This window comes from Coregonus clupeaformis, chromosome 35, assembly GCF_020615455.1.
Source record: "Coregonus clupeaformis isolate EN_2021a chromosome 35, ASM2061545v1, whole genome shotgun sequence".
NCBI classification, from domain to species: Eukaryota; Metazoa; Chordata; class Actinopteri; order Salmoniformes; family Salmonidae; genus Coregonus; species Coregonus clupeaformis.
This window is the reverse complement of record NC_059226.1, coordinates 2,110,504-2,254,386: the sequence shown is the minus strand read 5'-3', so window position 1 is coordinate 2,254,386 and position 143,883 is coordinate 2,110,504. Positions and strand designations below refer to the sequence as shown.

The 143,883-nt window shown below is 44.3% G+C and overlaps 4 protein-coding genes and 1 long non-coding RNA gene across 8 annotated transcripts; 3 read left to right on the top strand and 2 right to left on the bottom strand.

Annotated features, from left to right (window-relative positions):
- Window positions 1-30,579: 30,579 nt before the first annotated feature.
- Window positions 30,580-33,268, top strand: LOC121550505 (heme-binding protein 2-like). The gene is made up of 7 exons (XM_041862787.2): window positions 30,580-30,686; window positions 30,940-30,999; window positions 31,153-31,234; window positions 31,541-31,661; window positions 31,781-31,920; window positions 32,469-32,632; window positions 32,748-33,268. Coding segments are annotated over exons 1-7 (648 nt in total). The 5' UTR covers window positions 30,580-30,684; the 3' UTR covers window positions 32,827-33,268.
- A 16,649-nt stretch (window positions 33,269-49,917) lies between these two features.
- On the top strand, window positions 49,918-61,061 carry nr5a5 (nuclear receptor subfamily 5, group A, member 5). The gene is made up of 7 exons (XM_041862622.2): window positions 49,918-50,151; window positions 51,436-51,551; window positions 51,939-52,080; window positions 53,621-54,378; window positions 54,505-54,624; window positions 59,115-59,262; window positions 59,613-61,061. Exons 1-7 carry the CDS (start codon window positions 50,055-50,057, stop codon window positions 59,858-59,860), a joined length of 1,629 nt encoding a protein of 542 aa, XP_041718556.1. The 5' UTR covers window positions 49,918-50,054; the 3' UTR covers window positions 59,861-61,061.
- A 2,568-nt stretch (window positions 61,062-63,629) lies between these two features.
- LOC121550394 (calmodulin-regulated spectrin-associated protein 3-like) lies at window positions 63,630-112,472 on the bottom strand. Of its 3 annotated transcripts, none has more exons than XM_041862623.2 (18): window positions 111,933-112,472; window positions 94,275-94,537; window positions 80,733-80,888; window positions 80,484-80,570; window positions 76,276-76,308; window positions 74,588-74,726; window positions 73,988-74,127; window positions 73,138-73,222; window positions 72,690-72,732; window positions 72,371-72,432; window positions 71,843-71,915; window positions 69,399-71,661; window positions 69,166-69,299; window positions 68,691-68,983; window positions 68,181-68,283; window positions 67,787-67,905; window positions 67,063-67,181; window positions 63,630-66,512 (listed from the first exon to the last, which is right to left on the bottom strand). In XM_041862623.2, the coding sequence occupies exons 1-18, from the start codon at window positions 112,063-112,065 to the stop codon at window positions 66,210-66,212; spliced, it is 4,548 nt and encodes a 1,515-aa protein (XP_041718557.2). In that variant the 5' UTR covers window positions 112,066-112,472; the 3' UTR covers window positions 63,630-66,209. The 3 variants fall into 3 exon arrangements, with proteins under 3 accessions (XP_041718557.2, XP_045066679.1, XP_045066678.1); XM_045210744.1 differs by having other exon boundaries at window positions 71,843-71,879; XM_045210743.1 differs by lacking the exon at window positions 76,276-76,308.
- Window positions 112,473-114,204: 1,732 nt separating this feature from the next.
- LOC121550486 (pre-mRNA-splicing factor SYF1-like) lies at window positions 114,205-135,080 on the bottom strand. Of its 2 annotated transcripts, none has more exons than XM_041862754.2 (19): window positions 134,939-135,080; window positions 134,448-134,596; window positions 133,250-133,373; window positions 132,820-133,017; window positions 130,978-131,112; window positions 130,447-130,611; window positions 129,962-130,106; window positions 129,447-129,598; window positions 128,778-128,897; window positions 127,868-127,999; window positions 127,317-127,448; window positions 126,732-126,845; window positions 126,265-126,427; window positions 125,590-125,780; window positions 120,894-121,016; window positions 120,047-120,212; window positions 119,629-119,755; window positions 119,225-119,337; window positions 114,205-114,471 (listed from the first exon to the last, which is right to left on the bottom strand). In XM_041862754.2, exons 1-19 carry the CDS (start codon window positions 134,972-134,974, stop codon window positions 114,404-114,406), a joined length of 2,553 nt encoding a protein of 850 aa, XP_041718688.1. In that variant the 5' UTR covers window positions 134,975-135,080; the 3' UTR covers window positions 114,205-114,403. The 2 variants fall into 2 exon arrangements, with proteins under 2 accessions (XP_041718688.1, XP_041718687.1); XM_041862753.2 differs by having other exon boundaries at window positions 120,041-120,212; window positions 134,939-135,079.
- A 292-nt stretch (window positions 135,081-135,372) lies between these two features.
- Window positions 135,373-137,447, top strand: LOC121550809. Its single transcript, XR_005996986.2, has 2 exons — window positions 135,373-135,618; window positions 135,822-137,447. It is a non-coding gene; the product is annotated as an uncharacterized LOC121550809 (long non-coding RNA).
- The last annotated feature ends 6,436 nt before the right edge of the window (window positions 137,448-143,883 follow it).

Here is a 143,883-nt window from a genome sequence, read left to right as displayed (position 1 = left end):
CCTCCTAAGATGAGGCATGACAAAGAATTACCTTGGTGTACATTTATGCATTATATTACCTCAGTTGAGAGGGGATTAAACATGAGCTAACGTTACATGTCAGTTACAATACTAGCTCAGCACTGGGAATAAACACTTTTTTCTGTTAAGTTAAAAAACAGTTTCCTTGCCAGCTACACTTAATATGTTGTGAAATCTGTTATGAATGTATTGTAATGTTTTTAAAATGTATAACTGCCTTAATTTTGCTGGACCCCGGAAACTGCCTTGGCAGCAGCTAATGGGGATCCATAATAAATACAAATATATCAGTCAACTAAAGAGTAGCCAGTTTTTGCTCTGCTTGCTTTTACAACTCGGAGAAAGAGTGCAACACATACATACTGAACTATGCTCAACTCTCCTGTGCTGGTCCAGCCAACCTTCTAGAAGCTTTGCCTTCAAACAGCCTGTCAGCCCGCTCTGTGGTGTCCGCACGGTTCTAAATCCAGCCAGCTGAACAGTCTAAAGAGCCTACCCGACCGCATGGTCCAAAAGCACACCGTTGCCGCATTTTGTATCACATTGCAATGTAAAAAATAGAAATAAAATAAACAATCTGAATGCGTCGGGGACATGACCCCCCCCAGTGAAAGTTGCACCCCTGATAATGAGTGAATAAGTGATGATGATGATGAGTAGGACTATTAGATGTAGGCAACATATTGATTAGGGTTTGAGCGCCCTTCGAAGCGTGGTGCTGAAAGGACAGCAGTGGTCACGTATCGTTCTGCGCAAGGGGGTCCGTGGAGTTTTATGACCATCATGGCAGACACGCGGTAAATTTGGATCCTAGATTCCGTTGGTGTGATGATATGATTCATGCGGGGGATCAGTAGAGGTGGTATGTTTATGTAAGCTATGCACTCGGACAGTAGGGCGAGTTCAAGTGCGTCGTACAATAATGTTTTGAGGACAGCCATTTTAGCATCCCCTGGTAGAGTTTTCTGTCTGTGGCTGTTCTTGTTACATAGGATTTGGCCCACTCAAATTTGTCACGCCTCCGACCGACGGGCCTCTGCACACACGCCCACAGTTCATAATTCGTGCCACCGCCATAGAGAAAGAATACAGGGATCCGTTCTGGATTACTGACCTCTGCCTGCCCTTGACCTGTCGTTTGCCTGCCCCCTTGTTTTTGTAATAAACTTTTGTTACTACATTTACGTCATTTAGCAGACGCTCTTATCCAGAGCGACTTACAAATTGGTGCATTCACCCTATAGCCAGTGGGACAACCACTTTATATATTTTTTATTTTATTTTGATTTTTTGGGGGGGGGGTAGAAGGATTACTTTATTCCTTAAAGAGGTGGGGTTTCAAATGTCTCCGGAAGGTGGTGAGTGACTCCGCTGTCCTGGCGTCGTGAGGGAGCTTGTTCCACCATTGGGGTGCCAGAGCAGCGAACAGTTTTGACTGGGCTGAGCGGGAACTATGCTTCCGCAGAGGAAGGGGAGCCAGCAGGCCAGAGGTGGATGAACGCAATGCCCTCGTTTGGGTGTAGGGACTGATCAGAGCCTGAAGGTACGGAGGTGCCGTTCCCCTCACTGCTCCATAGGCAAGCACCATGGTCTTGTAACGGATGCGAGCTTCAACTGGAAGCCAGTGGAGTGTGCGGAGGAGGGGGGTGACGTGAGAGAACTTGGGAAGGTTGAACACCAGACGGGCTGCGGCATTCTGGATGAGTTGTAGGGGTTTAATGGCACAGGCAGGGAGCCCAGCCAACAGCGAGTTGCAGTAATCCAGACGGGAGATGACAAGTGCCTGGATTAGGACCTGTGCCGCTTCCTGTGTAAGGCAGGGTCGTACTCTCCGAATGTTGTAGAGCATGAACCTGCAGGATCGGGTCACCGCCTTGATGTTAGCGGAGAACGAAAGGGTGTTGTCACGCCAAGGCTCTTCGCACTCTGGGAGGAGGACACAACGGAGTTGTCAACCGTGATGGCGAGATCATGGAACGGGCAGTCCTTCCCCGGGAGAAAGAGCAGCTCCGTCTTGCCAGGGTTCAGCTTGAGGTGGTGATCCGTCATCCATACTGATATGTCTGCCAGACATGCAGAGATGCGATTCGCCACCTGGTTATCAGAAGGGGGAAAGGAGAAGATTAGTTGTGTATCGTCAGCGTAGCAATGATAGGAGAGGCCATGTGAGGATATGACAGAGCCAAGTGACTTGGTGTATAGGGAGAAAAGGAGAGGGCCTAGAACTGAGCCCTGGGGGACACCAGTGGTGAGAGCACGTGGTGCGGAGACAGCTTCTCGCCACGCCACTTGGTAGGAGCGACCGGTCAGGTAGGACGCAATCCAGGAGTGAGCCGCGCCGGAGATGCCCAGCTCGGAGAGGGTGGAGAGGAGGATCTGATGGTTCACAGTATCAAAGGCAGCAGACAGGTCTAGAAGGACAAGAGCAGAGGAGAGAGAGTTAGCTTTAGCAGTGCGGAGAGCCTCCGTGACACAGAGAAGAGCAGTCTCAGTTGAATGACCAGTCCTGAAACCTGACTGGTTTGGATCAAGAAGGTCAAAAACTGTCTGCATCTGGGTCTTCTCCTGAGCCGTGATACCATTTAGGCTACCTACCTATAGGCTACTATAGCCTACATATTTATTTAGGTTGTCATTCTATCCTTTTCATGGCATTTTTGAGGTAATTAGGCCTAAATATTATTTATTTAGAATTTATACGAATGAATTGTTCAGAAATAATTTTACCATGCAGCCCGGTGTATTCTCAATTTGAAAACAGGCTATTAAACAACATACTAACTCTAAATCAGTCAGGAGCAAGCTAGGTAGCCTAAGTAGGAACGAAAATGAATGATTTATGCTATATTATTATTATTATTTTAAGGCTATATAAGGCTATATAAGAAATCAATTGTGAGGCATTGGTGACACTACAGGCTGGCAGGAGCGCTCAGCATTTCAACAACACATCAACAACAGCACTTCAACAACAACATGTACTTTGTAACAACAATATTGTTATGTTATTATGTTGGAAGATAAGTAACGAGATTACAGTTAACAAAAATGTATGCTTAATTCAGTATAAATGAATGTACAGAATTTATTATATTGTACATGAGACAAAATTCACAAATTGTACAGCACACTTCAAACATTACTTTTCAGTCATGTCTGAAGTGTAAAACTACTAATGACTCAATAATTAATTCCTTCTGTGTTATTAAAGTCCTAAAGTTATGGGTGGAGTTGAAAGTATTACAATGTAAATGTAATTTTAATTTGTCATATTTCAAGACATGGCATATGAGGGTGTATTGAGATACCCGATGAGTTGGACAATACTTTTCTCGTCAATCGAAAAGTATACTTCAAAACTAGAAATCAACCAATCCTCCTTTGTTCACACAATGGAAAGGTCAAATGCTTTACAATCTAAAAATGTAAAAAGTGTGTGGGCAACGGAGAGAAACGAAATCGTGCAGTTTGAGGCCATGTGGCGGAAAGTGATACGCACGCTGGAGATAGGGGTGGGGGCTAGTGGGTCTGGGCAGGAGTAATGTAGTTGATGTTCGTCATTGTATTGTTGATAAAATATCAAATAAAATATCAAATAAAATCCATGCAGAAATATTGATATTTGCATACTTGTAACATGATTGAGTTGACTATGGCAATTGATATCTGCTCTGTTCGATCATTAATTACATGATTTTCCGTGAAAACCTACCTTGATGTTTAATTCCATGCTGAAATGTGTCAGATTTTCAAACTAGTAAAATTATTGAGTGACATTTTTATATTGATAGTTTGACTGTTGTAATACTTACCTCATCCTCCTTGATATTTCATTATTAGTAAAAAATTAAACATCACACTTCGTGTAAATCTTATGTACATAGTCACCATCAAATGTACTTGAAATGATATCTTGAAATACATTTTCATTAATTGTGAATTTATTCCAATGTCTCGAGTACCGTTTACCTTTTTGTGAAATTGAGCACCCTGATAGATATTAAGTAAACTTTGAATAAGACCGTGATTGAAACTGTACAGCCTACCTGTGCTTGACTCCCAGTTTTGGGTGTTGGTAATGGGTAATGGGTAGTGGTGTGAGCTTCTTGAGAGTTCTGTGAGATGGTGAAGTCACCCGCAGGGGACTTCTTAACACAGGCTTCCTTATGTATTGTTACAGATATAGATTTGTCCAATGCAGGTCCGTGGACAACTCTACTCGGAGGGCTTCAGAGATGTGTCTGTGGATTTCACCCCCAGGAGGTAAAATTAGTAAAGCTTACAGACTAAAACATGTATTATCTTTTCTGATTTACTGATATTAGATACCATATTCTAGTCTTGTCTCTGTATTCCCCTGAGAAATAAAAATACTTAATTTACATTAAAAACTGCAGACTTACAAAGTTAACACACATGGCTGGTGGCTCAAACGAATGGCTCTCCCACACATACCTTTTCAAGAAAACACAGGCCCTGATTACACACTGTAGGCACCTGCGCCGATTAGCCACTCCCACCAATTAAGCAATCCAACAAGCAATGCAATTCAACAGGAAATGTTTGGAGATGATAGAAAGCTTATGGATAACGATGAATCGTCACAGAACATAATTAACATTGTATCACAATAATCTAGTAAAAAAATTTCAATAAATACTTTGAATCCATATATTAAAAGAGTAATTTGGTCCATAGTGAAGCGCTCATCTTCGCACCCTTTGACAGGTGACTTGGTTTCCTCCTCTGTTCATAGTGACTCAAAGGTGTTTCGCACTCTTTTGCAGTTCAATAAGCAAAGGTTTGGGAGCTCTCATGTATCTGCAGCAAGACCAAACCTTAACTTGGCAAGGAAGCCTGCTCAGGTTAATAAAATACAGGCTAACCTGTCAAAAGATTGGTTTGTATTGATATGTTTTTATAACAGTATAACCTTCAATAATCTTAATGCAACTACACTGCTCAAAAAAATAAAGGGAACACTTAAACAACACAATGTAACTCCAAGTCAATCACACTTCTGTGAAATCAAACTGTCCACTTAGGAAGCAACACTGATTGACAATAAATTTCACATGCTGTTGTGCAAATGGAATAGACAACAGGTGGAAATTATAGGCAATTAGCAAGACACCCCCAATAAAGGACTGGTTTTGCAGGTGGTGACCACAGACCACTTCTCAGTTCCTATGCTTCCTGGCTGATGTTTTGGTCACTTTTGAATGCTGGCGGTGCTTTCACTCTAGTGGTAGCATGAGACGGAGTCTATAACCCACACAAGTGGCTCAGGTAGTGCAGCTCATCCAGGATGGCACATCAATGCGAGCTGTGGCAAGAAGGTTTGCTGTGTCTGTCAGCGTAGTGTCCAGAGCAGGGAGGCGCTACCAGGAGACAGGCCGGTACATCAGGAGACGTGAAGGAGGCCGTAGGAGGGCAACAACCCAGCAGCAGGACCGCTACCTCCGCCTTTGTGCAAGGAGGAGCAGGAGGAGCACTGCCAGAGCCCTGCAAAATGACCTCCAGCAGGCCACAAATGTGCATGTGTCTGCTCAAACGGTCAGAAACAGACTCCATGAGGGTGGTATGAGGGCCCGACGTCCACAGGTGGGGGTTGTGCTTACAGCCCAACACCGTGCAGGACGTTTGGCATTTGCCAGAGAACACCAAGATTGGCAAATTCGCCACTGGCGCCCTGTGCTCTTCACAGATGAAAGCAGGTGTCCGTAGCCCAGTCAAGTTCTCTATAGCCTCTGTGAGTGCCCCCACTCATGCTATGGCCTCTGGCCTCTGTGAGTGCCCCCACCCATGCACCAGCCTCTGTGACTGCCTCAACCATTCCTCTGTCCTTTGTGAGTGCCCCCACCCCTATACGGCGTCTGCAAGTGCCCCAATCCCGGCACCGCTGTCAGCGAGTGGCGTTTTACCCACTAATTCATGCACTGTTGTCATTTTATAACTAATACTTACATCCATCAAAACATGATGTTCAGTAATGGCGCCGGAGGGGGTGGCTGCCATTTCATGGGCTCTTAACCAACCGTGCTATTTTATTTGTTTTTTCGCGTTGTTTGTAACTTATTTTGTACATAATGTTGCTGCTACCATATCTTATGACCGAAAAGAGCTTCTGGACATCAGAACAGCAATTACTCACCTTGAACTGGACAAATAATTTGTCTTTAATTAGTCAGATGAGAGGGATTTTCTCCAGACACCCGACAGGGCCCTCATCCCCTACATTCGCAGGAGAAAGAGACGGAGATATCGCGGAAGGAGATCGGGGTGCCTGATAAGGAGCCGGCGACAAGTGGCTGATCTGCCTTTGCCATCGGTTCTATAGGCCAACGTACATTCGCTGGATAATAAAGTGGACGAACTAAAAGCACGAATATCCTACCAACGGGACGTTAAAAACTGTAATATTTTATGTTTCACCGAGTCGTGGCTGAATGACGACATGAATAACATACATCTGGCTGGTTATACACTGTATCAGCAGGATAGAACAGCAGCCTCTGGTAAGACAAGGGGTGGCGGTCTATGTATATTTGTAAACAACAGCTAGTGCATGATATCTAAGGAAGTCTCAAGGTTTTGCTCACCTGAGGAAGAGTATCTCATGATAAGTTGTAAACCACACTATCTACCAAGAGAGTTTTCATCTATATTCTTTGTAGCTGTCTATTTACCACCACAAACTGATGCTGGCACTAAGACCGCACTCAATGAGCTGTATTCGGCGATAAGCAAACAGGAAAACGCTCATCTAGAGGCCGGGGACTTTAATGCAGGGAAACTTAAATCAGTTTTACCTCATTTCTACCAGCATGTTAAATGTCCAACCAGAGGGGAACAAAACTCTAGACCACCTTTACTCCACACACAGAGACGTGCACAAAGCTCTCCGTCGCCCTCCATTTGGCAAATCTGACCATAATTCTATCCTCCTGATTCCTGCTTACAAGCAAAAACTAAAGCAGGAAGCACCAGTGACTCGGTCAATAAAAAAGTGGTCAGATGAAGCAGATGCTAAGCTAAAGGACTGTTTTGCTAGCACAGACCGGAATATGTTCTGGGATTCTTCCGATGGCATTGAGGAGTACACTACATCAGCCACAGGCTTCATCAATAAGTGCATCAATGACGTCGTCCTCACAGTGACTGTGTGTGCATACCCCAAATAGAAGCCATGGATTACAGGCAACATCCGCACTGAGCTAAAGGGTAGAGCTGCCGCTTTCAAGGAGCGAGACTCAAACCCGGAAGTTTATAAGAAATCCCGCTCTGCCCTCAGACGAACCATCAAACAGGCAAAGCGTCAATACAGAACTAAGATTGAATCGTACTACACCGGCTCCGACGCTCGTCGGATGTGGCAGGGCTTGCAAACTATTACAGACTGCAAAGGGAAGCACAGCCGCGAGCTGCCCAGTGACACAAGCCTACCAGACGAGCTAAATTACTTCTATGCTCGCTTCGAGGCAAGTAACACTGAAACATGCATGAGAGCATCAGCTGTTCTGGATGACTGTGTGATCACGCTCTCCATAGCCGATGTGAGTAAGACCTTTAAACAGGTCAACATTCACAGATGGATTACCAGGACGTGTACTCCGAGCATGCCCTGACCAATTGGCAAGTGTCTTCACTGACATTTTCAACCTCTCCCTGTCTGAGTCTGTAATACCAACATGTTTCAAGCAGACCACCATAGTCCCTGTGCCCAAGAACACTAAGGTAACCTGCCTAAATGCTTTTTTCAAGAAGGTCCTAGAGATTCGAGAGGTAATGGAGACGCTTAAAAAGGTGGTCTCTGACCTTGAGAACAAACAGAAGACAGTGTTGGGTGTGGCACTGCCAGAGGACGGTCAGTAGATCAACACTAACACACTGACATTATTTGCTAATATGCTGAATGTAAATATATGGCATGGTGGTAATGTATATAGGAGTTATTATATGATATGCATAGAATATGGGCAATTCCAAAAGCTCTGTTAAATATAAAATACAGGTTAAATAATCAAAATAAAATATCTACTCCGAATTAAGATTCAAAGATGTCTGCAGAAAGAATGGGGTGTCGGCTATGATATGACATCTTGAGTTTGAAAAAAACATTTTGGTTATTGAACTACAGTGAGTGATGGTAACTGAATGACATCATGGGTCCCTGATCTGTACTATACAGAAATGCAGAATTATTCATGTCATTCTCTTCCATGGTGATGTATCCTGAATAGGTACACAAAGGTAGAAAAATGCAATATCCTCCTTTGCATGTTTGGGTATTATTCTATACATTCACTATTATTCTAATGAGCCCCCCCCCCCCCCAAACATGACCAAATTTGGTTGGTCCAGACCGCACCAAATCTGTAAGAATCATAGATGTCTGTTTCACAAGTTTGGACATTACAGTAGAGTACAGCAAAGCACAGTAGAGTATAGTTCAGAATACTACAATACAGTAAATTGCTGTACTGTACTCTGGTGTGCTCTACTGTACTATACTCTACTCTATTGTAGAGTACTATATTGTACTGACAAACTCTACTTAACTGTACTGTGCTGTCCAAACATGTGAAACAGCAGACGTCTATGATTGGTTCAGATTTGGACTGACCAAATTTGAACTACTTTTCAACGTCCGTGGACGTCCGGTGTCGGTTGGTGCTCAGTGGGTGAGAGGGCTGGTTACAGTAAATGGAAAGATGGTAGATGGTAGGTGTCAGTAAGAGCCAGGAGAGGTGACATTAACTGGAGAGAGAGAGAAGTGAGACAGGGAGAGGGAGGGGTTGTCCAGACTGTTTTTACACTCTTGCGTTGACCACCATGCAACAAAGAAAACAGTTATGAGCTGAATATAACAGTATGTCAGTGGAAGGGAGGACAGTAGCAGGTGACACAATTGTGGTTTGTGACTACTGGGTCATTCCACCCAGGGGCGGTGTGTTCAATAGGGCGATATGGGCGACGCACTGCCAAACGGGAAAAGGAAGGGATTTTTTTTCTAATCAATTATATCACGGCAACAGTAGTTATCAGTGTTCTAATCTGATCTGACTGCCACTAAATGTCAAATCAGGCTAAAGTCGTGCTTCAAATGGCCCCGCCCGTTTTTGGGGCGATTTCAGTCATGTTGAAAATCGCCCAGAAGTCTGTCATAGACTCCCATGTAAAATCTATTTTTTTCAAATTTCAAAGCTTTCAATACAATCTCTATGGGTGTCTGTGGGCTTGCACTTACGCGCTTTCGTCATACGTGACGTAACCATGAACGTAACTAAGAAAATAGCGGCTAGCAGCGTCTCTGTTGCGACCTGCAGTGTGGCGTTATCTTATGTTTTTAATTTGTACACTTAGTGGCGTTATTTTATGTTTTTAATTTGTACACTTAGTTTACAAACATTCTGCCAACCATGGATTTCCAGTGGTGGGTTTTGGACTGATCTTGTTGATCGTGTACATACCCGCTACGAACGGACTAAATAATGAAAACGCTGCTGGCAGCGGAATCCAATACAGCTGGGAGACTTGGCTGGATGACAGAGTCCCGGACAGAGAAGTGGAGCCGGCCGGCTTCACCCTGGTCAGAGCGGACCGCGATCTGACACAGTCACAGGGAAAATCGATCCTGGTAAGAGAGCGACTCTGTACCCCCGACATTGAACTGCTTTCTGTGTCACTGCGACCTTACTATCTGCCCCGTGAGTTCCCCCAATTGTTTGTTACCGTTGTGTACTGTTGATAATCACAAGTTTACTGGAGAACTGAGACCAAGTAGAGACTTTGGACAGGGTGGATATGGTATAATAAAGGCAGTTTATTCAGAGGTAAAGATATCTGGAATCGCGTGCACGGACTCGTTCGTCAAACTCTTAGGGAGCTATCTGAAGAGAGCCCCGAAAACATTGTGTGCAGACATTTTATACAATAAATGATGTAGGTTGAATCTAGTAGTTCTGATCTTCTGATTGGTCCTGATGAGTTGGGCGAGGTCCCCTCCACTGTTGCATTGGCTCTGAGTCGGGTTCTCTGTCTTCAAATGTTCAGCCTAAAGAGAGGGGATTTTTGTGTGTGTGTGTGTGTGTGTTTAACAGTGATGATGTGTGTGTGTGTGTGTGTGTTATCAGTGATGATGTGTGTGTGTGTGTGTGTGTGTGTGTGTGTGTGTGTGTGTGGTGTCCTCAGAGCAAGAACTCGTGAGTTGGAAGAACTGAGAGACCTATGGCGTGGGTGTTGTCCTTGGCCACCTGCTGACAAGGCTGACAAGATAGGACTCTTTTGTCCATTGTTATAGGATAGGAACAGCATTGATTGAAAACAAACGCCCAACACAAAATGGGTCATGCACAAGATTTTAGTCAGACCAAGCTATAACATTATATATTTACTACGACAGTACATTCAACCAAAAGCTAATATAACAAAGGCATCAGAGATTATTTATAATCTGTCACAGAAACTGGAATCCATCTCCCCAGATCAGTCAATAAATGCTTCTGGTATTGACTTATATGCTGCCCCTGTCTTCATGTTGTTGCTGGACATATCTTTTTTTAAATGTGTGTAGGTCACCTAAATCATCAGAAAAATTGCCCCTCCTGAGAATTTTTTCAGGAGCCGCCACTGATTCCACCTCAAAAAGCACAAAAAAGAAGATTGACACCCACCATCTCAGATTGTTCTGCAGTAGTTTCTGTTTTTAGAAACATAAGATTAGCATTCCTGCAACATTTTGTTGAAATATAATTTGATCTCTGAGAAATTAAGCTAATTGATAGCACCCAAATTGGCCATTTTTAATTTATAGGATTTATGTAATATTCAATAAATATAGTACCTAACACCCGATTTGGACCAAACTTTGTTTTGAACAATGATTTAGACTTGAGAAATCTAAAGATATGGTCAAACGCCACCCAGGGACACCCCATGCCAATACCACCCCAACAACAAGTATATAGTATCAGTTCTCTATGTCTGACAAGTAGTATGGAGCTGCGGCTCGGAGTATTGTTTGTTCGTCCTATGTAGGCTTAATGTGTAGCAGTAGTATTTGAAGTTGTTTAGGTTTATGTCTCATCCTGATATTATCCGGTTTTGACCACTAGATGGTGCTGCTTTAGCTGATTTTATTGATAATGATTTTTTTAAAGGGATAGTTCACCCAAATTACAAAATGACATTGGTTTACCTTATCCTGTAAGCAATGGACAAGGTCAGACAGCAGCAGTCCAATGCTTTAGTTTTGTTGTCTACTGTTTCAAATGCTAACCTTTTAGCATTTCTGTCACAAATTAAATGCAAGTAGGGCCTCTTGTAGCTCAGTTGGTAGAGCATGGTGCTTGCAACGCCAGGGTTGTGGGTTCGATTCCCACGGGGGGCCAGTATGAAAAATGTATGCACTCACTAACTGTAAGTCGCTCTGGATAAGAGCGTCTGCTAAATGACTAAAATGTAAATGTAAATGTAAATGACTACCGACCCATAGCACTCACGTCTGTAGCCATGAAGTGCTTTGAAAGGCTGGTCATGGCTCACATCAACACCATTATCCCATTATCCCAGAAACCCTAGACCCACTCCAATTTGCATACCGCCCCAACAGATCCACAGATGATGCAATCTCTATTGCACTCCACACTGCCCTTTCACACCTGGACAAAAGGAACACCTATGTGAGAATGCCATTCATTGACTACAGCTCAGCGTTCAACACCATAGCGCCCTCAAAGCTCATCACCAAGCTAAGGACCCTGGGACTAAACACCTCCTATTTGCATGCCCCAAAAATCCACATCACCTGAATTGATGCGATAACGATAAATAGAAGTTTATAACATTCATTTAATGGTTGTAGCCATCAATTGTCCAATTAACAATCACCCATACTAGCAAATTTATTTCATTTCAAATGTAACATTTCTCTAGTATAGGCTACAGAAGTATAGTATAGGCTTTTCGTAGTGAATGATATCAGCAAAATGCCTGCGATAAGTGATTGGTATGGTCGGTGTCGATCATTTTCGGTTTATCGTCCCAGCTCTAGCTTGACCTGTCAAGAGCTTGTTTGATCAGCGATACGCCATTCCATCTGGTTTGCGCTTAGTGGAACTATCATTTGTTTTTCAACAGGACAATGATTTCTAAAAACCTGTTTTTACTTTGTCATGATGGGGTATTGTGTGCAGATTGATGAGGGAAAAAAACATTTTAATATATTTTAGAATAAGGCTGTAACGTAACAAAATGTGGAAAAAGTCAAGAGGTCTGAATACTTTCCGAATGCACTGTACGTTTCTCGTAGCATTTCTTTAGAATTTCTTGAGCAGTTCTTGAGTACTTTCAGGCCTACATTCATGACACATTAAAACACTCAAACACTCAAATATAATAATATAATACCTAATTATGGCCTATTACATTGAGTGTACAAAACATTAGGAACACCTGCTCTTTCTATGAAAGACTGACCAGGTGAATACAGGTTAAAGTTATGATCCCTTATTGATGTCACTTGTTAAATCCACTTCAATCAGTGTAGATGAAGGGGAGGACTATTAGGAAGGTGTTCATAATGTTTTATACACTCAGTGTATATGGCTAATTAGACATAATAACTGCCTTACTAACTACATATTTATATACTTATGGACTACAAATTAGTGGCTAATATGTGTATCTTAAGTACGTAATGAAGTGTTACCTGAATATTAATAAGGGAAAATTGATTACAAATACATAAGTGTTTTATAACTTTGTGAGAGGAGGACGTTACAGCATGTCAAGGTGTGTGACTGTGAGAGTCTGGTGGGAATGACCTTTTTTTCTATTGTCCTGTAAGAAAGAAAGAAAAAGCTAATCCTTTAAACTACTCACCAACTCTGCTCATATTACTGTCTCCACAGTTCATGTTTGTTCAAGATAAATACACTGGAATGTACTTTTTTCCACAAAATACACTGGCTTTTTCTTTGTTTTTGTCAGATATGTGCTGATGTGGATGCGGTGGTTGAGTCAATCGCAGGACACAGAGGATAAGTCAAGACGACTTTACTAATACTTGTAAATAGACACAAAATAAACGGCCTCAAACACTGGAGGCGAACAAAACACGCGCAGTGCGTAATGCAACAACGAGAGTCGAAATACGCGTAGTGCGTAAAATACTATACAAAGCCCAGGCACCGAACCTATCAACACATGACATGTGGAACAATAACACACAACTACAAAACATAACACAGGGAAACTTATAGGTGACATAATCATGACAGAATACGAAACAGGTGCACTAAACTAGACATGACAAAACAAACATCGAAAACATCAAACGGTGGCAGCTAGTACTCCGGGGACGACGAACGCCGAAGCCTGCCCGAACAAGGAGGAGGAGCAGCCTCGGCGGTATTCGTGACAGTTTTTATTAAATATAATGGCCTTTACTTTGTGCCTTTATTTAACCCAACATTTGAATTAAGACATTTTAATTAATGTTACTTTCTTTTAATTGTTAAGAATTAAAGCCTCGACTAAATCCGTAGCACTGAAGAGCTGCGCTACAGTACCAGTCAAAAGTTTGGACACACCTACTCATTCAAGGGTTTTTCTTTATTTTTACTATTTTCTACAGTGTAGAGTAATAGTGAAGATCAAAATTATGAAATAACACATACGGAATCATGTAGTAAGCAAAAAAGTGTTAAACAAATAAAAATATATTCTATATTTGAGATTCTTCAAATAGCCACCTTTGCCTTGATGACAGTTTTGCACACTCTTGGCAATCTCTCAACCAGCTTCACTTGGAATGCTTTCCAACAGTCTTGAAGGAGTTCCCACATATGCTGAGCACTTGTTGGCTGCTTTTCCTTCACTCTGCCGTCCGACTCATCCCAAACCATCTTAATTGGGTTGAGGTCAGGGGATTGTGGAGGCCAGGTCATCTGATGCAGCACTCCATCACTCTCCTTCTTGGTAAAATAGCCCTTAATAATATGCCATTTAGCAGACGCTTTTATCCACAGCGACTTACAGTCATGCGTGCATACATTTTTGTGTATGGGTGGTCCCGGGGATTGAACCCACTACCCTGGCGTTACAAGCGCCGTGCTCTACCAGCTGAGCTACAGAGGACCACCGCCTGGAGGTGTGTTGGGTCATTGTCCTGTTGAAAAACAAATGATAGTCCCACTAAGCCCAAACCAGATGGGATAGCGTGTCACTGCAGAATGCTGTGGTAGCCATGCTGGTTAAGTGTGCCTTGAATTCTAAATAAATCACAGACAGTGTCACCAGCAAAGCACCCCCAACACCATCACACCTCCTCCTCCATGCTTTACGGTGGGAAATACACATGCGGAGATCATCCGTTCACCCACACCGCGTCTCACAAAGACACGGCGGTTGGAACCAAAAATCTCCAATTTGGACTCCAGAACAAAGGACATATTTCCACCGGTCTAATGTCCATTACTCGTGTTTCTTGGCCCAAACAGGTCTCTTCTTCTTATTGGTGTCCTTTAGTAGTGGTTTCTTTGCAGCAATTCGACCATGAAGGCCTGATTCACACAGTCCCCTCTGAACAGTTGATGTTGAGATGTGTCTGTGACTTGAACTCTGTGAAGCATTTATTTGGGCTGCAATTTCTGAGGCTGGTAACTCTAATGAACTTATCCTCTGCAGCAGAGGTAACTCTGGGTCTTCCATTCTTGTGGCGGTCCTCATGAGAGCCAGTTTCGTCATAGCGCTTGATGGTTTCTCGACTGCACTTGAAGAAACTTTCAAAGTTCTTGAAATGTTCCGTATTGACTGACCTTCATGTCTTAAAGTAATGATGGACTGTCATTTCTCTTTGCTTATTTGAGCTGTTCTTGCCATAATATGGACTTGGTCTTTTACCAAATAGGGCTATCTTCTGTATACCCCCCTACCTTGTCACAACACAGCTGATTGGCTCAAACGCATTAAGAATGAAAGAAATTCCACAAATTAACTTTTAAGAAGGCACACATGTTAATTGAAATGCATTCCAGGTGACTACCTCATGAAGCTGGTTGAGATAATGCCAAGAGTGTGCAAAGCTGTCATCAAGGCAAAGGGTGGCTATTCGAAGAATCTCAAATATAAAATATAACCCTCACAAATATAAAACACTTTTTTGGTTACTACATGATTCCATATGTGTTATTACATAGTTTTGATCTCTTCACTAATATTCTACAATGTAAAAAAAATTACAAATTAAGAAAAACCCTTGAATGAGTAGGTGAGTCCAAACTTTTGACTGGTAGTGTACATTTGCTCCCGTTTGGTGGGTTTGGCAAGGTGTGGCCTGATCAGTATGGGTGTGACCATTTGAAATTGCAAAACTTAGTTGGATTAAACGTTGCACACCGTTCTGTCATATTGAACGCAGCCTGGGTATAGTACTAGGTGGGCGTGTAGACACTGCTCCATTGTCCCTCTGTAGAATGGAATTTCTCACAGGGATCTGAACTTGGTGTGATTCTGGAACAACAACAACAAAGGGACAATGGCACCCAACATTCCCTCCCAGAATGGTTAGAGCAGGTATCTTGTGACCTGTGATAAGACATGGAAACAAAGCAGCAACACAAGGAGGATGTGTGAACCACCTCCATACACTCCTTCTATAGTATACTAGAAAGATTTAACGTTTCCTTTGGTGCGATGCCTTTGTCCCTGCTAGACTATGGAGAGTCCTTAAGCCCAAGGTAGTTATTCAAGACCAGTTAGGCCTGTACACTGGTACACTCTTACATAAAAAGGTGCTAAGTAAAACCATATAGGGTTCTTCGGTTTGTCCCAATATTTTATGCTATATTTATAATTCTATAAAATATATGTAAATAATTTTCCACACACAGGTTTCTGTGCCAATGCACCACAACTAATAAGCAAAGCATACTGACTTCGGGCGCTTCAACATCATCTGCACAGTTTGGATGCTGGAATTATATTTTGGACGAACGTGAGCAGATAGCCTACAAAATACTTTTGAAGTAGCCTAATCAGATTAAAACATTGTGACTGGTTGTGTTTATCCCACACATAAAAGGTAATACATAACTAAAATTAAATGACAAATATGTAGGCTATAGGCGATGGATCGGAGAGGAGGCAGAGCTCGCTTTAAACTTCACTGAATACATTATTATAGGATGACTTGGGAGAATGACGATCCGCAACAGGCAGCACATCTCAGTATCAGAACTTAAAATACAGCAAAACTGGGATGCTACTGTGCCTTTCTATACCTTAGAAACTGTCGAGAGTAGACCCACAACTGATCCAAATGGAATGAATGGAATAAAATATTCAAATCACAGGGCTTTTGTTTGCACTGTTATTCAAATGACATTTTTACTGCAGCCTAGTTGACAGCCTAGAGTAGAATGTTGTACAATAACGCAATTATTCATTGCAATGAGGTCTAGGTAGGATCATTGTATTGTCCCTAAACAAATCAATAGGGTTTCACTGAGTTTGTGTTATATGTAGTTCCTTCACCAGTTGGCTGTCATCTGACAATGGCCCATCTGACAATGCCCATCGAAACTACACCTAAACTATATCAAAACTAATTTTACACATAGGCCTATACACAACAAATGGGCCAATGTTGATTTTTCACTGTAACATTTCTAGTGTTGATTCAGGAGTTAAATTCACTCTGTAGGTGTGAAATTAACACTCAGTGGTGTAAAAGAACACCCAGTGTTGGTTCTAATCCAAGAAATTATATTTATTGCACCCGTTACTGAAATGGTTGTTCCAGTTTAAATACACTGAACAAAAATATAAACTCAACATGCAACAATTTCATAGATTTTTACTGAGTTATGATGAAATTAGTCAATTGAAATAAATAAATTAGGCCCTAATTTATGGCTTATGCATGACTGGGAATATAGGTATGCATCTGTTAGTCACATATACCTTGGGCCTCACAATGGGCCTCAGGATCTCGTCACGGTACCATTCCATAACCCCACCGCCACCATGGGGCACTCTGTTCACAACGTTGACATCAGCAAACTGCTCACCCACACAACGCCATACACGTGGTTTGCGGTTGTGAGGCCGGTTGGACGTACTGCCAAATTCTCTAAAAAGACGGAGGCGGCTTATGGTAGAGAAATTAACATTACATTCTAGGGCAACAGCTCTGGTGGACATTCCTGCAGTCAGCATGCCAATTGCACGTTCCCTCAAAACTTGTGACATCTGTGGGCATTGTGTTGTGTGACAAAACTGCACATTTTAGAGTGGCATTTTATTGTCCCCAGCACAAGGTGCACCTGTGTAATGATCATGCTGTTTAATCAGCTTCTTGATATGCCACACCTGTCAGGTGGATGGATTATCTTGGCAAAGAAGAAATGCTCACTAACAGGGATGTAAACAAATTTGTGCACAAAATCTAAGATAAATAATGTTTTTGTGTGTATGGAACATTTCTGGGATCTTTTATTTAAAACATGGGACCAATACTTTAAATGTTGCGTTTATATTTTGGTTCAGTATAGTTTATCAATTTCCATTATCCTGACAGTCGTCCTGAATGCGGGTTGCGGGTGAATAAAAATTCCAACTGTTGGATATCCTAACTCTGGATTCCAATAGGAATTACACATCACTTTGCAAACCAGAATAATGTGACTGATGTGGCCTGTACACCAGGAGTTTTCGAACACCACTGAGTTAGGGTTAAACTAGGCCATCAAAATAAGGCCTTATGATATATGTAATGTATCATTTTAATGATAACATTCATCTAGGAACTCGCTTGGTGAAAGCCACAGGCCTTTTAAAGGAAAGAATTCAACAACCATGTCTGTGTCACTAACAAATACAGTCGTGGGTGGTAACTCTACAATTCACCCAAAAAGAAAATGCACCCCAGGAAACATGAACATTTGACTTTACACCATACACCATTTCATTACATTTCACTCCACTGTAGAGTGGGTAAAAAGAAGAAACCTGCACACTGCTCTTGCTAGTATCACTGCTCTTTATTAAGCTTGACGTATCGGCCTCAAGGCCTTCGTCAGAGGTTTTGAGCAGTGTGCGGGTTTCTTATTTCTTATTCAACTGTTACCATGGCACCTGCAACAAAGATATCCCCAATGTGCGAGTGCCTTTTGAATTTTACTCCACTGTAGAGTGAAATGCCTATTAGTTCACTCCAGTGTATTGTGAATTTCACACAGCCAGTGTTTTTTTCCCTGATTTGTATGGGTTACAGAAACACTGTCTAAATGTTAACATCACAGTGTTTTTTTTTTCACAATCACCTTGCATATTATTGAGTCCCCCGATTTTCCTGTTGTGTTTGGCCTTCCCTGGCTAGCACTACATGACCCCACCTTTTCATGGCCGCAGAGGGTTTACATGGGGTGGTCGCGAGAGTGTCAGAGTAGGTGTCTAGTTGTTTACGTTGGTGCAACCACCTGTGGCATGTCCAGACACCACCTCCACAGTGCGCATTCCCCCCAAATACCTAGACTTGGCGCACGCGTTTTCCAAAACGCAGGCGACCAAATTACCACCCCATCGGACAGGGGATTGCGCGATAAACCTCTTGTTAGACGCGGTGCCTCCCAGGAGTCGTGTATCCCTTGTCGCTTGCTGAAACAGAGGCTACGGAGACATACGTCTCTGAGTCCCTGCATCAGGTGTTCATACGTCCCTCCACTTCACCCGCCTTCTCGAGTTTATTATTTGTGAAGAAGAAAGACGGGGGTCTGCGCCCTTGCATTGATTACCGTGAACTTAATCAAACTACCATTCGCTATAGTTACCCTCTACCCCTCATCTCCTCTGTTATCGAATCAATGCATGGGGCCCGCTTCTTCACAAAATTAGATCTCAGGAGTGCGTACAACCTGGTGCGTGTCCGGGAAGGGGACGAGTGGAAACAGCATTTAGCACAACCACGGGGCATTATGAATACCTGGTGTTGCCGTACGGGTTGATGAATGCTCCATCAGTCTTCCAGTCCTTTGTGAATGAGGTGTTTCGGAACATGCTTGGTCGCGGTGTGGTGGTCTACATCGATGACATCCTGGTGTATTCCGCTACGCGCACCGAGCATGTGTCCCTGGTTCTCAGACTGCTGGGCCGACTGTTGGAGCATGACCTGTATGCCAAGGCAGAAAAGTGTCTGTTCTTCCAACAATCCGTCTCCTTCCTCAGATACCACATCACCACCTCAGGTGTGGAGATGGAGGGAGACCACATTTCAGCCGTGCGTAATTGGCCGACTCCAACCACGGTAAAGGAGGTGCAGCGCTTCATTGGCTTTGCCAATTACTATTGGAGGTTTATCCGGGGCTTTGGCAAGGTCGCAGCTCCCATCACCTCTCTGTTGAAGAGTGGGCCGTCCCGGCTCCGCTGGTCTGCTGAGGCTGACAGGGCTTTCAGTAACCTGAGGGCTCTGTTCACCTCCGCCCGGTACTGGCCCATTCCGATCCATCATTGCCATTCGTAGTGGAGGTGGATGCATCCGAGTTAGGGGTAGACGCTGTCCTACCCCAACGCTCGGGCACGCCACCCAAGCTCCGCCCCAGTGCCTTCTTCTCTAAGAAGCTCAATCACTCCTGCTTAAACACACAGATCACTCTCAACAACATTCTGCTTTTCCTCCTATTGCAAGGTTTAAAACAAAAAAATATAAACATGATAACTTTCTCCATATTGGAAGGCATTGTTTTCATTTTAGTATACCTTCAAAAAGTTACTGTATATTTTGATTACCAATCTCTGTTGGATATTCACTTTCTGCTTCAATATTTATTAAATGTCTATTATTTAAATATTCATGTGTAATGCTTTGGAGGGATCAATACGTATTACGTATCAATACGTATTGGTTTAGAACATCATCATTTGGGATATCAACGAAAACTCCATCGGGAGTACAATAAATTGTACCCTTAAGATTAGTTAACAGAAAATCATGTTCAACATTCATTGGTTCTATTTATAGTTTTATTGGTTAGGGGTAAGTCAAGTCCCGTACAATGCTTTAACGTTATCATGCCTCAAATGATCCATAAAGGGACCACTCTGAACATTTCTCAGAATACTTTTTACACCACTTACAGTGGGGAGAACAAGTATTTGATACACTGCCGATTTTGCAGGTTTTCCTACTTACAAAGCATGTAGAGGTCTGTAATTTTTTATCATAGGTACACTTCAACTGTGAGAGACGGAATCTAAAACAAAAATCCAGAAAATCACATTGTATGATTTTTAAGTAATTAATTTGCATTTTATTGCCCACTCCTCCATACAGACCTTCTCCAGATCCTTCAGGTTTCAGGACTGTCGCTGGGCAATACGGACTTTCAGCTCCCTCCAAAGATGTTCTATTGGGTTCAGGTCTGGAGACTGGCTAGGCCACTCCAGGACCTTGAGATGCTTCTTACGGAGCCACTCCTTAGTTGCCCTGGCCGTGTGTTTTCGGGTCGTTGTCATGCTGGAAGACCCAGCCACGACCCCACTTCAATGCTCTTACTGAGGGAAGGAGGTTGTTGGCCAAGATCTTGCGATACATGGCCCCATCCATCCTCCCCTCAATACGGTGCAGTCATCCTGTCCCATTTGCAGAAAAGCATCCCCAAAGAATGATGTTTCCACCTCCATGCTTCACGGTTGGGATGGTGTTCTTGGGGTTGTACTCATCCTTCTTCTTCCTCCAAACACGGCGAGTGGAGTTTAGACCAAAAAGCTCTATTTTTGTCTCATCAGACCACATGACCTTCTCCCATTCCTCCTCTGGATCATCCAGATGGTCATTGGCAAACTTCAGAGGGGCCTGGACATGCGCTGGCTTGAGCAGGGGGACCTTGCGTGCGCTGCAGGATTTTAATCCATGACGGCGTAGTGTGTTACTAGTGGTTTTCTTTGAGACTGTGGTCCCAGCTCTCTTCAGGTCATTGACCAGGTCCTGCCGTGTAGTTCTGGGCTGATCCCTCACCTTCCTCATGATCATTGATGCCCCACGAGGTGAGATCTTGCATGGAGCCCCAGACCGAGGTTGATTGACCGTCATCTTGAACTTCTTCCATTTTCTAATAATTGCGCCAACAGTTGTTGCCTTCTCACCAAGCTGCTTACCTATTGTCCTGTAGCCCATCCCCCAGCCTTGTGCAGGTCTACAATTTTATCCCTGATGTCCTTACACAGCTCTCTGGTCTTGTCCATTGTGGAGAGGATGGAGTCTGTTTGATTGAGTGTGTGGACAGGTGTCTTTTATACAGATAACGAGTTCAAACAGGTGCAGTTAATACAGGTAATGAGTGGAGAACAAGAGGGCTTCTTAAAGAAAAACTAACAGGTCTGTGAGAGCCGGAATTCTTACTGTTTGGTAGGTGATCAAATACTTATGTCATGCAATAAAATGCAAATTAATTACTTAAAAATCTTACAATGTGATTTTCTGGACTTTTGTTTTAGATTCCGTCTCTCACAGTTGAAGTGTACCTATGATAAAAATTACAGACCTCTACATGCTTTGTAAGTAGGAAAACCTGCAAAATCGGCAGTGTATCAAATACTTGTTCTCCCCACTGTACGTACATCTACGTGTGGGTGTGCAAGTTGTATATTATGATTATTTTTCTATTGTTACTTCATCATCATAATAACCCATTATACTCAATATGATGTTACTTTAGCTCTAGTAACCCATTATACATTTGTGTTACATCACAAATTCCTCCTTTAGACTAGTGTTCTATTCATACAGGGGTTTATATATTTACACTAGTTATTCTATTTAACAACATATTTGGGAATTATCCTCTCTTCTTTCATATCTCCACATACAGTACCAGTCAAAAGTTTGGACACACCTACTCATTCAAGGGTTTTTCTTTATTTTTACTAGTGTGCAAAGCTGTCATCAAGGCAAAGAGTGGCTATTTGAAGAATCTCAAATATAAAATATATTTTGATTTGTTTAACACTTTTTTGGTTACTACATGATTTCATATGTGTGATTTCACAGTTTTGATGTCTTCACTATTATTCTACAATGTAATTTTAAAATAAATAAATAAAGAAAACCCCTTGAATGAGTAGGTGTGTCCATAATAACTGGTAGTGTACATAATAACGTTACACATCAAACTCCACTGATGAGACATGTTATCCTAAGAGATATGTTATCCTCGTTACTGACGAGACATCCTCTTAGACATGTTGTCTCGAATGAGATTTCTGAGATATGTTATCCTCTACCTGTAGATAACGTAGATAACATTATAGATCAGCACACAGAACTGGAAAACTCAGCTCACACAGAACTGGAAAACTCAGCTCACACAGAACTGGAAAACTCAGCACACACAGAACTGGAAAACTCAGCTCACACAGAACTGGAAAACTCAGCTCACACAGAACTGGAAAACTCAGCTCACACAGAACTGGAAAACTCAGCTCACACAGAACTGGAAAACTCAGCTCACACAGAACTGGAAAACTCAGCACACACAGAACTGGAAAACTCAGCTCACCCAGAATTGGAAAACTCAGCTCACACAGAACTGGAAAACTCAGCTCACACAGAACTGGAAAACTCAGCTCACACAGAACTGGAAAACTCAGCTCACACAGAACTGGAAAACTCAGCTCACATTCAATCCATATTCACACTTGAGCTAATCCCCTGACAGCTCTCAATCACTCAGTAATTTATAGCTAATTTTCAATCTTATTATTCAATTTTCAATCCACTTTTTATCCATATTTCAATGTTGTTATCCATATTTCAATCAGTTTAATATCCACATTTCAATCTTATTATCCAAATTCCAATCTTAATAGTAATAATTTCAGTCCATTTATTATCCAAATTTCAATCAGCCAAATTTCAATCAGCTTAATATCTCATATAACAATCACACAACTTTCACATCCACATTCACTTAGTACTATTCCAAAACACACTCAGTAATCTCCCTTATCACCTCCTGTGCATCTTCAACAATTCTCTTGGAGTTACAGTTGAAGTCGGAAGTTTACATACACCTTAGCCAAAAACATTTAAACTCAGTTTTTCACAATTCCTGCCATTTAATCCTAGTAAAAATTCCCTGACTTGGGTCAGTTAGGATCACCACTTTATTTTAAGAATGTGAATAATAGTAGAGAGAATGATTTATTTCAGCTTTTATTTCTTTCATCACATTCCCAGTGGGTCAGAAGTTTACATACACTCAATTAGTATTTGGTAGCATTGCCTTTACATTGTTTAACTTGCGTCAAACGTTTCGGGTAGCCTTCCACAAGCTTCCCACAATAAGTTGGGTGAATTTTGGCCCATTCCTCCTGACAGAGCTGGTGTAACTGAGTCAGGTTTGTAGGCCACCTTGCTTGCACACGCTTTTTCAGTTCTGCCCACACATTTTCTATAGGATTGAGGTCAGGGCTTTGTGATGGCCACTCCAATACCTTGACTTTGCTGTCCTTAAGCCATTTTGCCACAACTTTGGAAGTATGCTTGGGCTCTTTGTTCATTTGGAAGACCCATTTGTGACCAAGCTTTAACTTACTGACTGATGTCTTGAGATGTTGCTTCAATATATCCACATAATTTTCCTTCCTCATGATGCCATCTATTTTGTGAAGTGCACCAGTCCCTACTGCAGCAAAGCACCCCCACAGCATGATGCTGCCACCCCCATGCTTCACGGTTGGGATGGTGTTCTTCGGCTTGCAAGCAACCCCCTTTTTCCTCCAAACATAACGATGGTCATTATGGCCAAACAGTTCTATTTTTGTTTCATCAGACCAGAGGACATTTCTCCAAAAAGTACGATCTTTGTCCCCATGTGCAGTTGCAAACCATAGTCTGGCTTTTTTATGGTGGTTTTGGAGCAGTGGCTTCTTCCTTGCTGAGCGGCCTTTCAGGTTATGTCGCTATAGAACTCGTTTTACTGTGGATATAGATACTTTTGTACCTGTTTCCACCAGCATCTTCACAAGGTCCTTTGCTGTTGTTCTGGGGTTGATTTGCACTTTTCGCATCAAAGTACGTTAATCTCTAGGAGATTAGTCTCCTTGCTGAGCGGTATGACGGCTGCATGGTCCCATGGTGTTTATACTTGCGTACTATTGTTTGTACAGATGAACGTGGTACCTTCAGGCGTTTGGAAATTGCTCCAAAGGATGAACCAGACTTGTGGAGGTCTACAATTTTTTTATTGAGGTCTTGGCTGATTTCCTTTGATTTTCCCATGATGTCAAGCAAAGAGACACTGAGTTTGAAGGTAGGCCTTGAAATACATCCACAGGTACACCTCCAATTGACTCAAATGATGTCAATTAGCCTATCAGAAGCTCCTAAAGCCATGACATCATTTTCTGGAATTTTCCAAGCTGTTTAAAGGCACAGTCAACTTAGTGTATGTTAACTTCTGACCCAGTGAAATTGTGATACAGTGAATTATAAGTGAAATAATCTGTCTGTAAACAATTGTTGGAAAAATTTAAACTGAGATATCCCTTTCTCTAAACAAGGTTCAGGGCGTACTGCCAAATTGCAGACACTGATTGTGAGGATTCGTTCAATCAGTCACTTGCATGAACACAGAAATTGGTTTATAGAAAAGCACAAACATAGAACATAGAAATTGGTAAATAGAAAAGCACCAACATAACATTTTCCATCACAATACCATCCTAGTGTAATATATTGTATTTTCTCCCACGCCCAACCATTTTATTGTGTACATTGGTGTGAACATGGAGCCTTTAGGCAGTGCAGGCAATGCTCTGGTTTCAAAGGGAAATGTGTATGATACTTCTGGGTTTGGGAGAGGGTGGTTGTTCAGAGATGAAATGCCCACTCCTAGCATAGATCAGATAATTCCCCCAATTTCTGTTCTACCAGAGTACAAGGTGTGCCTCCTAGAGACACACACACCCCACCAACACCTAGTAATGTCAACCTAGGTAGTCTCATAACACAGTTGGCAAATCAGATTGGTCAGCCAATAACAGCCCAGCTGTGTGACATGGGTAAATGTGTTGGGGACAGTGATACAGCAGAGAGTGTGTCAACAGAGAGCAGAGCAGAGCAGGGACCTACAGAGTTAAATCTCACAGGGATCAAGCTAGTAACGCAGTCTGACGTCAAATAGCCTCCATGCTTTAGGGGAGATGGTTCAGACAGATGTTCAGTATGTGAGTGGGAGAAGATGATGGGGCTATATCTGCTGAAGAGGGTGATACCAACACATGAGATCTCTCCAAAGATCTTGGCCAAGCTATTGGGACAGGCTTGTGATGTTATAAAAATCACACAGCGTAACAACCCCTCTCTTGAACATACTCAGACCCTCCACGTCGTCTTTGACATCCTGAAACAGCACTTCAGTGAACTGAGCTGTTCAAGTATGCCCCTAGCATGCCACTTCTACCAAACCAAACCAATGCCAAGAGAAACGGCAATGGCATATCGGAATAGGTTGAATAAAGCTGTGGATGTTGCAGATGAGTGCCTACGGAGACAGGGCCGCAGCGTTGAGGACAAGGGCTGTGAGGTGACCATGATGTTCATCAAGTACTGTCCAGATCCTAGGCTTGCATGTGTGTTCCTCTTCAAACCACCAGCGCAATGGACAACCACAGAGGTCCAGGAGCGGTTAGATGGGCACCAGAAAGAGCACAAACACAGGTCAGATTTACAGACCCAGTGAAGTACGCAATCAGCCAAGCCCAGGCTGCCATGTCAGAGGAAGTGGACACAGCAAACACACCACAGGTGGGTCACACTCAGTCTATACAGGCAACAGCTCCTTCAAAGCCAGCTGATGTTCACTGTATGCAGACTCTAATCAGCCTGCTGGACCGTGTGCTGGAGCAGAAGACACAAGAGAGAACACCTGCCTTTCATGTTTTACTCCAGGCCATTGGAAGAGAGACTGTCAGGGATGCAGACCCAGACAGGTGAGACAGGCTGACACAGTCCAGGGGGCACCATCAGGAAACGAGAACACCCACACTTTGAGAGGGGCAGTGTGGAAGTAGGGCCACAATCCCTCAAGGAAGAAGACTTGGAGCTTCTATACACAAACACATGTTCAGTAATGTCAGCAGACTGTTGAGTATTAGTTCACTGGTCAGCAGAGGTGCAAGCTTTTAGTGAGTTGTTTTATGCACAGGTTTTAGTTAGTGACCAAGTTGAACTGAAGGGCGTGCTCCATTCAGGCTCTATGGCTTGCACTCTTAGTGAGACAGCAGAACAAACGTTGACCCCTACCAGAATAAAAGCAGACCACAGAGCAGATAGTTGTAGTTGACTGTGGGGGGAAGCAGACCTGTCCAAAATGCACGTACGAGCTGAAGCTACAGCTGTATGGAGTTAGGTGTGTTGTCCCTACTCTAGTAGTAGCAGGCCAGCTTGACCAACTCATCTTAGGTTCCAATGCCCTAAAACATTGAATGCACCAAATGAAGGAAAATGACAACTTCTGGAGACTCATATCCAAGGAGGATAATCATCCATCCCCTGAACATGAGCAGTTTCTGAACAATTAATGAACCAACAGCATCGCCTAGGGCTATATGTTCTCTCCCAGACTCATGGATATACATTTTGGATCGTAGCATAAGGTCCATCCAGTTTGCATAATAATACAGTCCACACTCAAAGGTGATTACTCAAATGTGTTTAATTTTGGAATATAGGCTAGACCAATTATGTACCAAAGACATCTTAAATCAGTTTGGGAAAAAAACATCTGCCATTTGTAATTTGCTGTGTACCACACAATACACTGCTAGTTCACTCATACTCCCTTATATTCTCCTACTCTCTGCTCATTGTTAAAATCACAGAAAATAATGGCAAAGATATCAACTACTGTACAGTGAGGGAAAAAAGTATTTGATTCCCTGCTGATTTTGTACGTTTGCCCACTGACAAAGAAATTATCAGTCTATAATTTTAATGGTAGGTTTATTTGAACAGTGAGAGACAGAATAACAACAAAAAAATCCAGAAAAACGCATTTTATAAATTGATTTGCATTTTAATGAGGGAAATAAGTATTTGACCCCCTCTCAATCAGAAAGACTTCTGGCTCCCAGGTGTATTTTATACAGGTAACGAGCTGAGATTAGGAGCACACTCTTAGAGGGAGTGCTCCTAATCTCAGCTTGTTACCTGTATAAAAGACACCTGTCCACAGAAGCAATCAATCAATCAGATTCCAAACTCTCCACCATGGCCAAGACCAAAGAACTCTCCAAGGATGTCAGGGACAAGATTGTAGACCTACACAAGGCTGGAATGGGCTACAAGACCATCGCCAAGCAGCTTGGTGAGAAGGTGACAACAGTTGGTGCGATTATTCGCAAATGGAAGAAACACAAAAGACCTGTCAATCTCCCTCGGCCTGGGGCTCCATGCAAGATCTCACCTCGTGGAGTTGCAATGATCATGAGAACGGTGAGGAATCAGCTCAGAACTACACGGGAGGATCTTGTCAATGATCTCAAGGCAGCTGGGACCATAGTCACCAAGAAAACAATTGGTAACACACTACGCCGTGAAGAACTGAAATCCTGCAGCGCCCGCAAGGTCCCCCTGCTCAAGAAAGCACATATATATGCCCGTCTGAAGTTTGCCAATGAACATCTGAATGATTCAGAGGAGAACTGGGTGAAAGTGTTGTGGTCAGATGAGACCAAAATGGAGCTCTTTGGCATCAACTCAACTCGCCGTGTTTGGAGGAGGAGGAATGCTGCCTATGACCCCAAGAACACCATCCCTACCATCAAACATGGAGGTGGAAACATTATGCTTTGGGGGTGTTTTTCTGCTAAGGGGACAGGACAACTTCACCGCATCAAACGGATGATGGACGGGGCCATGTACCGTCAAATCTTGGGTGAGAACCTCCTTCCCTCAGCCAGGGCATTGAAAATGGGTCGTGGATGGGTATTCCAGCATGACAATGACCCAAAACACACGGCCAAGGCAACAAAGGAGTGGCTCAAGCAGAAGCCCATTAAGGTCCTGGAGTGGCCTAGCCAGTCTCCAGACCGTAATCCCATAGAAAATCTGTGGAGGGAGCTGAAGGTTCGAGTTGCCAAACGTCAGCCTCGAAACCTTAATGACTTGGAGAAAATCTGCAAAGAGGAGTGGGACAACATCCCTCCTGAGATGTGTGCAAACCTGGTTGCCAACTACAAGAAACGTCTGACCTCTGTGATTGCCAACAAGGGTTTTTCCACCAAGTACTAAGACATGTTTTGCAGAGGGGTCAAATACTTATTTCCCTCATTAAAATGCAAATCAATTTATAACATTTTTGACATTCGTTCTTCTGGATTTTTTGTTGTTATTCTGTCTCTCACTGTTCAAATAAACCTACCATTAAAATTATAGACTGATCATTTCTTTGTCAGTGGGCAAACGTACAAAATCAGCAGGGGATCAAATACTTTTTTCCCTCACTGTATGTCAGTATATGTAAAATAATTAAGGGAATATCAAATACATGCACAAATATTCCCATATACTGTAGGTACATTTTAAAATATTCTCACACATATCTTTTTTAATTTAGCAGATTACTCAAACTCCTGATGTTAAAGTTTAAACACTGAGGTAAACACTAATGCTCAGGCAAAAGCATATTCAGATTAAGAAGGGTTCTTTGTAGAACCCTTCTTGCCTTCCAAAGTATCCTTCTGGCCTTCCAAACAATCATCAAAAAACCCTTTCTTCCGAAAACGTTTTTTAGGATGAAAAAGGTTCTAGGTAGAACTCTTTGCCTTTTCCAAGAACCTTTGTCTTGCAAAAAGGGTTCTTCAGATGAAAACAGTTCTTGGCAGAACCCTATCCCTCCGCAAAGAACCCTTTTGGAACCTTTTTTTCTGAGTGTAAACTGAACTGCACTCTAGTGCTATGTGTTGGAACAGGGCGTCTCATGCTCAGAGAGAAACAAACACACCTCTGATGTTTTGTTCAATCACTCTCACAAGCTCGTTTTATCTACAAATGTAACGTTTTTGAACAGCAACAACAACAACAATAACAACAACAACAACTACAACAACAATTGGCTCTGCAGCCAGTGTGACAACACCCGTTTCCCCTGACTTGATGCCATGGAAATGTCCACAACATACAGTTTCATGGTCCTGGTTGAATCAGGCTATGGTAACGTGTTGGCTAAGAATTTGACATGAAGCACATGCTTACGCCACATAGAACGGACATAAGACAGGGGATCATGTGAGTTATTTGGAGTTTTTCTTCTTCTGAGGCTGAAGTCACCAAGTGAAGGCCGTCGCCCGTTGAGCCCCTGAGGTGGTGACCAGCTGACATCACAGGGGACGTTGGAGGTTTGCTAAAGATCATTTAAACTGAACTGACTTTGATTGCGCATGCCAGGGAGGCTATTTGCTAAATCCAGGACAGGGTTCATTCCATGACTGCATCCAACTTGACATTCAGTGGCTTCCTTTTCTTGTTTTCGTGTCTCCTTTCCTACACTGATGTGAAAGAACAGAGACAGTTGAAATCAGATTCAAAGTGAGGAGCGTCGTTTTGTATTCACCACTTATCCTTTATATCTTCAGGTCAGCCCATGTGAATGGAGACGAGGTGAGGTAGCCTAGTGGTAGGGAGCGTTGGGCAAGTAATTGAAAGGTTGCCGGTTCAAATCCCCGAGCTGACTAGGTGGATAAATCTGCCGATGTGCCCTTGATCAAGGCACTTAACCGTAATTGCACCTGCAAGTCCTTCTGGATAAAAGTGTCTGCTAAATGACTAAAACAAATGTTTTAAATGAAGCCATTTCAGACTATTGAGATACACCCCAGAGTTCTGTTTTCTAGGCTACTCTTCTCTTTGTCGGGGTCAAAGCTGAGCTCTTTGGGTCGTCCAAGTGCTGTCCTATCTGCTTTTATAGGTGGGGAATATGGTTTGATATGAATTGGAAAATGTTTGCCAAATGTGCATTTAATTTCACTCTGCATTCTAACAACTTAATATCATAATAAATGTGGATTACCTCCGGAGGTGGTCAGGAAGATCTGATCACAATGTGTCTTTAAATCGTCTACACCTGTCCAAAAATGTGGGCACAATCAGAATGTGGACAATATCAGGACAAAAAGTCCATGTTAGCATCAGTTATAAACAGGGCTTCTCCATTGCCCACTAGTGATTGGGAATGTTGACCCAGCAGTGCTCAGTGAACAAACTACATGCAAGTGCTATTTATTTAGTCTAGACGTGACAGCCAGGCTGTTATTGCGAAACAGCAAAGGTTGTAATTACGAAACAGAAATATATAATAGTCTACCACACGTGACGGATCTAGTCACAGCCTCTTTCTCAATAAGCCTATACTTGTTTTTCAAAGACGCATCAAGATCGATCGTCTCACGTTATCTAACTTGGCACACACTTATTTATAAACCACCATTTCTTCTCTTCAGCACGTGAAGTCCATTGCACATTCTGTGGTGAAGTGGGTGTGTTTTGGGGAGTGACACAAATAACCCTCAGTTGGTATAAATAGTTTATCTGCAAGCATTTCCCTCAGGCCAGTGGATGCATCTGAACTGAGCTGATCTAAAAGACACACACTCAGCACAATGTAAGTAGAAATTATAGGTTATCATTGCATTGATTAGGTTTGTTTGATTTGTGATGGTGTTAAGTAATTAAAGGAAGAGTGATTTTATAGTAATATAAATGTGTAATAACATAGTTTACTGTCTTTTAAAGTATTTCAATATTGCAATCTTAATGAGTTATGTCTGTATAATAGATTTTTCATATGATGATGTCACTGACTGTGTGTACTTTAGGTTTTTAATGTGATAACACTGACTGTTTGTGTACTTCAGGGTTTATTTTGCAGGGTTGGTTGGCTTGCTTCTCATCTTGACTGCTGAAGCCAGAATTGGGTAAGGAAGTTATAATACACTTCTGTTATTTTTCCACACATCATAACCACACATTTCAGAATTAATGCTATTTTTGTATATTGAATTAACGGTATCTGTGCTAAATCGTATGCTATTCTCCATTATTGATTTGTTTTCAACTGATCCCTATAGGAACTCCTCTGAGTCTCGCTTCTGCACAGAGTCAAAGGAATGTCTGCTGTATGATCTGGTGTGCAAGAATGACGATTATGAGGTGAGTCTATTGTAGAGCACAAATGAAAGGCTACAACCTAGTCAGGAGTTATTTTTGATGCTTAGTTGTTGGTCAGGGTAGCAGATACAAAACAATAGCATTTACATTAGAATATATCAAATCAACATCATTATTATCCCCATGGTTATCGTATTGGGTATCTGTATTCGGAAACATGTTGTAGATCAGTTATGCAGGGTTGTTGCACTTTTTGCACAGTCTCATCCTAATCCCATCCCCAACATCTGTAACTCAATACACTCTCCAACACAGGACTCTGAGTGAAGGTTTGTGTCTGTGTTACAGGTGCGCCACTATGACTCGGTGAAATGGGTGTCGACAGATGAAGAATCATACTTCATGGACAAGGCCACCTACACTGCCTTCAGGAGACTCTTCAAATATATCACCGGATCAAACAATGCTGGTGTGTGTGTGTGTGTGTGTATCAATATATTTGTGTGCGTGTGGATGCACTTGCATGAGTCTCGGTTTCCATGCGTGTGTCTACCTGGTAACAAGTGCTTACACAAATTTTTCCTATAGGCGTCAACATTGACATGACAGCTCCGGTGACAGTCAAAATTGAAGAGAAGAAGAAGATGTGGGCGTCGTCTGTCTTCACCCTCAGCTTCCTCCTGCCGTCTACCCATCAGATGACTCCTCCCCAACCCACTGATGACAAGGTAAAGCCCAATCCCAAATAGACCCTATGCCCTATGCACTTGTGGAGATCTGAGAGGATTTGATTGGTATAAGCAATATGGTGAAACCTCCACTTAGCCTATTAGAGGTCACTATATTGCTGACGCCTGTCAAAAACCTGTCAACCTGACACAATGACATCCACATCGTTGCCAGGGGTATGTAGTATTTGTGTGTTATATTGTGTGTGTTTTTTCAAATACTGCCTGGCTCAATGGTACCAATGGAATAGTCCCAAAAGTGCAAACCCCGCCCTCCTGGCACTCTAGAAAAGCTGAATCTAAGTTGAACCTAATATGATTGTATATCAGACCTGGGTTCAAAAACGTAGATTTAGCTTTTATAGAGCGCCAGGTGGGCGGGGTTTGCACCTTTGGGACTATTCCATTGGCGCCATTGAGCCAGGCAAGCTCAATCAATTAAGTATTTGAAAAAACACAAATACCATTTGAACCCATGTCCGGTATGTCATGTTTTTTTAAAGACTGCTGGTTAACAATGTGGATGTCATTGTGATTTCCCGGTGCAGGTGTACTTTACAGAGATGCCAGACATGAAAGTGTACGTGAGGAGCTACGGCGGATGGATGATGTCTTTGACATCCAGTGTAAACTCCATGCTGCTGAAAAGGCAGCTAGACAAAGTCCAGGCCACCTACAACAAAGACTACCACTATGCTGTGGGATATGACAGGTGAGAGCACGGATACAAATCCTTCAATATATCCAACATCCAATCCAATTCCACCAGAATACTTCTATCAAACATACTTTAATATTGTGTGTGTGTGTGTGTGTGTGTCCTACAGCCCAATGAAGATTCTGAACAGGCACAATGAGGTGTGGTACATGGTTGAGGGAGAGCCTGTCTGCCCTACCTCCTCCTAAACATCCTCCTCCACTACTGCTGAGTCTGGTGTTAACGCTTTGAGGAGGACCAATGGGAGGTGCATGGTAGACTGAGAACATCTGAGAAAATGTGGTTTGGGGACAACAAGGATGTTAACTAAGAGATGTGTCCCTGATCTGGTGGCACTATAATCCAAAATCAATATGCCACATATTATGTGTATACATACTGTATGTCTTACAAGTTTTTCATACTTATTCAGGGTTCAATTTGTTAGGGAGGTGCCTAGCTCACCCTAGTCCTGTAATTCGAACTCTGTACATATTGACATGTTCTAACAATGTGGGGTGAATGTAGACAGGGATATTTTTGTACTAAATAACTGAGTCCGTTTGTCAAAAGGGAAGTTACTTTTCATAAACTACAATATTCAATGTTGAACATGATTTAGATGATTTTCTTAATAAAATATGAATAGTTTCTGTGTTGAGTTTGTTGCCTCAACAATATGCCGAACAAATCCTCTCTAGCTCTTTGATCATACTCGACTGGTGGTGAATACAGTACGATTATAATGAACATAAAATCTTGGATAATTGCATCAGATTCCATATGTTACATAGTCTGTCCATGAGAGATTATAATGAACATTACAAATGAAATGTTACATTTTACATTTTAATAATTTAGCAGACCCTCTTATCCAGAGTGACTTACAGTTAGTACGTTAACCTCTAGGTACAACAATCACATATCACTGTAAGTCAAACTTTCCTCAATAAAGCAGCTATCAGCAAAATCAGTGCTTGGAAGAAAAGACAAGTGCAAGTGTTAATGCAAGAAAGCCAAGTGCAATGGTAAGGTGTTAGGCTTTCTTGTGTGTTTTGTTTCAGTCATTCCTTTCACAAATACAGTGAAGTCGTATTTGAAAGTCATAAAAATCGAATTTGTTTGTTACTATTCAGTAGTGCCCAACACAAGAACACCATACACCGTTCACCATTCAGTGCCGCCGTTAACAACAAGGGCATGTTCTAAGAAGAAAACATCTCAAATACTTCAGATAAGTAAGAAAACAGATCACAAGTAAGTACATTCTTAGAAAAAAGGGTTCCAAAATGATTATTTTTGGAGGGATAAGGTTCTACCAAGAACCGTTTTGATCAGAAGAACCCTTTTTGGAAGACAACGGTTCTTGTCTTAAAGATCTGCTTTAATATTGCAGATAGATTGTAACTTCCATCAATGTAATTGTCTGCATCACTTTCAATCCCCCATATATATTTTTTGCAAATATATATATATATATACATACATAACTCCACCAGTCCTACCTATGATATCATTTACGAAGATTATACCTTTTTTTAAAAGTTTTTTCAAAAAATAATGGTTTTTTATCAGTTAGTATATTTGAGTTTAACCACAATATTTGTTGCATTATTTGTTCTGTCGTTTCTAGAGGATTAAATTGAAATTGCAACCAACTTTCTATGGCTTGTTTTAGAAATAGTGATATTTGGGAGATGATTTCCTTTTCAAATAACTGAAAGTGAGAGGTTATATTCTGAAGAAACAAGGGTTCTTTGTAAGTCAAAGGGTTTTACCTAGAACCTTTATCATCCTAAGAACCATTTTTGGAAGAAAGGGTTCTTTGATGATTCTTTGGAAGGCAATACGGGTTCTACATAGAACCATATATAATAGTTCCCAGCATGAGCTATTGGAGATTTTCAGAAATTGTTGTTTACTGTAATATCTGTGTTTTTGCATTGATTTTATTTTATTTATTTTATTTCACCTTTATTTAACCAGGTAAGCCAGCTGAGAACAAGTTCTCATTTACAACTGCGACCTGGCCAAGATAAAGCAAAGCAGTGCGATAAAAACAACAACAACACAGAGATTGGTTGATTCATTTTATGCTACACGAAGATAAAGAACATACAGTTTTCTAAACTAATCCAATCTGTTCGTTATTTGATTTATTGCACCCATTGCAGAGATGGTTGTTCCAATTTAGATGATTGAGGTAGTCTCAGTATTCAATCTACCCTACCCTGGCAGTCATTCTGAATGCAGGTTGTGGGTGATTAAGGTTACCCTCAGAAAAGCCTCAATTTGTCGGGGCATGGACTCTACAAGGTGTCGAAAGCATTCCCATTCCCATTTTGACTCCAATGCTTCCCACAGTTGAGTCAAGTTGGCTGGATGTCCTTTGGGTGGTGAACCATTCTTGATACACACGGGAAACGGTTGAGCGTGAAAAACCCAGTTGCAGTGCAGTTGTTGACACAAACCGGTGCGCCTGGCACCTACTACCATACCCCGTTCAAATACACTTAAATATTTTGTCTTGCCCATTCACCCTCTGAATGCCACACATACAATTGTCTCAATTGTCTCAAGGCTTAAAAATCATTCTTTAACCTGTCTCCTCCCCTTCATCTACACTGATTGAAGTGGATTTAACAAGTGACATCAATAAGAGATCATAACTTTCACCTGGATTGACCTGGTCAGTCTATATCATGGAAAGAGCAGGTGTTCTTAATGTTTTTTATGCTCAGTGTATGTAATGTATTGTCATAAATAATTACATTTTAAAGGCTAATAAGGCTGGTGGGCTCTACCCGTTCATAGAGGATTCTAGAAAGAACCCTCCAAAGATAAAAGGGTTCTCGATAGAACCCTTCATAGGTTGATATTTTAACTGTCATATTTATTAAGGGAGAATCCAATTATCCCATGTTGTGATATAGTTTAATAATATAACATGATTTGATTGTTAGGAACTTTCCCTGATTTTTGAATGTTAAAGATGTAATAGTGTCTTAGTTTTGTAGTTTAATTGGTTTTGTTCAACTAGTGTAAAATAGTTTAGTTCAACTAGTACCAAACAATAGTTTAGTTAAACTACTACCAAACAATTATGAACCACCATCCCCTATTTCCTGAACAGAAGCATAACCAAGATAACTTATCGTTGCCCTGACATATAAGGCTTCAATCGAAACATAACTTGGATATGATAGGCCTTCAATCCCAGGGACAAATAGGTAGTGTCCCAAATGACACCCTATTCTCTATAAAGTGCACAAGTGCACTATATTAGAAATAGGGTGCCATTTAGGAACCCTACAATGTGTCCATGAATGTCATAATTAATAAAGTTAGATAAGCGATCACCCTTGGACTGCTGTCTTATCTCTGACGTCAGTCAGCACATCATTAAGATGACCTAGTTGTACTCCAGCCCTACCTACCTACAAACCTATCTACCTGCCTACCTATCTACAGTGGGGAGAACAAGTATTTGATACACTGCCGATTTTGCAGGTTTTCCTACTTACAAAGCATGTAGAGGTCTGTAATTTTTATCATAGGTACACTTCAACTGTGAGAGATGGAATCTAAAACATAAATACAGAAAATCACATTGTATTATTTTTAAGTAATTAATTTGCATTTTATTGCATGGCATAAGTATTTGATACATCAGAAAAGCAGAACTTAATATTTGGTACAGAAACCTTTGTTTGCAATTACAGAGATCATACGTTTCCTGTAGGTCTTGACCAGGTTTGCACACACTGCAGCAGGGATTTTGGCCCACTCCTCCATACAGACCTTCTCCAGATCCTTCAGGTTTCGGGGCTGTCGCTGGGCAATACGGACTTTCAGCTCCCCTCCAAATATTTTCTATTGGGTTCAGGTCTGGAGACTGGCTAGGCCACTCCAGGACCTTGAGATGCTTCTTACGGAGCCACTCCTTAGTTGCCCTGGCTGTGTGTTTCAGGTCGTTGTCATGCTGGAAGACCCAGCCACGACCCATCTTCAATGCTCTTACTGAGGGAAGGAGGTTGTTGGCCAAGATCTCGCGATACATGGCCCCATCCATCCTCCCCTCAATACGGTGCAGTCGTCCTGTCCCCTTTGCAGAAAAGCATCCCCAAAGAATGATGTTTACACCTCCATGCTTCACGGTTGGGATGATGTTCTTGGGGTTGTACTCATCCTTCTTCTTCCTGCAAACACGGCAAGTGGAGTTGAGACCAAAAAGATCTATTTTTGTCTCATCAGACCTCATGTACTTCTCCCATTCCTCCTCTGGATCATCCAGATGGTCATTGGCAAACTTCAGACGGGCCTGGACATGCGCTGGCTTGAGCAGGGGGACCTTGCGTGCGCTGCAGGATTTTAATCCATGACGGCGTAGTGTGTTACTAATGGTTTTCTTTGAGACTGTGGTCCCAGCTCTCTTCAGGTTATTGACCAGGTCCTGCCGTGTAGTTTTGGGCTGATCCCTCACCTTCCTCATGATCATTGATGCCCCACGAGGTGAGATCTTGCATGGAGCCCCAGACCGAGGGTGATTGACCGTCATCTTGAACTTCTTCCATTTTCTAATAAATGTGCCAACAGTTGTTGCCTTCTCAACAAGCTGCTTGCCTATTGTCCTGTAGCCCATCCCAGCCTTATGCAGGTCTACAATTTTATCCCTGATGTCCTTACACAGCTCTCTGGTCTTGGACATTGTGGAGAGGTTGGAGTCTGTTTGATTGAGTGTGTGGACAGGTGTCTTTTATACAGGTAACGAGTTCAAACAGGTGCAGTTAATACAGGTAATGAGTGGAGAACAGGAGGGCTTCTTAAAGAAAAACTAACAGGTCTGTGAGAGCCGGAATTCGTACTGGTTGGTAGGTGATCAAATACTTATGTCATGCAATAAAAAGCAAATTAATTACTTAAAAATCATACAATGTGATTTTCTGGATTTTTGTTTTAGATTCCGTCTCTCACAGTTGAAGTGTACCTATGATAAAAATTGCAGACCTCTACATGCTTTGTAAGTAGGAAAACCTGCAAAATCGGCAGTGTATCAAATACTTGTTCTCCCCACTGTATCTACACTGTAAAAAAAAAAAAAAAAGTCCTGTAATTCTTACAGTAAAGTAATGGCAGCATAGACCTTTACTGAAACACAAATTTACAGCATTTACAGTGCATTACTGGAAGTACAGTGGTTAGTAATTGTTGCAGAGTTACCGTGCAGGCAGCTAGTGTCAACGATGGGCAGTATTTCTGTTACGTGTATTTGATATAGGTATTTTAATAGTGTCAATACCTATTTTGTAATTTGTAGTTCAACTTACAGTCAGTGCATTAAAGGAACCCCTCCCCAGAGGAAGTTGCCGCCACTATTTCAACGTAATTTCCTGTCCTAGAGATGAAATGCACATTTAAGTTCCACCTCTGAAGAATGATGAAGGACACTTACAGTGGGGAAAAAAAGTATTTAGTCAGCCACCAATTGTGCAAGTTCTCCCACTTAAAAAGATGAGAGAGGCCTGTAATTTTCATCATAGGTACACGTCAACTATGACAGACAAAATGAGGGAAAAAAATCCAGAAAATCACATTGTAGGATCTTTAATGAATTTATTTGCAAATTATGGTGGAAAATAAGTATTTGGTCAATAACAAAAGTTTCTCAATACTTTGTTATATACCCTTTGTTGGCAATGACACAGGTCAAACGTTTTCTGTAAGTCTTCACAAGGTTTTCACACACTGTTGCTGGTATTTTGGCCCATTCCTCCATGCAGATCTCCTCTAGAGCAGTGATGTTTTGGGGCTGTCGCTGGGCAACATGGACTTTCAACTCCCTCCAAAGATTTTCTATGGGGTTGAGATCTGGAGACTGGCTAGGCCACTCCAGGACCTTGAAATGCTTCTTACGAAGCCACTCCTTCGTTGCCCGGGCAGTGTGTTTGGGATCATTGTCATGCTGAAAGACCCAGCCACGTTTCATCTTCAATGCCCTTGCTGATGGAAGGAGGTTTTCACTCAAAATCTCACGATCAATGGCCCCATTCATTCTTTCCTTTACACGGATCAGTCGTCCTGGTCCCTTTGCAGAAAAACAGCCCCAAAGCATGATGTTTCCACCCCCATGCTTCACAGTAGGTATGGTGTTCTTTGGATGCAACTCATCATTCTTTGTCCTCCAAACACGACGAGTTGAGTTTTTACCAAAAAGTTATATTTTGGTTTCATCTGACCATATGACATTCTCCCAATCCTCTTCTGGATCATCCAAATGCACTCTAGCAAACTTCAGACGGGCCTGGACATGTACTGGCTTAAGCAGGGGGACACGTCTGTCACTGCAGGATTTGAGTCCCTGGCGGCGTAGTGTGTTACTGATGGTAGGCTTTGTTACTTTGGTCCCAGCTCTCTGCAGGTCATTCACTAGGTCCCCCCGTGTGGTTCTGGGATTTTAGTTCACCGTTCTTGTGATCATTTTGACCCCACGGGGTGAGATCTTGCGTGGAGCCCCAGATCGAGGGAGATTATCAGTGGTCTTGTATGTCTTCCATTTCCTAATAATTGCTCCCACAGTTGATTTCTTCAAACCAAGCTGCTTACCTATTGCAGATTCAGTCTTCCCAGCCTGGTGCAGGTCTACAATTTTGTTTCTGGTGTCCTTTGACAGCTCTTTGGTCTTGGCCATAGTGGAGTTTGGAGTGTGACTGTTTGAGGTTGTGGACAGGTGTCTTTTATACTGATAACAAGTTCAAACAGGTGCCATTAATACAGGTAACGAGTGGAGGACAGAGGAGCATCTTAAAGAAGAAGTTAAAGGTCTGTGAGAGCCAGAAATCTTGCTTGTTTGTAGGTGACCAAATACTTATTTTCCACCATAATTTGCAAATAAATTCATTAAAAATCCTACAATGTGATTTTCTGGAATTCTTTTCCTCAATTTGTCTGTCATAGTTGACGTGTACCTATGATGAAAATTACAGGCCTCTCTCATCTTTTTAAGTGGGAGAACTTGCACAATTGGTGGCTGACTAAATACTTTTTTTCCCCACTGTATACATATTCCCAAAAAAATCGGTTGCTAGCTAGCAGGAGCAGGTAGCTTTATCACTAGCTAGCATGTCATTCTGGGGCAAGGAGCGTTTCAGCTATCAGTTTATTCCAAGTAATAATTTAAGACTACAAAAATCTATGGGACAAGTAGTGTAAATCTAATACAGTCATCAAGGCAGGACCCACTAATTTCATTCATACTGACAAATAAGAAATGCCACATTATCCCTGTCAATAGTTAGAGCAGGATGATTACAGCACCCTGCCTCAGAATGTCAGGATGTTCATTTTCTAGCTCACAAACTACACTCCTTTGCTGTGATGATTTATTTTATTCATTATTTTCTCACTTACGTCTCACATTTTTCTCCTGTGTCCTGTGTCCTGCTCCAAGAGATCAACAAAGTGCTATTCATCAAGTATGGGCTGATTCACTTACCTATGAGGAGAACCATCCTACCGCAGTTTGAACTAGCCCTGCTGTCACTATTTAGACATTGAGACCACATATGCATTTGCCTGTTATATTTTCTTTGTGTGTTTTGTCTTACACAGTCTAGTGCATTTTAGAGTTGAAGAACACCAACTACAGATACACTGTTTGAGATTTGTGAAGACTAAATTCAATGTAGAATCAGTTTGAAAGGTGATTCTTTTACTATTGGTAGCATGCAGTGGTGAGAATTATATTGTCCTTGTCAAGAGCCGAGGCTTTTGCAATAGATGGTAGAGTTCTCGTCTCTGGACCACACAAGCTTTATATTGCATTCTGCTTAGTCACTTTGCAAGTGTTAAAATCTCAGTGTTAAAGTAAGAAGTGTTGTGAGTGTTGATTCTATTGGGATTAACATCAGTGGGATTGAAATTGACACCACATGCAGTGAATAAATTAAATGTTATTTGAATCACAATGTAATCAACACTGCATGGTGTTGTTACTCAACTGTGTTGAGTTCATTTCCGTGAACTCTTTCAGAGTGAAAAATATGTGGGAGGGGCCTCATTATCATTCTTCCCAATATGCTTTGTTGCAGGTAGATTTTTTTGAATAGTTTGTTTTAATGTCTATGTTTTTGCATGCACATTGATGGATTCATTGATTTGATACTATACAAACATAAATAACATATTTTTTTAAACTAATCCAATCTGTAAGGGGTTGGATTTATTGCATTGTTTCAGTTTAGATGGTTTAGGTAATCTTGTTTGTCAAGTCTTGCACCAAAGCAGTTATTCTGAATGCAGGTTGTGGGTGATAAAATATTCAAATTGTTGGATATCCACCCTCTGGCACATTTACTTTGGGAGCTAATTTACCTTAACACACTGACAGCAGATCACGATTTCATGGTAGGCTGTGTTTACATCTTAGATAGAAGCAGACCATTGGCTGCCTTCATCACGAGGGGTATGTATGGGAGTTCTGATTGGTTCCAAGTTTAGCAGTTCGCAAATTTGCCAAAGCAGACAGATTGTTGAAAGATACCTTTTCAGAGAAAATGTGCAAGAATTGAAGGTGCCAACAAATGTTACAGTAATTTTTTTTTTTTTATCAGCTCCTCCCTAGACATAGAACGATCAACTTCACTGTTTTCGGCGTCGGCCCACCACCTAACAGGACAGCTGTCAGTGTAGCTAGCTAGCATGCTAACCTTAGCTAGTTCTGAAGCTGGATTTGTCATAAGCATTGATTTAGGGAAAACTATGCCACAGATGGAAACCACTGGTCTGTCTTTGACTTCATGTACAAAAGCTGAAGACCATACGCACATCCATGTACTTTCCGCAGTTGCTGGAGTTGTAGGAAAACTCATGGAAAAGCCAAGTACCAGTCCTTCCTAATAATGTCCTTAAATGCCTTTCCAAATGGTGAGTATTGGGTGAAGCATGAGGGGACATTTTCTGCTTTTTCTTTAACTTTTGGTTGAAGGCTTTCCAACTGTCTTAGCCCTTCAAAATGATCATTAGCATGTTTTACCCAATTGTCTTTGTACCCCCTTTCCTTAAACCTTTGTGTGAGGTCCGTGGTCTGTTTCTGGTAAGAAGCATCAGAGCTGCATATTCTTCTGATGCGACTGAATTGACTTACAGGGAGACTTTTAATAAGTGGACGTGGATGGAAGCTGTCACCTCTAAGGAGGGTTGGGTAAAACATGCCAATGATCGTTTTGAAGGGCTAACACGTTTGGAAAGCCTTCAACCAAAAGTTAAAGAAAAAGCATGTCAATGGCTGATGTGGATGTGGTGTGGAGTCAGGCGCAGGACACAGAAGCTTAGTCCAACAGACTTTACTGGACAGAAACACAACAATACAAAAACGGGCCTCAACAAAACGGAGGCGAGCGATTACGCAAACTGTGCGTAAATAAACAAAATAGATAAGAGCAAAATACACAGCACCAACGGACAGGCGGACAATAACACACAATCTCACATACACAAAGCAGGAAACTTATAGGTCACATAATTAGACACAAACGGACACAGGTGCAACAGACAGACCAAACCAAACAAACATCGAAACATCCAACGGTGGTAGCTAGTACTCCGGGGACGACGAACGCCGAAGCCTGCCCGAGCAAGGAGGAGGAGCAGTCTCGGCCGAATTCGTGACAGTACCCCCCCCCTTGACGCGCGGCTCCAGCCGTGCGCCGACCCCGGCCTCGGGGACGACCAGGAGGTCGCGGAGCAGGGCGCGTGGGATGACCACGGTGGAACTCAGTCAGGAGGGATGGATCTAGGATATCCCTCCTAGGCACCCAGCACCGTTCCTCCGGGCCGTACCCCTCCCACTCCACGAGATACTGGAGACCCCCCATCCGACGTCTCGAATCCAAGATGGTCCGGACCGTGTACGCCGGAGCTCCCTCGATGTCCAGTGTGGGCGGAGGGGTCTCTCCTATCTCACCTTCCTGGAGTGGACCAGCTACCACCGGCCTGAGAAGAGACACATGGAACGAGGGGTTAATATTCTTATAATCAATAGGCAGTTGTAACCTGTAACACACCTCGTTCAATCTCCTCAGGACTTTAAAAGGCCCCACAAACCGCCGACCCAGCTTCCGGCAGGGCAGGCGGAGGGGCAGGTTTCGAGTCGAGAGCCAGACTCGATCTCCCGGTGCGTACACCGGACCCTCACTGCGGTGGAGATCGGCGCTCGCCTTCTGTCGACGGATGGCCCGCTGCAGATGGACGTGTGCAGCGTTCCACGTCTCCTCCGAGCGCCGAACCCCCTCATCCACCGCAGGAGCCTCGATCTGGCTCTGGTGCCATGGTGCCAGAACCGGCTGATACCCTAACACACACTGGAAAGGGGTTAGATTGGTGGAGGAGTGGCAGAGAGTTCTGTGCCATCTCTGCCCAGGGGATATACCTTGACCACTCCTCCGGCCGGCCCTGGCAATAGGACCTCAGAAACCTACCCACATCATGGTTAACTCGTTCTACCTGCCCATTGCTCTCTGGGTGGTAACCCGAGGTAAGGCTCACCGAGACCCCCAAGCGTTCCATGAACGCCCCCCAGACTCTGGAGGTGAACTGGGGACCTCGGTCAGACACTATATCCTCGGGAACCCCGTAGTGCCAGAAGACGTGGGTAAATAGTGCCTCAGCGGTCTGTAGGGCAGTAGGGAGACCCGGCATTGGGAGGAGACGACAGGCCTTAGAAAACCGATCCACAACGACCAAAATGGTGGTATTCCCATGGGAGGGGGGAAGGTCGGTCACAAAGTCCACCGAGAGGTGAGACCATGGTCGTTGTGGAACGGGCAGGGGATGTAACTTCCCCCTGGGCAGGTGTCTAGGCGCCTTACACTGGGCGCACACCGAGCAGGAGGAGACATAAACCCTCACATCCCTAGCTAACGTTGGCCACCAGTATTTCACGCTAAGGCAGTGCACTGTCCGGCCAATACCTGGATGTCCAGAGGAGGGTGACGTATGAGCCCAATAAATAAGCCGATCACGAACCTCGAGCGGAACGTACGTCCGCCCCACAGGACACTCTGGGGGAGTAGGGTCGTGCATGCAACGCCCGCTCGATCTCCGCATCGACCTCCCACACCACCGGAGCCACCAGACAAGACTCCGGCAGTATGGGAGTGGGCTCAATGGACCTCTCCTCTGTGTCATACCGCCGGGACAGGGCATCTGCCTTACCGTTCTGGGACCCTGGGATGTACGTTATTTTAAAAATGAACCGGGTTAGAAACATATTCCACCTAGCCTGACGAGGGTTTAATCTCCTAGCTGCCCGGATGTACTCCAGGTTACAGTGGTCAGTCAGAATGAGGAAAGGGTGTTGAGCCCCCTCAAGCCAATGCCTCCACACCTTTAGGGCCTGAACCACGGCTAACAGCTCCCTGTCCCCTACGTCGTAATTTCGCTCCGCCGGGCTGAGCTTCTTAGAATAGAACGCACAGGGGCGGAGTTTAGGTGGCGTGCCGGACCGTTGCGACAGTACTGCCCCAATACCAGCCTCTGACGCGTCCACCTCTACTTGGAATGGTAAAACGGGGTCCGGATGCGCCAGCACCGGAGCCGAAGTGAACAGGTTCTTCAGTTTAACAAATGCCCTGTCCGCTTCAGCTGACCACTGCAAACGCACCGGGCCCCCCTTCAGCAGGGACGTAATGGGAGCTGCCACCTGTCCAAAGCCCCGGATAAACCTCCGGTAGTAATTAGCAAAACCCAAAAACTGCTGCACCTCTTTAACAATGGTTGGAGTTTGCCAATTACGCACGGCTGACACACGGTCAACCTCAATCTTCACACCTGACGCGGACAACCGATAACCCAAAAAGGAGATGGACTCCTGGAAAAACAAGCATTTCTCTGCCTTGACATACAAGTCATGCTCCAACAGCCTCCCCAACACTCGGCGCACCAGGGCTACATGCTCGGCTCGTGTAGAAGAGTACACTAGGATGTCGTCGATGTACACCACCACACCCTGCCCATGCATGTCCCGGATGATCTCGTCCACAAAGGATTGGAAGACTGAAGGAGCATTCATTAACCCGTATGGCATGACGAGATGCTCGTAATGACCCGAGGTGTTGCTGAATGCTGTTTTCCATTCATCTCCCTCCCTAATGCGCACCAGGTTGTACGCGCTCCTGAGATCCAACTTTGTGAAGAACCGCGCTCCGCGTAATGATTCAGTCATACTCGCAATCAGAGGAAGAGGATAACTGTATTTAACCGTGATCTGATTGAGACTACGGTAATCAATACACGAGCGCAAACCCCCGTCCTTCTTCTTCACAAAGAAGAAACTCGAGGAAACCGGGGAAGTGGAGGTCCGTATGTATCCCTGTCTCAAGGACTCGGCTATGTAAGTCTCCATAGCCGCTGTCTCCTCTTGAGACAGGGGATACACATGGCTCCGCGGGAGTGCTGCTCCTGTTTGGAGGTCTATCGCACAATCCCCCTGTCTAGGAGGTGGCAACCGTGTCGCCCTTGTCTTGCTGAACACGAGTGCTAAATCCTCATATTCAGGGGGAATGCGCATTGCGGGCACTTGGTTCGGACTCTCCACCGAGGTCGCCCCTACGGAAACACCTAGACACTGGGCCGACCACTCCATAAGAGCCCTCTGTTGCCACGAAATGGTAGGATCATGGGCGATTAACCAGGGAAGCCCCAGCACCACGGGATACGCAGGAGAGTCGATCAGATATAACTGAATGGTCTCCTCATGACCCCCCTGCGTAGTCATCTCAAGTGGTGCTGTGACTTCTCTTATCAACCCCGACCCCAGCGGCCGGCTGTCTAGGGCATGGACAGGGAAGGGGGCTTCCACCGGCCGGAGGGGAATTCCTAACCTTGAACAAAATTTACGATCAACAAAATTCCCAGCTGCGCCTGAATCTACTAGCGCCTTATGCTGGGAATGAGGTGCCACCTGTGGAAATCTCACAGGTATACACAGGTGAACAACAGAGAGCTCTGGGTAAGTGGGGCGCCTACTCACCTGAAATGACTCCCCAGTGCGTGACCTGTTGTCCCCTCTCCCAGGAGACCCTCCCCAGCACCTAGCCGCAGTGTGCCCTCCACGGCCACAGTTGGTGCAGGGGACGGCCCCCCTCAGGTTCTCTCTCCTCCTCTCTCTAGCGCCAGCACCCCCGAGCTCCATAGGGATCGGCTCGGAGACGCTGGAGGATGGAATGGACGGCCCCCATTCGGGACGTCCACGGGTAGCCAGCAGGGTGTCGAGACGGATGGACATGTCCACCAACTGGTCAAAAGATAGGTTGGTGTCCCTGCAGGCCAGCTCACGACGAACGTCCTCACGTAGGCTGCATCGATAGTGGTCGATGAGGGCCCTCTCATTCCACCCCGCATCCGCCGCTAGAGTCCGGAACTCCAGGGCGAACTCCTGTGCACTCCTCTTCCCCTGTCGGAGGTGGAACAGATGCTCCCCCGCCGCCTTCCCCTCAGGTGGATGGTCGAATACTGCCCTGAAGCGGCGGGAGAACTCCGCGTAGGTGATGGTGGCGGCGTCTATTCCCCTCCATTCGGCGTTGGCCCACTCCAACGCCTTGCCGGAGAGACAGGAGATGAGGGCGGAGACGCTCTCGTATCCCGAGGGCGCCGGGTGTATGGTGGCCAGGTAGAGTTCCACCTGCAGGAGGATCCCTGACACCCGGCTGCGGTACCATCATATGCCCTCGGGAGCGAGAGCCGAATACCACTGGGTTCCGGTGCTGGGATAGGAGGACTGGCCGATGGTGATGGTAAGGTGTGCGGAGGTGTGGGCACCTCTCCAGTGACCAATCGGCGCAGAGTGTTTGACACCTCGTTCATGGCGGCCCCAAGTTGCCGGATCATGGTGTCCTGATCGCTGATCCGTTCCTCCAGCGACTTGGGTGCCGCCGCTGCTCCTGCTGACTCCATGGTGGTGTGTTATTCTGTCAATGGCTGATGTGGAGTGGAGTCAGGCGCAGGACACAGAAGCTTAGTCCAACAGACTTTACTGGACAGAAACACGACAATACAAAAACGGGCCTCAACAAAACGGAGGCGAGCGATTACGCAAACTGTGCGTAAATAAACAAAATAGATAAGAGCAAAATACACAGCACCAACGGACAGGCGGACAATAACACACAATCTCACATACACAAAGCAGGAAACTTATAGGTCACATAATTAGACACAAACGGACACAGGTGCAACAGACAGACCAAACCAAACAAACATCGAAACATCCAACGGTGGTAGCTAGTACTCCGGGGACGACGAACGCCGAAGCCTGCCCGAGCAAGGAGGAGGAGCAGTCTCGGCCGAATTCGTGATAAAGCAGAACATGTCCCCTCATGCTTCATCCAATACTCACCATTGGGGAAGGTATTTAAAGACATTATTAGGAAGCATTGGTATATTATTGATACTGACCCACAATTGAAACCCATCTTTAAATATCCCCACGTATGGTCTTTAAAAGACCCCCAAACATGAGAGACATTGTGGTCAAATCTGATTATCCACCAGAGAAAAGGGAAACTTCCTTGGACAAGGTTCCGGAGGGTAATTACAAATGTGGCCAATGTGCTCAATGCAGTTTCACATACAAATGTGACTGATTTACCCACCCCCGCACAGAACAAAGATTTAAGATCAAGGGCCTGATTACCTGCATTTCCACCAATGTTGTTTACGTATTGAAATGACCTTGTGGTCTGTCTTACATAGGGAAAACCCCTAGAAGCCTTAAGACCCGGATCAGTGAACACCGCAACATATGGATAGGTGAGACAAAAAAGGTTGCTGTTCATTTTGTACAAGCTGGACATCCTATTAGTTCTCTGAGATACATTGGAATAGAAATGGTCTAGATGTCACGTAGGGGAGGGGACATTGAGAGGAAACTTCTTCAAAGGGAATCTTTCTGGATCCATAGGCTCAATACACTTTCTCCTCTTGGCCTTAACAAGGAGTTCGACTTGAAACCGTTTTTATAGTTTCAAAATATCAAAATTATTGTGTTTTTTTATCCTAATTGAATATTGTATGTATATATATATATGACTGTAAATATTGATCAAACTACCACTATGCGGCTGTTTCTGATTAATAAACAATGCCATGCTGGTGGGTGGTAACGTTCAAATAAAAGCCAGCCCTGAAACGAAACGTAGGCTGAAAGTAATGTGTCATATCATAGGAAAATACAGTATTCACACAGATTTCCACAAAATGGGCAGTTCGGATTTGTCACTTCAAGCCCAAATATATAATACTTTGACTAAAACGATGACCTATTGACTTAAATCGTTGTGCAACATCATGGGTAAGCTCTGGCCATCATCTTTCAGCTCGAAAAAGTGGATTTCTACTGGTGTGGGCTTTTAAAATAAGGTTGATAAGAAAAAACATTTCACAGTCAGGAAGTAATCGTTTTTGGAACCGTTACTGAGAATGTTGTTGTAGTTAAGGATACATTGGTCTTCAAGGTATTTTGAATATTCAACAAGATACCTTTTGATGTATTTTTGCCCATCTCTGGCTAGTGCCAAGTATGTTACTGTAATATTCACAGTAACTTGCCATCAGCTTCCAGTAAGTTACTGTAATATCAGAGCAACGAGACAGTACAATAATGTAAGATTAGCCTACTATACTGTAAGAAAGTAAATGCTATTGTAATCATAATATTGGTATTTTACTGTAATTACATGGGATTGACCCAAGTGGGTTGGCTGCTAAGTATTTGTATATTACAGCATATTTATGAATATTCCACTTCTAGAAGACTAAACAAAGGCTTCCAAAATGGCCGTGATTACAGGGCAAAACAGACCAAAAGGACTTGGCAAAACACTCAACCAGTAAAGGTTTAAGACTTGCTGCCACTCTGACCTGCCCTATACACATTAAATTGTTAGGGCACTACTACCACATATCAGTTCAATTGGTACGGCATTCTCACTAACGGGTGCAAAAAATATTGCCTCTTACAAGGCACGCCTCAACATATGTTAATGAGCCAGAAACAACAATACCATGCACCCACTAGTGTTCAAAATAATTTTGGCGCTCCAAAAATATGGTATGGTACTGTATTCTGTAGGGTTTTACTTAATTACACAAAATTACTGGCAGTGCAGTAGCCACTAAATTACTGTCAATTAACAGGAAAAGGTTTTTAGATTTTAAAAAACACAGTACAGTGCTGTAGTCTGCGGCAGGGAGCTTAGTGGTTAAAGAGCGTTGGGCCAGTAACCGAAAGGTCGCTGGTTCTAATTCCCGAGCCGACCAGGGGCAAAATATGTTGATGTGCCCTTGAGCAAGGCACTTAACCCTAATTGCTCCTGTACGTCACTCTGGATAAGAGTGTCTGCTAAACATTTTTACTCAGGCCCCCCTTTCAGCATTGGGGAACATCTTGCGCGCGCCACATCTATTTCTATGGGCACAAGCACTGTTCAGGACACAAACTGTTCGCACCCCTCTTGTTGGTGGAGAGAATATTTTGCAGGTTTGAAGCTTATTTCCTGCAATTCTACCCATTTTGTCATGTGGGGCAGAGAACATTTTGCAGTTTTAAAGCTAATTTTGTTGCAATTCTATACATTTGGTGGTTTCTAGATTTCCAAAATACGGTATGGTACTGTATTTTGTGGGTACAGCATTCTCACTAACGGGTGCAACAAAGGCACGGCTCAAAATATGTTAAATAGCCAGACATTCTTTCCCCACCCACAACATTTTCCCACAACGCACCATAATTCACCGTTTGCTGCTGTAAATATACAGCAAAACAGGTAATACTTTACTGTAAAATATATTATTAATTGTATTGTATTAATTGCAATTGCTGTAATTTTACAGCAGTATAGCGGAATGCCATTGAGTCCCCATAATGCATTGTTCTTTACAGTACTGTACTGTAATATATAATTATATAGCTAACTGTATATTTTTTGTTGTAAATGTACAGCAATTTGTTACAGTGTACCTTTCTACCTTCCAACCTACCTGCTTACCTACCTACTTACCTGCCTACCTATCTGTCTACCTACTTGGCTGCCTACCTATCTGTCTACCTATCTGTCTACCTACCTGCCTACATGCCTGCCTACCTACAGCACCTACTTACTGCACAGGAATTCCTCCGAGAAGGTCTTCACTCCACTGGCTGTGGTAGGAGTGCCAGTACGTCAGGACAGGGTTTTATTGCACCGCCACTATGGAGCAAAATCCAAAGTCCACTATGGAGCACAGTCCAATAGTGGGTCCTTAGACAGACAGCAGAGGTCCTGCTGTGGCCGCCTGCCTCTCTGTCTCTGTCTGTCCGTCTGTCTGTCTGGGCTCCTGCTTCCTCCGGCTATGAGGAACTAGTTAGGGTGAGTAGGCTATCCCCTCTTCCTCTTCTTCCAAAATGAACGTACCCCAGGGCCACTACCATGCGGACCAAGGCCAGGACCTACGCCAGGCCCAGCCTCTGGATCTGTTGTCTTCGGAGGGATCGTCAACATGTAAGTACTGCTGCTGACCTGGACTGGTAATCTTGCTGGTACTGTTATTACGGTTGCTGTTACTGACCTGGACTATAACTGTTACTGTTACTGTTCTAGCTGCCTTGGCTAGCATTAGGTTTAAGATATAGCCTCTCAGAATGTTTTGTTTGTGACACAAAAGGTGTGATCATATAACCTGATGGTCCAGTCCAGCGTTTTCCAAACTCGGTCCTGGGGACCCGAACGGGTGCACTTTTAATGTTTTGCCCTAGCACTACACAGATGATTATAATAATCAAAACTTAAAAATGTGCACCCCTTGGGGTCCCCAGGACCGGGTTTGGGAAATGCTGGTCCAGCCTGTTTGCGCTTTGGCCAACTCCTCTCTCTGTTCGATGGCATTACAAGGAAAGAAGAGTTGGATACAACTATACAGTGTAGAACCAGGCTAGTGATCACAGTACTTTGATACATCAGTTGAATGAAGGGTGTGAAGACAGCTTCAGGGAGAGGGAACTTTCTTTAAATCGCCCACTATTGATCAAATATTGACATTGATGAATTTCCTCGTAATATCATCATTTCCATTGCCAAACGTACTTTCTTATTGTCCAAATCTGTGGGAATAGATGTGTATGCTGAAGATATCATTCTAAACCATAATAATAACTAACTCCTCTGGGTTAATTCACAAAAAAACATGATCAATATGAATTACGTAAGTGTCATGATAAGACAGTTTATAGTTTTAGCCTATCGGTCTGAGTGATAAGAACACTGTATATGTAACACGATGGCTGTTCAGAGGTCACCACCTCTCATCTACTGAACAATAAACCAGGGCTCGTGTTCATAAAGCGTCTCATTGTAGGAGTGCTGATCTAGGATCCGTTTGGTTTTGCAGTTGGTAGAGCAAGTATAAGTACAAGAACTTGACTTGACTACTAACTTAGGCCTAGATTCAATCCGGACCGCAGAAGATCCGCGTTATAGCGTGATTGACATTTAAAGGTAATTTCCGATTGAGCCAACCGACTTATGCAGTGTTTACTGTGATGAGGTCTCCACGAACACGGAAACATTACCTTTAAAATCGGATTGAATCTAGCCCTTAGTCAGACCTTGGTCAGCCACCTAATAACAAGCAGACAGATAGAGAGAGGTCTCTTTAATCCCTGCCATTAATCCCTGCCAATGCATGACACCCCAACACCTTGTGGACCCCAGGAAGAGTAGCTGCTGCATGCGAAACAGCTAATGGGGATCCTAAACAGCTAAACCTTCCCATCTCCCACTCCCCAGCTCAGGAGCTGAAGACAGAGCCAGAGACCAGGCCAGATCAGGCTGAGGGCTGTCCAGTCTGTGGAGACAAAGTGTCTGGCTACCACTATGGACTGCTCACCTGCGAGAGCTGCAAGGTACTGTAGGCCCAGCGTGATCGATGACACACTTGTTTTCGATGACACACTTGTTTTCGATGACATACTTGTTTCAAATAGTATTGGGATGATTTTGTTGACTGTTACATTGAGCCTGCCTGGAGTGGCAGATGGGATGGTTTTTTTCCCTCACTTTTGGGACTATTTAATTGATTCTATTACACCAGGCCAGCTCAGTCAAGAGCAGCTACATGAAACCAAGACTATTTGGTCTGCTCTATTGTAGATCTAAGTGATTTCATTGTTTCCTTAGAGACATACCAAGGCACACAAACAGCACAGCATCCTAGCATCAGTTTGATTGAGCTCTCTCTGTCTCGCTCTCCCCCACCCCCTCTCTCTCTGTCTCTCTGTCTCTATCTGCAGGGTTTCTTCAAGCGTTCGGTGCAGAACAACAAGCGTTACACCTGTGCAGAGAGACAGAGCTGTCCCATGAACCTCTCCCAGAGGAAACGCTGCCCCTACTGCCGCTTTCAGAAGTGCCTGGCCGTGGGCATGAAGAGAGAGGGTACGGCACACACACACACACACACACACACACACACACACACACACACACACTTAAACCAAATGCATTAACACACACTCAAACACATGCATACACACACCCGTGTGCATACACACACAAAACAATCAACGTGGGTCCTCAAAACAATACTTGAGACCCAGCACAAGGACAGACCTGTGGGACTCAGAACCATATAAAGCAGGGATGGGCAACTGGTGGGCCCCTTTTGAAGGTCCTCTGATCAATTTCCCCAAAAAAGGGAGGGGGGTATGGATGTGGATATGCAGACCCGTGAGCAACTGTGGCCCCTCATGATGAGTTCAGATTTCTGTGGCCCCCACCCCCATCAAAGTTGCCCATCCCTGATATACAGTAAACAGGTAACAGCCAAAATAAAGGACACCAATATAAAGTGTCTTAATAGGCCGTTGGGCCACCACGATCCAGAAAAGCTTCAATGCACCTTGGCATAGATTAGATTAGATTGGAGGGATGCGACAAACGCGAAATTCCATCATTTGGTGTTTTGTTGATGGTGGTGGAAAACGCTGTCTCAGGCGCCGCTCCAGAATCTCCCATAAGTGTTCAATTGGGTTGAGATCTGGTGACTGAGAAGGCCATGGCATATGGTTTACAATATTTCATGCTCATCAAACCATTCAGTGACCACTCATGGCCTGTGGATGGGGGCATTGTCATCCTATGGGGGCATAGCCATTGTAGCCAAAGTAATGTCCAAAATAATGGCCTGCCCAGCATTATTATATATGACCGGAAGCATGATGGGATGTTAATTGCTTAATTAATTAATTCAGGAACCACAGCTGTGTGAAAGCACCTGCTTTCAATATACTTTGTCTCATGTACTGAAGTGTTTCCATTATTTAGGAATTACCTGTATGTAGTATATGGCTCTGGGTTACCTGTGGAAATCTCCTCTGTGCTCGCTTGCACAATGCCTTACCTCTCATTCCATTGACACCCTTCCATGTTGTTCCCCTCATATGACTTATCTGTGGACTCATAAACCAGAACTGACCCAGATACTGTACACTAAAACATGCTGACATCAGACCTGGGTTCAAGTAGTATTGGTTTGTCTTTTCAAATAATTTTGCTGAGTTTGATTGAGCTTACCTGGCAGTGCTGGCACAATGGGTGTAGGAACCATTAGAATAGTCCCCGAACAAATGCAAACCCTGGCAGGATTGTTACTCCTGTTACTCTCTCTTCATTTGTTATAGTGTCAATACACTCATATGTAATAATAAATAATAATATGCCATTTAGCAGACGCTTTTATCCAAAGCGACGTACAGTCATGCGTGCATACATTTTTTTTGTGTATGGGTGGTCCCGGGGATCGAACCCACTACCTTGGCGTTACAAGCGCCGTGCTCTACCAGCTGAGCTACAGAGGACCACATGTAACTTTGTCTTCTTTGTTTAAATATAGTTTCAATGTACTCATGTTACTCTCTCTTCATTAAAGTGTCAGTATACTCACACCTGTACTGTATGTTACTCTCTGGTCCTACAGCGGTAAGGGCAGACCGAATGAGAGGTGGCCGGAACAAGTTTGGCCCTCTGTATCGACGAGACAGGCAGATGAAACAGCAGAGAGGGGTCTACCACCACCAGCAGCAGCACAACACCACCCCCTACAGGATCAAACTGGAAAGTGCACAAACACACCAGCCTTCCGTTTCAAACGACATTCACCTGATGTCCAGTCACACATCGGCACCCTTGCCCTCTGGCAATTTCCACCAATCACAGGCCTACCCCTCCAATATGGGCCATTCGGAGCTCCCCCCCATGCTTCTGGACTGCACCATGAACCGGGACAGGGGGGCTCTAGCTCCTCCCCCATCCCTGGCTTACCCTGGACTGTACCACCGTTCCTTCCATGTAGGGGGATCAGGATACCCCCAGGAGAAAAGTGAGATGATGCCTTACAGCTACGGCCCGGCACCTCCAACCCCGCCAATACCTAACGGGTTACTCACCCCACTCACCACGCCCACAACCACCCCGAGCTCCACTCCAAGCTCCACCCCGACCCCAACCTCCATATTGACTGCTCCCACACCTAGCTTCCTGGCCCAGCTTCTGGAGGGTGAGCCGGATGAGAGCCAGCTGTGTGCCAAGGTGCTGGCCAGCCTGCAGAGAGAGAAGGCAAGCCGCGGGAAACACGACCGCCTCAACACCTTCAGTATCATGTGTAAAATGGCTGACCAGACTCTGTTCGGGCTCGTGGAATGGGCCAGGAACAGTGCTCTCTTCAAGGAGCTCAAGGTCATACACACACACATAAAAAATTATCCTCATAGAAAACAATGGGACATTTTCAATTCACTTCCTGAATCGACTGCATTGAGAGGTGAACTGACCTGTGTGTGGTCCTGGTGGTGGCTCCTTTAGGTGGAGGACCAGATGGTGCTGCTGCAGAGCTGTTGGAGTGAGCTGCTGGTGCTGGATCACCTGTGTCGACAGGTGGCCTACAGCAGAGAAGGCTGCATCTATCTGGTCACAGGACAACAGGTAGCTACCACCTCCAATCACTGTCCTCCTTCCCTTCCTCCTCCTCCTCCTCCTTGTAGTCATCCTTGTACTTGTCCTCATGTTCATCCTCTTCCTCTTCCTCACCCTTTCCTCCTCACTCTTTCCATCTCCTCCTCCTCCTCCTCGATCAGCTCATACTATAATGTATTGCCTGAATAACACTGTAGGGCCGAAAGTCCCAACTAGTTTGAACAGTCTGAACGTCCTGTGTAGTCTGAATAGTGTGAGAGGAAGGCTCCACACCACTCTCTCACTTGAGTATCTTACCTAGTTATTTTCAGATTATCTAGTTTTGCTCTGTTGTAGCTTTGGCAACTATGTGTGTTTTCTATCCCAGCCTGCTGCTCTCCCTGTAGGCTTTACAGACGCTCCACAGCCCTTGGCTGCAACCCTTCTAATTTAGTGTACCCTGCACACAAAACCCATGTGGAATTCCTTGTCTCTGGCAACGTTTGGAACTGCTGATCTGCGGTCAAGGATGCCGAGTTCATCTCAGTCTATGCTGCCCTTCAGTCACTTTACGTTTTGGCCCTGATGGAGACATGGATCACCCCAGAGAACACTGCTACTCCAGCTGCACTCTCTTCTTCTCATTTGAATTCCATGCTGTCACTGTCACTTGTCCACTCAAGCTAAACATGGTTGTCATCTATCACCCACCAGGTGCCCTTAGAGAGTTCCTCAATGAGCTTGGCACCTTGATAAACGAATTTCCTGCTGATGGCTCACCGCTGTTCGTATTTGCCGACTTCAACCTTGCAACGTCTGCCTTCGATTAATTTCTTTCCAACTCTCTCTTTCCCCTCCTTGCCTCTTTTGACCTCCCCCTTTCTCAGTCCCCTCCCACTCACAAGGCAGGCAATACGCTTGACCTCATCTTTACTAGAGGCTGTTTGCCTACTAATCTCACTGCAACCCCCCTCCAAGTCTCTGATCACTACTTTGTTTCCTTTTCGGTCTCCATTTCCTCCAATCCTAACCACTCAGCCCCTACTCAGATGGTCATGCGCTGTTGCAATCGTTGCTCTCTCTCTCCCACTACTTTCTCCTCTTCTGTCCTATCATTTCTCCCTTCTGCTAAATCCTTCTCCCTCCTGTCTCCTGATTCTGCCTCTTCAGCCCTACTCTCCTCCCTTTCCGCATCCTATGACTTGCACTGTCCCTTTTCCTCCCAGTTGGCTCGGCCCTCCCCTCCTGCTCCGTGGCTGAGTGACTCATTGCGAGCTTACAGAACAGGGCTGCGGGCAGCTGAGCGAAAATGAAGGAAAACTAAACTTCCAGAGGACCTATTATCCTTCCACTCCCTCCTCTCTACCTTCTCTTCCTCTCTATCCGCTGCTAAAGCCACTTTCTATCACTCTAAATTTCAAGCTTCTGCCGCTAACCCTAGGAAACTATTTTCCACCTTCTCCTCCCTACTTAATCCTCCACCCCCTCCATTCTGCCTCTCTGCAGACGACTCTGTCAACCACTTTGAAAAGAAGGTTGAAGACATCCGCTACTCATTCACTCAGCCTATTGAGTCCACTGGTCCCACTCACACAGAACTACCCTACGCCTTGACCTCTTTCTCCCCTCTCTCTCCAGATGAAATCCTGCGACCAGCGAGGTCCAGCCGCCCGACAACCTGCCCGCTCGACCCCATCCCTTCCTCCCTTCTCCAGACCATCTCTGGACACCTTCTCCCATTCCTCACTTCCCTCATCAACTCATCCCTTACCACAAGCTGCTTCCCCTCTGACTTCAAAATGGCCTGTGTCACTCCCTTCCCCAAGAAACCAACACTTCAAATCAAATAAAATCCCATTTTATTTGCCACATGCACCGAATACAACAGGTGTAGACCTTACAGTGAAATGCTTACTTACAAGCCCTTAACCAACAATGCAGTTTTAAGAAAAATAAGTGTTAAGGAAAAAAATAGATAAGTAAAAAATATAAATAACAAATAATTAAAGAGCAGCAGTAAAATAAAATAACAGTAGGGAGGCTATATACAGGGGGTACCGGTACAGAGTCACTTGACTCCTCTGACGTCAAAAATTACAGACTGGTATCCCTTCTTTCTTTTCTTTCCAAAACACTTGAGGGTGCCATCTCTGACCAACTCTCTTGCTATCTCTCTCAGAATTATATTTTTGAAACTAACCAGTCAGGCTTCAAGACGTGTCACTCAACCGAGACTGCTCTTCTCTGTGTCACGGAGGCTCTCCGCACTGTCAAAGCTAAATCTCTATCCTCTGTTTTCATCCTCCTAGATCTATCCGATACCTTCGACATCGTGAACCATCATATCCTCCTCTCCATCCTCTCAGGGCTGGGCGTCTCAGGCTCTGCACACTCTTGGATTGCATCCTACCTGGCAGGCCGCTTATACCAGGTGACGTGGAGAGGATCTGTGTCTGCACCACTTACTCTCACGACTGGTGTCCCCCAGGGCTCGCTTCTAGGCCCTCTCCTCTTCTCTCTATACACCAAGTCACTCGGCTCCGTCATATCCTCACATGGTCTCTCCTATCATTGCTATGCAGATGACACTCAACTACTTTTCACCTTTCCCCCTTCTGACACCCAGGTGGCAACAACCATCTCTGTGTGCCTGGCAGATATCTCAGTTTGGATGTCGGCCACCACCTCAAGCTCAACCTCAACAAGACGGAGCTGGACAACACCCTGTCGTTCTCTGGAAACATCAAAGCAGTGACTCGCTCCTACAGGTCCTAATCCAGGGACTTGTCATCTCTTGTATGGTCTACTGCAACTCGCTGTTGGCTGGGCTCCCCGCTTGTGCTATCAAACCCCTGCAACTTATCCAGAACGCTGCAGCCAGCCTGGTGTTCAACCATCCCAAGTTCTCCCATTTCACCCCGCTCCTCCGCACACTCAAATGGCTTCCAGTCGAAGCTCGCATCCACTACAAGACCACGGTACTTGCCCCCACCCCCCCAAAACAATAGTGCCTTTCGTGAACTAACACTCGCACTTTACTTACATTTTTTTTCTTACTAGCTCTGACTTTGCTAACAGCTACTTTTTTGAGGAAAATGTACTTACAATGACTGTGATATGTGGTTGTCCTACCTAGCGATTTTAAGATGACTGCACTAACTGTAAGTCACTCTGGATAAGAACGTCTGCTAAATGACTAAAATGTACACTGAAAAAATGTAAACGCAACATGTAAAGGTCTCATGAACTGAAATAAAAGATCCCCAAAATGTTCCATACGCACAAAAAGCTTATTTCTCTAACATTTTGCGCACACATTTGTTTACATCCCTGTTAGTGAGAGTTTATCCTTTGCCAAGATAATCCATCCACCTGACAAGTGTGGCATATCAAGAAGCTGATTAAACAGCATAATCATTACACAGGTGCACCTTGTGCTGGGGACAATAAACGGCCACTTTAAAATGTGCAGTTTTGTCACACAACACAATGGCACAGATGTCTCAAGTTTTAAGGGAGTGTGCAATTGGTATGCTGACTACAGGAATGTCCACCAGAGCTGTTCCCCGAGAATTTAAGCTGCCTCCAATGTCGTAAGCTGCCTCCAATGTCGTTTTAGAGAATTTGTCAGTACGTCCAACCGGCCTCACAACCGCAGACAATGTGTATGCTATTGTGTGGGCGAGCGGTTTGTTGATGTCAACATTGTGAACAGAGTGCCCCATGGTGGCGGTGGGGTTATGGAATGGGCAGGCGTAAGCTATGAACAACGAACACAATTGAATTTTATCGATGGCAATTTGAATGCATAGAGATACCGTGATGAGATCCTGAGGCCCATTGTTGTGCCATTCATCCGCCGCCATCACCTCATGTTTCGGCATGATAATGCGAGGCCCCATGTCGCAAGGATCTGTACACAATTCTTGGAATCTGAAAATGTGCCAGTTCTTCCATGGCCTGCATACTCACCAGACATGTCACCCATTGAGCATGTTTGGGATGCTCCGGATCGACATATATATGACAGCGAGTTCCCGCCAATACCCAGCAGCCATTGAAGAAGAGTGGGACAACATTCCACAGGCCAAAATCAACAGCCTGATCAACTCTATGCGAAGGAGATGTGTCGTGCTGCATGAGGCAAATGGTGGTCACACCTGATACTGACTGTTTTTCTGATCCACGCCCTTACCTTTTTTTAAGGTATCTGTGACCAACAGATGCATACCTGTATTTCCAGTCACATGAAATCCATAGATTAGGGCCTAATTAATTAATTTCAATTGAGAGAGTTCCTTATATGAACTGTAACTCAGTAAAATCTTTGAAATTGTTGCAGGTTGCATTTATATTTTTGTTCAGTATAAAGAGAGAGAGAAAAAAATGGTCATACACACACACAAAAATCTAGATAGTATAAAAGTGAATAGTCTGAAAGTCGTAAATTGTTTTAGTTTTGAATAGTCTGTAAGCTGTCAAGTCTGGAAGTCCTATATAGTCCTGTCTCTCTGATGCAGATTGAGGTGTCGAACATCCTGACCCAGGCAGGGGTCACTCTGACCAGTCTGGTGTCAAGGACTCAGGACCTGGGGGTCAAACTCAAGGCCCTCCACCTGGACACACAGGAGTTTGTGTGTCTCAAATACCTGGTCCTCTTCAACCCTGGTGAGTGAGTCCTCCGGTCCTACACTGAATGTTACTTTGCTCTGATGTACCTCTGCTCTAGGTCACTGGTTCCGGTTTTGGTCCCTGGTTGACTGATTCTCAGCCAAGGGATCTCCACTGGAAACTGACAACTTGATTGGGTTTTGAATTAGACAATCTCATAGTAGACACTTCCCAATTGTTTGATAGTCAAATATTCTAACTGTCTCTGCCGGTCTTTTCCACACTGCAGACGTGAAGTCCGTTTGGATAGTCCCCTACAGATGGTTTATAGATATTCAACTAACTATCCATTAGCTATGCACTAACTATCCACTAACTGTCTCTACCTGTCCCTCTTGACCCTGCAGACGTGAAGTCGGTGCAGGACCGCCGGCAGGTGGAGCGGACCCAGGAAAGGGTGAACCGCACCCTGATGGACCACACCCTCTACACCCACCCGGGTCACTCCGACAAGTTTGGCCAACTGCTGCTACGGCTTCCTGAGATTCGCAGCATCAGCCTGCAGGTGGAGGAGTATCTGTACCAGCGCCACCTACTGGGCGATCTGCCCTGCAACTCATTGCTCACAGAGATGCTGCACGCTAAACACAGCTGAATACCACCTTGCCCTGCTAACAGAGATGCTGAACACTAAACACAGTTGAACAACACCCTGGGCTTGTCCCAAATGGCAACCTATTCCCTACATGGTGTACTACTTTTAACCAGGGCCCATAGAGTAAAGTGAATAGGGTGCCATTTGGGACGCACACCCTGCTCCACTCACAGAGATGCTGATTGCTATGCACAGCTGAACAACTACCTGCTGGAAGGCTGCCTGCTGGACTAGGCTGGTGGGTTCCCTCTATCACCTGGGGTGTGTTCATTTGGCACAGGGATAGGCTACTTTTTGCATTCCATTGTAAAACGTTTTTGCCAAGGTGTAGCATGATGAACACGACCCAGGGGTCTGTTCAATAGGGCACACGGTAGCAAAACATTTTGCAGCGGAAAGCAAACATAGGACAAATATAGGTATTACCTCCCTGTTTCACTGCATTTGAAAACATTTTCTCTATACTGAACATCACCCTGGTGCCCAGGACTTGATGAACTGCCAATGAGCCTGTAATATGCCCACCAAGACTAATCTTTGCTCAAAGGTAGACATTGTCCCTAACCACATATCTAAGATCAGGGCCCAGTTTTTTAACAGTTATCTATCTGGATTTCTCCTATCGAATAAGATTAAATCCCTAGAAATAGAATGAATAAAACGGACGAATCATTGACTTGAATGGGGACTCCTGTTCTATATATTATTTATATGCATTTAATCGTATCCGATAGCTGAAATACATTTTTGAAAAGTTGTGCCCAGATGACCCGACCCCCATTCCTAACCATAACCATTAAGCGGATAAGACATTAACATCTAATCCAGGACCTGTGGTTAGTAACAACATCCATCTACTTTGTGTGCTTCCTCCCAAGTAATCATTACCGGTTATTCGGATCAGTATTACATTATTCAAACTCATCTCCAATTGATCATTTGTTTGAAACCCTGAGTTAACTAGTCAGTATTCAGTCAGATGGGAGTAGGAACCAAAACACTGCCATATGCTCTCTCCTCTTCTCCTGTACACCCATTATGCAAACGACATATACATCACATTGTCTTGTCAAATTATGTGTATCAGTTTTAATTATGTCATCCCTTTACCACAAGACCTGTTTGAAATAAACAAGCAGAGGTGTCATGTGCCACCTCAGATTTGTCCTGAAAAATAAAATAAAATAATAATAATTTAAAATGTTGTTACTTCTCTGTAATACTACACGCCACCTAGCAATTTTATGAAATTGGCTTTAGCTAGCCCAGATAGGTTCTTAATCTCCCAACCTCATAACTAGCTACCCAGAAGCCATTTCAGGCTATCAATCAAGTTAGAGTAGCTAGCTTGTCTGAGTTGGCATGCCAGCTGGCAAGGTTGGTAGACTTAGAAAAACAAGCAATTACTAAATGTACTGAATAAGATTCACATTCCTTTAATCTTGTACCCAGATTTTAGCAGAGATGCAGAGAAGCATATTTAGTTTCTTTAAAAAAAGAACCACCAGTCAGGGGGATACAGACTGCTCAAGAGGTCTATGCATTGATATGGCGAAAAAAGCTGTTTCAGGTGTTTGAAAAATTGCATGACACCCCTATAAACAAGAATTGTGAAAAGTGGAAGCCTCGTGTGTGTGTGTGTGTGTGAACAAGAATGCGCTCAACCTGTACTTAATATACTTTCATTTCCTCACACTCTTTTTTTGTTGACTTGGACCATAGAGTGTATGAGTTTCAGTTCCACACATGGTATTTAGCAAACAGTCTTCTGAGCTAGTCACAGTGCAACTCTGCTTATGCTGACAGTGATAGTATGGACTTCAACTAAAAATCAAAATGAAGTGAGGGGAAAAAGAGACCATGAAAAGGAAAGAAATTCTCTCAAACGTTAAAAACGTGGAACCGATAGGCAATGTAACTTTAAACAAACAACTTATAGAGTGTTTCATAAACACTCTATAAGGCCTCCATACGGTAGACGCTTTAGAAATAATTTATAAGCAAATACCATTCTGTATGCATAAAGGGTGAAAAAAGAGCTATGCCACATTTGGAAAAGCGCTAGATGTTAACATACAGTGCATTCGGAAAGTATTAAGGCCCCTTGACTTGTTCCACATTTTGTTACGTTACAGCCTTATTCTAAAATGGATTAAATAAATACAAATAAATACAAATCCTCATCAATCTACACACAATACCCCATAATGACAATGCGAAACAGAAATACCTTAAAGGGATTCAGACCCTTTGCTATGAGACTCGAAATTGAGCTCCGGTGCATCCTGTTTCCATTGATCATCCTTGAGACGTTTCTACAACTTGATTGGAGTCCACCTGTTGTAAATTGAATTGATTGGACATGATTTGGAAAGGCACACACCCACAGTTGACAGTGCATGTCAGAGCAAAAACCAAGCCATAAGGTCGAAGGAATTGTCCGTAGAGCTCCGAGACAGGATTGTGTCGAAGCACCGATCTGAGGAAAGGTACCATAAAATGTCTGCAGCATTGAAGGTCCCCAAGAACACAGTGGCCTCCATCATTCTTAAATGGAAGAAGTTTGGAACCAGCCAAACCAGCCAAACTGAGCAATCAGGGGAGAAGGGCTTTGGTCAAGGAGGTGAACAAGAACCTGATGGTCACTCTGACAGAGCTCCAGAGTTCCTCTGTGGAGATGGGAGAACCTTCCAGAAGGACAACCATCTCTGCAGCACTCCACCAATCAGGCCATTATGGTAGAGTTGCCAGACGGAAGCCACTCCTCAGTAAAAGGCACATGACATCCCACTTGGGAGTTTGCCAAAAGGCACCTAAAGGACTCTGACCATGAGAAACCAGATTTTCTGGTCTGATGAAACCAAGATTGAACTCTTTGGCCTGAATGCCAAGTGTCACGTCTGGAGGAAACCTGGCACCATCCATTTGGTGAAGCATGGTGTTGGCAGCATCTTGCTGTGGGGATGTTTTTCAGCAGCAGCGACTGGGAGACTAATCAGGAGAGAGAAAGATGAATTGAGCAAAGTACAGCGAGATCCTTGATGAAAACCTGCTCCAGAGCACTCAGGACCTCAGACTGGGGTGAAGGTTCACCTTCCAACAGGACAATGACCCTAAGCACACAGACAAGACAACGCAGGAGTGGCTTTGGGACAAGTCTCTGAATGTCCTTGAGTGACCCAGCCAGAGCCCGGACTTGAACCCGATCGAACATCTCTGGAGAGACCTGAAAATAGCTGTGCAGCGACGCTCCCCACCCACCTGACAGAGCTTGAGAGGATCTGCAGAGAATAATGGGAGAAACTCCACAAATACAGGTATGCCAAGCTTGTAGCGTCATACCCAAGAAGATTGGAGGCTGTAATCGCTGCCAAAGGTGCTTCAACAAAGTACTGAGTAAATGTGATATTTCAGTTTCTTTTTTTTATACATTTGTAAAAATTTATAAAAACCTGTTTTTGCTTTGTCATTATGGGGTATTGTGTGTAGATTGATGAGGGGGAATTTTTTTAAAATCTATTTTAGAATAAGGCTGTAACGTAACAAAATGTGGAAAAGGTCAAGGGGTCTGAATACTTTCCGAATGCACTGTATATTATAACTATTTTTTTATATAGTACAAATCTGCTTTTAAATGATTTGTGAAGCACCTACTGTATGTAGCCCTATAATGGGTTCATGAAGGCTTTGTTAAGCCTTTAAAGTTGTTCATTTAAGGTGGGTCCAGAAACACTAAGGATGAGCATGACAGAAATTAAAGGGTTAATGGTGATTTTTTAAATGATTTTATTAGCCTGGTCCAGTTACCTGGGATAGATCTGTAATCATGAACAATTTTGTGAGAGGAACACAAATACTCTGCCCACATCGACACGGTGGTAACAGAGCAAAATAAAAAAAGACAACATACACGACATGTCGGACATGACTTCTATGAAATGAACATGTGAATCACCACTTTAATGGAAAAAAATAAAATTTAAATAATCTAATAATCCTTCTAATCTTTACCCAATAAATACAACTTGGGGTTAAATGACTGACTGACTGACTGTCTGTCTACAGGAGAATTGCACAGACTCCAGTTAAAGTTCGACTATCACATACATTCTCTCCTTTACAAACAGATATACACATTACACCAACACAGTGTCACACAGGTCCATTAATCTCACACTCCTTACCATACACACCGAACGTACAAACCCATTGTCACGCTTTCATTTCATAAATGCTGCTTTAGAGAGACACATTTTTAATCAGATCTCCATTTTAAATCTCTGTCAAAACGACAGGAACGTTTTGTTGTTGTTGTTGTTGGAGGCAGTTTGTGATTTGAAACAAGACAGGAGAGATGACAGCTGATTGGCCTACATCAGCTGATGTAATGCTAAATGAAGCCAAGATGAGATCAGAACCCACTAGTTCCTACAGGTTACACCAGAAACAACATGGTTTGTGTTCCAAATGGCACCCTATGGGGTCATGTGGTCTAGGCCTAGGTTTCCCCAAAACCCCATATAGTACCACACCATACCCTGCAGAGGGACCGAATTAGGACTGATACAGTCCTGATTATCCTTCATTCACAGGTAACATATACTGTGTTCGTGTATGTGTGTGTATCTCAAATGACACAGCTTGTTCATTTTGTCCTTCTAGGTTTATTTTTCAGATTGTGGAGAGTTCGCTAAGTCTCTTGTCAGACAGTTTTTCCTCTCATTCGCTCGCTCTTTCACTCACTGGCCGCTCTTCTCTCAAACACACACACCTCACTAATGGTAAAGCAGCAGGCTAGCTTAATAATAGTTTAACTTGTTTGTACAAATCATTGTCAAAAATGAAAGTAATCAGCAATAAACAGCATTCATATATATTAAATTGTCATTCATTTGAGTTTTTTTCTCTCAATGTGAATCCAGGGTAACGCTAAACAGAGTATAAAGTCCTCCTTCATTTTTTCCAGTATCATTCATCAAGATAATCATGTATTTTCATATAAAGCAAGCAAGAGAAAAATAAAAATAAAGTTCAGTTCTCATTTCGCGAAGGCCGAAGCGATTCACTCAGCACATGTCAAAAGTAGTGGTGTAAAAAAAACATCCAGATGTCTACAGCTGAAGTAGAGTTGGAGCTGGGCGGAGTCCTTCATAACGCTCTGACTGACAGCCACGGCAGCCCCTCAAGAGTGCTAGAGCCCTCGGTGGACCCGCCCAATACAGTACCTCCCAGTCCTCGACTGGCCAATGAAAACACACCCGGGGGAGCCGAGTGGTTCGGGTGCGCCCTACATTCATGAGAGAGCAGTTTGCTAAGTCTGATTTCTTTCAGCTTGGCTTCATCTGTCCCGTCTGCACGGAGAGGCAGCAGACGGGAGGAGAAAGAGCCCTGGAATTAAAGAAAAAGAAAGAAGGTCAGATGAAAGAAAGAAAAAAGAGAGAGAAAAGAGAGAGAAAGAGAGAGGGAGATTGCGAGTCTGTCCCCCCCATGTTCTGTTCAGAGAGCTGCGGCAGTGTGTGAGATGTTCCCTCTCACGCTCACCACTGAGTGCTTAAAGTCACAATGGATGACTGTGGACGGGGTTAGTCAAGGGGAGGCAGTGGGAAGGCAGGGGTAAGGCAAGGGGGAGTCAGAGGGAGGTGGGGAGGCCTGGGGGAGAAGGGAAGGCAGTAGGAGGCTGGGGAGCCAGGCCCTGAGGCGAGAGGCCCAGTAGGGTGGGAAGAACCCATGTTCATTCCAGTCCTATCGCAACATTCGTATTATTTTACAATCTAGGTAGATCAGTCCGGGGGGCCAATCAGAGGCCCCTATGGTGTATAGTGTGTGACAGACAGGGCCCTATGAATGGCTTTAGTAGTAGTGATTATCTGTAGCTGGCCCCCTTGTCACATGACATGTACCACAGAGCTGATAAGGGTCATATTCAATCGTGCACACTGTAGCAAAACATTTTGCAATGAAAAACAAGCGTTTCTTATTGGACACATTCAGGTAATCCCTCCCTGTTTTGGTCCGTTTGCTTCCAAGTGAATACGACCCAGGTTGGTCTTAAAGGGGCAGAGACCATCCGGTTGGACAGGCTTAAAGGGGCAGGCGGTTTGTATATGTCTGGCACCAGTGTCATTTATTCATTTCAGATCCCTCCACTGGTCTACCTGACCAGCCTACTGAACTAAAGCAGTCTCCAAATCAACAGCCAACACTGGACAGTGCTAATATAAAAGAAAGGAGGGGGGAAGAGGGTGGTGGGGGTTGACTGGGGGAGAGGAGGGGCCCCTGATTTACATATGTCCGCGAACTTCCTCCCCCCCCGCCCACCACCTCCTCCATCATTGAGATGTTCTCGTTATTATTTGGGGGTCCCCAGCTTCTTGGGGGTGCCCGGGCGTTTGCTCTGCCACAGGTGCCCGGGGATGGTGAAGGCATCAACGCTCATAGACATGGTCTTGGACGGGATGGTGGTGAACTGTTTGCGGTCCGAGCTATACTTGTAGATGGACTCCACCATGGCGGGGCTGATGACGCGCGGCCCAATGCCCGTGAGGCGCACCATCTCCTCGGTCTCTAGGTCCATGGTGTAGACGGCCCGGAACTGACAGCTGGAGTCACGGAAGAGGATGAGGAAGTGGTTGGCCTGGCACTTCTCCATCTCCTGAACCATAGAAGGAGAGGGGGAGGTAAAGCAAAGTTAAAAACGCTTTAACAATGACACAATTCAATACAAATCCACATTAGAAAGAGTGAGTGAGCTTTGGCAATGTAAACGTATGTTTCCCATGCCAATAAAGCCCTTTGAATTGAAGTGAATTGAGAGAGAGAGTGACAAAGAGAGAGTGAGAGACAGAGAGCGAGAAATAGAAAGAGAGATAGAAAGAGATAGAGAGAGACAGAGAAATAGAAAGAGAGAGATAGCGAGCGAGAGAACGAGAGCGAGAGAGGTGAACGGGATATGAACAGTGGCAGTGCGGAGGCTCCAACCAGGTAGACTGTGACAGCCAGTCCAGCCTAGCCAGCCAGCGGAGCGGAGAGGGGGTTAGCAAGGTTGTTGATTTAAAGGGCTCTAACAGGGGTTGTTGTTTGCATCTCAAATGGCACCCTATTCCTTTTGTAGTGCACTATAACGGAATATGGTGGTGCCATTTGGGATGCCCACATTGATTTAAAAGGATCTAAGGGGAGTTGTTGATTTAAAGAGTTCTGACCTCTACAATCTTGTTTTTCTGCGGTTCGTTGACCTTGCCGGCAAGGCAGCAGCGGGAGATGGCGTTGTGGATGATGAACTTGTTGGACTTGAAGCTGGGCTCCTTGTACAGCTTGGGTCCTGGAAGCCAACACAAATATCACAAATCTACACAAATAACATGCCATAGATCAAAGACCAAATACGTTCCCATATGGACTTTCTGTTAACATGTGGTGGATTGGTTCAAACAGATACTTATGATGACATCGTATTCTCAGTATAGGCTCTGTTCCAATATCCACACTAGCATTCCACTTATGATAAAGTCATCTCTTGTGGACAGACTACGTAAACATAAATGGTCCCGTCGACGGGATGCGTGCGACAGTGAGCAGCATTAGTTCCAGTGCTTTGGACAAATCCCCATTTTGCAGGTCTTAGCATCTTTCGAAATTCGGACGGATAGGGGACATTGGGCCCGTAACTTGCAAAGAGAGTGGGTGGAGCTCTTCGTTACAGTTCTCGTTCTAGCTCTTCTCGTACGGACCTAGAACTTAATCTAGCATCTGACAAATTACCCTAGACTTTAGTTCTGGGTTAAGTGAGATTATTGATGAATGCTAGTGTGGATATTATTGGAACAGGAATATTGGAACAAGAGGGAACTAGAGATTATGTCACAGTCATGGACCCAGAGAGATGGTTAACAGTGTGCTGTAACGTAGGGTTAAAGGTAAACGTACCGGTGTATTCTGGGATGGAGGCGGGAGACGAGGCCATGGAGGCGTTCTCCCAGTCCTTCTCTCCGTTCTGATTGGCCATTCGTCCTGGTGACATCAGCCTCGAGGGGGAGTGAGATCGGCTGTAGGGAAAGCATAGACAGACATTGAATCAAACATTTGTTTTAAAAATAGGCCAATAATGAGGACGGAAGCGGGGCATAGTCGGGCAGCTGTATTTGATGATGAATTCAGTAGCTACAGGTCCCTGTGCGGGGGAAATACAACTCATTATGGTTAACCATAGCTACCTGTGCGGTGGAAATACAGCTTGTTTCAGTTACCATGGCTACCTGTGCGGTACAGTTACCATAGCTACCTGCGCGGTAAAATACAGCTCGTTATTGTTGACAGTTACCTGGGAGATTTCCTGACGGTCAGCGTCCCGCTGTTGCCGGTGTCGTTAGCCATTGAGGACAGGTTCATGGTAGAGTGGGAATATACCTTGTTGAGTTTGGAGCCTAGTGAGAGTGAGTGAGAGAGAGAGAGAGAGAGTGAGAGAGGGAGAGTGAGTGAGAGAGTGAGTGAGTGAGAGAGTGAGTGAGTGAGTGAGTGAGTGAGTGAGTGAGTGAGAGTGGTGAGTGAGTGAGTGAGTGAGTGAGTGAGTGAGTGAGAGAGTGAGTGAGTGAGTGAGTGAGTGAGTGAGTGAGTGAGTGAGTGAGTGAGTGAGAGAGTGAGTGAGTGAGTGAGTGAGTGAGTGAGTGGAGTGAGTGAGTGAGTGAGTGAGAAACAAACACACAGAGAAAACCACATTAATATGACATAGCAATCTTCTGAGATACGCAGCACAACTGCAAAAGAAACCCGACCTGGAACGCCCCCAGACTGACTCAGCGATGGGAGAGATGGGGGTGGAGTTTATACTTACCCATGAATCCCTTGGCGGGGCTGCGGGAAAGCACAGAGTCGTCCCGGAACATGGTCTTGGGTCTCTGCTTCTTCACGCCGCGCACCGTGGTGGGCTTCTGCCGCAATACCTTGTCCAGATCCTCCATGATCTTCAGCTGCTGCCTCCGCTCGTACTCCTGCCTGGTGAAGGTGTCTCTTCGCTGGGTCGTGCTATCTGAAGTGGGGGTACCGGGGGTCCGGGGCCGGTCCTCACCACCACCACCACCACCACTCTTGTCTCCCCAGCCCTCGATGTTAAACCACTCGGGTCGGCTATAGGTATAGAGAGAGGGGAGGAGGGGGGGGTTAACCAATGAATCAAACAAATCAATGAATTATTCAAATCAATCACATTATTACAGAACAACAAGAAACATAAGCAGCTCCATTAGTTGATTCAGAGAGTCGGCTGTTGGACAACGCAGTACTGTAAGTGGATTGAAAACGCAACGCACATCGCATGCTCTTTCTCCTTCTTCTCCTCCTGCTCCAGCCTGCGTCTCTTCATCTCCTCCGCCCTCTTCTGCTGTTTCTGCATCAGGGCTGCTTTCCTCTGGGCCATCTCGTCCTCTGGCCGCACCTTGTCATCCTGATGACGGACATACACACACAGATACAGGATTAGTCAGGCGTAACCACATACACAGACAAACAGACACAGACAGACAAACACACACAGTCGACTAACCTTAAAGAAGAAGCCGACCCCGCCCTTCATCTCGGGTTCGGTCACGTCGCTCATGGAGTCGTCCATGACACTCAGGTCTTCTTCGTCCCCGTCCCCGCGCAAGGCCGATAGAGAAATCTCGATCAGGCTGCTGCGCTTGCCATTAAACACCCCTGCCGCCGGAACGTCACTTTCAAACGAGCACTCCGAGGGCGCCCCCGAGCTCCCACCACCCCCACGCTCCTTTCTCTCCGAGGCCTTAGATGTGGCGGCATCCAGGTCCATGCTGAAGATGCTCTGGTCCTCGTTCGAGCCGGTGTCTGACATGTTGTCATCCAGGGCCAGCGACAGGGCCCGGGGTGTGGGGGTTGGGGAGGGGATGGGGGTTGGGGTGGAGGCAGGGCTGGGGGCAGAGCTGATGTTGAAGGTGGAGGAGTTCTGGTCTCGGCACTGCCAGGGGGAGGCGCGGCGCAGGTGGGGGATAGTGTCCACGTTCTGCGGGGGAGTGAGCACGCGCGACAGGCCCGGCACTTTGAGGTCCTGGGGGCGGGCGTGGTGGTAGTGGGTGGCCTGGTGCTTGGGGCTCTTGGGAGGCACCGACTGGGCCCGGCGCTGGACCTGGGGCGACTTGGGCGTTCTGGCGGGACTGGCGGCGTTGCGGCGGGACGACGAGGGGGAAGAGGAGGCGGAGGCGAGGTCGCGAGGGGTGGACGCGCGGGACATGCGGATCGGAGGAGGGGCTGAGGATTTGAGACTGGGCGGGATCACCCAGGACTTGTTGCCGGCGGGAGTGGCAGGCTTCTTCCTGATGAGTTGGTTTTGTTGTTCTGAGAGGCGCTGCATGTCGCTCTGCAGAGAGCTTAGCGCCGCGTTCAGCTTTGATACAGCGTTGTTGTAGTCCCCCAAGGGCGCTGGCTGATGCACTACCACCCCGGCCTTCTGTCCTCCTGACCCTGCCGCCCCTGCACCCTTCTCTCTCTGCACACCTTCTCTACCCGCCCTGTCCTTGGGTAAGGAGGCCTGTTTGTTGTCCAGGTATGATGAAGGTTTGACGTTCCCCTCCTGCTCCACTGAGGGGCGCCGGTTCTCCTGCTGCTCCTCGTCCTCCATGTGAGCCAGCCTTTCCTCTAGCGTCAGCCCCCTGAGGTCCTCCTCTGTGGAGGAGGCGCTGACCTGGCCCTCCTCCTCCTCTCCCTCTCCCTGCTCCTTCTTCAGCTGCAGGAAGGCACTCTTGCCCAGTTTCTGGCGGTGCTTAGCGAAGATGGCCTCAATACGTTTCTTCTGGGCCTCGATGGCCTTCCTCTTCTCCTCCAGCCGGGCTCCCAGCTCGGACATCTCAGTGGTCAGTCCAGGGCTCTTACTGGGGCTCTCCTGCGTCGACTTCTGTGGCTGGGCCGCCCAGCTGGTCATCGGAGCCGTCGCCGCCGGGGCGACTGGTTCACTGCTGCTGGCGCCGTCGCTTTTAGGTGAGTCGCCCACTGTCGACGGTTTCTTCTTGCGCTCAGCAAAGCTGGTCATCCTCACGCCGCTGTCCTGGGCGTCGTCCCCCCCTCCTCGGCCTCTGGTGTGGACAGCAGGCGTGGCAGGGGTGGACTGGGCATTGGGGAGGAGGAGGAGGTCCTCAGAGGCGTCAGAGTCCACGCTCCCGTCCCTCAGCACCGAGTCGTCGTCCCGCGAGCCCTCTGAGGTGTGTCGGGTGCGGGAGGAGGGGGTGGAGGAGGGCTGCTCCCTGGGTGCCTGCATCTTGCCACCCATGGGGAGGTGGGGGTGGTACATCATCCCAGAGCGGGACGGGGCGGAGCAGCTGAGGGGTACGGGGTTAAGCGGGTGGGAGGGGTGAGGGGCGCGGCCATTGTGTCTGGCGCTGGCCGGGTCATCGGGCGAGTGCAGGAAGAATCCGTCGGCTGCCCCATCGGGGTGCAGCCGGGGTTCCATCTTGCCCTCGTTGTGGATGATCTGCAGGGCCTCCTCGATGGTGGGCAGCTCCCCCTCCCCCTCTCCCTCTCCCTCTCCCTCTCCCAGGCCGTTCTCCTTCAGCAGCATGGGCACCACGGAGGAGCTCTGGGTGGCCCAGGATGCTCTTTGGGAGCCGGGGGTGGCGGGAGGCTTGCCGAGCAGGTGGCTAAGGTCCTCTGGGGGGGTGTAGGGCACGCGGGTCATGGTCTGGCCAGGGGCCACGTTGTCAGAGCTGACCGAGCGGGTGATGGCGCCGCCCATCACGATGTCCACGTCGCTGTCCAGGCCGAAGGGAATGCTAAAGGACACGGCCGAGGACAGGGGACGACTGGACGAAGACAGAGAGACGGACGGAGATAGATGGAGAAGGAGGGAGACAGTGAGAGAGTTTACTTCCTGAATGACTTAATTGAAATAGAATTGACTCCAAACTTTGTATTGAGATACAACTGAAATATGGAGCTAACAACACACACGAAGAGACAGACAGAGAGACAGATGGGGCCTACCTGAAAGGCTTCTTGGTCTTTGTTCTCCCAAATCCCTCTACATGAGACATGGAGGCAGACTGAGTCAGAGACCCTGCACACATTCACACAGTAATCAACACAGACAGAGAGAGACAGACACACACACAGACAGACAGCACAAAGACACAAGTCAGGGCATGCAAAGATGCACAAACACACAGATTAAAAAAAGACAGACAGAAAAACCTTTACGTGGACCCACTGGTAAACAAACGCGGACAACAGAGTTATAAAAGACGCAATGGCAACCTCACTAGACCTGGGTGCAAACTCAAGTATCTGTTTTCCCTCAAATACTTTGAGGAGTGTTTGATTGAGCATGCCTGCCTGGTGTCTCAGATGAATGGGGTTTGCACTTTTGGGACTATTCCATTTATTTCCATTGCTTTCACTGTGTCAATCAATCAAGCACAGCTACAGTGTTGTAAATAAAACAAATACTATTTGAACCCAGAGAACAGAAGTGGGACAGACGTAAATGATGGGATGGCATTGCCATGCTCTCACCTGGCACAGGCCCTGGCGAGGAGATGGGCAGGAACGGCTTCTTGAAGATGGAAGGAGAGCCGCTGAAATACAGACAAACACTTGTTTCAAGATCGAGTTTCAAGATCAAGTTTCAAGATCAAGTTTCAAGATCAAGTTTCAAGTTTAAGTGGATTTGCCATATGTAATAAATACTGTACATTGGAAATCTACTCTCACTCACCAGAGCTCTCACAATAAAAAACTTTCACTCAAAAGATACCATTCCTGAAATCACTTTTTATTTTCTATAACAGATCAGTGGTGATGTTAGTGATTATGACCGTGCGAGCTGCTGTACCTGTTATTGCTCAAACTGGTTGGCTTGATCGGTGCAGAAGCATCTGGAATAAAATAAACAGTCTCATGAGTCAAACATTGATACTGCCATTTAGGCCTATGCAGGAATCACATATCACATATCAGACTTTAATGTATCAAGCATCTGAAAAGTAGGAGTGCTGATTTAGGATCAGTTTAGCCTTTTAGATCACAACAAATAAGATTATATGGACAGGGAGGACCTGATCCTAGATCAGCACTCCTACTCTGAGTCGCTATATGAATATAGGCCCAGGGGTGTATTCAGTGAGGCGAAACGCTCAGAATATTGCAGATAGAAATGTAATAACTAGAGCTGACATAATTCCTTATTCTACTTGACAAACCATCATATTTGTTCTATAGGACACATTTCTATGTGAATGTTTTGTCATATTGCATCCTCCTGAACAGGGCCCAACACTTACCAGTGGGGTTCAGTGGCTGAACAAACTCTGGCCTCCGTACCTCGAACCAACCCAGCAGCTCTGCTAGGAAACTAATCATGTTGACCTGAACATACCAGAGAAACAGTTAAAAAGGACCCCTGTAATGCCGTTTCGATCTCCATAACAAATCATTCCAGGGTATCAATAAAGTTACATGCTCTAATAGGTGTATTACATGTACAGCATCCAGCTCCATTTGGCCAAACACTCTCTGTATAAGACAGTCTAGGCAGAGCCATATATTTAGCCATATATTTCTAAATAAATGGCTCAGAGGGCAAGACACTGTGTAGATCAGGGCTCTCCAACCCTGTTACTGGAGCACTACCATCCTGTAGGTTTTCACTCCAACCCTAGTCTAGCGCACCTAATAATAAGCTAAATGATTCAGGTTAGTTACAACTGGGGTTGGAGCAAAAACCTACAGGAGGGTAGCTCTCCGGGAAAAGGGTTGGTGTAGATGTGGCTATAGGCCTCCCGAGTGGCGCAGTGGTCTAAGGCACTGCATCGTAGTGCTAGCTGTGCCACTAGAGATCCTGGTTGAAATCCAGGCTCTGCTGTAGCCGGCCGCAACCGGGAGACCAATGGGGCGGCGCACAATTGGCCCAGCGTCGTCCAGGGTAGGGGAGGGAATGGCAGGCAGGGAGGCAGCTCAGTTGATAGAGCATGGCGTTTGCAACGCCAGGGTTGTGGGTTCGTTTCCCACGGGGGGGGGCAGTATGAAAATAATAATGTATGCACTAACTGGAAGTCGCTCTGGATAAGAGCGTCAGCTAAATGACGTAAATGTAAATGTATATGGGCCCACAGTGAGGTGGGGATGTAGTACCTGGAGCTCCTGTGGGGTGTAGAGCAGGTCCTCCAACACCAGGGGGCAGCAGCTCTTCAGACAGCTGTCACAGAACTCTCGGATCAGCTGCAGGTTGTACAGGCTGTCTGCCACCGCCATGGACTCCTTCATACACACATCTGAAGAAGAAAACAAGGATGACTTTATTGTCCAAAAATACATGGCGGTCCGATGATCATTCGACTTTCGCTTTATCCCAACCCTTCCGAAAGTCACACATACAGGTTGGAGGCTAGAGTAGAGGGAATCCATATTGCGACACCCATTTAACACAGGAATGGTACAATGAGCAGGTAGTCAGGCCATGGAGTATTTCATATAAACATCTAACACAGGACAATGAGCAGGTAGTACAGGAAGTGGAATGACACACTGCACACAGTAATACAGGATTTTACTGTATTAAAGCTAGTGTGGTTTAAACCTAAATGGAACCTTGTGTGACATAGTAAGCTAGGCTTTTTAGACAAACCCCCAGGCATGAACTACGTTATATTGGACAACTGTACACTAGTCCAGTGTTTTTAATTTGTATTTGCATATCAAATACTGTCATGTATTTTTATCATGTGGTTTTACCCTCTAGTCGCAACAGGCCGGGGCAATAGTAGTGTATAACAGCAGCGATGGCACAACCATTGGAGAGGTCTTTGACTTCAGTCACCACCGGAAACGTAGGCTTCTGTTTAGAAAGTGTCTTGTCCTTTCTGTAGCGGATCTTAGAAGGGGTAAGAAAGGGGGGGAGAGAGAAAAGAGAGAGACGTCATTGAGTGAGTATGGGAGAGTTGGGGAGATGTCCAGGCTTTACAGTTCAATGCAATACATTTTTTTATGTTTACATTTTAGTCATTTTAGCAGACGCTCTTATCCAGAGCGACTTTTATGTTTGCATTTGGAGAGCTCGTACAAGGCCAATGTTCTTCAAAAACACAGGTGGACATACACCGCAAACAGTACATACAGACATCCATACAAACAACACCCATCAGGCTGGAGGATAACATGACCAACAACGTGCTCCTAGAGAAAATACAGAATACAGAATAAAGGGGTGGGGGTGGGGGTGGAGAGAGAGAGAGAGAGAGAGAGAGAGAGAGAGAGAGAGAGAGAGAGAGAGAGAGAGAGAGAGAGAGAGAGAGAGAGAGAGAGAGAGAGAGAGAGAGAGAGAGAGAGAGAGAGAGAGAGAGAGAGAGAGAGAGAGAGAGAGAGAGAGAGAGAGAGAGAGAGAGAGAGAGAGAGAGAGAGAGAGAACAGATAACATGCCATGGAAGTGAAGAGAAAGGTGCAGCCAATCAGTCAGCAGAAGCCATGGGGAGAGAGAGAAATCTGCGTCCCAAATCGCACCCTACTCCCTATATAGTGCACTACTCTTGACTAGGGCTCTGTTCAAAGGGAATAGAATAGGGTGCCATTTTGGACGTAACCATAGAATGAATCCAGAGACAGCGAGGGCTTTGTCAGTGGAAAGTAGGCCAGGAGAGAGAGTCTCATCGGAGGAGGATATTTAACCCAACCTTACGCAGGTGAGACTATTCAGGTTGAGACTACTCAAGTTTTAGACAATGACTGAACTGAACACAGCCAGCACAGTGTCAACACTATCGGCAGACTGTAATACCTGGGGTCTGTTCAAGAGAGTGTAATGTTACACAACAGTCCCAAATCAGATAAAAACGTATAACGTAAAACAGCTATGACTATACGCCATGTTAGAATTGGGAATCTATGTCAGATCTATTTGCACTGTTCATAATGTAGGCTGTTTCACCTCACATAAAAGGCCTACACCTCAAGCTCATTACTTCTTAATCTATGGGCCCTGGCTAAAAGTAATCCAACAAATAGGGAATACGGTGCCATTTGGGACTAAAGACAGTGACTGGCTAGTGGCTAGAAACTAAAACCTCCCTCACAAAAGGTCATTTTTAAGACAGAGCCGACTAGAGGGACTGGTTTCTAGTATTAATGTTTTTTCACATTTCTAGATTCCTGAGTGTGATGTGATTTACGTCCAACAACAACACCCTACCCTTCACCCTCCTGTGACATCAGCCCAAGGAAATGTACAGCGTATAGTCCTAGTGCAGAGCAGAGCAGCAGTATGTCTGCATTCTTATATTGCACCAACAGGGGGAGAGGCAGAGAGAGAAAAACAGAACAGATCTTTAATTTGAAAATCTAATAAGAGAGAGAATATGAAGAGAAGGATGGAGAGAAATATGAGGAAGGAATGATGCAACAGAGGAGGAGAAAGAGGAGGAACTTACAGGGACAAGTTTCCAGTACCAGCGAGTGGGACACTGTCAGAGAGGAGGAAGGAGGGAAGGAAGGAAAGGAGGACAGAGAAAGAGAGGAAAGTGGGAAAGGAGAAGACAGGAGGAGAGGATACTGTCGGTATTAAGGCTACTTTAGTAGGATAGTTCAGAGGAAAAATACAGTTTTGAAAAGGGTATATATATATATATATATATATATATATATATATATATATATATATATATATACACACAGCTCTGGAAAAAATTAAGAGACCACTGCAAATTCTTCATAAATCAGCATCTCTACATCCATTCCAGTGTCTGTTGAATTCCTACACAGGCACACCTCATTCTACTGAATTAGGTACTGATTAGGTGATCACCTGAACCTAATCTTATTCAATGGGGAAAAGTATAAAAACCACTGCTGTGGTCATCACTATCCTCTTGCAATAGGACCAGCTGGATGGCAAAAACAGTGCTAATAGTACCTCAAAAGTAATATCAAAAAATAACTATTGACCATGCCAAAAGAGTTGAAAAGGAAAGTTTTGAGTGAGGAAAAGAAAGGTTCAATTCTGGCTTTACTGGCAGAGGGATACAGTGAGCGTCAGGTTGCTTCCATCCTTAAAATTTCAAAGATGGCGGTTCATAAGAACAAGGTCAAGCAGCAGACATTGGAGACAACAAAGCTACAGACCGGCAGAGGGCGAAAACGACTCTCTACTGACCGGGATGACCACCAACACATTCGAATGTCACTCAACAACCGTAGGATGACATCAAGTGACCTACAAAAAGAATGGCAAACGGCAGCTGGGGTGAAGTGCACGGCGAGGACGGTTCGAAACAGGCTCCTAGGGGCAGGGCTGAAGTCGTGCAAAGCTAGAAAAAAGCCCTTCATCAATGAGAAGCAAAGAAGAGCCAGGCTGAGGTTTGCAAAAGACCATAAGGATTGGACCGTAGAGGACTGGAGTAAGGTAATCTTCTCTGATGAGTCCAATTTTCAGCTTTGCCCAACACCTGGTCGTCTAATGGTTAGACAGAGAGGCCTACAAGCCACAGTGTCTCGCACCCACTGTGAAATTTGGTGGAGGATCGGTGATGATCGGCAGATTTGTGTTTGTGAAGGACGCATGAATCAAGCCACGTACAAGGTTGTCCTGGAAGAAAACTTGCTTCCTTTTGCTCTGACATTGTTCCCCAACTCTGAGGATTGGTTTTTCCAGCAGGACAATGCGCCATGCCACACAGCCAGGTCAATCAAAGGGTGGATGGAGGACCACCAGATCAAGATCCTGTCATGGCCAGCCCAATCTCCAGACCTGAACCCCATTGACAACTTCTGGAATGTGATCAAGAGGAAGATGGATGGTCACAAGCCATCAAACAAAGCCAAGCTGCTTGAATTTTTGCGCAAGGAGTGGCATAAAGTCACCCAACATCAATGTGAAAGACTGGTGATGCCATGATGCATGAAAGCTGTGATTGAAAATCAGGGTTATTCCACCAAATATTGATTTCTGAACTCTTCCTAAGTTAAAACATTACTATTGTGTTGTTTAAAAATGAACATTAACTTACAGTGAGGGAAAAAAGTATTTGATCCCCTGCTGATTTTGTACGTTTGCCCACTGACAAAGAAATGATCAGTCTATAATTTTAAATGGTAGGTTTATTTGAACAGTGAGAGACAGAATAACAACAACAAAATCCAGAAAAACGTATGTAAAAAAAATATATAAATTGATTTGCATTTTAATGAGGGAAATAAGTATTTCACCCCTCTGCAAAACATGACTTAGTACTAGGTGGCAAAACCCTTGTTGGCAATCACAGAGGTCAGACGTTTCTTGTAGTTGGCCACCAGGTTTGCACACATCTCAGGAGGGATTTTGTCCCACTCCTCTTTGCAGATCTTCTCCAAGTCATTAAGGTTTCGAGGCTGACGTTTGGCAACTCGAACCTTCAGCTCCCTCCACAGATTTTCTATGGGATTAAGGTCTGGAGACTGGCTAGGCCACTCCAGGACCTTAATGTGCTTCTTCTTGAGCCACTCCTTTGTTGCCTTGGCCATGAGTTTTGGGTCATTGTCCTGTCCCCTTAGCAGAAAAACACCCCCAAAGCATTATGTTTCCACCTCCATGTTTGACGGTGGGGATGGTGTTCTTGGGGTCATAGGCAGCATTCCTCCTCCTCCAAACACGGCGAGTTGAGTTGATGCCAAAGAGCTCCATTTTGGTCTCATCTGACCACAACACTTTCACCCAGTTCTCCTCTGAATCATTCAGATGTTCATTGGCAAACTTCAGACGGGCATGTATATGTGCTTTCTTGAGCAGGGGGACCTTGCGGGCACTGCAGGATTTCAGTCCTTCACGACGTAGTGTGTTACCAATTGTTTTCTTGGTGACTATGGTCCCAGCTGCTTTGAGATAATTGACAAGATCCTCCCGTGTAATTCTGGGCTGATTCCTCACCGTTCTCATGATCATTGCAACTCCACGAGGTGAGATCTTGCATGGAGCCCCAGGCCGAGGGAGATTGACAGGTCTTTTGTGTTTCTTCCATTTGCGAATAATCGCACCAACTGTTATCACCTTCTCACCAAGCTGCTTGGCGATGGTCTTGTAGCCCATTCCAGCCTTGTGTAGGTCTACAATCTTGTCCCTGACATCCTTGGAGAGCTCTTTTGTCTTGGCCATGGTGGAGAGTTTGGAATCTGATTGATTGATTGCTTCTGTGGACAGGTGTCTTTTATACAGGTAACAAACTGAGATTAGGAGCACTCCCTTTAAGAGTGTGCTCCTAATCTCAGCTTGTTACCTGTATAAAAAACACCTGGGAGCCAGACATCTTTATGATTGAGAGGGGGTCAAATACTAATTTCCCTCATTAAAATGCAAATCAATTTATAAAAAATTTTACATGCGTTTTTCTTGATGATTTTTTGTTGTTGTTATTCTGTCTCTCACTGTTCAAATAAACCTACCATAAAAAATATAGACTGATCATTTCTTTGTCAGTGGGCAAATGTACAAAATCAGCAGGGGATCAAATACTTTTTTCCCCTCACTGTATTTTCTTTGCATTATTCGAGGTCTGACAACACTGCATATTTTTTGTTATTTAGACCAGTTGTCATTTTCTGCAAATAAATGCTCTAAATGACAATATTGTTATTTGGAATTTGGGAGAAATGTTGTCAGTAGTTTATAGAATAAAACAAAAATGTTATTTTTACCCAAACACATACCAATAAATAGTAAAACCAGAGAAAATTATAATTTTGCAGTGGTCTCTTAATTTTTTCCGCAGCTATATATTGCCTAAAAATGATACAACCAGTAAACATTATGTTGAGATACTGGTAACTGCCAAAATAAAGGAAACACAAGTAAATTAGGGATACGAAAGCAGGTGCTTCCACACAGGTGTGGTTCCTGAGTTAATTAAGCAATTAAAACATCCCATCATGCTTAGGGTCATATATAAAAATGCCCAGTTGCCCATTATTTTGGCTATCATGGCTAGAAGTATATCTCAGTGACTTTGAAAGAGGGGTCTCAAAGGAGCATAGGGGGTTTAAAGGGTGTGTCTCAGTCACCAGATCTCAACCCAATTGAACACTTATGGGAGATTCTGGAGCGGTGCCTGAGACAGCGTTTTCCACCAGCATCAACAAAACACCAAATTATGGAATTTCTTGTGCAAGAATGGTGTCGCATCCCTCCAAACTTCTAGGATCTATGCCTAGGCGCATTGAAGCTGTTTTGGCGGCTCAACGCCGTGTTTCCTTTATTTAGGTAGTTACCTGTACAAGGACCAGGGTAATAGGGAGATTGCATGTATAAAGGGAATGGGGGATACCTAGTCAGTTGTACAACTGAACGCATTCAACTGAAATGTCTCTTCCGCATTTAACCCAACCCTATAAACTTATCTGTCAAGACAAAGTATACATATCTTACATGCACACACACTGTTTAAAACATGCTTGTTCACAGGAAATGTTTACGTCAGAGTGTTTTAATTGTATGTAATCCATGAGATTAATGTACATGTATTACACAATGTGTTGTGTAACGTGAGAGCTGTTGACATAAATACTGTATGCATCCTAAATGGCACTAAATGGCCCATAGGACTCTATATAGATGCACTATATAGGGAATAGGGTGCCATTCTGGACAGACACTGTGTAGTGCAATACTTACTGAAGGCTGGACAGGCTGTGGCTCTGTGCTGTCCTGAGATGGGTCACCCTGTGCACCCTCTGTTTGCTCTCGCAGCCTCTGATTCAACTGGGGGGGAAATGGGGTGGTGGAAAGCCACATGTTATAAGTATGTATATTATGTACTCACATATACATTTGGTTATGAAATCATGATTCAGCGACAGAGAGACACAAAGAGACAGAGACAGATCCAGACAGAGAGCGAGTCCTCCCTGTCCGTATCCTTACCCCGTTCACCCAGTGGAGCAGGGTGTTCTCCCAGCTAGCTCCTCCCACTCCACCCAGAAGCTCCTCCCCCGCCGCTGCACCGGACATCCTCACTGCGTTCACCGTCTCCATGGCGCCCACCGACATCAGGGCATCCATCACCGCCAGGTGGGCACTCTGCACCAATCACAGCAAAGAGAACAGGAAACCGTCAGCATTGGAAAAGTCAGGGGAGGTAGCTGCGGGATTGGCTGGCCGGCCACCAAACCCGGACAACATTTATTACAGCATCCATCAATTATGGCTAATGCAATAATGGTGGGCAGCAGCACTGACATTCAGGGTGTCCCCCAAATGACACCCTGTTCCTTATATCGTGCACTACTTTTGACCAGAGCCCATAGGGTTGTATCAAAGGCCCTGTTCAATGTAGTGCACTATGTAGGGAATAGGGTGCCATTTGGGACACAGCCTCAGACTGCTCTGAAAAGAGCATGGTCCATGTTAATGTGGCAGAGCTAGTGAGACGAGATCACGTCAGGCTGCAGTATGGCAGGTTCTCAGGTCAATACCACATCCAGCCACTAGGGGACTCCAAGAACCACAGCTCTGAGTCAGCAGAAAGTGTGGTGGTGACCACACCAGAGAGAGAAAAGAAAGAGAGAGCAGGAGAGAGAGAGAGAGAGAAAAGAAAGAGAGAGCAGGAGAGATAGAGAGAGAGAGAGAGAGAGAGAGAGAGGGAGAGCAGGAGAGAGAGAGAGAGAGAAGGAGAGAGAGAGAGAAGGAGAGAGAGAGAGAAGGAGAGAGAGAGAGAGAGAGAGAAGGAGAGAGAGAGAAGGAGAGAAGGAGAGAGAGAGAAGGAGAGAAGGAGAGAGAGAGAGAGAGAGAGAGAGAGAGAGAGAGAGAGAGAGAGAGAGAGAGAGAGAGAGAGCGAGAGAGAGAGCCAAAAGAGAGAGCAGAGAGGGAGAGAGAGCAGAGAGAGAGAGAGAGCAGAGAGGGAGAGAGAGAGAGAGGGAGAGAGAAAGCAACAACAAAAAATTTTAAAGAAGTGAGAGAGCTTGTCTGAGTGAACTTTGGGACATCTGTGCTATCACAATAACAGCACTTTTAACTATGTATACTTTCTCCTCTCTGCCCCTTCACTGTATACTTTCTCTCTTTCTTCCTCCTCCTCCTCCTAGTCAATCCCTCGTCTTCCTTCTAATCATTGTTTGTGTATGCCTCGTTTCTCCCCTCTTCCTCCTCTCTGCTATAAGATAGGGCAGCATGACTCATGGATGACAGGTTGCAGGATACCGTTGTGTCTAGGGCTGTGCAGGATACAGTTTGGTTCTGTACAGCATTGTTCTGTAATCAACTCACTAGGGATGGATCAGTGAGAGAGCACCACAAACCCCAGGAATCCTGTGGCGCAGTGTGTGTGTGTGTGTGTGTGTGTATATACACACACAGAGGAACTAGAATGTGTGTGTAAAACTATACACTCAAAACCCCTTCTTTCACACCAACACAACATACTGTATCAATTTACACAACAGAAAAGGGCACAACAATAGCTTTCCCAAACTGAAACTAGGGTATTTCCAGCCAACCCCCCAGTGCAGGGCCCATTGTTCCTCTCTTTCTCTCATAGCCCAAAATCATGACAGTGCCTTTTCTCAAAGCTAGCTAAAGCCCCAGTACATTTTCTCATACCTAAAGGCTCTAATAGGTTTGGCTTTCTCATGGCCAAACCCATGACATTGCGTTCTCATACCCCGAGCCCATTAAAACACACCAACAACATGATCAGCTCACTCAGAGGAGAGCTCGTTAGCTCCCATAGGAGGGTTAGCTCGTTATCGGTCTACTGTTGCCTCCCGCCATGCTGACCATGGGGCTAGGTCAGGGTTGGGCACCTTTGATAGGGTGGGGGACCCAAAGAATCTGAACTCATCATGAGGGGTCTGCGTACCCACATCATCCCCCCCCCCCCCCATGTTTTAGAGTTAATTTCGTGCAATTCTACACATTCTGCCATGGGGCGGAGAGAAGATTTAGCAATTTTATAACTAATTTCATGCAATTCTACTAATTTTGCAATAGGGTGGAGAGAAATGTTTGTAGTTTTTTATATGATATCTGTGTGAGACTAACAAAATCAATGGGGGGCCCCCCAACCGGTAATTCAACCATGATAAGAAGTAGCTGGCCGCTAATCTAATTTAGCAATCTGAAAATGTTTAACTGACATGGGCTAATTGACTGACTATTGGTGACTGACTGATATTTTGGGGAAATTGATCAGAGGACCTTCAAAAGGTCGCCAGTTGCCCATCCCTGCTCTAAGTCTACACCTGCACACTGTGACTGGAACATACAGTATAATGTACATGCTTCCTCTCATACAGTGTTTCCCTTAACATTATAAAAACTAGGGGAAAGACTGATCTCTGCCTTCAGGCATATACCGGTGGGGCTGAGGAGAAGTGAGGTAAGAGTATTTATGAACGTTCAAATTGGACAAAACAAACAACTAAATCAATAAGGTAATGCCTGCTTACTGTTAGCTGCTCCCATAAGTGTTCTTTTAGTTTGGTTTAACCAGGTTTGGTTTCCTTTGGACTGGCTGTCCAACTGACAGACACCAGGTGCTGCCCCCACAAATGTTCTTTAATAAACATTTTAGTGGCACCCACGCATGAACACACAGCAGGTTCTGAGAACTGGGCCTACAGGTACATGTAACCTCCACTACTCCCCACCGGAGACTACAACAGCCTTTGACCCAGTTAGTAAAGTCTAGAACTGTTCATAGACACACCAAACCAAGGCCATGCAGTGAAGGACAACATAAATTAGTGAGTCTGGAGGGTTGTTTTAAATAAGTGCTCTTATGGTTTTCAGTAGGTTTCAAGGACAAAGACAGAAAACTAAACAGACAGATAGCAGGGCCGACAGATAGCTGGGCAAACAGACAGCAGGGCAGGCAGACAGACAGAAAAACGGACAGACAGAAAAAGACAGTTCAGTGTGCAGACAGACAGGCAGGCAATGTTCGTCTAGCCTGGTAAGCGCAGCGTTCAGTCTGGTTTTATCCAGGTTAGGTTTCCTTTGTCCTAGCTGTCCAACTGAACGACACCAGGGGCTCCTGCCCTGAAGGCCTGTTTCATGAAGTGTTTCAGAGCAGGAGTGCTGATCTAGGATCAGTTTAGCCTTTATTGCCAGGTATATGCTCATTCTAAGGATCCACATCACTGCAGAGACAGAGACCTTGGCTGAGGGCAGAGACCGGGGCTGAGGGCAGAGACAGCGGCTGGGGGCAGAGACAGCGGATGGGGGCAGAGACAGGGGATGGGGGCAGAGACCGGGGCTGGGGGCAGAGACAGCGGCTGGGGGCAGAGACAGCGGCTGGGGGCAGAGACAGCGGCTGGGGGGCAGAGACAGGGGATGGGGGCAGAGACAGGGGATGGGGGCAGAGACCGGGGCTGGGGGGCAGAGACAGCGGCTGGGGGGCAGAGACAGAGGCTGGGGGCAGAGACAGCGGCTGGGGGCAGAGACAGGGGATGGGGGCAGAGACAGGGGATGGGGGCAGAGACAGGGGATGGGGGCAGAGACAGGGGATGGGGGCAGAGACAGGGGCTGGGGGCAGAGACAGGGGATGGGGGCAGAGACCGGGGCTGGGGGGCAGAGACAGCGGCTGGGGGGCAGAGACAGAGGCTGGGGGCAGAGACAGCGGCTGGGGGCAGAGACAGGGGATGGGGGCAGAGACAGGGGCTGGGGGCAGAGACAGGGGCTGGGGGCAGAGACAGGGGATGGGGGCAGAGACAGGGGATGGGGGCAGAGACAGGGGATGGGGGCAGAGACAGGGGATGGGGGCAGAGACAGAGATGGGCTGAGGACTAATGTATAGCTAAGATAATACAGTCGTGGTCAAAAGTTTTGAGAATGACACAATTATTGGTCTTCACAAAGTTTGCTGCTTCAGTGTTATGAGATATTTTTGTCAGATGTTACTGTGGTATACTGAAGTATAATTACAAGCATTCCATAAGTGTCAAAGGCTTTTATTGACAATTACATTAAGTTTATGCAAAGAGTCAATATTTGCAGTGTTGACCCTTCTTTTTCCAAGACCTCTGCAATCCGCCCTGGCATGCTGTCAATTAACTTCTGGGCCACATCCTGACTGATGGCAGCCCATTCTTGTATAATCAATGCTTGGAGTTTGTGGGTTTTTGTTTGTCCACCCGCCTCTTGAGGATCGACCACAAGTTCTCAATGGGATTAAGGTCTGGGGAGTTTCCTGGCAATGGACCCAGAATTTAGAAGTTTTGTTCCCGAGCCACTTAGTTATCACTTTTGCCTTATGGCAAGGTGCTCCATCATGCTGGAAAAGGCATTGGTCGTCACCAAACTGTTCTTGGATGGTTGGGAGAAGTTGCTCTCGGAGGATGTGTTGGTACCATTCTTTATTCATGGCTGTGTTCTTAGGAAAAATTGTGAGTGAGCCCACTCCCTTGGCTGAGAAGCAACACCACACATGAATGGTCTCAGGATGCTTTACTGTTGGCATGACACAGGACTGATGGTAGCGCTCACCTTGTCTTCTCCGGACAAGGTGTTTTCCGGATGCCCCAAACAATCGTAAAGGGGATTCATCAGAGAAAATGACTTTACCCCAGTCCTCAGCAGTCCAATCCCTGTACCTTTTGCAGAATATCAGTCTGTCCCTGATGTTTTTCCTGGAGAGAAGTGGCTTCTTTGCTGCCCTTCTTGACACCAGGCCATCCTCCAAAAGTCTTCGCCTCACTGTTCGTGCAGATGCACTCACACCTGCCTGCTGCCATTCCTGAGCAAGCTCTGCACTGGTGGTGCCCCGATCCCGCAGCTGAATCAACTTTAGGAGACGGTCCTGGCGCTTGCTGGACTTTCTTGGGCGCCCTGACGCCTTCTTCACCACAATTGAACCTCTCTCCTTGAAGTTCTTGATGAACAGAGGAAGAACAATGATTTCAAGCACCACCCTCCTTTTAAAGCTTCCAGTCTGCTATTCTAACTCAATCAGCATGACAGAGATATCCAGCCTTGTCCTCGTCAACACTCTCAGCTGTGTTAACGAGAGAATCACTGACATGATGGCAGCTGGTCCTTTTGTGGCAGGGCTGAAATGCAGTGAAAATGTTTTTTGGGGGATTAAGTTCATTTTCATGGCAAAGAGGGACTTTGCAATTAATTGCAATTCATCTGATCACTCTTCATGACATTCTGGATTATATGCAAATTGCCATCATCAAAACTGAGGCAGCAGACTTTGTGAAAATTAGTATTTGTGTCATTCTCAAAACTTTTGACCACGACTGTACTGCGGTCATTTACTCACCTGTGCTTGTTCTACACTGTAACAGTTGCTTCTCGTCTGCCCCTTGTACATGAATCTACCACTCTTAGCAATGATGATTCTATCTTTGTCTCCCCAACTATCAGTGTCAGTTTCACATAACTCACCTCAAAATCATCCCAAAATGGTACCCTATTCCCTAAAAAGTGCACTGCTTTTGACCTAGGGCTGGGCTGTATGGCCAAAATATCATATCACAATATTTTCACATTTTTGATGTTTTTGAATAGTAAAAGTTCTAATTATGCTTTATGAGTAGTTCATGACCCTAGGGTTGCAACACATACGTTATAAGTGATTTCAAATGGGTCTTTCTCCATTCAAATGGTTTTATACTGTTCAATCCAACTTCAAACAATAAATATTTTCCGCATTTTCTACAATTTCTCCACTTTTGTTATCATATATTCATGCTTCACCTATTCCTCTCTGATTTAGAATATACCGTTGCACAAACAACATGCTAGGCCTGCACCAGCACTGGTCCCAGGCTGTATTAGTTATCTGCGTTTGCTCTGACTCTTAGTTCATTAGCAAGCTAGCTAACGTTAGCCAGCTAACTAGCGATTAGCATTAGAGGATAACAATTTATTTTAGCCACAGCTTGCTAAGAAAAGACAAACTAGCAGACAGTAGTTTGCAGACAGTAAAATACACAAACTAGTAGTGTTATAGAACGCTAGAGTGAACGGCAAGAAAGTGCTTGTGACTCCGTGGTCGAGCAACTGCTCTCTCCTTGCATGACAGGGGGCAGGGTTTGGTGTAGGGGAAGCCGCATACAGCAGGAGGTGAAGGAGAAAGACGACTCAAGTATCAAACGGAGTAAACTATAATAACGGGCATTACGCGCCAGAGTTGCGAATAACGTTTAAAAAAAAAAACATTGAAATAGCGTTATAGAAGGTCAAGTAAAAACCCAAACCGGTCCGTGCATCAATACCGTTATATGGTAAAATACGGTATACCGCCCAGGTATAAGGTATAGTGCACTATATAGGGAATAGTAAAAGTAGTGCATTTTATAGGGAATAGGGTTTCATTTGTGACACACGCTGTGCCTGACATGAATCCACACAGCAGCAGCATGCCTCCTCCCTTCTCTCTATTGGCTAACCACAGCCCCCTGTCTCCGTTATCCCTGTTTCAGTCCCAAATGACACACTATTCCCTACATAGTGCACTACTTTCGACCAAAGACCAAATGGGGCCTGGTCAAAAGTAGAGCAATGGCGTGGACACACATGGGGAGCCATTGTAGTGTCTAAACAGTTTATGACTTTGTTGATGTTTGCAAATGGCGTGTTAGAGGAAGTCTGTTAGGTGGCCTCCTGGGATTGGTTTATGGGAAAACACCCATATTATGTTACATAGGGCATAGGATATAAATACCACGGTTAAAACAAAGAGACGGGGAGTAACAACATATTAGATCGGGTCCGTTGTTCTCCAGATGTCTGCAGATGTCTGTAAATTTACGCTGAAATCCTTTGATATAATAAACCTTTATAATCAAAGTACAGTGTCAGCGGATTTCCTTGTTCTCACAGCATAATTAGCATCATTATTTAGTTACTACACCATTAACTTAATGTTCATGTTAAAATGAGAGAAATTTGAGAGTCTGAGTATGAAAGAAAGAAAGACTGACAGTGGAGAGGAATGTGAGAGTGACAGAACTAGTGAGAGGAGGGGAGGAGGAAACGGAGGCCGGTTTCACATTGACGATAGCAAAGGGACATTTTCGAGAGGTATCGATTCGAGAGCCAATACTTATCACGTCTCGAGCGCTACCTTCGAAGGTCGCGCCTGACAGTTGCCCCCCTCTGAGCAGGGCAGTGTAAACAGAATTGTCTCGTTGAGCTCAACACTCCTACAGTATCAATGGTAATAGCCAAGCAATGTTTTTGAAACGGCTGAAATGTAGACATTTTCCTTATATTTGAGACTTGTTTTATTGAGTTTTTATCTTAAATTGCCTGTTACATTCTGAAATTGTCGCAGTAGCTGCCGCCTGCTGAGCCACATAAAACTATGGAAGCACATTCCCACCACCATAAAAAAAAGTATACTATGTGGTGAGATATGCAAGTCTAAACTACATCAAATCAACATTTTTGAGATAGATCATACAAATAGAATAACTGTTTTTTCTTTTGTAACATTGTGTGGTGATTTTAGAGGTGGCACCACAGGTCCCAGAGCAGTGGGGTGAATTGTTTTCCTTGATCTGGTAGGCTAACCTAACCAGGTGTAACTCTGGGTATGACATAGTAATAAATCAGCTGTAAAAAACGTTTATATCCTGTCAAACAAATCATGAGGTGAATCAGTCTAAACCACAGTACTTTGTCCCTCTTTTCAATGCTTTTGTGTCAATATTTTGTATTAAACCAAATCCAAAGTGCTGGGGCAAATGCCAGGTTACCACATGTTTACCGGCGGCCCTGCTGTGCTGATCTCAGCAATGTGGATAGATGGAAATCGCCACACAATGCTACAAATGAAGAAACATAACCTATAGGTAAGATCTATATGCATTTTATTTTGGGTGGTGGGAATGGGCTTCCATATAAAACAGCTCAACATCTCAACTCCCCGGTGAATTATACCAACGTTTTCAGTAGCAATTTGCAGATTTCCCGTCCTGACCCTGCGGAGCACGCTAAGCCAAATCACAAGTTCACCCTAATGAGAAGGGAGAGGAGGGAGAGAGTGGCGCAAACCTGGAACATAGCGAACAGTCTGCCTGCCAAATCGCCATAACAACCAACAATCTGACCCACAATGCTCCTCACCACCCACAATCCTGAGCGTGGCGTTGGTGCTCTACTCCCCCACTGGCTTAACACCGGCTTGCTCTGCTCAGAATCCTACTGAGCCGACCTGACATAATATATCCTCCAATATATGAAATCATATAATATTAAGCTATATATTAACCTGTCCATAAGGAAATCATTCATCTCTGCTTTGGGAATACTGCGACTATCATCCATGTCAACAATAACAACATGAGGAAAACAATAAACAGAAAATTCATCTCGCAGATCTTTAAGAGCGATTATGGCGGATAAAGGTGAAATCTGATTATGTCGGAAATATGACTTAACCCTCTCAACCCATCCCCCCCAGCCACAGCCCCCGTCCCCATGAAATCCAGGGTTAGACAGAGGGACAAACAGAAGGATCAGCCAGCCAGCCAGGTCTGGGGGATCAGTGGGGTCGGTGGGTGCGGAGTGCTCTTGTCGGTGTGAGGATCAGTGGGGGGTGCAGTGCGGTGGGGTTCGGTGGGCCTGGTGCACTAACCGGCACCCCTCCGCCCCTCTGACAGAAACAGCACATGGCTCCCTGAGTATTACATGCCTAGCTAGATACTAAATACTGAAGCAGCAGCAAAACCACACCAATCTGTGCTCTGCCAGCTTTATGCAACCCTACCATCTGGATAACACTGTCGTCTCCCCCCTCCGTCCTCGGAGCCCCCCACAAAAAACACATTACAAGATCAATGTTGCAATCCCTGGCAGCTTTGACTCTTCTCTGTGACAAAAGGAAGAAAATACAACTAAATGTTATTTCCCCCATTGGCAGGCCTGGGAGGTCCCGTGACGGTCCAAATGTTGCGAGACAATGTTCAGCAGCATTCCTGATCCAGGGGATAACGTGTGTCTGCGTCACAAATGACACCCTATCCCCTATATAGAGCACTACTTTTGACCAGAGCCCTATGGGTGCACTACTAGGCCCTGGTCAAAAGTAGTGCACTAAATATGGAATAGGGTGTCGTTTGGGACGCATCCTGTGCCACTTCTAAATCCTACTGAGCTCTAGACGGATGCTAACTTGAGCGAAAACTTGCTTACACAGCAGTATGAGTTAAGTCAACGGGTCAGCGACTCACTAACCTAAACCAACCATAGACACAGGCAGGGATTTCTGGAACAGGGCTATCCTCCGACCGTCCCCACTGCTCCCCCAAAGTACATTCATGCCTTTGTCATATGTAGGCTACGTAACATTTGAATGAACTTCACTGATTGTAAGTCACTCTGGATAAGAGTGTCTGCTAAATGAACAACGTGTAACTGTAACATAGGCAAGGATTCCATTTAAAACACTTCTCTGTGAATGATACACAGCAACTACATATGAAATACAGAGTATGGCTATAAGTAATGCATAATAAATATCACAGTGCACGATATCTGGGGTCTGTTCAGGAGGGTGCAACGTTATGTTACAGAATGTTCAAATAGAAATATGTTGTGTAGAACAGACACGATTGTCTGTCAGGTAGAGCTCTATTCAGTATATTTCCATCTGCAACATTCTGAAATGTTTCAGCTCACTGAATATACCCCTGATGATGCTAGATAATATATAGTGTGTGTGGTATGAGTCAAAGCAGGTCAAAAGTAGTGCACTATACAGAGCAGGGGTATTTAACTCTTATCCTACGAGGTCCGGAGCCTGCTGGTTTTCTGTTCTACCTGATCATTAAATTGCACCCACCAAAGAGGGGAACAATTAAAAAACGCAGTGAAACTGGCTTTGAGGTCCAGAGTTGAGTTTGAGGGACATAAGGAATAGGGTGCCATTTGGGACACAGCCCAAGACCAGGTGTAGTATAGCAGGACAGGCTGAGTGATCTAGAGGGCTTCAGTGACAGCGCCGTTCTAGGGTGGGCCGCTGGAGAAAGTATCATATTTAGAATATCTATACTGCGGGTGGCAGGCATTTCATTTAGCTTTTTTTGGCCCAGCCACATTTGGAGCTGATGATGTAAGCTGTGAGGTTATTGATAACAGAGGTAACCTCCCAAATTACACCCTATTCCCTCCATAGTGCACTACTTTTGACCAGGGCCCATAGGAAATAGGGTTCTATTTGGTATTTGGGACACACCCAGAGAGAAGAGTGGTCAATATCACACAGTGTAACAGCTTTAAAGGCAATACAGATGTTAGCTGTTTGTAAACAATAATATATTTCTGTTTACCCTTGCTGTGTGTGTGTGTGAGTGTGTGTGTGTGTGTGTCCGGTGTGAAATGGTTAGCTAGTTAGCGGTGCGCGCTAGTAGCGTTTCAAATCAGTGACGTCACTCGCTCTGAGACCTCAAAGTAGTCGTCTCCCTTGCTCGGCAAGGGCCGCGGCTTTTGTGGAGCGCTAGATAACGATGCATCTTGGGAGGCAGTTGTTGATGTGTTCACAGGGTCCCTGGTTCGAGCCCAGGTTGGGGGGCAAGGAGAGAGACGGAAGCAATACTGTAACGTCTGTTTGTATGTGTGCTTTGGTTGGTGTGTGAACACGCTGTGTGTGTGTGTGTGTGTGTGTGTGTGTGTGTGTGTGTGTGTGTGTGTGTGTGTGTGTGTGTGTGTGTGTGTGTGACTGCATGCATGCATGCGTGTATCACACAGATGAGCTTTAATATAAAGCAGCACAGAACTACAGCAGCAGATTGCTGTTACACCAAAGCTGTTTACTTGCCAAGGCCCCCATTGCTGCACTGCTCCATCCTCCTAATGCTGTGGGTGCGTGTTGCATGACCCACTTTCCCCCCTGACAGAGCCAGGCAGCGGCGGCCGAGCTCAGACAGCAGCCCTGTCTACAGCTCAAGCTCAGAGAGCACTACAAGTGCAAGTTGAGTAGCAGCAGTGGCAGCCTAACAGTGGCAGCCAAGTGGTGAGTCTCACTATCAGCTCCAGGCCTGGTGGCATGGCAGCAACACCATCACCACCATGGAGATGAGACAGCACCAGCTGAGCACAGCACAGACAGCACTAGCGGAGCACAGAACAGTGGGCCTACCTGAGCACAGCACAGTGGAGCACAACTCTCACCTCCACTATTCCATTGGTTCCATTGCGCCAGCCAGGCAAGCTCAATCGACCGCAGCTTAAGTGTTTGAAAGAAAGTCAATACTATTTGAACCCAGGTCTGGATGAGACAGCACAGCACACCGCTCCCCTCACACACCACTGGTCCAATTAGCACAAGGACCTGCAGACAGCGACACACCACCTGGTGCCCTGGCCCTGGCCAGGTAGCTCCGCGAGAGGCTCGCGCTGCTCAGCGTAACATTACACTCTGGTTCTATTTTCAAGAATTGCTCACGGCCGGGATAAAGTGGCTCGACGGCCCAGTGTAGCTCCCCTGTTAGACGCACCAGGCAGAGTCAGTGGCAGAGGCAGACAGGGGCACAGGCAGAGAGGTAGAAGCAGAGACAGAGAGAGACAGAGACAGAGGTTGAGACAGAGGTGGAGGCAGGGGTAATGGAGCGTTCTACTTTCACCTGACTGACTATGAGGGAAACACACCTGACTCCGGCTAGACTTCCAGGCATTCAAAACAGAGCCGGTGTCTGCTAGAGGAGCTGGGCTGGCTGGGGGTGAGAACATAGTGAAGATTATATATAGCGGGGAGTAATCTGGTTAAAACCACATTGTAAAATGGTCCTCTGTAGCACAATTGGTAGAGCATGGCGCTTGTAACGCCTGGGTAGTGGGTTCGATCCCCGGGACCACCCATACGTAAAAATGTATGCGCACATGACTAAGTCGCTTTGGATAAAAGCGTCTGCTAAATGGCATATTATTATTATATTATAAAAATTTGCAGAACGTCAAAGTATACTCATGCAGCCAGAATGTAGTGCTCAAGGGCTGAGGTTCAACGCAAGTTGGAATTCCATCAATTGTTTACAAAGTCTTCTACATCTCATTAAGATATTTAGAAGTCACATTTCCCTAAAAATCAAGGAGGTATAATATTTCATTAGTTACGACTGTGTAACATTACAGACTGGGTCGTCAAAAAAGTAGGTCACAGTGAAAGAAGAGAAATGAAGCTGTAATACATCTGTTTCTATTTGAACACGCTGAGGCCTCCGGAAACCATGTGGGTTCCCCTTCTTCTAAATTTGCTGCTGAGAAGGTATCATTTGGCCAATTGAATGGGAATATGGTTCTCAGACAGAGTAGACATGCTCAAGCATCGATGGACATAACAATGAGAGAGAGCGAGAGAGAGACAGACAGACAATAGCTAGGTTTCCATCCAATTGGCGACATATTTTCATGCATAAAAAGTAGTGCGTGATGACATAGTGCACACAAAATGTCCTTTTTCGCTTACGTTTTCATGTAACATCGCATTTTCAACTCTACTCTGGCCTTGGCACGTGCGCTCTAGCCAACAGCTTACAGACACAGTGCGGGTAGGCTAGTCTACATGATGAGATTACTATGGATAGAATATTTGTCAAACGGCAGTCAGATTCATTGGGAATGACTAGAGAGGACAAACCAGTTCCTCTTGCTTCAGAAGCTGTGTAGAGAGCCGGCTACCAGCTCGTAATACAGAGAGCCCAACGTGTTCTCCTCACTGGTGCTGCACAGTTTGCCTATTGTTCTAATCTAAGTCAGAGCCACCTATTGTCTAGTAAACACTATCTTCTCCAGGTCTCCCAGCCCTCCCTCCCAGTCCCACCCGTCCACCTCTCCCATGCTACCCCCAGAATTAAGACTGAATCCCCCCCTGGAGTTGCCCTGATGTCCCCCTGGTCCTCCCAGCTGGATCCACTCATCTTCAGGAGATCGGCTTGGGTGATGGTGGGGGGTTGGGAAGGAGGGAAGGACCAAGGAATGGGTCAAAGCATAAACAAGTCCCTTCCTGTGCGACCCAACCCCTCCCCGTACATGCACACCCCAATCCCCCTCCACAGCTTCAACATCCCCACTCCCGCTCCCCCTGGGCCAGCAGTCGTGGCTGAGGGTGACCAGACAATGCCTGTGTCCCCCTATGAAGCAGACTGTATGCCCAGACAACCAGATCGATCTCTGCTGGATGGATTATTATGACAACAGGACCAGTCCAGTGGAAGTTTCCAGTGCAGCTTCGATCTTCCCTCAATTGAACCTCTGTATTGTGGCAGTCGTCCCTAGTCACCACAAACCCATCCCAGGGGCATTACTAATACTGGGAGACAAAGACTGGTGGCCAACAGCATAACAGAAATCTTACTCTATTTACATATTTCCATAACTCAAACCATAGCCTCTTGTGACAGACGAAACATAACAAGAAACTTGGCTCTAGGCGCCAAGTTTACCCGAAATCACAATGGACTAAACTATGTCAACATGTCATACGCCCCATATGCCACACCCACACCCCTCTCTTACCATTTTGATTGGTTTATGCCGGAGATCCGCGTCGGTCACGGGGACATCTTGATCTTTGGGGGCCACGTCCCTGTTGGCGAGGAGCTTCAGCAGGGTGGCGTTGTCTTTTGGGGCCCCTGACCCCCCCTGTCCCCCCTGCAGCAGACCGTAGGTGCGGCAGTAGAGTTCAGAGGAGAGCAGGAGGCGTGTGACGGGGGGCTTCAGGTGCTCCTGCTCGTACTGGTCACAGTAGAAGGGCTCCCGCAACTCCACTGGAACGTGCTCTACGGACAGAGAAGAGGGACAATCTTCAAAATAGGAATGCTACCAAAAAGAATTTATTGAAACTAGTTACAAATGACGGAGTCATGATTCACCAAATTATATTTTGAAGGAGGAAACAAAGTACTTTAAGCATATGTTTTCGTTTCAGTCACCTCCATCTCCTCTAACTGAAGCTAATTGTAGATATTTTTTTTCTATTGATAATGTAAAATTAACAGCCATACAGAAAGACTCATGTGAAGGTGAAATTACAGAGAAGGTACTTCTGGATGCAATTAAAGACTTTAAGTCCGGGAAAACTCCAGGGTTGGATGGCATACTAATCGAGGTATACCAAACCTTTTTTGATATACTCAGAGGACCGTTATTAGCATGTTTTAACCACTAGATTATCAGACACTCAAGAAGAAGGTCTGATTTCATTATTACTGAAACAGGATACAAGTGGAAAATATAAAGATCCAGTCCATTTAAAAAATTGGAGGCCCCTTACACTTCAGTGTTGTGATGAAAAAATTCTAGCAAAATGTATAGCGCATAGAATTAAAAAGGTATTGTCGGACATTATTCATTCTAAATCAGACAGGTATTTTACATGGAAGATACATTGGAGATAATATATGGCAAGTACTGGAAACAATAGAACACTATAAAAAAATCTGGGAAACCAGGCCTGCCATTCATAGCAGACTTCGAAAAGGCATTTGATAAAGTACAACTGGGGTTTATATATAAATGCCTGGAGCATTTCAATTTTGGAGAATCTCTTAAAAAATGGGTTAAAATCATGTATAGTAACCCCTAGGTGTAAAATAGTAAATAATGGCTATTTCTCAAAAAGTTTTAAACTGTCAAGAGGAGTGAAACAAGGTTGTCCGCTATCGGCATATCTATTTATTATGGCCATCGAGACGTTAGCTATTAAAATCAGTTCCAACAATAATATCAAGGGATTAGAAATCCAGGGCTTAAAAACAAAGGTGTCATTGTACGCTGATGATTCATGTTTTCTTTTAAATCCACAACATGAATCCCTCCACAGCCTCAGAGAATCTAGATACATTTTCTAACCTCTCTGGATTACAACCAAATTATGATAAATGTACTATATTACGCATTGGATCACTAAAAATACAATTTTTACATTACATTTGAGTCATTTAGCAGACGCTCTTATCCAGAGCGACTTACAGTTAGTGAGTGCATACATTTTTATACTGGCCCCCCGTGGGAATCGAACCCACAACCCTGGCGTTGCAAACGCAATGCTCTACCGACTGAGCTACATTACCATGTAGTTTACCAATAAAATGGTCTGATGGTGATGTGGATATACTCGGAATACATAACCCAAATGAAATAAATGATCTCACTCCAATACATTTTAATAGAAAGTTAGCAAAAATAGATAAGATCTTGCTACCATGGAAAGGTAAATACCTGTCAATTTGAGGAAAAATTACCCTGATTAACTCTTTAGTATTATCCCAGTTTACCTATTTGCTTATGGTCTTGCCTACGCCTAGCGAACTGTTTTTAAAATTATATGAGAAAAAAATATTCCATTTTATTTGGAACGGCAAGCCAGACAAAATTAAACGGGCCTATTTATATAATGAATATGAATTCGGAGGACAGAAATGATTAAATATTAAAGCATTAGACCTATCACTAAAAGCTTCAGTCATACAAAAGTTACACTTAAATCCGAACTGGTTCTCTAGCAAATTAGTAAGATTGTCTCACCCAATGTTCAAGAATGGCCTTCTTCCCTTTATTCAGATTACAACCTCTCACTTTCAGTTATTTGAAAAGGAAATAATCTCCCAAATATCACTATTTCTAAAACAAGCCATAGAAAGTTGGTTGCAATTTCAATTTAATCCTGCAGAAACTACAGAACAAATAATGCAACAAATATTGTGGTTAAACTCAAATATACTAATTGATAAAAACACTTCTTTTTTTTGACAAAATGTTTTTAAAAAAGGCATAATCTTCGTAAATGATATTATCGGTAGGACTGGTGAAGTTATGTCACACATGCAGCTAACAAAAACATGTCTGCTCTACCCAAAATTACAACCAAATAATTGCAGCATTACCGCAAAAATGGAAGAGGAAAGTGGAAGGGGGAAAAAGTAAGGAACGTGTCTGTCGGCCTTGCATTAAAGAACATAATTGGTTAAAGAAAACTGTGATAAATAAAAAAGTATACCAGTTTCATTTAAGGACCAAAGGATTGACAGCCGTCCCATATAGATTGCAAAATAGTTGGGAAGAGATTTTTGACGTACCGATCCCATGACATAGTGTTTATGAACTGATACGCAAAACGACGCGGGATTCAAAACTTAGAATTTTTCAATTTAAATTATTATATAAAATTCTTGCTACCAATAGAATGTTATTTATATGGGGGATACAATCTTCCCAGCTCTGTAGATTTTGCTGCAAAGAGACAGAATCATTAGATCATTTGTTTTGGTACTGTCCATTTGTTACCTGGAGCTAACCCTGCAGATAGCACTACTGGGTGATCTGAAAAGTCATGGTCAATCGATCAATAATATAATAATACTTTTAGCAAAAATGTTTATTTTCAATTTACAATCTGTAGAAACAAATGAGAATAGAAAGGTTCAGAACTTTTGTAAAACATCACAGTACAGTTGAAAAATATATGGCAAATAGAAATCCAATATGGATGGTGTTAAGAGATAGATGTGTGGTGTTGAATGGAGTTGAAGGATGGGACTAATAACAACTAACAACAACTAATAACAACAAGATAACTAATAATGTAAGTATACTGTGTCCATAATAAGTATATAGGTTATAGGTTGAGAGCTTTTGTGAAAGAGCACAGTTCAAAAGATATGGCATATAGAAGCAAACCGGATGGACATCATGAAAATTATCGGAGAGGTTGAGGGTAGAGGAAGTTCAGGAGTAAAAACAAAACAAAAAAATTATTGTAAAATTGACTGTGTCCATAAAATGTATATAGTATGTATAAGCTGGAAGTAGAGGCCTAAGCATTGTTGTTCACTAGTTTACTCCAATTAGGGAAGGGGTGGTGGGGTTGTAAAGTAATAAAGGTAAATATATTTTTTTAAAGGATATATATATATATATATATATATATATATATATATGCAAGAAAAAAGAAAAATAGGGATTGGAAGTGATGCAGACAATTACATTGATGGAAGTTACAATCTATCTGCAATATTAAAGCTGATCTACCCCCTAATTAAAAAAATATATAATTATAAACAAAATTTTAAAAACTAAAATATTGCCATACAGGACTTTGCTGCTGTCGTTTGCCTTTCCCTGCCACATTTCCAACTGTTAACAACGATGAAGTAGTGGTGGAGAGTGGACTCCTTGCACGGCTCATTCCTTAACTCCTTGCACGGCGACTCCCATTTCTGAGTGTCAAGATTCGATTCCGGTAGGATTTAATATTTTTGGAACGGAAGAGACTGTTCTCGGAAGTACGGCAACTAATCAAACACTTGCATCTTTCATAGCGCGCTAGCGAGGGACGGCGAGAGAGGTGAGGGGCACAGTATATACACCACATGACCAGGAGTATGTGGACACCTGCTCGTCGAACACATCACTCCAAAATCATGGGCATTAATATGGAGTTGGTCCCTCCTTTGCTGCTATAACAACCTCCACTCAGCCGTAATGTTGGAAACAAACATCATTATGTTGTCATATAGAGTCACATTTCGTTTTTAAAGGACCAAATAGTTTGATCTGCTTCGTGTTCAAATTTTTGACATGGAAAAAATATTGCGATACTGGTATCATACTGGCCTTAATAGGCATGTCGGCTACCAGACAGAGTCAGAACCGTGGATTATTGGCAATCAAAAGCTGTATCTCACAATGGCATACTGAATCTCGCAAATTTCTTGGCTTGCCATGTCTCGCAACTTCAGTAAAGCAGGGCCTAGCATCAATGAATAGGCTAGGATATTGAAATGAGTGAGATGCAACACTTCGCTCTCAAAGTATCTGTGCATGTGCATTGGTTCGCGTCACGCTGTTTATAGCGTGGTAGCCAGGGCACCAATGCTCTTAGTAGTTGCGGAAATTGACCAACTATGCTGTTTATTTTACAAAATACAAAAATAAAAATCGGTTAGGGATTTTTCTTAACGTTATGGATCCCAAATTTGTTTTAACGTTTAAACTTTCACAACCCTAATACCAGAGCACTTTAAAAAGGAATAGGGTGCCATTTCAGAATAGGGTGCCATTTCAGAATAGGGTGCCATTTCATTTCAGCCACAATCTCTCAGCAGTGTGTTCTGGATATAGGACAGGAAATAGGTTACACCGAACATCAACAAAACATGCCGTTCAAAAAGTCCTAACATAACATTGACAAAACACAGTTTAAAGTCCTATTGTCAGATAAACACACATTCTGTTTATCTCTTAGTTTCTAATAGAAACAAACTTAAAGAAGTGGGTGTTTCCTCATCAATTATACACTGAGTATATAAACATTTTCTATGACATAGACTGACCAGGTGAATCCCTTATTGATGTCACTTGTTAAATCCACTTCAATCAGTGTAGATGAAGGGGAGGAGACAGGTTAAAGAAGGATTTTTAAGACTTGAGACAATTGAGACATGGATTGTGTATGTGTGCCATTCAGTGGGTGAATGGGCAAGACAAAATATTTAAGTGCCTTTAAACAAGTTATGTTAGTAGGTGCCAGGCGCACCGGTTTGTGTCAAGAACTGCATAGCTGCTGGGTTTTTCATGCTCAACAGTTTCCCGTGTGTATCAAGAATGGTCCACCACCCAAAGGACATCCAACCAACTTGACACAACTGTGGGAAGCATTGGAGTCAACATGGGCCAGCATCCCCGTGGAATGCTTTCGACACCTTGTGGAGTCCATTCCCCGACGAATTGAGGCTGTTCTGAGGGCAAAAGGGGATACGACTCAATATTAGGAAGGTGTTCCTAATGTTTTGTACACACAGTGTATAATGAAGGTATAGCGTTTGGCTACCTTGCCTGTACTATGGGTATAGTTAGATATGGATAGACTACGCTGCCTTGTAACTACAATCATTTGAGTGAATGGGCTGAACAGGGGTTAAACGAAGGCCTGCATGCGTGTGTGTTTGTGTGTGCCGTGCGTCTCAGTGTTGTGTTTTTCACAGCAAATCCAGCCAGCCAATCATAGGGCCTGCAGGAGACAGACAAGGTTACAGAGACAGGCACGATACACTGGTTACAATTGAATTTTTTCTGGGGGCTAGTATCAACGCTTCCCTCCATTTCCCTGTCTAAATGTTCGTTCAGCAGTTCAGGTCTCATAGTGACAGTGTCGTGTCATCCCCACCCCCCTCCGAAGAACGATACTGTGGTACATTCCATTTCCAACACCACGCCACACATAAGTCAGTCAGTGGTTGCGTCGCAAATGGCACCCTATTCCCTATATAGTGCACTACCCGGGCCATTTTGGATGCGGTCAGTATGGAACCACATTATCAGTCTGGGTCAAGAGGAGTGAAATTACACAACATCCAGGCCTAGAGGTTAGTGTTAGCGGCAGGGACGGCCTGTTCAATAGGGCGATATGGGCGACGCACTGCCAAACGGGAAAAGGAAGGGATTTTTTTTCTAATCAATTATATCACGGCAACAGTAGTTATCAGTGTTGTAATCTATACGTCTGATCTGCCACAGTGCCACACTGCCACTAAATGTCGAATCAGGCTAAAGTCGTGCTTCAAATGGCTCCACCCCCCTTTTGGGGCGATTTCAGTCAGATTGAAAATCGCCCAGAACTTCTGTCATAGACTCCCATGTAAAATCTATTTTTTCAAATTTCAGAGCCTTCAATACAATCTCAATGGGTGTCTGTGGGCTTGCACTTACGCTTTCGTCATATGTTACGTAACCATGAACGTAACTGAGAAAAGAGTGGATTGTTTGAAAGAAGTTCCTTTTTGTCGGCGAACAAATGAAGATAAATTGGCAACGAAACAATTAGGACCTCCCAGACCAAATTTAATAATTCAACAGGTTTCTACTAAAGGCGGAAAGTCCTACACCCGAGGATTTTCCAAAAATTGGTACGAACGAAAAAAGACATTGCCACTCACTCAACTGGATGACGAGGGATACAGGCTAGCTGTCCGCCGCCACAACGATGAGGTTAGTGTTGATAATCACAAGTTTACTGGATGTGGATATGGTGTAATAAAGGCAGTTTATTCAGAGGTAAATATATCTGGAATCGCGTTCACGGACCCGTTCGTCAAACTCTTAGGGAGCTATAAATTAAGCCCCATTACTTACCATATCAGATAAGAGAAATTGCTGCAGCTACATATATTTTACATCCTGGCCCTACATAGTTCACTATTTGCATCACTTACCAAAATATTACATGTGGTCATTTATGCTTGGAAAGTGGAGATGCCATAGAACGTCAAAAAAGTAAACATTGCTGGAGACACATTGCCGTTTTGGAGAAGACATCGCGTTTGCTAGCGAAGAGATTTGTTGTGGCAAATGAACTTGGGCTGGGAATTGCCAGGAACCTCACGATAAGATATATGCATCAGCATTGCGAGTCTCATGATTCTATACGTATTGCGATTCGATACTGTGATTTTATTGCGCACCATATGTCTGTTGCAGAGGGATCAGAAAGCCATGAGAACGAGTTTTGATCAGTCATGGAAATAAAAGTGCTGAAAACAAATTGGCTCCCAATGTGAAAAGATTGAGAACAAGCTATGAAGGAACAATAATGGTGTTTTGGTGCAGGTACAGCCAACTAGCGCTAAAATATTGCGATATTGTCAATACAGTATATCGTAAAGTATCACTATGTAACTCGATTTCTTTCACCCCAATCCCTCAAATTAACGGTAAATAACTGAATTGTTTGCCCCACATTTAGCTAAGATGATTAGCTAGCCAGCTAAAATGTTTTAGTTAGTTAGCAGTCGCATCTACAATAGTTTACTGTCAATAACATGTCTCCAAAAATGACGTGGTGTCTCCAATTGTGTTGACATTTTACAATTGCAATGCGCATCCATGAGTATCCACTTTCTGTAGCTCAGCTGGTAGAGCATGGTGCTTGTAACGCCAAGGTAGTGGGTTCGATCCCCGGGACCACCCATACACAAAAATGTATGCACGCATGACTGTAAGTCGCTTTGGATAAAAGCGTCTGCTAAATGGCATATTATTATTATTATTATTATTATTATTATCTGAAGAGAGCCCCGAAACATTGTGTGCAGACATTTTATGCAATAAATGAAGTAGGTTCAATCTAGTAGTTCTGATCTTCTGATTGGTCCTGATGAGTTGGGCGAGGTCCCCTGCAGGCTACTGTCACTGTTGCATTGGCTCTGAGTCGGGTTCTCTGTCTTCAAATGTTCAGCCTAAGAGAGGGGATTTTTGTGTGTGTGTGTGTGTGTGTGTGTGTGTTTAACAGTGATGATGTGTGTGTGTGTGTGTGTGTTTAACAGTGATGATGTGTGTGTGTGTGTGTGTTTGTGTGTGTGTGTGTCCTCAGAGCAAGAACTCGTGAGTTGGAAGAACTGAGAGGCCTATGGCGTGGGTGTTGTCCTTGGCCACCTGCTGACAAGGCTGACAAGATAGGACCCCTTTGTCCATTGTTATTGGATAGGAACAGAACTTATAACCAGCTCCTGACCTAAATAGATCTTAGCACAACATTTTACTCAACATATCATATTCCATATTCACTATAACAAATATATTTACTACAACATTAGCAAGAACCGCCACATCCTCAGCCGGCTAATCCAGTGTGTGAAGTTTTGCGGAGTGTTTGAGTTAGCTTTGCGAGGCAAAGATGAAACTGAGGGCTCCACCAACCCTGGTAAGCCAACACTTTTGAGATCAGTCAATAAATGCTTCTGGTATTGACTTATATGCTGCCCCTGTCTTCATGTTGTTGCTGGACATATCTTTTTTTAAATGTGTGTAGGTCACCTAAATCATCAGAAAAATTGCCCCTCCTGAGAATTTTTTCAGGAGCCGCCACTGGTTAGCGGTTAACATCTGTGAATTACCAGACAGAGCCCTGTGGTATTGATAGATAACCAGGGTTGTGTTCATTAGGCATCAAAAGAAGAAAAGGACTACCTTGGCCTATCCATTAAGAAAAGCTAATTTAGTTTTTCATTGTGTGCCTCGATGAACACGACCCTGGTGTTTTATTTTTAGCTGAAGGTAATCTCTGTGGGAAATTATCTTTAAGGCGACTTCTCAACAGAGTTGACAGGAACCTATGCTTTGTGGCACATTTCTTACAGAGCAGCTCGGACAAGAAAGTAACCTTAACCTTGTGAAAGGGCAAACCAAAACACTGGATGCGTCCCAAATGGCACCATATTCCCTTTATAGTGCACTACTTTTGACTAATTAGTACACTATAAGGGGAATAGGGTGCCATTTGGGGCGGAGACACGGTTTCTACCATGTAGGAAGCCAAGTCCTGGTAGCGGAGCACATGATGTGAAGCACAAAATGGTGAAGAGCACTAAGTAAACACTACTTGGAGAGAAAGCGCTTGGACTGGTTTTCAGTAAAATACGACACACACACACCCCACACCCACACAAAACCCCATACAAACATGAAACTGAAATCCCACGTCCGACACACCCTCTTAACAAACTGGTTTAGCAGTATCCAGAGTGGATGAGACTAGGGCTGTTGCGGTGACCGTATTACCGCCACACCGGTGGTCACGAGTCATGACGGCAGTCAAATTCCACGTGACCGTTTAGTCAGGGTAATTAGGCTTCTCAAAGCTCTGATGCTGCTGATGGTCATTAGTAGCCTACCAAACTTGCTAACTGCCTGGCACTCAGCACTCTATTGCCCCTCTAATCACTCTGACGTCAATGCAAATGTAATCGAAAATCTAATCAAACACTTCATGAGAGCCCAAGAGCTCATGTTCCGCAACATTTCCATAGGCTATGTGAGAGAACAGAGTGATGGCTTCTTTTAAAAAGCCCTGTGTAGCTCAGTTGGTAGAGCATGACGCTTGCAACGCCAGGGTTGTGGGTTCGTTTCCCACGGGGGGCCAGTATGAAAATGCATGCACTCACTAACTGTAAGTCGCTCTGCATAATGCATAATCACATTTGCGGTCACTTTTGAGAATGGTGTTTTCCCACTAATTGATTGCATTATGGAACATTCGCCCTTATAACCTACTGCCGTGTGCGCATTGCTGTGCTTATAATGTGTAGAAATAGCTGAATAGTTTATCAACATTTTTAAGCAATGAGGCTGACGCAACATATCAGAATGTTTAGCTTAAAACGTTTTTTTGATGCTAGTGGTTGTATTAATTTGGGATCTATCGCATCCCACAACTGTCCCAGACTATGTTTGGAATATTTATTTCTCGCACAGAATAGGTCAACTTTTGTACTATGGGGGATAGTAGATTGACAAAGGCTAGTGCTTTTGCTGTTCGTTAGGCCTACTCATCTTGTAGGCTGATGAAAAGTAAATGTGGACAGTTCTTCCAATATCTTCAATGTGGGCCTCGGAAATTGAATTTTAGGGGGCATTACAGCCACACAAAGGGGATGCAGCTGGGAAATTCGAGGCATTATCAAGTGCTTGTCAAATTGTGAATGAGAGACTGATGAAGTGTGTACAGCTGCGCAAAAAACTAAGCAGAGCTCATGCCTTTCATGCGACTTTTTTCTAATCATCATTAGAGTCCCATCATACAGCCTTAGAATGTATTAAAAATCAAAACATATAGCCCAACGTTTGTAGAACAACTAAAGTTACATTAATAATTCTAAATTAAGCATATAGGAGTACCTATTTCTTTGTTAACCGCTCAACACAGAATAGCCACATGTGCACACTCCCTCAAATCGTTTGGAGAAAATATCCTTTCTATTTTATTCAGCTTTGTTCAATTGTATTCTTCATACTATAAAATAATATAAAATAATGCCAAGGAATTCTAAGCAAATCTTGTCTGCTAAATGAACTAGTGTAGCCCACAGCCATATGGCATAGCCAGATCAGGACCTAACATAAGGACAACTCAGCATATGCTATTCTGTTCTTCTAAAATAGACTACATTTTCTTCATATCATGTTTCTTTAGACCTGTCTAAAATAAATACATTGATTTATTGTGATGGTGTAGGCTATATCATATGGATTTAGACTTTTTTTAATGTAGATGTTCCAAAGGTCTGCATCAGTGGCTTGTACGCTATGCGCGGAAGCCAGGCGATTCTAAATGTGTTTATGTTAATTAACGGTCAATTACCGTGAGACCGGCAGTTATTTACTTGGCAATCACCGGCTGACAAAATTTCATGACTGCCACAGGCCTAGATGAGACCCACATGGCCCATTAGGCCTATTCGTGGACAGTAAACGTAGCCACAGACCCGTTTTCAAAACCTACGGTAAACAGTTGGAAGGCTGAAACCAATTTAAAAAGAACAGTTAGGTTAGTATCTAAAATGAGATTTAAAGGGGCATCACATGGCTCTCTCAGTGGTGAACTCCAACTCATGAGAAGATCAGAGGAGATTGAAGGATAAAGGGAGTCGCCCGACCATGTTGTTGTTTGTCATTAGGGTTCCTTGAATTAAGTTAATGGTTCTATTTAAAGGCGCACAATAGCATGAGACGCCTATCCCAAAAACAACATTCCATTTACCTCTCTCCATCTTTCTGTACTTTCACAACTACAACGTCTTGCAACAGAAAACAAAACAATCATCTGTGTTCTTATGGGACAAGTTCATGAAGTACCACTCCGTTTATCAAACGTTTTCTCCCAACTGAACACAACCCAGGTGTAGAATACTAGTATGGCAAACAGAGAAAGATGACATTGGGGTGTGCGAATGTTCCACTGTATTTAAACCACAAGGCATTGTTAGCAGTAAACATTTCAGGCAAACTGACAGTGATCAAAGTGAGGGAGGTCAAACTGCGGGTGCATCTCAATAGTCTAAAGCAGTTTACCTTTCCTCATCTCCTTTCCCTCATCCACTCTGATTCAAAAGAACTGGACTGATGGAAGCAAGCACATCGACCCGCCAAGTTGCTAGACTATTGAAATGCAACTTAAGATACAGCATGGAACACACAAGGCGTTTTCAGACACTGCATATGGAATAATAATGGTTTTCAGGCTTTTCCCTATAGGACGTGAAAAAAATATATTACTAAATAATGCAAAGTAGGATGCAAAGCAAGATGGATGCAGTCGATACAAGCAACATTTCCCTGTGGGACGGTCCAGAAGGATGAATGACCTGTCTGTGTCACACACACATCACCAGGTTGAAACAGACAGACAGGGAAGCAGCGGTGGCTGGAAATAGACATTTTGCAAATGGGATTTCAGGTATTGGGAACCGCAGTTTTAAAAAGGCCTGCAGCTCACCTGCTCTCTTTCAAGTAGCAAAACACAGCCATTCACACTTTGTTTGAAAAGAAGAGCGCGAGAGTGGAAAGCAGGAACAGGGTAATGAGTCAGTAGTAAATGGAGGATAACAATGTCACCAGGACATTGATATCCATAACCCCTCAAGAGGAAAGTATTTTGATGACTGTGTGTAAACTGAGTGAGTGAGTGAGTGAGTGAGTGAGTGTATTAATGGGGCCACTGGGGCCAAGGAAACTGCCTCTCAACTACCACTATGACAGGTCAGGAGTTAGGGCATATCTATTGGTCTAGGTGAGCGGTCAAAGGTCATACACGTGCTGCACACCGAGAGAATTGTGGGAGCTGGGTTGTAACAAAACGTTATGCAAATGTGGTGAGTAATACACAAAGGCTCAAACAACTTGATGCCTAAATTGTATCCATAAATGTCAATAACAGTCAAATGGAGCTACTATATTTTATTGTATTCATTTATTTAAGCATGATACAAGTGATATACCTATTTACACAAGCACCATAAGTGAATAGACTAAGGTAAATCGAGGCAGTGTAAAGGTACTGATGGAGTAGAATATAAAAAGAGCTCTGCTCTGTGTGTTGTCGACTGCACTCCCGCTCTGCCCCCAACCCCCCTACTGACTGGAGGTGGCAGGGGGATGCACCAGAGCAGAGGCCATGTGGCCCTATTCATAATTGATCGATTGACTTAGCCCGCCTCGGTCAGTCTTGTAATAAAACATCAGACATGTGGCCGTCACAAATGGACAGACACACGAAAACGCTGAAATAGGACTACACACAGAGGCTGGGCCTAGTTTCAATCCAACCATCATTATGGGTAAGATTCTGTAAGGATCAATTCTGTCCCTCTCCATTCCAGTTTACTGTAGACGAGGTAGAGCACTGGCTGACTGACTGGCTGACTGACTGACTAGCTAGCTGACTAGCTAGCTGACTGGCTATCTGACCAGAATTACATTTCAGAAGGGTTGTCATGGGAACAGTGAACACATTAAGACCACTTTGTTTTAATTAAGGGCCGAGCGAAGGAGCTGCCAGAAACAGACAGAGCCCCATACATTTCCTGATTAGGGCCGGGGCCCGGTGTACTCAGGCTGAACTGCGAAGACCCTTCAGGAAAATGTGCGCACCTTAAATAATTCAGAAAGAACTCTGATATGCTCAACTGTGCAAGGTATGCACTGAGAGGGAGGGAGGGAGGGAGGGAGGGAGGGAGGGAGGGAGAAAGCACAGGCTCAAATTTCTGCTTTAAGTGAGAACATCCAAATTAGTATCTATGATCAAATAAGATGTACTTACAACAATTATCCTAGAACATATCAAAATCATTTATAACATATCAAAATCATTCATGGTCCTCTGTAGCTCAGCTGGTAGAGCACGGCGCTTGTAACGCCAGGGTAGTGGGTTCGATCCCCGGGACCACCCATACACAAAAAAATAATAATTATGCACGCATGACTGTAAGTCGCTTTGGATAAAAGCGTCTGCTAAATGGCATATTATTATTATTATTATTATTATATAACATAAATCAACATGTAGTCGACAATTGCTGATCCATTGTTGTCGCTGTGGTGATATTCCTGTGAACATGCTATGGAGGGATATCAAAACCGTCATCATACGGTAGGAGAGACCTAGCAGGCTGATTCCATACTCTGCTTTTAGGACAAAGACAGGTCTTGTTTTAAGACTGGTAACTAATGGTGAATATGATGTTATCCTGTTGCCTAGGTGATTGTTCCACATCTCTCTCTCTGGTTCAGGTTGATATGCCGATCGCCTGAAACACCCCTCGAAATAACTACAGGCCTCAGGGCCTTGATGTCTACAGGTTGAGGTTAACTAAACACAGACATCATGGGTTACCAGCATTCTTGTCTATTGTTAGAACTAGGGCGTACTGAAAAAGATAATAATATGAAATTTAACAGATGCTGTTATCCAAAAGGGACTTACAGTCATGAGTGCAGACATTTTACGCATGGGTGGTCCTGGGAATCGAACCCACTATCCTGGCATTGCATGTGTCATGCTCTATGTCAAACTCAATGTGACTTCTCTGGTTAAATAAGGAATAAAAAAACAATTTTTAAAAAACATTTAAAAACTATTAATGGAAAGAAAATATTAAATTTGCGGTTAGAGTATAACATCATTTTGATATACATCCCCCAAACTTTGAAAGCATCAGTTATGAGACATACATATAGTGTCAATGTCAGCAGTTCAGTAAGTTGGATAAAAGCATCTGCTATGACCTGATTTTGTATAGCTCATGAAGGATCTGTAAAACGGGTAGGTAGGTGGTCCTGATTCTACCATCTGTGTGCGACAGTTACCTCTCAAACAGAGACAGAGACAGAAAGAAAGAGGGACTTTGGTGGATCAGGGGCCATCCCAGAACAGAGCACAGCAGGGATTCCCTTCTGACATATAAATGTCCACAGAGCCACAGTATAATAGGACATCCTCAGCTTCTACATGAATACCCTCCCCATCATACACCAGGGTTACGTTCAGTAAGGCACACTGTAGCAAAACGTTTTGCAACGGAAAATGAAAATCAGTCTGTTTGGCCAAGTTCAGGTAGTAGCACCTCCTTGGTTTATTCCATTTGAAAACGTTTTCAACCTTACTGAACACAACCCTGCATTTACATGGTGTAAGCATGTGCTAGCTAGCTAGAGGTAGTTTCCACTATATTTCTTATACCATTAATTTCCTTTTAAATCCACAAAGGGAGATGAACAAGTGCACACTTAGGGCAGAGAGTCGGGATGCAGCGCTAGATCCTCCTTAGGTCCTCCTCACCTATTGACTCAGTCTCTCACCCAACCCAAGACACACTGATGAAGAGAAGAACATGAGTCATAATTATGAACAGAACCCAGCTCTAGCAAGGTGGAGCTATGGAGCTAAAAAAGCAGCGACAGGTTTCAGGCACACTGAACAAACAAGATATGTTTTTATAACCTTTGTTCACTGGGAACTCTGTTTTATCTCAGGAATTGTCAGAGAGAGAAGTAGGCTAATCAATATTTCCATTAATTCCTTATTTAACCAACTCAAACATTGAGTTTGACATAGATATGAAAGACTCTCTCTTGTATGCTATGACTTGTAGTGGACCCCTGTGTACACAAACTCATTTAGTTGTTTTTTTATTAGACTTTTACAGAGAACAGATATCAATAGTCTGTCTGCTTGATGTCTGACAAAACTAGAGACATCTTAGTGTGTGTGTGTTTGTTTATTGGCGTGAATTCAGTCAGGGTACGTTGGGGATTATGGACTCGTCACACCTCAGCTGCTTGCTTGCTTGCTTCCACACACACACACAAACTTGAGCCACCATTGGGTGATCACTGAGTCAGAAGAGCCTTTCTACCAATCAGCAGGTTTAGTCAGGGGTTCCCAAACTGTTTCACTCAGGCCCCCCTTTTAGCATTGGGGAACATCACGCCCCCCCCCTCCCCCTGCGCATCACTGTCCTTCTACACTACAGGGCATCTGGGAAAAAAACTGATGATGTCACCCAGCCTGGTCAAGAAGAAAGATAACTGCAGTCCTCCTGGCTTAGCAGGATCACTGGCCAGAGGGACACAGGCCAACACAAAGACAAAAATGTGCGCGCGCAGACACACACACATACACACACATCTGCTGTCAGTTTTTACTGCTCTTATTCCTTCAGCCTGGCGTGGGAGTGCGTGTGTGTGACTTTGACCGGAGGGTGGGAGGGCGTGGCTGGTTGGTTGAGCAGGCTGGCTGTTGATGCACGGAGAGGGGGCACAAAGACAAACAGAACAGTGCAGCAGGAGCTTCAACCTGTACCCATGGCCACAGATTGCATAACACATGACACATAAGCCACGTTGCTAAAGTACAATCGAGCTTGTGTGTGTCATACCGTAACAAAATGTAAACCCTCTGTGTGTGTGTGTGTGTGTGTGTGTGTGTGTGTGTGTGGTCCCAAGCTCATTTCATTATCCCTTGCTAGCCGGGAACCTTTGTTATCATTTCAGGGTTTCCAAATGAAGCCCTTTTTGACCAAGATGGGCCTGGTTCTTCACCGTTTACTATGTTTAGTAGAATGTCTTATGTGCAGTAGGACTATGCTTTATGCATTAATCAAGTGTTCTGGACTGTGGCTAGGGTTGACTAATAAGAGAGCTTATGTATTGTAAGAGAGCACTTGGTAAGAGGACTCCATATCCTCCTATTATAAGCAATACGAACATTTTGATGTGCAGGTGTATGGTGGTTGGTTATTGGTTCTGTCTTTTTCCCATCTATACCGAACAAAAATATAAAACGCAACATGTAAAGTGTTGGTCCCATGTTTCATGAGCTGGAATAAAAGATCCCAGAACTGTTCTTAAAGCTTATTTCTCTCAAATTGGGTGCACAAATTTGTTTACATTCCTGTTAGTGAGCATGTCTCCTTTGCCAAGATAATCCATCCACCTGACAGGTGTGGCATATCAAGAAACTGATTAAACAGTATGATCATTACACATGTGCACCTTGTGCTGGGGACAGTAAAAGGCCTCTAAAATTTGCAGTTTTGTCACAACACAATGCACATGATGTCTCAAGTTGAGGGAGCATGCAATTGGCATTCTGACTGCAGGAATATCCACCAGAGCTGTTGCCAGATAATTGTATGTTCATTTCTCTACCATAAGCCGTCGTTTTAGAGAATAAGCAGTACTTCTAACGGGCCTCAGAACCACAGACCATGTGTAACCACGCCAGCCCAGGACCTCCATATCCGGCTTCTTTACCTGCGGGATTGCCTGAGGCCAGCCACCAGGACAGCTGATGAAACTGAGGAGTATTTATGTCTGTAATAAAGCCCTTTTGTGGGGAAAAACTCATTCTGATTGGCTGGGCCTGGCTCCCCAGTGGGTGGGTCTGGCTCTCAAGTGGGTGGGTCTATGCCCTCCCAGACCTACCCATGGCTGCGCCCCTGCCCAGTCATGTGAAATCCATATATTAGGGCCTAATGAATTTATTTGAATTGACCGATTTCCTTATATGAACTGTAACTCAGTAAAATCGTTTAAATTGTTGCGTTTATATTTTTGTTCAGTATAGATGTTCATTCAACTGGGGAGGGTAGGCGGCCTATATAAAACATCATGAAACTAAAACGGGTTTCGATTTAAATTGTGTTGTGGGCGTATATACAAACGGATTATATTTAAGTGGGTGTGTATGCGCGTCATCGAAAGAGCAAGGGTGGTTTCAGTAGCCTCCACGCGACCCCTGAGCGTTCAGTCTACTACCATTAGTATTATTACAGAGAAATAGACCCTCGTATTATATTAGGATACATTTATCAAATCTCACGCTATTTGTTCAGCAGCTGACCTGACAACAGCCTATGTGTTTGTCAGTGGTGAACACTCGGTTCAGGTCAGGATATTTTATAGTCCCCGAGTTACTCGCCAGCCAAAATGAAATTGGTTCGATCCATTATTGGTGATTTTAATTAGGCAAGCTGTCAAAACCGATGCCTCGTCACCATTCGCTAGGGGGGCCTCAATGCACCAGTCGAATTTGGCAAGCAGCGAGTTGGATCTTAAATCGGCTTAAGTCAACTACTGTAAATCAAATAGGCTGCTGTGATCCAGACAAAACAACAGTGCGTCTGTTTTTAGGATGTTCCACCTCTCACGTTCTGTAGGCTACTCTTTGTGTGCCCAAAATCGCTGAGTTTACACAACGCGCAGTCAGTTCACCTTCATGCATGCGCTTTTCATTACACTGACAGTAAGGGAACAATGCTGGAATACATGGGAGGGAGGGGAATGTAGGAAAAACACAGAACAAAACATAAACGTTTGGCTACAATAGCCTAGGCGACATACCTGCATTGCCGTAAGATTTAGCCAAGAGCCATCCTACACTTGCGCATATTTTTGCCCTGGTACAATCATACAGATCCAAAGGTTTTATGTCCGGGACTACAAAAGTCTTCCTCATCGCGTTGGAGTCCACCATAGCAAGTCCGCAGACAGGCCGTGATAACGGGAGGGGATAGAGACCTAGAAAATAGTTGGTGGCGAAAGAAGAAGCTTCAAATCAAGCCTTCATTCTTTTATTTTTCCTATTCCATAACACTGGGGGCGAGGAACACGGATGCGGGTAAGAGTTCTCAGGAAATATCCAGACACTATGGGCCCCAGCTCAGGATATATCCCGTTTCTCTCCTGATTCCACACCCAAAAAAATGGGCATACGATGAAGGAGCGCGGTCTTAAAACCCTACAGAATCCCCCAACACATCGGGTTATAAAAAAAAATAAAGGCGTATTAATTCCCGTTTCGCCGTCCGCATTGCTAACGTTTGGTTAGCGCTCTACAGTAGGCTACAGAGCCCCGCAGATGACTGATTTCCAGGTGCTCCACAATGGCATCACTTACTCAGCCGACTGGCCAATTGTGTTTGAGGAAGAGTGAAGGGGCGGGATCTCAGTCGTGTGAACGCGACCAGCAGGTTGAGGTATGATGACAGCTCTCAAGACAGGTGCATTAGGTAGGTGGAAATTGCCGTGTTGGGTTGAGCAAATAGCCTACAGGTGGTTTCCATACACTTGTCTCCAAAAAACAAAAAGTAGCCTACCAAATTATAAGCAACTTTTATCAACATAAAAGACATGGACTGCCACAAACCCCCAAATTGTACAAAAATAAACGTGAAATAGGAGACTAGGAGACTTTTTACAGAAAACACAGAATTCTCAGCGGGCACACAGATCTCCCAATCACATCACATGATGGCCTTGAAAGTTCCAAGAGCTCTCTCAGCGTCCCTCAGCAGTAACATTGTGGTTGCAGCGTCCCAAATGGTACCCTATAAGGCTCTGATCAAAAGTAATACCCTATGTAGGGGATAGGGTGTCATTTGGGACGAACCCTGAGAGGATTACCTCTCAACTGTTTTAATCTAATTATGGAAGAGAACGTTAAGGCCTATTTCGTTTCTGTTCCAGGGTTATTCATTTCTCTGAATAACAATACAAACTAATCTATCAGTAAAAAACTGGTTTAAGGGTTAGTTTAGCTGGAAGTGTAAATTATATAACTTCAGGCTACAATACACAATATACTACTCAAGATCCAGTCTAGGATGCCACGCATGTGTGTTCCTAATTCCTATGAATCGTTGAACGCCAGCTAGAGTGAGTGCTAAACAGTTTTCAAAATCGAAACAATAAGCCAGGGAGCATGTATAATGTGGCTCTTGTTGCTTACTACAACTCCCAGCTCCAGTATCAATGAAATATTCCCTGTTCACCCAGCATAACTCCTCCCTCTGTTTTTCTAGGGCAGGAAACTCCCTTTTCTCTTTCTGCAGCAAAGCACTGCTGCACAGACCTGTCAGTCATGGTGTTGGACTTACAGTAAGAGTTATGTCAGCAGTTTACACATCAATTTCATAGAACCACTGTGAACAGATTCATGTCATGCGGGTTGAAATAATCGCAACGCCAAACTTGACATCAAGAAAAAGACATACAACACTGTAGCAAACAGTGATTAACTTTAGAAAGAGTGCCACCGTGTTGCCAATGCTAGTTTTGCTTTAATGCATTACTACATCAAGGAGCATTTGTAGAAGGGGCGGCAGGCAGGTAGCTTAGTGGTTAAGAGCGTTGTGCCAGTAACCGAAAGGTCGCTGGTTCTAATCCCCGAGCCGACTAGGTGAACAATCTGTCGATGTGCCCTTGAGCAAGGCACTTAACCCTAATTGCTCCTGTAAGTCGCTCTGGATAAGAGCGTCTGCTAAATGACTAAAAATGTAAAAATGTAGAAATAAATAACAGGAAGCGCTGCTAGGATACACTACTAGTAGATCTTTGTAGGTCAAAGGCGCTCTTTGGTTAAGGGGTTAATTTTACATAAATAACCAGGAGGACCAAGGCCCTCTTTATTATGATACTGTAGCATGTTCAATAGAACAAAATCTTAACTACCTGACAAAAGTCATCCCAAAACACTTCAGAGATTTTTACGATTTTGTTCTATTGAGCGTGCCATCGTAATTTAAACATTTTATCTTTATGAAGCATGCCTTGGTCCTCATGTTTAGAAGGAAAAGGAGCATTTCAATTGTTTTTAGAATAAGGAGCATTTACATTTTATTCACAAATCTCATTTTTATTCACTGATCTGGTGCAGACTTGACAATCTATGAATGTAGAGCAAGAACCCTTACAGTCGACAAAGTTCACATTCTATTCTCATCATACATTTTACAGGGGTTGAAAAGACTCCATCAGTGGACCAGGGAGCTCATCTGTGATGTCACATCTGTGGGACAGATATCATCCTGTATTCAATCTTCCCCTTCTTTCAGCCCTCCAAAGACAGCAGTGGGGACGCTCTTCTGTTCCAGCTGCACCTCTGTAGAGAGAGACAAACATAATCAAAAACACACATTTACATGAACACCATGGCTGCGTCTCAAATGGCCCCCTATCCACCTTTGACCAGTTCAAAAGTAGTGCACTATATAGGGGATAGGGTGCCATTTTGGACACACCCACCACTCTAAGTAAACAGGTCACAGGCTTGTTGCAGCCATCATGCTGTGCTGCAAGGCATCTCTCGCTCTCTCAAAGTATGTGGACACCGGCTCGTCAAACATCTCATTCCAAAATCGTGGGCATTAATATGGAGTGGGTCCCCCCTCTGCTGCTATAACAGCCTCTACTCTTCTGGGAAGGCTCTCCACTAGATGTTGGAACATTGCTGCGAACACTGATGTTGGGCGATTAGGCTTGGCTCGCAGTCGCTGTTCCAATTCATCCCAAAGGTGTTCGATGGGGTTGAGGTCAGGGCTCTGTGCAGGCCAGTCAAGTGCTTCCACACCGATCTCGACAAACCATTTCTGTATGGACCTTGCTATGTGCACGAGGGCATTGTAATGCTGAAACAGGAAAGGGCCTTCCCCAAACTGTTGACACAACATTGGAAGCACAGAATCGTCTAGAATGTCATTGTATGCTGTAGCGTTAAGATTTCCCTTCACTGGAACCAAGGGGCCTAGCCCGAACCATGAAAAACAGCCCCAGACCATTATTCCTCCTCCACCAACCTTTACAGTTGGCACTATGCATTGGGGCAGGTAGCGTTCTCCTGGCACCCGCCAAACCCAGATTCGTCCGTCGAACTGCCAAATGGTGAAGCGTGATTCATCACTCCAGAGAATGCATTTCCACTGCTCCAGAGTTCAATGGCGGCGAGCTTTACACCACTCCAGCCGACGCTTGGCATTGAAAATGGTGATCATTAAGCTCCCGACAAACAGTTCTTGTGCTGACGTTGCTTCCAGAGGCAGTTTGGAACTCGGTAGTGAGTGTTGCAACTGAGGACAGACACATTTTTAAGCGCTACACGCATCAGCACTTGGCGGTCCCGTTCTGTGTGCTTGTGTGGCCTAGCACTTTGCGGCTGAGCCGTTGTTGCTTCTAGACGATTCCACTTCACAATAACAGCACTTACAATTGAACGGGCAGCTCTAGCTGGGCAGAAATTTGACAAACTGACTTGTTGGAAAGGTGGCATCCTATGACAGTGTCACGTTGAAAGTCAGAGATTTTCAGTAAGGCCATTCTACTGCCAAAGTTTGTCTATGGAGATTGCATGGCTGTATGCTTGATTTTATACACCTGTCAGCAACGGGTGTGGCTGAAATAACCAAATCCACTAATTTGAAGGGGTGTCCACATACCTTTGTGTGTGTGTGTATATATATATACAGTGGGGAGAACAAGTATTTGATACACTGCCGATTTTGCAGATTTTCCTACTTACAAAGCATGTAGAGGTCTGTAATTTTTATCATAGGTACACTTCAACTGTGAGAGACGTAATCTAAAACAAAAATCCAGAAAATCACATTGTATGATTTTTAAGTAATTAATTTGCATTTTATTGCCTGACATAAGTATTTGATCACCTACCAACCAGTAAGAATTCCGGCTCTCACAGACCTGTTAGTTTTTCTTTAAGAAGCCCTCCTGTTCTCCACTCATTACCTGTATTAACTGCACCTGTTTGAACTCGTTACCTGTATAAAAGACACCTGTCCACACACTCAATCAAACAGACTCCAACCTCTCCACAATGGCCAAGACCAGAGAGCTGTGTAAGGACATCAGGGATACAATTGTAGACCTGCACAAGGCTGGGATGGACTACAGGACAATAGGCAAGCAGCTTGGTGAGAAGGCAACAACTGTTGGTGCAATTATTAGAAAATGGAAGAAGTTCAAGATGACGGTCAATCACCCTCGGTCTGGGGCTCCATGCAAGATCTCACCTCGTGGGACATCAATGATCATGAGAAAGGTGAGGGATCAGCCCAGAATTACATGGCAGGACCTGGTCAATGACCTGAAGAGAGCTGGGACCACAGTCTCAAAGAAAACCATTAGTAACACACTACGCCGTCATGGATTAAAATCCAGCAGCGCACGCAAGGTCCCCCTGCTCAAGTCAGCGCATGTCCAGGCCCGTCTGAAGTTTGCCAATGACCATCTGGATGATCCAGAGGAGGAATGGGAGAAGGTCATGTGGTCTGATGAGACAAAAATAGAGCTTTTTGGTCTAAACTCCACTCGCCGTGTTTGGAGGAAGAAGGATGAGTACAACCCCAAGAACACCATCCCAACCGTGAAGCATGGAGGTGGAAACATCATTCTTTGGGGATGCTTTTCTGCAAAGGGGACAGGACGACTGCACCGTATTGAGGGAAGGATGGATGGGTCCATGTATCGCGAGATCTTGGCCAACAACCTCCTTCCCTCAGTAAGAGCATTGAAGATGGGTCGTGGCTGGGTCTTCCAGCATGACAACGACCCGAAACACACAGCCAGGGCAACTAAGGAGTGGCTCCGTAAGAAGCATCTCAAGGTCCTGGAGTGGCCTAGCCAGTCTTCAGACCTGAACCCAATAGAACATCTTTGGAGGGAGCTGAAAGTCCGTATTGCCCAGCGACAGCCCCGAAACCTGAAGGATCTGGAGAAGGTCTGTATGGAGGAGTGGGCCAAAATCCCTGCTGCAGTGTGTGCAAACCTGGTCAAGACCTACGGGAAATTTATGATCTCTGTAATTGCAAACAAAGGTTTCTGTACCAAATATTAAGTTCTGCTTTTCTGATGTATCAAATACTTATGTCATGCAATAAAATGCAAATGAATTACTTAAAAATCATACAATGTGATTTTAAGTATTTTTGTTTTAGATTCCATCTCTCACAGTTGACGTGTACCTATGATAAAAATTACAGACCTCTACATGCTTTGAAAGTAGGAAAACCTGCAAAATCGGAAGTGTATCAAATACTTGTTCTCCCCACTGTATATGTATATACACACACACACTACCAGTCAAAAGTTTGGACACATTCAAGGGTTTGTCTTTATTTTTACAATTTTTCTATATTGTAGAATAATAGTGAAGACATCAAAACTATGAAATAACACATATGGAATCATGTAGTAACCAAAAATCTATTAAAAAATCAAAATATATTTTAACAATTTGAGATTCTTCAAATAGCCACCCTTTGCCTTGATGACAGCTTTGCAAACTTGGCATTCTCTCAACCAGCTTCATGAGGTAAATCACCTGGAATGCATTTCAATTAACAGGTGTGCCTTCTTAAAAGCTAATTTGTGGAATTTCTTTCCTTCTTAATGCATTTGAGCCAATCAGTTGTGTTGTGACAAGGTAGGGGGGGTATACAGAAGATAGCCCTATGGTAAAAGACCAAGTCCATATTATGGCAAGAATAGCTCAAATAAGCAAAGAGAAACAACAGTCCATCATTACTTTAAGACATGAAGGTCAGTCAATATGGAACATTTCAAGAACTTTGAAAGTTTCTTCAAGTGCAGTCGCAAAAACCATCAAGCGCTATGATGAAGCTGGCTCTCATGAGGACCGCCACAGGAATGGAAGACCCAGAGTTACCTCTGCTGCAGAGGATAAGTTCATTAGAGTTACCAGCCTCAGAAATTGCAGCCCAAATAAATGCTTCAGAGTTCAAGTCACAGACACATCTCAACATCAACTGTTCAGAGGGGACTGTGAGAATCAGGCCTTCATGGTCGAATTGCTGCAAAGAAACCACTACTAAAGGACACCAAAAATAAGAAGAGACCTGCTTGGGCCAAGAAACACGAGCAATGGACATTAGACTGGTGGAAATGTATCCTTTGGTCTGGAGTTTTTGGTTCCAACCGCCGTGTCTTTGTGAGACGTGGTGTGGGTGAACGGATTATCTCTGCATGTGTAGTTCCCACCGTAAAGCATGGAGGAGGTGGTGTTATGGTGTGGGGGTGCTTTGCTGGTGACACTGTCTGTGATTTATTTAGAATTCAAGGCACACTTAACCAGCAAGGCTACCACAGCATTCTGCAGCGATACGCCATCCCATCTGGTTTGGGCTTAGTGGGACTATCATTTATTTTTCAACAGGACAATGACCCAACACACCTCCAGGCTGTGTAAGGGCTATTTTACCAAGAAGGAGAGTGATGGAGTTCTGCATCAGATGACCTGGCCTCCACAATCCCCCGACCTCAACCCAATTTAGATGGTTTGGGATGAGTCGGACCGCAGAGTGAAGGAAAAGCAGCCAACAAGTGTTCAGCATATGTGGGAACTCCTTCAAGACTGTTGGAAAAGCATTCCTGGTGAAGCTTGTCGAGAGAATGCCAAGAGTGTGCAAAGCTGTCATCAAAGCAAAGGGTGGCTATTTGAAGAATATAAAATATATTTAACACGTTTTTGGTTACTACATGATTCCATGTGTTATTTCATAGTTTGATGTCTTCACTATTATTCTACAATGTAGAAAATAGTGAAAATAAAGAAAAACCCTTGAATGAGTAGGTGTGTCCAAACTTTTGACTGGTACTGTATAGATATTTATTTTGTATTTATTATTATTAGGATTTTCAAGAAAACAGCTGGAACATATTCAATCAAGTGAAACATTCAAAACATTGCAGATAGAAATGTAATGTATAGAGTTGGCAATGTTTCTATATTCTATGACAGAATAACCTTCTGTATCTACACAGTCCATTTCTATGTGAATCTTCTATAGCGTTGCTCCCCCCCCCCCGGTGGTGTTGTAACTTACCCTCTGGGCCCTGGTCTTCATCATCACCATCACCATCCTCATCATCAATATCAATCTCATCAGGGTTGGCTTGTTTGGCCAGTTCAGCTAGCTCGCTGCGAGACGTGTCACTCCTAAACAAACAGATTCACAATGACACACAGTGGTTAAGACCAGTATTTCTGCATCGTTGTATTTATATTAAATGGCTGGCCACTTCCTGGGCCCGTATCCACAAAGCGTCTCAAAGCAGGAGTGCTGATCTAGGATCTGTCCATATCATCTTATTCATTATGATCTAAAATCCTACATCAGTACTCCTATTCTGAGACGCTTTGTGGATTCGGGCCCTGGTCTGCAGTTGGGTTTTTCAGAGGTCAGTGGAAAGGATGCTAAATGTGTGGGTGGATGGGTGAATGACAGACCTGACGAAGAGGATCTTCTCTTTGAGTTTGGGTTTGTCCTGTTCAGCCTCGGCGGCCAGCTGTTGGGCCTGCTGCTCCAACAGCTTCATATCATCCAGCCCCATCTGGCCCGGGGCAAGGTCTGAGACTGCACACACATAGAAGAACAGTGTTAGATACAGAGGTACACCCTAACCCTGAATTAGCCCTAACCTACCCCCATCTGGATTGTGTTTTTCATGAAAAACATCCACAGCTGTAAGCATGACACTTCAAAATCATGTTCGAATCAACATGGGAGATGAATCAATCTTTTATAGGGAAAAACATATCATGCTTGATAACAAGGTTGTGTGTCATCATTAGAGACCGAAGGTGTGGGAAGGTGTGTGTGTGTGTGTGTTTGTATGCATGCGCCTGTGTACGTTCTTACTGGTGCCGGTGGCGTTGGTAGTGGCCTTCATCATCTGCGAGGACATGAAGTTGACCTGTGTGTTGTACGTGGCCTGGACGCTGCGCTTGATCCTCAGCATCTCACGGATCGTGTCTTCGTTCCCGTGGCGGATCTCAAACTCCTTCCATGTCTGCCAGAACGTGGCCGTCATCTGAAGCAAACACACACACACAGGGAGTAAAACGTTTTATCGCTACTGAACACGAACCTGTGTTTCCACCAAATTGAGGAAAACTAACTGAAACAGGGAAGGACTACGTGGATTGTCCAATAAGAACAGCTCGTTTTCCGTTCAATAACGTTTTCCTACAGTGTGCGTTACAGCTGGGACGATAAACCAGAAATGATCGACACCGACCATTCCAATAACTTATCGCAGGCATTTTGCTTATATCATTAATTACAATAAGTAGCCTGTGAAGTTTGAAATGAAATACGTTTGCTGAGTGATTGTTAATGGGACAATTGATGGCTACAACCATCAAACTAGTGGTAGCACATTAAAATGTTATAAATGTATCGCTCTTATTGTTTATCGCATCAATTCAGGCAATTTTTTGCAATACATTTTTACATTACATTTTAGTCATTTAGCAGACGCTCTTATCCAGAGCGACTTACAGAAGCAATTAGGGTTAAGTGCCTTGCTCAAGGGCACATCGACAGATTTTTCACCTAGTCGGCTCGGGGATTAGAACCAGCGACCTTTCGGGTACTGGCACAACGCTCTTACCCACTAAGCTACCTGCCGCCAATACGGATTTTTGTCCATATTCCCCAGCTCTAGTATGCACTAATGAACAGGACCATGGGTCAGAGTGTGAGGGCTCACCCTGGGGTCACAGATCTGGGAGCAGTAGGAGTAGATGGCTCTGGCCCGGTCGATCTCGCCCAGTTTGCTCTCCATGTCAGCGAAGCGCAGGCACATGTCCCTGGAGTGTTCGTCTGGAAGCACCTGGAAGAAAACATATGATATTATATATTGGAATATATTAGTTGCATAACCATATACACCATCTCAATTAATAAAAATCACATGATTCATTTAAGAGTGTCAAACTCATTTTGACACGGGGGCTGCATTCGTTCTTCAACGAGGTCCGGAGGGCCGCACTGAAAATGTGTTGTATTTCCTCGCCGTTAGAATTAGCAAAGAATTGTCCAATATCCATCTAGCTTTAATTTAGGCGATTATTAGTGAGCTGGAGATGAATGTAGGTCCCTTATAATTTTTACACCGTTTCTATTTGGTTTTAGTCATTTTAAAGTATATTGAGTTTGTTTCCCACCCAGTAAAAAAAATAATAATAATAATTATATATAATATACACTGCTCCAAAAAATTAAGGGAACACTAAAATAACACATCCTAGATCTGAATGAATGAAATAATCTTATTAAATACTTTTTTCTTTACATAGTTGAATGTGCTGACAACAAAATCACACCAAAATTATCAATGGAAATCAAATTTATCAACCCATGGAGGTCTGGATTTGGAGTCACCCTCAAAATTAAAGTGGAAAACCACACTACAGGCTGATCCAACTTTGATGTAATGTCCTTAAAACAAGTCAAAATGAGGCTCAGTAGTGTGTGTGGCCTCCACGTGCCTGTATGACCTCCCTACAACGCCTGGGCATGCTCCTGATGAGGTGGCGGATGGTCTCCTGAGGGATCTCCTTCCAGACCTGGACTAAAGCATCCGCCAACTCCTGGACAGTCTGTGGTGCAACGTGGCGTTGGTGGATGGAGCGAGACATGATGTCCCAGATGTGCTCAATTGGATTCAGGTCTGGGGAACGGGCGGGCCAGTCCATAGCATCAATGCCTTCCTCTTGCAGGAACTGCTGACACACTCCAGCCACATGAGGTCTAGCATTGTCTTGCATTAGGAGGAACCCAGGGCCAACCGCACCAGCATATGGTCTCACAAGTGGTCTGAGGATCTCATCTCGGTACCTAATGGCAGTCAGGCTACCTCTGGCGAGCACATGGAGGGCTGTGCGGCCCCCCAAAGAAATGCCACCCCACACCATATATATATATATATATATATATATATATATATATATATATATATATATATATATATATATATATATATATATATATATATATATATATATATATATATATATAACACACACACACACACACACACACATACACACATATACACACACACATAACTGCCGTTCAAATGTTTGGGGTCACTTAGAAATGTCCTTGTTTTCCATGAAAACATACATTAAATGAGTTAGAATAGGAAATATAGCAAAATGCATAGGAAATGTAGTCATTGACAAGGTTAGGAATAATGATTTAATTGAAATAATAATTGTGTCCTTCAAACTTTGCTTTCGTCAAAGAATCCTCCATTTGCAGCAATTACAGCCTTGCAGACCTTTGGCATTCTAGTTGTCAATTTGTTGAGGTAATCTGAAGAGATTTCACCCCATGCTTCCTGAAGCACCTCCCACAAGTTGGATTGGCTTGATGGGTACTTCTTACGTACCATACGGTCAAGCTGCTCCCACAACAGCTCAATAGGTTTGAGATCCGGTGACTGTGCTGCTCACTCCATTATAGACAGAATACCAGCTGACTGCTTCTTCCCTAAATAGTTCGGAGCTGTGCTTTGGGTCACTGTCCTGTTGTAGGAGGAAATTGGCTCCAATCAAGCGCCGTCCACAGGGTATGGCATGGCATTGCAAAATGGAGTGATATCCTTCCTTCTTCAAGATCACTTTTACCCTGTACAAATGTCCCACTTTACCACCACCAAAGCACCCCCAGACCATCACATTGCCTCCACCATGCTTGACAGATGGCATCAACCACTCCTCCAGCATCTTTTCATTTGGTCTGCGTCTCACAAATGTTCTTCTTTGTGATCCGAACACCTCAAACTTCGATTCGTCTGTCCATAACACTTTTTTTCCAATCTTCCTCTGTCCAGTGTCTGTGTTCTTTTGCCCATCTTAAAAATTTTTTTTTATTGGCCAGTCTGAGATATGGCTTTTTCTTTGCAACTCTGCCTAGAAGGTCAGCATCCCGGAGTCGCATCTTCACTGTTGACGTTGAGACTGGTGTTTTGCGGGTACTATTTAATGAAGCTGGCAGTTGAGGACCTGTGAGGCGTCTGTTTCTCAAACTAGACACTAATGTATTTGTCCTCTTGCTCAGTTGTGCACCGGGGCCTCCCACTCCTCTTTCTATTCTGGTTAGAGCCAGTTTGTGCTGTTCTGTGAAGGGAGTAGTACACAGCGTTGTACGAGATCTTCAGTTTCTTGGCAATTTCTCTCATGGAATAGCCTTCATTTCTCAGAACAAGAATAGACTGACGAGTTTGAGAAGAAAGTTATTTGTTTCTGGCCATTTTGAGCCTGTAAATCGAACCCACAATTGCTGATGCTCCAGATACTCAACTAGTCTCAAGAAGGCCAGTTTTATTGCTTCTTTAATCAGCACAACAGTTTTCAGCTGTGCTAACATAATTGCAAAAGGGCTTTCTAATAATCAATTAGCCTTTTAAAATGATAAACTTGGATTATCAAACACAACGTACCATTGGAACACAGGACTGATGGTTGCTGATAATGGGCCTCTGTACGCCTAGGTAGATATTCAATTACAAATCAGCCGTTTCCAGCTACAATAGCCATTTACAACATTAACAATGTCCACACTGTATTTCTGATCAATTTGATGTTATTTTAATGGATGAAAAAATTACTTTTCTTTTGAAAACAAGGACATTTCCAAGTATATATATATATATATATATATATATATATATATATATATATGCAGTGCCTTCGGAAAGTATTCAAGCCCCTTGACCTTTTCCACATTTTGCTACGTTACTACCTTACCGTTTGCTACCTTATTCTAAAATGGATTAAATGTTTGAAAAATTCTCAGTAATCTACACACAATACCCCATAATGACAAAGCGAAAACCGATTTTTTTAAATGTTTGCTAAATTATTACAAATAAAAACAGAAATACCTTATTTACATAACTATTCAGACCCCTTGCTATGAGACTTGAAATTGAGCTCAGGTGCATCCTGTTTCAATTGATCATCCTTGAGATGTTTCTACAACTTGATTGAGGTCCACCTGTGGTAAATTCAATTGAATGGAAATTATTTGGAAAGGCACACACCTATCTATATAAGGTCCCACAGTTGACAATGCATGTCAGAGCAAAAACCAAGCCATGAGGTCGAAGGAATTATCCGTAGAGTTCCGAGACAGGATTGTGTCGAGGCACAGGTCTGGGGAAGGGTACCAAAACATTTATGTAGCATTGAAGGTCCCCAAGAACACAGTGGACTCCATCATTCTTAAATGGAAGAAGTTTGGAGCCACCAAGGATCTTCCTAGAGCTGGCTGCCAGGCCAAACTGAGCAATCGGGGGAGAAGGGCTTTGGTCAGGGAGGTGATCAAGAACCCGATGGTCACTCTGACAGAGCTCTAGAGTTCCTCTGTGGAGATGGGAGAACTTTCCAGAAGGACAACCATCTCTGCAGCACTCCACCTATCAGGCCATTATGGTAGAGTGACCAGACAGAAGACACTCCACAGTAAAAGGCACATGACAGCCCGCTTGGAGTTTGCCAAAAGGCACCTAAAGACTCTCAGACCATCAGACCAAGATTCTCTGGTCTGATGAAACCAAGATTCAAGTCTTTGGCCTGAATGCCAAGCGTCACATCTGGAGGAAACCTGGCACCTTCCCTACGGTGAAGCATGGTGGTGGCAGCATCATGCTGTGGGAGTGTTTTTCAGTGGCAGGGACTGGGAGACTAGTCAGGATCGAGGGAAAGATGAACGGAGCAAAGTACAGAGAGATCCTTGACTGGGGCGAAGGTTCACCTTCCAACAGGACAACGACCCTAAGCACACAGCCAAGACAACGCAGGAGTTGCTTTGGGACAAGTCTCTGAATGTCCTTGAGTGGCCCAGCCAGAGCCCGAACCCATTAGACCATCTCTTGAAAGACCTGAAAATAGCTGTGCAGCAACGCTCCCCATCCAACCTGACAGAGCTTGAAAGGATCTGCAGAGAAGAATGGGAGAAACTCCCCAAATACAGGTGTGCCAAGCTTGTAGCGTCATACCCAAGAAGACTAGGCTGTAATCGCTGCCAAAGGTGCTTCAACAAAGTGCTGAGTAAAGGGTCTGAATAGTTATGTAAATGTGATTCCGTTTTTTGTCTTCTCTTTTTTTATGTGCAAAGATTGATAAAAACCGGTTTATGCTTTGTCATTATGGGGTATTGTGTGTAGATTGAGGGGAAAAAAACAATTTAATCCATTTAAGAATAAGGCTGTAACGTAACAAAATGTGGAAAAAGTCAAGGGTCTGAATACTTTCCGAAGGCACTGTATATATATATTTTAGTTTTTTTACTCAAACCACCCGCGGTCCGGATTGGACGCCCCTCGCGGGCCCCTGATTTAGACTATTGAGATGCACACATCCACACACAGGTGCATCTCAATATGAGCCTCTTACCTCGATGGCTTTCTGGTAGATAGCTCTGGTGTAGGTGACTCCGTAGATCTCTGCAGCCCTCTTGATGTAGATGTTGAACATGTGATGCCTCTCCGTTTTGTCCACCGCCTGCGTGGCTCTCTCGTACACCGCCATTGCGTGACGCGCCAACCCAAACTCCTCCTCCAGTTTGGCGTACAGCAGGTAGATGGCTGTCAATCACAACAGAAAATAGTTCACGTATCGCTCGTCATTCCTGTAGCTGGGGGGGGGATAGTACCACATCAATAAGAGGCCCTTATTACAAATAGATACCAGCAGCAAACTGATTATAAAAACTAACTGAGGCTGAAAGATCCTTGAACACCCTTTTCATACTATAATGCCAACCTGAACCGTACTGAGCTCGGTCATGGTCTTTTAACATCTGTCCTTCCCAGCACGGTTCCAGCAACTGTGGTGGATGCGTAACCAGGCCAGCACAATACAGTCCAGTTTGGCTTGGTAGTGTGAAAAGGATAGTATCTTCCTTGGTGCTTCTCAGTGGCTACAAAGCAACCATGATGACGATGACTTTATTGTATCCGTCTGAAAATTATTTTTGCATCGTACAGCAAGTCAGCTTAGACAGACATGCAAAACGTAACAAACATGCATAAGAAATACAGACGTCACGTAGACAACAATGTCCCTTACTCTTGGCGAACTTGGCTGGACAGCCGTCCAGCGCCTGCTCAAACAGGTCCCGGGCCCTCTCCAGCTTCGTGCCCCCGTAGCGGTCGATGAACTTGGTAAGGTACGTGTTCCAGATGTCATAGACGTTGGGCCACCTGAAGAGGGCGATGCCACGCTCGTACGCCTGCAGAGAGCGCATGGAGACCGTCAGCAACAGGGATTTACAACTGATCAAAATGCTGTAGTTTTAAGGGTGAAGGCATGGTCAGGGTCGTGTTCAGTAGGGCACTCTGCCCCGAACATGACCCAGTTATAAAGTAACAGCTTGAATGCAGTATGAGTTACTGTTGTTATGCTAGGCTGTGAAATGTTAAGACTGGTCCCAGTTCAGGCATCGTGACAATGACCATAAGAGTTGTCAAGACAGCACAACAGAACTGGGACCAGGCTAGTGAGATGTGTTCAGCAGGGCAGGTGGGTGGTGTCACCTTGAAACTCTCCTCAAAGTAGTTGTGCTCCTCCAGGAACATGGCGTAGTTGATGATTATCTGGGGCGTGGCAATGCGCAGGTCAATGATGCGGTCGTACACCGCCTTGGTGGACTGACGGGGAAAAAACGACCAAGACAAAAGGTAGGGTCGTTAGTTACATCGTATGGTCGTTGTTGTTACATGTTTTGGTTGTTTCGTTGCTTGGTCCCTTAAACTAGGTAATCACGATGCACAAAACGCATTTTCAGTTTCTCCTATTCTAACAAGATTTCATCTGAGAGAAGAAGAGCTCATGGAATACACCAACCATATAAACCTAAACAATGTTAATCAATCCAATCCAGAAACCATGATGAAGGCTGCTTGCTGCCGAAATGTTGGTTGACTATTATTAGGCTGCGTATACACAGTCAGCCCAATTCTAATATTTTGACCAATAAGATCAGATCTTTTGCCAATAATGGGGCAAAAGATCTGATTTGGGCTGCCTGATGTGTTGCATCAAAGCTACCTTCTTTTCCTTTCTAAACCAATGCAACACAACGAAGACAGACACAGTAGAGGGAAACACGAAGAAAGTACCTGGAAGGTTCCCATACTCTCCTCCAGGTCAGCCAACATGGACCAGACCTTCAGAGACTTGTACACTCTGTTCTGCACTGGCTCTGACACGTCAAAGTACTCGGCCTTTTTGGACGGGATGGCAGTTGCTTTCTACACATTTGGAAAGAGAGAAAGTCAAGGGATATTTACACAGACATGCATCCAGTATTTTTTCATCCCCCCGTAACTATTCCCCAGATCGTTGCTGTAAATGAGAATGTGTTTAGTCAACCTAACTGGTAAAATAAAAATACATAAATAATTAGCATCTATAGACAGAATATTTGAAACCCTGAGAAGAGCAGTCTGCATCACAGAATTTGAGATAAGATGAGGGTATTCATTGATTGAAGTTTTAAATAGATACATTAAAAACGCAAGTACAGGTCAGCCGCCCACACAGAAATGTGTAGCAGTTGTAAACGCATTAAAAATCATTCAGGATGACAGAAAAGTAAAATATGTAAGTGTCTTTGGAGTGTGTGGCAGATAGTAAGTCAGTATTTGTTGTGCCCGTGTCTCCTTCTCACCCTCAGTATACGTAGCGCCTGTTCGTAGTTCTCATGGCGTAGCTCCATCTCTCCGTATTCACACCACACGCCAGCCAGGTCGTCAACCTGTTTGTAGTTCACCTTGGTGGCCTTCTCAAAGATGGTCCGCGCCTGATGGTGGGGAAAAGTGGAAAAAGAACATTACAAAAATAAATATCTAACTTAACTTCTTGGGTTCAAGGAGTAAATCTATGTTGTTGTTACACTAAGTAGGGAGAAAACCTGGGCTTGATTGAGCTTGCTTGGCGAGCTTGCAATGGAACCAATGGAATAATCCCAAAAGAGCCAATTCTACCCATCTGGCATTCCAGGCATGCTCAAATGAACAAAGTATTTGAAAGATTTAAAATACGATTTCAACCCACGTGTGATGGGGAAACCTTAGTTTGAAACGTGATGGGGGAACCTTAGTTTGAGACGTGATGGGGGAACCTTAGTTTGAGACGTGATGGGGGAACCTTAGTTTGAGACGTGATGGGGAAACCTTAGTTTGAGACGTGATGGGGAAACCTTAGTTTGAGACGTGATGGGGAAACCTTAGTTTGAGACGTGATGGGGGAAACCTTAGTTTGAGACGTGATGGGGGAACCTTAGTTTGAGACGTGATGGGGGAACCTTAGTTTGAGACGTGATGGGGAAACCTTAGTTTGAGACGTGATGGGGAACCTTAGTTTGAGACGTGATGGGGAACCTTAGTTTGAGACGTGATGGGGGAACCTTAGTTTGAGACGTGATGGGGGAACCTTAGTTTGAGACGTGATGGGGAAACCTTAGTTTGAGCCGTGATGGGGGAACCTTAGTTTGAGCCGTGATGGGGGAACCTTAGTTTGAGACATGATGGGGAACCTTAGTTTGAGACGTGATGGGGGAACCTTAGTTTGAGACTCACGTCGTCTAGCTGCTCGTTCTCCTCGTAGAACTTGGCGAAGGAGACCCAGAGAGAGCTGGGTTTCCCTGTAGCCTTCATAGGGTCCACAGTCTGAACTGCCTCTGTGTAGGTGTTGATGATCTGAAAGAGAGGTTACGACACACATTCTATACACTGTACATGTATGTGAGGAAGAGCATGCAAGGTACCTATTGCCGGCTAGAAAGACTAAGAAACAATGTTAAATGTGAAATCTGTAAACATGTATTAAATCGCTACTCTCTACCAATAATACAGATGTAAACTAGCTCGGTAAAGAAATGTTTTCCCAGGATTCTTTCTCAAACCCTTTCACATTATCATGCCGGCCTGAACCGTACTGCGCTGGCTCGGATATTTTCATTTCACATCACGGTTCCAGCTACAACAGTGGATGCGGAACCAGGCCAGCGCAGTACACCTCGGTTCAGTAGTATAAAATGGGTATTAGAGACAGAGCCAGAAAGATGGCACAGAGTCAGACTTGGGCTAAGAGCTCAGGGCCTGTATCCACAAAGGGTCTCAGAGTAGGAGTGCTGATCTAGGATCTGGTCCCATCTGTTCATATAAATCACATTCAGTATCTAAAAGGTGAAATTGATCCTGGATCAGCACTCCTACTACATGCCCACTTCTGGTGTCTTCTGCTACCTGTCGTGGTTTCCCCTCGTACAGTTTGACCCTCTTATGCCACTCGTGGACGTTGTGGGGGTTCTGTCTCAGCAGCACACTGTTCAGCAGGAGGGGCCTGCGGGCGATCAGCTGCTCAAAGCGGGCCAGACGCAGCTCCAGGTCTATGTCCTCTGAGAGGGAAAACAAGTTGAGCATGACGGCAAAGCATTCACTTACGGCTGTGACACACTGGGTGCATCTCAATACTCTAAAATGGCTTGCTTCCCTAGACTACTTTCCTTCAGTTACATTCATGTTGTGTTATGTTGAAGGAACTAGCGCACAAGCATTTCGCTGCACCTTTTATACCGGCTGTAAACTGTGTATGTGACGAATAACATTTGATTTAATTTGATTTTTTACTCAGTCGCCAGGATTGGGAAAACAGTAACATGGATGCCTAGGCCAGGAATCGATTTCCCTTAATACAGTTATTTGAGATCCGAGCAGGAGACGAGGAGAGTGAAACCTTTAGACTATTGAGATGCACCCACCTTCTTCATCTTTCCCCAGCTCGGAGGTAGTCTCCATCTTGGCAGCGATCATGCTCTCCTCAAACTGGGCGTAGCTGTCGAACACCTGGGTGAAATCTCTCACCGTCACCACCGTCAAGATGGCCTCCTCATACACATCACGAGCCTGGTGGGCCACAACACACAAGCACTCAAATTAGTCTGTGTGTGTGTGCATCCCAAAAACGCTGAATATATTTGGTAACACTTTACTTGAACTACATAACGACGTCGTAAAGTTTCATAACATGCATGATAGCTAGTCAAAACTTGTCAAATATATATTATGACAACGTTATGGTGGTGAGTTACCCTATAATCCTCCATCACTTCTAATGACCCTAATGCATGACGACAAAGTCAAAAGTGGACTATAAAGACCACATTGTCTATAGGGCTCTGGTCAAAAGTAGTGCACTACAAAGAGAATAGGGTGCCATTTGGGACGCATCAATCCAGACCAGTACCTTTTCAAAATGTCCACTGCGGATGTAGTAGTCAGCCAGGGAGCACCAGAGTTTGCCCAGCTGGTCTGTGAAGCGAGTGAGGCCTCCACGGATGATGGCCCCAACATTCAGAGAGTTCACCTTGTCTGGGTTCTGAGAGATCAGGTCACACAGCTCGTGCCATAGCTGTTAGATATTAACCATACAACATGGGGATAACGTTAGATATCAACCACATGGGGATAACGTTAGATATCAACCACACAACAACATGGGGATAACGTTAGATATCAACCACACTACAACATGGGGATAACGTTAGATATCAACCACACAACAACATGGGGATAACGTTAGATATCAACCACACAACAACATGGGGATAACGTTAGATATCAACCACACAACAACATGGGGATAACGTTAGATATCAACCACACAACAACATGGGGATAACGTTAGATATCAACCACACAACAACATGGGGATAACGTTAGATATCAACCACACAACAACATGGGGATAAGGAGGATGAGCCAGACGTGGTCTTACCTGGTAGTTAGACTTGCCCTCCTTGGACACAAAACTCTCATCGTTGACAACGGCTGCCAGACGCACTGCAGCTTCATCCAGCTTACCGCAGGAATGCAGGTAATCTATGTACTCCTCTGCATTCTCTGGGGACAGCTGCAGAGAAAGAGGGGGAGAGAGTCAAAACCAGGGGGCTGTTCCAGAAATAACGTCATCATTTTGAGAAATATAGACTTTTGGCACTGTAAAATGTACTTGACAACCAATATATAAATGTAGCTTTCTTAATCAACCATGTATGTAATAATTCTGGAATACCACACTGCTGCTTGTGTAGAAGACTAGAAAACGTATTAAGCAGAGAGAAAATGTATTGAACGCATGTATATTGTACTGTCCGTGTCCTTCAAATAATTACAAGGACTAAATACATCTCTAGGGTTATCAGGGTAATGTATACAGGTCATTCTAATATGAACCCTAGAGGTCAGAGGTCTCTTGACCCACATTTTCCAAAAATGTTTAAGATTTCTAATGATATATGATTTGTAGATAGCACACACAAAGCTACCATTGCTGCACAATATCCCACATTATGCAAATCTAAGGACACTGCCAGTAAGTAAGCTTTGTCCAAGCCAGAACAGCCCACTCTAGGTACAAAATCACTGAGACATTGTGGCCCCAGATGGTACCGACAGATCAAATGTGGGGGTCTGACTTATGGACTATACGGTTGAATAAATAACTATAAAACCAACAATACAAGGACTAACTTCCAGTGAACTGGATCGTGTCAAACCTGGCTGTATAAAAATAAGCGGAGAAAACTCTGGAATCAAAACAGGTTAGGCCTACTCAGAACCAATCCAGGTTACTCAGAGAGGTATCAGAACCCAGGTGAAGAATGAAGAATAGTGCATTTCTGCTGGTGTCCCTGTGCGGCTGTCTGTCTGTGGCACAGCAGGACACCCCCATGACTGAACATGAGGTGGCATGTGCTACAGAACTACAGAACTCCTGCTACATGTCGACCCTGATTACAGAATTCGGAGTCGTGGAGGAGAAACTGCAAACCACTGTGGAAAAACTGCAAACCACGGTGGAAAAACTGCAAACCACGGTGGAAAAACTAGGAGCCATGGAAACCAAGCTAAAAGTCAGTGTGAGCCAGCTTGAGGAACGGAGAAATAAAGAGAAGATAAAGGTGCTCTTCTCCACTGTCCTGGGAGAGACTGGAAAAATAGGGCCCTTCAGCCAAGAAACTCCCCTGACCTACAGCAAGGTCATCACTAACATTGGCAGAGCCTATGGAGTGTTTACAGCCCCTGTAAGAAGGGTCTACTACTTCAGCTTCTTCTTTCATGCTGGAGGATCTGAAGCCTCCCACACATCCCTATTCAAGAATGGAGAGTGTATGGCTATCACATCTGATCACAAGTCTAGTACTGATACAGCAGATAACAGGGGTAATGCAGTCAGTCTACAGCTGGAGGTGGGAGATCAGGTCTACATACGCCTAAGGGCCAATGCACACGTGTGAGCGGCATATAGCCTACTTTCACAGCAGTATCCAGTTTCACACATTTATTGGTAGCACTGTCATCTAATTCAGGCCTACCTTCTATGTTAAGTGATATCTTGTAGGATTCTGATGGGATGTGTTGTTGTTATAATCTCATACCAAAGACATTCTTATCACCATTGTTGAAAATAAATAAAGTGTTAATTAATCTGAATTCTGATTTGTTTCAATTATTTTTTAATCCTGTGACCATCTTCCTTAAAGAGAGGCTTCAGTGGCTTCAGCTTTGGAAGTAGCTCAATCACAGAGGAGCAAATCTTCTCAAAATGTCCCCTTACCTTGAGGTACCTGCGATAGACACGGATGGCGGTCTCAGGCAGGGGCAGGTTCCGGGCAAAGCGGAGGTACAGGGGCCAGATGCGAGGGTGCTGAGTGACGGGCAGGGCTCGGAGTGCTCGGTCAAACGTGCGTCTGCTCCTGGTGATCTTACATTGAGACACCAGGAACTGGCAGTAGTCCAGCCATATCCTCGGCATCTAGGACAGCCAGGGGAAGAACAAGTTATGTGGGATACTGTTCCTACAATCTCAGACCACAAAATCTACTTCCAAGTGAAAATACTCTCACACATAAATGCACTCTGTGATAGTCTGTCTCTTAACAGTGGTACCCAGTGCCAATGATATTCCCCAGAGTTTGTGGGAGTATTTTATCTTAATAGGGGATGGACGGGCAACAGGAAATGTAGGTTAATAAGTATTAGCCTACCTTGTGCATGAAAACCAGTGCTCTTTCATGGCAGTTGTTGATCTCCTCATAGGCTGGCTCCGTGATGCACTTCCCTTTGACCTGTTTCCGTCTCTCTCTCAGATAGTTGTACCATAACTTGTAACTGCAAGGTCACGTATGAACAATCCGTGAACACACAGTCATGACATTTAGCATTGCCTAAAACCCTAGCCCAGACACTGGTATGCTATTCAATAACAACCAGTCTACGGTTTTCAAATAAGCCTAGATTATGGGCCGGTATCCCAGAGACTGATTGACAAAGGTTTTTAGTCCAGGACTAGGTTTAAGATTTGTCTAAACATCAGACTGTTACCATGGTTGCTCCATGGATATCAGTCTGAAAGAAGTTCCTGTAAAAAAGACGTAATAGTCTCTACAAGCCAGAATGTTGAATACAATGATATTTAAAGATACTTTACTGGTCGTCCATGCTGTTGGTTAGTTTGGCGGTAGGAAGTGGAGATCGGGTAACCACAGGAAAGTGTTGTTTACCTGACTTTTTGCGGCGCCGGTAGGTTTTGGTGCTTGTATATTCCATCTCGACGCATTTCACAACTCACAATATGTCAACAATAACCGAATGTAACCGAATGTTGTCGACCAAAGCGCATTCCCTCGCAATCAGCTGGAAGCGCTTTTGAAATTTGCCAGCTGTTTGCGTGGGACGTTTGGTCTGTGCGTCGGTTAAACTCGGCCATTGTTGATATATTGTGTAAGTATTGTGCAAATTGTGTCAGCATTGAAAATACAAACCGACATACAGACCAGCATACTGAAAGTCGGGTTAATAACAGTCCTCTGTGGATATTTTGTCTCAGATTACCTTCTACACTAGGACAAAATCAGCAGACAATAGGTAAAGTACGTTCAAATGAAGTTTATTCAACAGTCTGACTTGTGATGGGACTGTTCACAAAAAGTGAGCCTACATGTTAGAGACTAGAGAGAAGTCTTCCACCGGCCCTATATGTGCAACAGTAACTGTCTGTGAACACGTCTGGGACACTACAGTATTTTCCATGAACCTTTAGCAGTGTTTTCCTATCCTGGCCCTGGGGACCCAGGGGGGTGTATTTTTGGGCAAAAACAAAACTATGCACGGCACCCCTTTGGTTCCCCAGGACCATGATTGGGAAACACTGCATCTAGCTAGATGTAGAAACGTTGCTTCTACCTGCCAGGTAGCTCTTTCAGAGCTCGTTCATAGATCATGTTGAGGATGGACTTGGCGCCGTTCTGTTTGAATTCGATGTAGCGCATCCAGCACTTGACCGAGTACGGATTCCTGATGATCTCCTCCTCATAAGGCAGGTCATCTTCCTCCTGAAAAAGCCCACCACCAACACAGCAAAACGGTCAACAGGAGGCCTAACAGTAGCCTCCTCTCCTTCGAACAACCTTACACACTTTTCTCTCCTTCGAAAAACGTTACACTATTCTCAGAACTAGTGCAACATTGTTCGAAGGATAGAAAGGGCTACGAGAGGCTGTAAATTCACAAACAGTAGCCTGTACAGTATCTCAAGGAACGATCATCTAGATATGTTGTCAGATAGATATGGATTGTCGGGATTCAAATCGACACAGCCGAGGAGGCCGCGGAAATATTACAACATGCTGAGAACAATTCTACAACAAAATATCAATATTCATGAAATAACTTACAAACAGGACGTCCGGTTTCCCATTTAGAGACGGCATTTTTGTTTTAAAGACCAAAACAACGCAGTGTCAAAGGTTCCCACAAATGTATGTATCGTTACTAAACTTCCTGACTCCTCCAACGTGTTCAGAACGTAGAATACACTACATCCCGCCCCTTGTGGAAATATCATTGGGTAGTACAACCGTCACTTAACAGATCATTAGTCATCGAAGACAACACTTTATGTTCCAGCCCAGCAGGTGGCGACAGTGCAAAATGTGATAGGCTCGTGCATGGCCAAAACTAAGGTGAAAGGTTACCAAAACGCCGACAAACACCAGCCAGCCAGCCAGCCAGCCAGCCAGCCAGCCAGCCAGCCAGCCAGCCAGCCAGCCAGCCAGCCAGCCAGCCAGCCAGCCAGCCAGCCAGCCAGCCAGCCAGCCAGCCAGCCAGCCAGCCAGCCAGCCAGCCAGCCAGCCTCGTAGGTTACTTGGATTCTCTAAAATAGCTAAAATACAGTTGTTGAGAGTGTTTCTCAACCAGCGTTTAACAGCAGCTGCAGAGGAGATATTTGGGGCTGTTGCGAAAACGATAGCAGAGTACCAGGAAGAAGTTTATCGTTCAAAAGAGGAGAACGGCCGTCTACAGAGGCAGCTTGGTATCGTTCTCAAACCACCAGAGATACAATTACATAGGACAGGTTTGTCACTAGCTATTACCATTGACCTGTTTACGTTAATATTATGCGACATTGGCAATCTTATTTTATTAAATTTGAGCACGTAACACATCATGTCTTGCTGAAAGACATATTTTGTATTATGTTTCATTCATATAAATGTAATTATTTTCTCATCATGTCAGCTTTGATATTTTGGTTTAATCGTTTCTCCTTCTCTCCAGACCTCCATCAGCTCTCTCTCACTGTCTTCGAAGAGGAGGTTCCCCCTGAGCAGCAACACTGTGAGCAGGAGTGGAGCCCCAGTCTGGGGCAAGAAGACCCAGAGCCCAAATAGATTAAAGAGCAACAACAGGAGCAACACAGGACCAGTCAGGAGGAAGAGTTTCATAATGACTTCTTCATAATTAGGTCAAATGACTGTGTGAAAAGTGACTACGATCAGGAAGAGGACTCATGTCAGCCCTCACATCTTTACCAAACCCAAAGTGAGGAATATGAACAGGGAGCCTCTCTACCTAGCACCTAATTGGAACAGATCAAAGCTGAACCTGATGTAGAGGGCTACATAGTATTAGAACTAAGGAGTGACTCTCAGCCCCTCTCTGCAGTAAATCCAGACTGTTCTCCAACCCCAAGTGAATACAGGGAAGGTGTCAATGAAGAGGAAAAATAACCTTGGATTAGGTTTAAAGCACTCAAATCAAAGAAAGCACAGAAAATAACAAGCCAAAGCTCCGGTATCTGGAAAAAAGGAAGGAAATCCACAGTCATCCCATCTGAACCCACACAGTCAAAGCCTTACTACTCCCTGTTGGTGTGGTGTGTGTGGAAATAAATGTTACTCTGTGAGTTTTTAAATAAAACATACACAAGAACACACAGAGGATATAGACCTAGATTGCCTTTGCGGTGTCTGTGGAAAACACTTTGAGTCCAAAGAAATTCTGATAGACCATCTCCAAACTCACATGAAAAATATTTTTTGTCACTTATGTGGTCAATGTTTCAACTGGACTAGTAATCTGAAAAGACATATGATGATTCACACAGGGGAAAGACCCCATCGGTGCAGTGACTGTGGCAAAGGCTCCAGGTCGAGTGATTGTCTGACAAAGCATATGAGGATTCACACAGGGGACAAACTATTTACTTGCCCTGTTTGCCACCGTGGTTTTAACAGACGAGATAACCTGAAAGTGCATATGAGAGTTCACACATGGGAGAGACCGTATATGTGTTCTGAATGCTACAAATGTTTTGCCACGTTAACTTCCCTGAATAAGCACCAGACAATGCACAATGAGGAACGACCATATGTGTGCACTGATTGCGGTATGCGCTTCAAAGCGCTTGAATCCCAAAGAAGGCACATGAAGAGTGTTCACAACAAGAAGGAGAATACAACATGACAGTGCCTTGTATGGGTTACGGTAACAGATAGTAGATGGAGGCACATTCTAACCAAATTGTAACTGCCATTGGACAGGAGAACAGCCCTTCAGGACAGATGCATTGCATTATGGAATAAGCGCAGTAGTTACCGTTACTTGTTAGTTACCATTAGCCGTTAGTTCGTTTACCAACCGCAAATAGCAGACATCAGAGGTAATTTATGTGCCTGTGTTTTATAAAGCAGCAGATTCTGTAACTTGTTGACAGCCGAGCTTACTAAATCCACCGTGGGACGCATTTAATTGACTGGCAGACTGGATCCGGCCTAACCCAAATCCAGGCCTGTGCAAACCCGACCACAGAACTGATCTGTATAGATTAGATCTAATGTTGACCTGTTATGATTGGAATGAAAATAATCTTCTCAACAATAAAGTTTGCATTTTTGTTCTCAATCTCAACTAGTCGTTCATTTGTGTGCTATTCTGCTTTTCTCCATTCCCATTGGTGATTGAGAGACTTCCATGGTATGTTTGGCCTTTGACTGTGATGCTGCAGACTGAACCTACGCTACTATCTGCAAGGTTCTGAACATTTTACATGACTGAATACATTCTAGGCCATTCTTCAAAAAGGACTCGGCATGAATTCAAAATTCATCAACGAGAAGCAATATAATTTCAACCAATCATGTATTTTTTATTGGATAGCTATTAACAAGAATTACACTGACAACTTCGTGCTGTTCAAAACAAGAAGTTTCACATAATGCTGCATTCTCACCTGCAGCTCAGTATAAAATACATAAATTGGCTGAAAAATATGACTATACAGTATATCACATATTACATACAACATTTGCAAGAGATTTGAGATTCTGATACGGTGGTGCTGTTCCAGGTATTCCGTTTTATCAATGGGGATGCACATCTCGGAAGATAAAAACACATAGGAACACTTCACCAGGCTTTATGAGATCTGATCATCTGTGCAACATGACTGCAATAAACACGACCTGGAACGGACCCATTTTCCACACTAACTTCACCTCCCTGAGCATGACAAAGTTGTCAGGAATTGCTTGGCTCATTTCACTTTCACACAAAGACAAACAGAAACAACAATAAACAGACAATGATAAATAAACAACAAAAAACAATGAACAAAGATTGTATTTATATCAACCCCTGCAAAAACAACTTGCAATCTGTCATCTCTGTACTGCAGCTCAACCTATTGCATCTCCAGATATTCCACATTTTTGATCGCCAACTATCTTTTCCTGTCTCCCTCCTTCATGTCTTTACTTCCATTTTTCCCATTCCCTTCCCTAGATCTCCTCTCCCCTTCTCCCCCGCTAGTCCCAGACCCTTTTGGAGTTCGGCTCTGGATCAGGTAGAAATAGTCTTCATCTGGGCTTATGGGGCTGGTCATGGGAGGCGTACGGCTAGGGGACTGGTGCCTCTGTGCTCCCCGATGAGGAGACACCGGTCTTGGTTGAGGATCTCTCTGTGCTCCCATGTGAGGTGTGGCCGGTCTGGAGTGTGGCTGTCTGGATCCTCCAGCTGGGTTAGGAGAGGAGGGTCTGGAGTGGGGCTGCCTAGGGGAATCCCGGTGAGGGGATGAGGGTCCAGAGATATAGTCCTCCTTGGGGTCCAGGTTGAGGTTGTGGGATAGGGGTCTTCCTGGGGTTAGGCTCAGAGTGACCACCAGAGCTCCTCCTGGGGGTCCCAAATCGAGGAACATTTCTGGTAAGGAGCATGGCAGTTGGTTGTCGGCCTTGCGTCCCTGAGTGACAGAAACTGAAAACGAATTGTAATGTGAACTCTATTGCATTCTTAGTTTTATAATTGCATTCTGTAACTGCCTTTATGAGTTCCCAAATGAGTAATTCCAAATGAGTAATCAACACAGTCTTGTTGGGTGACGTTTTACTTGTTGACCCCAATACTGACATACTGTATGACCACACTCTTCAAACAAGCAGACTGTCACCAACATCATGCATACGCTTACCTGTTGTGGAGTGAAGCACATGTACAACCTCAATGTTACCTTCAGGGAGAAAATATCACTGTTGTTGTCATTAAAAAACAATACAGACAACAATACAGCTATTCTTTCAGAGTTCAAGTGTTGAATAAAGCAAGCATAGAACAAACTGATTTAATCATGCTTTAAAAATACAAGCGCCTGATGGTAGGAATGTATAAGAAGCCAAGTGAACAAATTAACATGCATCCATAATCAATAGACATCTGTTTATCAAAATGAGAATGAAAATATATAATGAAAATGAAATATAAAATATTGTGGTCCTCTGTAGCTCAATTGGTAGAGCATGGCGCTTGTAACGCCAGGGTAGTGGGTTCGATCCCCGGGACCACCCATACGTGAAAATGTATGCACACATGACTGTAAGTCGCTTTGGATAAAAGCGTCTGCTAAATGGCATATTATTATTATAAGAAAACATGAATATATTTATTTGAGCTCAGCTGTTGCATAGTGACTTGCCTACCTACCACACACATGAACACCTCTGTATCTGTTTTCTTTTTTATTTCAAATTTGTATGTTTTTCCTTTATGTGATGTTAACCCACAAAAGCAATAAACATTTCAAGTGAATATATTTACTTGAGCTGGGGGATCCTGTATGGTCTTGTAGTCAGAGCCAGGGCTGAAGGAGGCTGATCTTGGTGGATCTCTCTGGGAGTCTGCTGGTTCAGGAATGGCCTGGGTGGGAGAATCTGGTCTAGAGTAGGCCTTCCTAAGTGTGAGTGGAGTCCCTTCAGTCAGGATGATCTTTTATTTTGGGGGGGGGTATTTTATGGGGTGTGGAACACCACGGTGGCACATCTACCTTGGAGCCCTGACAGAAAATACAGAGGATGGATTACATCATTAACACATCACTGCTGTTGCTTTATGCTCTAACCTAGGGGTCAGACGTTTTTTCTGTAAAAGAGAATATGTATAATTAAATTGAGGGTTCATGTAAATTGTCATAATAAAACATATTTGGTAGTGGAATAACATTTGGGGAAATCGGGTCTAGACATAATTTTTTGGTGGTGTATTTAATATGGTTCCTGGGGGGAAAAGAACCCCTGCTCTACAGAGTAAGTTCTAGATTGTTCCAGAATTCCAAATGAAGCATAGCACCTACTCCCTTGGCACTCCTGTGTACAGTGGGGAAAAAAAGTATTTAGTCAGCCACCAATTGTGCAAGTTCTCCCACTTAAAAAGATGAGAGAGGCCTGTAATTTTCATCATAGGTACACGTCAACTATGACAGACAAAATGAGAAAAAAAATTCTCAGAAAATCACATTGTAGGATTTTTAATGAATTTATTTGCAAATTATGGTGGAAAATAAGTATTTGGTCAATAACAAACGTTTCTCAATACTTTGTTATATACCCTTTGTTGGCAATGACACAGGTCAAACGTTTTCTGTAATTCTTCACAAGGTTTTCACACACTGTTGCTGGTATTTTGGCCCATTCCTCCATGCAGATCTCCTCTAGAGCAGTGATGTTTTGGGGCTGTCGCTGGGCAACACGGACTTTCAACTCCCTCCAAAGATTTTCTATGGGGTTGAGATCTGGAGACTGGCTAGGCCACTCCAGGACCTTGAAATGCTTCTTACGAAGCCACTCCTTCGTTGCCCGGGCGGTGTGTTTGGGATCATTGTTATGCTGAAAGACCCAGCCAGGTTTCATCTTCAATGCCCTTGCTGATGGAAGGAGGTTTTCACTCAAAATCTCACGATACATGGCCCCATTCATTCTTTCCTTTACACGGATCAGTCGTCCTGGTCCCTTTGCAGAAAAACAGCCCAAAAGCATGATGTTTCCATCCCCATGCTTCACAGTAGGTATGGTGTTCTTTGGATGCAACTCAGCATTCTTTGTCCTCCAAACACGACGACTTGAGTTATTACCAAAAAGTTCTATTTTGGTTTCATTTGACCATATTACATTCTCCCAATCCTCTTCTGGATCATCCAAATGCACTCTAGCAAACTTCAAACGGGCCTGGACATGTACTGGCTTAAGCAGGGGGACACGTCTGGCACTGCAGGATTTGAGTCCCTGGCGGCGTAGTGTGTTACTGATGGTAGACTTTGTTACTTTGGTCCCAGCTCTCTGCAGGTCATTCACTAGGTCCCCCCGTGTGGTTCTGGGATTTTTGCTCACCGTTCTTTTGATCATTTTGACCCCACGGGGTGAGATCTTGCGTGGAGCCCCAGATCGAGGGAGATTATCAGTGGTCTTGCATGTCTTCCATTTCCTAATAATTGATCCCACAGTTGATTTCTTCAAACCAAGCTGCTTACCTATTGCAGATTCAGTCTTCCCAGCCTGGTGCAGGTCTACAATTTTGTTTCTGGTGTCCTTTGACAGCTCTTTGGTCTTGGCCATAGTGGAGTTTGGAGTGTGACTGTTTGAGGTTGTGGACAGGTGTCTTTTATACTGATAACAAGTTCAAACAGGTGCCATTAATACAGGTAACGAGTGGAGGACAGAGGAGCCTCTTAAAGAAGAAGTTACAGGTCTGTGAGAGACAGAAATCTTGCTTGTTTGTGGGTGACCAAATACTTATTTTCCACCATAATTTGCAAATAAATTCATTAAAAATCCTACAATGTGATTTTCTGGGAAAAAAATGCTCAATTTGTCTGTCATAGTTGACATGTACCTATGATGAAAATTACAGGCCTCTCTCATCTTTTTAAGTGGGAGAACTTGCACAATTGGTGGCTGACTAAATACTTTTTTCCCCCACTGTATGTGAGAGGATTTGACAGGTTTTTCATGTTGTTTATTCTGGGGACAATTGTATGGTTAAACAGTACAAACATTTCTAAAAACCTGTTTTTACTTCGTCATTATGGGGTATTGTGTGTAGATTGATGAGGGAAAAAAATAATTGAATCAACTTTAGAATAAGGCTGTAACATAACAAAATGTGGAAAAAGTCAAGGGGTTTGAATACTTTCCGAATGCACTGTTTCTGCATTTTCAGTACAGTACCACCCTTAACGGCATCATAAAACCCCAGAAACATCCGGTTTTCAGTGATAGAGTATCTTCAACCTAGCTTCCTTTTCCCCTGAAAACCCGATGTGAGGACCCCGCTCAGGCATTTCTTTAATGCCTGCTACGTTAGGTTAGTACAGTACTGACCTGAGGGTATAGTAGTGGTGTGTTTGGGGGAGTGGTCCCGGTATGGTTCAAGACACAGCGTTGCTCTTCCATATGACCACGTTGGACGTGACTCATCACGGTGAGGAACTTGTCCTGCTCAGCTGGTGCAATCTCCTATAGAGGGAAAACAGTCATAGAGTGAGCAAAATATTGTGTGTGTGTGTGTGTGTGTGTGTGTGTGTGTGTGTGTGTGTGTGTGTGTGTGTGCACGCATGCATGTCGCGGGGTTACTAAGAATAATTTACAGCAACAACAAAAAAAATCTGTTTCAATGGACAATAAACCACTATTATCATAATGGAGTTAGTTAGCTAGGTATTTACTGTTTGACCCTGACTGACCTGTGTGGAGGCTGGGGTGAGGGAGGGAGACCTCTGGGCTGACCCAGGAAGGGGTGGGGGAGTGAGGTCTGGAGTAGGCCCTCCTCGGGGGAGCAAGGGAACCAAGGCTCTGGAGGATGTGAGGGGCAGAACACCTCTGTTCATCCATCCGGGAACCCTTAAAGAAAACATATGTTATAAATAATATTTATTATTTTGTATATATGAACAATATCAATATGAACCTTTTCATCATCACAATTTGGTACTACTGATAGGCTAAATACTGATACATGCTGGCAGATATAGAGTCCGAAATGGCACCCGAGTGCAGTACTTTTGACTGAAGACTGTTTCAACTTGAATATGTCCCTCTGATACAGATCTTAATTTGACCCTGCTTCTCACAGCAGGAAAATAATCCTGCACCAACAGGAAATGTGAATTATTATTTGGATTATATAATTAATGGACATTTTTGTAGGGGTTAATACATATTCCGTTAGGGCAAATCAAGTATGACATTTTAAAGTGGAAATGACTAACTTTAGAAGCCTTTTAAAACCTTGAATTCACTACAATTTGCATTTTCTGCTGCGCAGGGAAATTATCTGCGACAACAGAGTGATCAAATGAAGATAGCAGATCTGTAATATCTGAGACCTACCTGGACCTTGGAAACCATGTAACACAGCTTGTCTGAATCCTATCCAGCTGTAGTTTCACTAACTCCATTGTTAGGGAAAGAGGGAGTGGTCCTGGTACCGTTCAAGACACAGCGCTGCTCTTCCATACGACAGCGTTGGGCGTGACTCATCACGGTGAGGAACTTGTCCTGCTCTCCTATTGGACAATAATAACAATAACACAGATTCAATGGTTAAATAGCCTCACAGCACAGCATGCAGCACTCACTAGGTTCAAAATCTGTGATAGAAAGCCAGTGCGCAGAAGTGATCAAACACAGTCAAGCCTAGACAAAATAATATAATTGCCTTGGTGATGATAAGGACATGGGGCATTTGTTATTGATATGTAATGCAGTCAAATATTTTTCCCCAGGCGATTTTGACCCAGGCATTGTGTGGCATGCTGTTGTGCGCTCAAGAAAAATACTGCATCTATAGCACAGGAGGTTGGTGCCACCTTAATTGGGGAGGACGGGCTCGTGGTAATGACTGGAGCGGAATTAGTGGAATGGTATTAATTACACCAAATATATGGTTTCCAGGTGTTTGATGCCATTCCATTTGCTTCGTTCCGGCCATTATTATGAGCCTCTCAGCTGCCTCCTGTGATCTATAGTTTGTTAGTTAGTTAGTGTTTTTGTGGAATAGGTTAGGTAGTTTAGGGTCT

What these genes read in the sequence shown, in the direction of transcription:
- LOC121550505 (XM_041862787.2), top strand. An exon ending in GCAAGAATGACGATTATGAG is followed by an intron (nt 31,235 to 31,540) that starts GTGAGTCTATTG and finishes TCTGTGTTACAG; the next exon opens with GTGCGCCACTATGACTCGGT. An exon ending in TATGCTGTGGGATATGACAG is followed by an intron (nt 32,633 to 32,747) that starts GTGAGAGCACGG and finishes TGTGTCCTACAG; the next exon opens with CCCAATGAAGATTCTGAACA.
- nr5a5 (XM_041862622.2), top strand. Translation starts at nt 50,055, where the DNA reads ATGAACGTACCCCAGGGCCACTACCATGCGGACCAAGGCCAGGACCTA. An exon ending in TCACCTGCGAGAGCTGCAAG is followed by an intron (nt 51,552 to 51,938) that starts GTACTGTAGGCC and finishes CTCTATCTGCAG; the next exon opens with GGTTTCTTCAAGCGTTCGGT. An exon ending in CCTGGTCCTCTTCAACCCTG is followed by an intron (nt 59,263 to 59,612) that starts GTGAGTGAGTCC and finishes TTGACCCTGCAG; the next exon opens with ACGTGAAGTCGGTGCAGGAC.
- LOC121550394 (XM_041862623.2), bottom strand. Translation starts at nt 112,065, where the DNA reads ATGGTGGACTCCAACGCGATGAGGAAGACTTTTGTAGTCCCGGACATA. An exon ending in CACAGCCTGTCCAGCCTTCA is followed by an intron (nt 76,309 to 80,483) that starts GTAAGTATTGCA and finishes CCTCTCTGACAG; the next exon opens with TGTCCCACTCGCTGGTACTG. An exon ending in ACACCCCACAGGAGCTCCAG is followed by an intron (nt 73,223 to 73,987) that starts GTACTACATCCC and finishes TGGTATGTTCAG; the next exon opens with GTCAACATGATTAGTTTCCT.
- LOC121550486 (XM_041862753.2), bottom strand. Translation starts at nt 134,974, where the DNA reads ATGCCGTCTCTAAATGGGAAACCGGACGTCCTGTTT. An exon ending in TCTATCGCAGGTACCTCAAG is followed by an intron (nt 131,113 to 132,819) that starts GTAAGGGGACAT and finishes CTTTCTCTGCAG; the next exon opens with CTGTCCCCAGAGAATGCAGA. An exon ending in CCCAGATCTGTGACCCCAGG is followed by an intron (nt 120,213 to 120,893) that starts GTGAGCCCTCAC and finishes TGTTTGCTTCAG; the next exon opens with ATGACGGCCACGTTCTGGCA.